General features: G+C 48.1%; 1 protein-coding gene and 1 long non-coding RNA gene across 3 annotated transcripts; both read right to left on the reverse strand.

Annotated features, from left to right (window-relative positions):
- Positions 1-53,549: 53,549 nt before the first annotated feature.
- LOC144099564 (uncharacterized) lies at positions 53,550-109,630 on the reverse strand. Of its 2 annotated transcripts, XM_077632978.1 has the most exons (6): positions 108,911-109,603; positions 99,546-99,807; positions 97,881-98,062; positions 90,682-90,936; positions 56,143-56,294; positions 53,550-53,921 (listed from the first exon to the last, which is right to left on the reverse strand). In XM_077632978.1, the coding sequence occupies exons 1-6, from the start codon at positions 108,988-108,990 to the stop codon at positions 53,701-53,703; spliced, it is 1,152 nt and encodes a 383-aa protein (XP_077489104.1). In that variant the 5' UTR covers positions 108,991-109,603; the 3' UTR covers positions 53,550-53,700. The 2 variants fall into 2 exon arrangements, with proteins under 2 accessions (XP_077489104.1, XP_077489105.1); XM_077632979.1 differs by lacking the exons at positions 53,550-53,921; positions 56,143-56,294 and adding an exon at positions 78,003-78,276 and having other exon boundaries at positions 108,911-109,630.
- LOC144097448 (uncharacterized) lies at positions 86,493-89,365 on the reverse strand. The gene is made up of 3 exons (XR_013307024.1): positions 89,271-89,365; positions 88,343-88,426; positions 86,493-87,176 (listed from the first exon to the last, which is right to left on the reverse strand). It is a non-coding gene; the product is annotated as an uncharacterized LOC144097448 (long non-coding RNA).
- Positions 109,631-135,161: the final 25,531 nt, after the last annotated feature.

Genomic DNA, 135,161 nt, shown 5'->3' on the forward strand with positions numbered 1-135,161 from the left:
TGAGCTTCCCACACGTCTCTCGTTGTCGGAGAAACCATATGGCCAAATTTTGTGGGCCGTGGCCCTGCACCTGCCTCACGGGCATGGGGGCCTTGCTGTTTGCTCGTCTGAAGCTGTTGGGCATGCAGGACGAAACCAAGTTTCTTTTCCTTCTCTTGGTCTTTCGGCCCTTTTATTTTCAATTGGTTTTGCCTGCAATATAACCTCTGGTTTGGTGCGAGCTTCCTATGAAATTTCTTTTTTGTTTTGTTTTAATGCCAACGCATTTCTAGGCTATGTCGGCGAAAAGGTGTCCACAAAATGTAGAAGCAAAATGTACAAGCTGTCGAGACCTGACAGCTGCTGCGCCCCTTCTTTTCGTCAAAAACGTTTACGTCTCCATACCTCGAAACACATTCACCCGCCGCGGTGGCTCAGTGGTTAGGGCGCTTGGCTACTGATCCGGAGTACGGTTGCGAACCCGACCGCGGCGGCCGCGTTTCGATGGAGGCGAAACGCATAGGCGCCCGTGTACTGTGCGATGTCAGTACACTTTAAAAGATTCCCATGTGGTCGAAATTATTCCGGAGCCCTCCACTACGACACCTCTCTCTTCCTTTCTTCCTTCACTCCCTCCTTTATCCCTTCCCTTACGGCGCGGTTCAGGTGTCCAACGATATATGAGACAGATACTGCGCCATTTCCTTTGTCCAAAAACCTATCATTATCATTATTATTAAGTGTTTAGAGGTTGTAGCGGCGGTTTAAGCTCTCAGTCCGGAACCCCATTGGTGTAGGCTGCTGTCCGGGCACTTTCGATGAGATCTTTTTGACTCCTTTTGTCCGAGATGGTCAGAGCTGCCTCCCACCCCTCCTGCGTTGGCTGGTTATTAGCAGTGACGGCCTTATTTCGTTGGAAGGCCCATACCATATTGTAAAGGTCCGCCTTCTCCCTGCAGAATTTGCATTGGTAGTCAAATTACTACGGGTCTATTGCGTGTAGTCTTCGTGGGTTGTTCTAAGTGTTTGTCAGTAGCGTTCGGTGGTGTAGTTCCTCCCCTTTGTCTAGTGTCTTAGCCGGTGTTGAAGTATGTCGGTGTAAGTTAGTAGTGGGGTTGGAGGGTCCACGCCATCCGTACTGGGCGCCCGGGGGTGAAATGCTCGGGCTGAGGCATATGCACTCTCGTTCCCTGGGATGCCCTGGTGACCTGGTACCCATATTAAGTGTTTGTGTGTGGGTTGGTAGCCACGCATGTAGCTATCTTGCAGGATTTTAGCTGCTAGCTGTGCGATCCTGACCCTGAGGTAACTGCAGTACGCTGTCTGTGAATCGGTAAGACTGTATTCCAAGGTAGCGTGGGTTGCATCTAAAGCAATCGCCACTTCTTCCGCAGCCAATGTGTCCTGGCTAGGCAGTACTAGTCCGTCCATTGTTTTATTTTGGTGGACTACCGCGACGGCCGTCATTCCCTGCTCGGGACCCGCAGCATCGACATGCAAGTAGAACACGCCCTCGCGCCAGCTGTAGTGCCTTTTCATAGCTTCTGCTCGTGCTTGTCGTCTTGACTGGTGAAAATGGGGATGCATATTCCTGGGTAGTGGAGCTGCCTTGAATTGTCCTCTTCATGAGGCTGGGATGTTGTTTTTGGTGTCTAGCTGTCGGGGGCAATTGATGTTTATATCACTGAATACTTTTCAGCCAGTCCGAGTAGTGGAGAGCCGTACCACCTGCGCCGTGAGGTGTGCCTCTATCAGCTCGCCTATCGTGTTGTGGACGCCCAGTCCTAACAGCCGGTTCGTCGATGCCGCAAGGGGGAGGCCCAGGGCTTTCTTGTAGGCTGCTGTGATTATGACGTCGAGATTATTGATGTCACTCTTCTTGAGGCGGAGGTAGGGTGCTGCGTAGACGACGGGGCTTATGACGAAAGCCTGCACCAGTTGCAGAGTATCTACTCGCGTCCCTGGTTTCCGCATCGTTATCCTGGCGATCATCCTGGCGACTTGCTCGCTCACGAGACGGAGTTTCTGGAGGGTGAGGCAGCTTTTGTCGTAGTTATTTATGTACAGACCCAGTATATTGAGGGTCTGAACTTCCTTGATGGGTGAGTTAACGCGGATGTCGTTGGTGTCCTGATTCTTGGGTTGACGGAAGACTAGGAGTTCAGATTTTTCGAGAGAGCACGTTAGTCTACACGCCCGCGCATAATTCTGAACTGTTGCTGCCGCTGTTTGTAGTTCTTCAGTCATTCCCACAATTGCCGTGGTTGCCCAGATGATTATATCATCAGCGTACTGGGCGTGGCGAATGCCCTGTATCTGATTGAGAAGGAGCCGGTGGGAGATTTAGGAGCGCAATCTTGAAGAGAAGTGGACATAGTACTGCCCCTTGCGGAGTGCCTCTCGTGCCCATCTTCACTTGCGTTGTTAGTTTTGTGCCGGTGCTGATGTTGACGGTTCATTCTGTACAAAAATCGCAGATGTACGAGTATACTCGCTGACCACAGTTCATGCTGTGGAGGTTGTTGAGGATCGTTGAATGTCTAACGTTATCAAACGGTCCCTTGAGGTCGAAGGTTAGAAGCGCTCGGTTACTGCTTGTGCGTGCAGGATTAATGACTTGGCGTTTGAGTTGCAGAAGCACATCATGGGTGGACAAGTGTGCCCTGAATATAAACATCATGCGTGGCAGTAGCTCGTTGTCCTGAAGATAGTTGGAGAGACGTGCGTGGACTGCCTTTTCCATGACTTTGCCTGCGCACGACGTGAGGGATATGGGGCACAAGTTTTCGGTAGTGATTTTCTTGCCGGGTTATAGGATAAAGTGTACATTGGATGTTTTCCATGCTTGTGGAATGTGCCGGTGCGCCAGCATTCGTTTATGCAATCCGTGAGTTGCTGGAGCGCCTCTGTGCCGAGGTTGGCCAGAAGTCGGACCGTATTTCTGTCTTGTCCCGGGGCTCTGCCTCGGCGAATATCTGCTAGTGCTGCTATGATTTCTTTTGAAGTGAAGTCTCTATCTAGGTCTTCGTTCGGTTCCCCCGGTACTCCTTATTGCAGGGTTGTGGGTCTCTCGCGGTGCAGATATAACGACCCGTGAGTTCATCCACGAGTTCGTGATCCGTGCCTTCAAAGCCGTGAGGGCTCGATGCAAATTTTTGTGTTGTTCACGCTTCGCTTTCGGAGGGCCAATTAAGCATCGGCGAAGGTTCCACGTAGCCTTGGTGCCTAGGAGGGCTTTGAGGGATTCGCACTTTGGTAGCCAATTGCTGCGAGCGAGGTCCCACGCGTATTGGTGCGCTTGAATAGTAAACTTGGCTATTCGAAATCTGAGTTTCCGATTGTGTCTGTTTCTTTTTTCACCGTTTTATAAGACCGCGCCTGGCTTCCTAAAGGTGTAGAAGGTGATTGTCAACAGCTTGGTGGTCATCCGTGGTAGCGAGGGTTTCTGTGAGCTTTTCTATAATGTCGAGAATTGAGGCCGCCCAATCTTCGTAACTGATTATTTGTTACGATGTAGCTAGTTTGGTGTCGTTCCTGAATGTCTCCCAGTTTGTAATTCTGCCTTGCCCTCATGGTTTTCTGTGCTTGTTGCTTTCGAAGATTGTCTGCAGCACGCAGCCTAGAGACTCCCCCTATTGAGCCACTCATAGTTGAGAGCATTGCGGACGAGCATGGAGTCGGGGGAAGTATCCCGCGTTTTGTTGGTGCCGACTCGCGTCGGGTGCTGCGGGTCCGTGAGTAGGATCAGGGCCATGTCAGCGATGGCGAATGCTAGTTTCCTGCCACTCGAGTCTTCCCTCGGGTATCCCCATAAGGAGCTAGAAGCATTAAACTCACCAACTACAGCTAGGGGAGCTTTTTGGGCTTCTCTTATTCGCGATTTAAGAAAGATCGCGTCGAAGGCTACGCGGTACTATTTGGGGCGACTATATATGTTGAGTATATCGGTGACCTTGCTGTTTCCGTGCTGTGGTAGTAGCTTTATGAAGGCATATTAAATGTCGATGTCTAGATTAAAGCCTACAGTGGTTGCCGTGCATGATTTGTGGACCAAGATGCATGTCGAGGGATTTGTTTGATGTACGCGTTCACTATCCTCTGATGTTAGCCTCCATAGTCCCTTCTTGCAGGGCTATTATTTGCGGCGTATGGGCATGAGAGTTTACGTATTGTTGTAATGTTTCCTTCTTCCATTTTAGTCCCCTGCAGTTCCATTGCAGGATGGTGAGTTTAGGTCTGGGTTATGGAGCCATGTTGAGGATTAGAAACGTGGGTCTGACCCTGTGGTGCGCCTTATGATTCTTGATCTAGCTGAGTACTGAGTAGGCGAAGAGTTCCCATTCTACCATGTAGCTTTCTGCCCTTGTTGTGAGAAACATCTGATAATTCCAGAAGTTTGCGGTCAATTCTAATCTCCTGCGCTTGCACCGTGATTAGAACTGGTTCGAGGTTTTCTATCATGGGTTTAATCACTGATTCGAACATGCTTTTGAATGTCGCCTCAATCATAATTTGTAATTTATTCTCAATGAGGTCTTGAATTGTGTTTTCCAAGCGGAAGATGCGTTCCTGGGACAGAGAATGCTCTGTATATTGCGACTTTGGTGCCTGCGGAGTTGATGTCTGGTGTGGTGTATGTGGTGGATTTCGTTGCTTCTCGGGGGTGCTAGTGTCGAACTGCTCTGGGAACGGAGGGGGTAGCTCTGCCTTATCTTCCTCCATCGGACATGCCTGTTGCGTCGATGGAGGCAATGTATCGTTTGGATTGGCTGCGATGACTAATTCTTGTTTTAATGTGCTACTTTCTGAGTTTAGTTGTTCAATCTCACCTTTAAGTTGTTTGCAAGCCAACGCTCCGGGGGAGGAGGCAGCTATATCTGCCCAGCTCGCCTTGCTGCCGTTGTGCTGCTCGTTGTAATGGGGTCCTGTTTTCTTCCCGGGTGGATGGCTGCCGGTGTGGTGCCACACCTTATCAGTAGTCCCAGGTCCTTTGCTTGAAGAGCGTGAGCCGGCTAGTGCTGAGTGGCTGCTGAAAGACTGGGCTTGGTGGGTCAGTCGGTCCCCGCTGCTCGATGGGCCTCTGCTGCTGGACCGGTTGCGAAGCCTGGCCATGGACTGCTGGTCGACTTCTAATGCCTTGTCCTGTCTTGGACTTGCTTGGTTGTGATGTTTGGCACTTGTACTTGCATTGATTCAACCACATAAGATGTGGACCTTAGAAGACCATGCACTTGGATTGTGTCAGGATATTGGGGGCGGATTGATGGTTGGTTGGCGCCGCAGTTATAATTAATCGGGCCAACCTGACCGCCACTGCACTCTCCGTAACTTTGGAGGGGGAGGAGCGACAAACTGCTCCACCCTGCGTGCGAAACATGAGATTCGGCTGCTGACCGGCGATAGGGGCCATGCCTGATTAGCCATTGACCGGAGACATGACGCTTACAGCAGTTCCGTAACAAACCCTTTACTTGGGCAATAGACTACAACAAAGGTTACAGAAATAGGCCCAACAAAGAAGCGCCGTACACTCACGCGACGCAAATAACAAGCACAGAATGAAGACGCGAACACAACAGTTATCACAAGGAAGGAAACAACAGGGCGATTACTATACAACAATGCTACGAGAAGGAAATACGATACAAAAGAGTAGGACGAGAAACAGCAAGCAACAAGGAAAAGAGAAAAGAGTTCAACTGAGTGGGGAGAAACGGCGGCTTAGCTGCGGAGTGGCAAGGTCCGGCCGCCGCAGGGAGCGTCGAGCTGCGGCTGCTCGTAGCGGGGCTGATGGGGGTTGCGGATACGGGCGAACTTGGGCCTCGCGTCTTCGGGGCCACCGTCGCCGCACTTTACGCGTCTGTCACGGATCGCCGGAGAACACTCGGGCCGATATAATGGACTAGGTGACAGGTGCACCTACACAGACGCATATTTAATGCACCCTACGTGACACAAGCACTAGCACACAAGATTAACAAAACTAACACAGAACACAAATACTACTACTTAGTGTTCGGCGTTCGGGCTCACGGATCGATGCTGACGAAGCGTTGCATGGTTCAATTCAGTGGCATCCAGGTAGCCGGCGTCGAGGTCGAGCTCGAAGTGCTCAGGCTGGCGTCGTTGGCGGCGTCGTCGGCGGCGTCGTACGAGCTCGCGGTCCAAGTGCCCGTGGAGACGATTCTGGTGATGTTGGCGTTGTGTTGTAGGCACCACCCGGATGGGTTGCAACAGCGCCGGAGGCAGTCCTGGACGTAGCAGGTGGTTGCGTCAGCCTTTGACTCCCCGGAACTGGCTCAGGAACGGCAGGAAGTCCACGGTGCGACGCTGTAGAACTCGAGATCACCGGAGCAGTAGCCGGCGTTGCTCTCTTCCATCCGAGGTGTTCCTGACCTGCCGGAGCCTCCGCTTCTCTGTTCCTCCCGCCCGTGCCACGCTATTCGTCGCGCTTTTATAACCTTCGCGTTGGTACACGTCATCCTTGTCGTCGTCGTCTTCGTCTTGTTTTCTCTTCTCCACCATTCATTTATTCCCACCGCACCGAATACTTGTTCATCTTCTTTATTCTTGGGTTAATACACGTTATGCTTATCCTCCTCCTCGCCGTTTTCTCCAAACTTCTTTAGTTCATGTTTCTATTTCGAACTTGTTATCACATGTGACAGCGTCAGACCATTGCCTAGGCTCGCTTGCTGACCACTTCCCCTGCTGACCTCAATCACGACCGCACGCACTGAAATCTCCAGTCCAACTGCCCAGCTCGCAGTTTTCCCGCCGCCACGTTCTCGTGAGAAACTAAATGCACAAAAAAGCTTCTTGAGCCGCGTATAGACGAGACACGGATTTTGTAAGGAGAAAAACGCGAAGAAATGGTGAAAGAACACAGCAGAAAGCCCCGATCTTAACGAGGGGTACCTGCGAAGGTCCCGAAGGGTGCCGGGCATTCAAACCGCATCTCCCTGCTCCCATCACGTACAAGCACTTGCTACCCGGTGACAATACTAGGCGAGGGCGGAATGACCTTGACTGTCCTTCCAGCGTCGCGAGGGGTCAAACGTTGGGGGGGGGGGCGCAAAGTCGTCGACGCCGCGCCGCAACGTGTTTCTGAATAACAGAGGCGCCTTTGCTGCCTCTGCCGCAAAAGCAAAAATACAGACCGAGCAAGCACGAACTTTGTGACAGGTTGGTAGTCGTGCGATTCTGGAATATCTTGCTGACAGCAGTGAGGACATCTTGACTTCGCCGGGCAAGGGCAAACATTCGCCTGGTGTCCAAGTTTCCCGCACAGTGCGCAGGCTGCCGTTGTTTTCTTGTATAGTCGTACGGGAACCACTTCCCCGTAGTAGTAGACGTTACACGGGACCTTTCTTCCTTCGAACGTGATGGCCGCCACGTTGGAGGGATCTAGTTTCCTTACGCTCACCACTGGTGCGTCCGGGGAGCGAAGCGGTTTCGTGATGTCTTCGTTAGAAACCCTAGGGTCCACTTGTATTACTTTTTTACACGTGTCTTCGGATGGACTGAAGTGGGAGTACACTGCGTGCGCCTTGTCTCCTTGTTGAAGCGCTTGAATTGCCAGGATCTTTCCGATTATTTGGGCGTCTCGCACTCCGACGACGAGGCTCTGTTGCCATATGGGCCGAACGCTGAGCTCGGCTGGGCCGTTGTCCACTCCTGCATGCTTCCATGTGCAAGGCGTTTCCGTTTGCGTTGCTTTCCGCGAATTTGCTGAGATGCAGCGTTCCTTTATGCTTGATTATGATGACTGCGTCTTGCTTGCCCAGACGCGGCTGCGGAGGAGGCTTCCAACGCTTGAGTGGCGTGCGGAGCGTCTGCTGCAGCGGCGTATCAACTGCCGCGGTGACGTGGCCATCTGGCGTTTGACCTTTCTGCCGTGCCGAGTGGTTGTCACGGACTGATGCACGTTCCCACTCTTGTGTCTTGCGTTGGATAATCGCTTCCGTAACGTTGTCCGAAACTGGCGCTTTCGCCTGTGGCATGGTGACGATCTGCATCCCCTCCGGTGCGTATCCCGTCAGAGTCGTCATGGTTTGTGGCAGAGTTTGCCCGCTGAGCCGCGGCGGGTAGCGAAGTCTAAGCCTAAATGTTAGGCTTAGCTACTCCCGCGATCCGCTTATACTTCAAATTCTCGTATAATTTCAGAAAATCGTACCACCTTAACAAGAGGGGGTGGTCTCCTCGTTGTTCTGGAAGTGTAGGAAGAGGGTGTTGTAGCACTTAGGCAAATGCTTCGGGAAAAGAACATAAATACGGAGGAGCCGACGTGAGACACGTCCGCTCTTCCCGACTGCTGAGGAGCGTCTCCCTTGGGATATAGGAGCTCTCACCGATGTGGCGACGGCTCCTTGTCGCCGGAGTAGTGTAGCTAAACCGTCATCGTCGCTTCAGATGAAACGGTTATTGCGACGCGCGTCCTTTCCTTCAATCTTTCCTCTCGCATTTCTTTTAAATCTCCTACTGTCTGCATGTGGCAGCGATTGTGGCTCAGCTTGAGCCAGTGGGCAGTCCCTTGCACTTTCTTTTTCATTCTTCCTTCAATCGCAACAACCTTTCATTGCCCGACCGCCCGCTTCTGCTCGTCCGCAGTGCGCGGGAGATCGTAACGAGTGCGCTGCACTTTCGTATTAGTAGGTCCACTAAAAAAATACCTTTAGTGAAATTTCCTCTGCATCCCACTTGATGCGGCATTAGAGGCGAGGAAAAAGAGCCGAAAGCGCGTCTGAGGGAGAAAGGAAATTTTATTACAATGATTTTTCTCCATTGAGATAAGGCCTGTTTATTCAAAAGCTCAGCGCTGGCTGCGTGCTCCCACGCACGGCGGGTCAGCAAAAGCTGATAGCCAGTCGGCCAAGAGCAGGGACAGCCAGTGGTCCTACGAGGCTCTTGTGGGCTGGCGAGTGGGCGGGTGCAGAATACTCGTTAATTGAAAAACAAAAACGAAATAAAAATTGGTTATGTGAGGAAATTAAAAAGACATAGAAGAGCCGAGGGCCCCTGGCCTAGACATGCATAAGTCAGGAAAAGGAATACAGTGGCTCCACAGGACAAAGAAAGCAGCAGCAACTACGTTGCACTTGATGAAGGGCATCTCATCAAGAGGTGAAGGGTCCAGGATCGAGATGGCCGGTCATCTTGTAAGGTCAGAACTACAACTCTGGGTGCTATACTAGACTCGGTTACATCATTGGACAAAACGGCTATGGGCAGCGCTAGAAATAATAAACAGGAACTCAGTGCGCACCAACACGGCCTTGCCAAAACTCACTCCCATCCAGACTCTCCATGCATATGTACAGTTGAGCAAAATTACTGAACTTATTGAGCAGGCAAGAAGCAACTCGACATCGCAAGTAAAAGTATTTTACGCTCGTTGCAGCTGCATACAATGAGGTGAATGTACAGCCATCGAAAATGACAGGTCCCCGCCCATGAACATACGCTACAATAATTAAAAACACGACTAAGCTCCACCCTAAAGCAAAGCCGACAACTCGAACAGTGGTTGATATAGATCTAGGTGCGACGACCCCAGAGGGTCGAAACGCGGAGAGAGAGAGGAAAGGTGAAAAAATTAACAATAGCGGTTTATTTGCTGCTCTTCGAAAGGAGGCGGAGGGGAGTGAGGCTACTGGCTCACATCGGACGTTCTCCTTATTTTCCTGCAGGGGCGGCTGCACACCTGGCGTGTCGCTTTCCCGTGCCCTTGACAAGGCTGACTCATCAAGGGGGTGGCTGCTGTTTGTTTCGTCGGTAGTGGCCCCACTTGGCACCCCGCTTCCTTCTATCAGTAACCGGAGGCTTTTCGCGGGCGGCGGAGAGTGTGTCGTCCGCGGGGCCAACGTTTATAGATATTGTGAGCACTTTTCGTGAACTTCATCCACATCTGTGATTACCCTTCATCACCCTTCGTTTCTCGTGAAGTTCATCCTCATTTGTGAACGATCATCATCAACCCTCCTTCGTGGGTTCGATCTTCGACGCCATTTTTGGTAGTGCCAATGAAGCTCGGTCGCCCAGCTTACAAGTGGTGGAGCGTGCTGTAGGTCCCTGTCCCGCTCAATCGAAACCCTGCAGCTACGCTCTGGTCGAATCCTGGTCGGCCAGTCTGCCAGGATGGAACGTATATCGATCAACATCTCTCTGTTCCGGCTGCCATCCCTGCTTTCTCTCCAACTGGTGCACTTCCTCTCGGTCCCGAGGCTTATACCGGCCCTGCCCACACAAACGCGTCGATTGGTACGCCGTCAGGTCAGCCTACGTGGATTATTACCACCCCGAAGCGCAATCATCGCGTTTTTGCTGGCCTCCCCGGCTACGATGTGCAGAACTGGCTGGAGCAGTATGAAGATGCTAGCGACTACTGCCGTCGTATTCTTCTTGAGCCAAGACCTGTTTCGTGAACGATCGTGCCGCCATTATTGACTGGCCTCAGTTTACCACTCAGCTTCATCAGATCTTTGGAACGGGGACCACCGGCCCCGCTGCTTACCACAAGAAATCGGACATCCGTGTGGTGCTTCCCGAGGAGAGTGACACGTCGTGCATTGAGGACGTCATTTCCATTTGCCGGCATGTCAACGCTGTCATGCCTGAAGCCGACCGGGTCCACCATGTTCTCAAATGAATAGGCGCTTACGCCTGTAGCGCTCTCGCCTCTCAACAGCCCTCATCTGTTGCGGACATTCGTACCACCTGTCAGCGCTTAGATGGCCTCCAGTCACGCCGCCTTCCGGACACCTGGGACCATCGTCTTCCCACAGACGCTGATCTCCGCGCGCTGATTAGATCGATAATGCGCGAAGAACTGCATAGCTCTTACTCAGGAACTGTTCCCTCTGCTTCCCATCCTGCCACTTTTTTCTAATTTGCGCGCCGTGATCAAGGAGGAGCTCGCTTCTGTGGCGCGTCCTTACTATCAAGAGCAGCCAAGCAACCGTTACATACATACGTATGCTGAGGTTGCTGCGACTCCCCCTCCTCCGCAGCGTAACACAGCCGCCGTCTCGCATCACCCACCCGCTCCTTTCTCCGGTCCGCCTCCTTTTACTCCTTGGCGTTCCCGTTCACCCAGGCCGGTCTGCTTCTGCTTACTACGGCATTCGCGGCCACGTCGCTCGAGTCTGTCGCCGGCGCATGTGGGAAGAGCGACATCGCTACAGCGACATTCCAAGGGAGGCCACGTATGCTCAGTCTTCGTACCGTCAGACGTACGCTTTTATAGGCCGTCATCGCCCACCTTGCCCGCCACCGCCTTCTGAGAGGGCGTCCACCGGCCGGTCCTCACGGCGCCGTTCACCATCTCCTTACCGTCGCTCGCCGTCACCCCTTCGACCAGCATCGTATGTCTCTGATCACCGTCCGGAAAACTGACCTGTGCAGTTTCCAGAGGTGAAGCTGCACCGACCACTCATCATACAGTTCCTCCCACACCCCTGTCTGACTTGCTCTCAGTTGAAGTTGAAGAGATATTCGTCGAGGCTTTAAAGAAACATGCCCGCTCATTCGACACTCACTCCCCTGTTCTGGGTAGCACATGTGCCGCCACACATTGCATTACGCCTGACTGTTCTACCACAGTTCGCCGCCTGGCCTGCCGAGTGTCTTCTTCAGAAAGATAATATAGGATAACGTCGTGGATATGCTGAATCGCAACATCATTCGCCCTTCTAGTCCCCGGCCATCGCCTGTCGTGCTAGTGAAGAAAAAGGCGGCTCTGTTTGATTTTGCGTTGATTAGCGTGCTCTGGATAAGATAAATCGAAAGGATGCATATCCCTTGCAACGCATTAACGACGCCTTGACTGTCTTCAAGGTGCCGAATTTTTCTCAAGTTTAGACCTCCGCTCCGGTTATTGGCAAATACCCATGCATGAGGAAGACAAAGAAAAGACGGCTTTCGCCACTCCCAAAGGGCTATACGAGTTCTATGTGATGTCCTTCAGCCTTTGCAACACTCCCGCAACATTCGAGCTTATGATCGACATCGTTCTGCGAGGCCTCAAATGGAAAACTTGCCTATGCTACCTCGACGACACAGTAATATTTATCCTAACGTTTACAGCGTCTCGAAGAAGTTTGAAATGTGATCTCCAGCGCCGGCCTCCAGCTCAGTCCGAGCAAATGTCGGTTTGCCTCAGTATCCATCAAAGTCCTTAGGCATATCGTCATGCAAAGATGGCATTAGGCCTGGTCCCGACAAAACTGCTGCTGTTGTGTGTTTCCCCGGCCATCCTGCCTCAAGGATCGGCGTGGTTCCCTCAGACTATCGTCTTATTTTCGCCTGTTCATCCGTAATTTCGCTTCTATTGCATCCCCTCTACATCGGCTGCTTTCCACCGGCGTCCCTTTCGACTGGACTCCCGGTTGCGAGACTGCCTTTATGAAGCTGACGTGAATTCTGACACCAGATCCAGTTCTGTGCCACGTTGATCAGTCTTTGCTCTCAGTTGAAGTTGAAGAGATATCGGCGTGGTTTCCTCGGACTAGCGTCTTATTTTCGCCTGTTCATCTGTAATTTCGCTTCTATTGCATCCCCTCTACATCGGCTGCTTTCCACCGGCGTCCCTTTCGACTGGACTCCCGGCTGCGAGACTGCCTTTATGAAGCTGAAGTGAATTCTTACACCAGGTCCAGTTCTGTGCCACGTTGATCAGTCTTTGCGAACTATTTTGCACACTAATGCTAGTGGCCGCGGCATTTTTGCCGTTCTTCACAACAACAAGATTGAACCAGCGAAAGGGTTTTCGCTTATGCCAGCCGCTCGCTGAATCCGGCCGAGCAGAACTACGCTATCCAAAAATAAGAGTGTCTTGCAGTTGTTTGGGCTGCTCAAAAATTTCGCCCTTACCTTTACGGCCGGCATTTTGTGGTAGTCACTGATCACCACGCTTTGTCCTAGCTCTCATCCCTGAAAAATTTAACTAGCCGGCTCGGGCGATGGATTCTCCGACTTCAAGAATCTCAGTTCACAGTAACTTACAAATCGGGTAAGACGCACCTCGAAGCTGATGCCCTTTCTCGTTGCCCCCTTGTCACACCGTCACCTAGTAATTCGTTGAGTAGTTACTTGCCCGCACGTGCAAATGATTTGCCCATCCATGGATGTGAATACCCCTTCGATTGCTGCCTTTTCCGACAGTCAGCAAGATCTGGCTTCTGCCCAGCAATCGGACTCCTACTGCCACACGCTGATAGATCGACTCGGTGGTACTTAACTACCCAGAATTCTCGATTGCGACGTCTACTTACTAAAATTTAAAATGCAATGTGGACTGCTTCATTGGCATAGCCACTACCCTTTCGGCGAACTGTGGGTGCCAGTTGTTCCCCGTTCTCTTCGCCGCCAGATCTTGCATGCTGGTCACATTGGCTACCATAAGACTTACGACAGAATCAAGAGCCGCTTTTTCTGGCCCGGTCTCTCCACGAGTGCTGCCAAGTGCTTTGCTTCTTGTGTGCCATGCCAACGCCGGAAACGGTCCACGCCACCTGCAGGGGGCCTACTTAAACCTCTTCCCTGCCCACAAGGCAACCTCCGCCTACCACGCTCAAACGCATGGTCTCACCGAACGCTTTCATCGAACCCTGTCGGATATGCTATCCGTATACATGAACCCTCATCAAAGTAACTGGTATTCCTTGCCTTCTTATTGTCACCTTCGCATATAACACTGCAGTTCGATGCACGAACCGCTACTCTCCGTTTTTTCCATGGTCTATGGTCGGTCTCCTACATTCATCCTAGAAGCACCATTCTTCTCTGACCTGTTCTCTCTGACCCACCCTCTTATGAACTTCATGTATTGCCCACTGTCGCGAACTTGCCAGGCTCAACACAAAGGCCGCCCAGACTGCGCGGGAAAGCAGCTTCGACTCCTCTGACCGTGAGGTGTCATTCAATCGCGGTGACGAAGTCTTGCTCCGGACACCTACCCGCACGCCAGGCTTGTCTGACAAACTTCTCAGTCGCTTCATCTGTCCACACACGGTGCTGGAACAAACTTCACTAGTGAACTATCGCGTAGCCCCAGCGTCCTGTGAATGACCGTCGCTGTCGTGGAACTGAGATTGTGCCCGTGTCTTGGCTCAAGCCCTTCACTCGCCGTCCTTCTTCCCTTTAATTCCTGCGACCAGGATGGCCGCTTACGTCGGGGAGGTGGGGGGGGGGGGGGGAGTGTGAGCATTTTTCCTGAACTTCATCCACATCTGTGATTATCCATCATCACCCTTCGTTTGACGTGAACTTCATCCTTATTTGTGAATGATCATCATCAACTGTAGTTCGTGGGTTCGATCTTCGGCGCCATTATTGGCAGTGCCAATAAAACTCGTCGCCCAGCTTGCAATATATTTATAGATATATCTCTAAACGTTGCGCGTGACGGCCTGGTCGCCGCTGGAAACCGACGGCGGCCGAGGCTGCAACGAGCCATATGATCCACGGGCCGTTGAACTAGGGCGCTGAACAGGAGATCGAAGGTCGATGCCAAATAAGACAGGAAGGTGGCCACAAAGACAGGCGCGCAGCCCGTCTGCAATAAATAACAATAGCCCTGTTTTCATGAATCCGATAGCGTCGGGTCGAGTCAGCGGGTCGGGCTGAGCAAGGTCACCCCAACTGGAGGACTTAGCAAATTTAAAATGCAGGGTGGACTGCTTTATTGTCATAACAACATCCCTTTCTGCGAACCCGGCTCAGCTACACTAAGCGTCGAGCAGCGCAATGCGAGCGAGCAGTGGCAGCCTCCACGATCGCGGCGTGACAGCGCGAGCGAAGAACAGCTTCGCATTTGTCCTCTCCCCTAGCACTAACCAGACTCGAGAGCGTCTACAACGCCGGCAGTATCGAGATGACTCAAATACCCCCTGCAGCGTTGACTGGACCCGGCCCCTCGACTCCCGACCCGGCTCGGCGCGCATTTGCATAAACCCAGTTACCGGTTTTCGACCTGATAACTCGACTCAACCCAACGTATAGACAGGCGTCATGTTTGTAAACAAAGGGGGCGCTGCGGTCAGCAGCGACGCAGGTTGTGGGCAAAACGCAGCACGCCTACGCTGCACCAAGCGACGCTGCCTTCGAAACCAACTGGTGTATGCGAATGTTTCAAAGCGTTCGCGTCGCTTGTGGTTAGACACATTTTTATTGATGCTCGGAGAGTAGTTCTCCACATTTTCAGCCTGTTGGCCAGACGGAATTAGTAGGCGGAGCGCTGCGTCGGGTGCTTCTCCGCTCCTAGTTGGCGACAAGTAACAGCACAGCGCTACGGCGCGTGAAAGCGAGAGGTGTGGGTAGGAACTAATTGTCCACAGTTCTCAACTTATGGGCCGATAAAGCATATCCGATTGCTAGTGCAAGATAGGATGACGTAATGCACGATGCGAATCAGCTTTCTCACACGACAAACTTTTTAATGTGCTTCCTATTTTCACTGAGCCGCTTCACTCTGGAGACCTTGAAAATTAACACTATAGCTCTTTTGAATAAGGCAAATGCGATTCGAGAGCTCCACGAGCGCATCCATAGACGTTTTCCTCGAGCTCCAAAAGAAATTTACGCTCACTCCACTAAGCTATAAAAATTTGCTTCTTATTTTAGAATTTATTCATGTGTGCACATTCTGCTTGAGCGGAGTGGATTTTGGCGTGGAATTTGCTATATTCGCTGCAGGTTCTGACCGACCTAGTGTGCGAAAATTCAAATAATTTGGGAAATCACACTGCGCAACTTTGTCGATATCCTAGCGTCGTTGGACCGGTGCTGAAACGACACGCTTGTTGAAATTCGCGAAAATGAAAACAGAAAAAAAACCGTCGCGCGTTTTACTACCCGAGTTCGGTGCTTCTTCAAGCTCGGCACGGTGTGAACGCTGAAGGCGACTGGCGGCAGCGCTTTTTTTTTGCGTGAAGTAATGCTCGGGACGTTGTCCGGTTGATAAGCATCTCAAAAGTCACAGACACGAACCAACTTATCAGATTTGAATGCAGAAACGGAATGTAATAACCAAAGGGTTGAAACGAGCTCGGCGTAATAACCCATGAGCTCGGCGGTAATAATACTCGCGAAGCCGATTCGTCGCAGAGCTTGTCTTGCTCCTCGGCCCCTGCCCGTCGCTTTCGCGCCTATCTGACTGCATTAAACAGGTGGAAACTTATGCCGCTTCCTTTCTTCTGCATTGCGGCTTAACCAATCGCACCACAATTCGTTGGCAAGCCGTGAATTGGGCCCAAAAACACGCAAGCGTGGCGCACCTCATGCGGAAGGTCCCGCTTTTTGCATACACAACGAAAGTCGCTGCTGACGCCAGGACCGCCGCATCTATTTGACATCACGGCCTGACGCTTGTCTATACGGATGCATTGGTCATAGAAAATGGCGAAGAACGGTGACTACAAGTCATGCACATTCCAATGTAATCACACATCGGGAATACGTCTCGGACCATCCGGACGCGCTTATGACGGATCTGTACACTATCCGTTAAGCCATAGGGTGTATAACATAGCATCTATAAGAGAAGCCCATGTCTACGCGGACTACTTAGCGGCTATTAAACAACTCAAAACAGTGACGAATGCACTAAGCATCAATCCGGAATCACCACCACCACCACCATCAACATCATCATCAGCCTGACTACACCCACTGCAGCGCAATATCCTCTCCCATGTCTCTGCAATTAACCCTGTCCTTTGCCAGCTGCATCCACCCTTTGCCTGCAAACATCTTAATCTCATCCGCCCACCTAACCTTCTGCCGCCCCCTGCTACGCTTACTTTCTCTTGGAATCCACTCCGTTACCCTTAAGGACCAGCGGTTATCTTGCCTTCGCAGTACATGCCCTAACCAAGCCCATTTCTTCCTCTTGATTTCGACTAGGATGTCAATAACACACGTTTGTTCCCTCACCCACTCTGCCCGCTTCCGGTCTCTTAACGTTACACCACCTTTCCATGGCTCGCTGTGTTGTCCTTAACTTAAGCTGAACCCTTTTCGTTAGCCTCCACGTTTCTGCACCGTAGGTGAGTGCCGGTAAGATACAGCTGTTATGCACTTTTCTCTTCAGGGATATTGGTAACCTGCTATTCAAGATCTGAGAGAACCTGCCATAAGCGCTCTACCCCATTCTTATCCTCCTAGTTATTTCCCTCTCATGATGCGGATCAGCTGTCACTACCTACCCTGAATAGACGTATTCCTTCACCACTTTCAGCACCTCATTGCCAATTGTGAACTGTTGTTCCCTTGCTAGGCTGTTGAACATTACCTTGGTTTTCTGCATGTTAATTTTTAGACCCACCGTACTGCTCTGCCTGTCTAACTCATTGATCATGATTTGCAGTTCATCTCCTGCGTGATTCAGCAAAGCAATGTCATCAGCGAATCGCAGGTTATTTGGGGTATTCTCCATTAAGTCTTATCCCCAACTGTCCCCAATCCAGGCCTCGGAATACCTCCTGTACACAGGCGGTGAATAGCATTGGCGAGATCATGTTTCCTTGCCTGACGCTAAAGGGCACGATATTCTTCACCAATGGCTGCCAGGACACAGAGGCATCGCAGGCAACCACCGCGCGGACGATGCCGCGTGAACTGCTCATCACAAGGGCGATTGCGTGTCCATCCCCATCTCGAGAGCCGACGCAGCGGGTAAGCTTAGACAACTGTCCCGGGACATCAAGCTTGCCGCGTGGTGTTAGTTTTTCAATGACGCACGGGAGAACAATATTTTTAAAAACAACGAACGAGGATTTATTTGCAACTACATAAAGAGAGACGAAACACTGGCCGGAGAGCGTCGAAACGAGAGCCTCGCTTCTCCGGGGTCGCTGAGTGTCTGGCTTTGCTGACCTTAGCAAAGCAGTCGTCCCTTCCGCGCAACGGGCCCTCACACATCCACATCGCGCTCTCTCGGAGGCACTAATGGGCGCTTCCCAAATATTCTTGGAAGCGGCCGAGGCGTCCTTCCCTCAGACACAGTTGGCGGCTCGCAATGTTGTGCCGTGAAGACATCTTGGGGGGGGGGGGGGGGGGGGCGTCACTGTCTCAAATATTTAACACGTGGAATTCAGGCCAATTCTCGCATTCGCGTTTAAAAACTGGGGACCCAGATCTGAAGCTTCTGCTCCTCTCTGCCGTCTCTCTGCCGGCAGTTTCTCTGCCGTGCACTGAAGCATCTCGACCTGCGCCCACCGACGGAAACGAAGATTCTCGGCCACTGGCCATGGCGGTGAAGGCCTGCAAGGCACTGCTCCGCTTTTTGAAGACTTCTGGCCTGCACTATAAGCTGAGACCTTACTTAACGCTGTGACTTTGCGTAGTGCCTTCAATTTCCTGCAACTCTCTTTTCTCCTTCATCTTTTTCTCCCCTCACCCCTTTCCCCTCTTGCAGGGGTATAGCAAATCGGTTATTCTTCTGGCTAACCTCCCTGCCTTTCCTTCTCCTCCTCCTCCTTCTCCTTGACTGACGCCTCTTCCTTATTGGAATTTTATTGCGCACTTTATGGAGGACTACGGTAGCTGTACAGTTCCTATGTATATTCCAGTATTTTGACGTAAGGCACATCTACCACCCGATTCCGCAATGCCTGTATGACTGCTGAGGTTTCCGCTGAGTCAAATGCTTTTTCATAATCAATGAAGGCTATATATGAAGGTTGGTTATATTCTGCGCATTTCTCTATCACCTTTTTGATAGTGTGAATATGATCTATTGTGGAATATCCTTTACGAAAGCCGGCCTGATCATTTGGTTGATTAAAGTCTAAGGTTGCCCTGCGATTACCTTAGTAAATACCATGTAGGCAACGGACAGTAAGCTGATCGGTCTAATGTTGCAAGTTCCTGGCGTCTCGTTTCTTATTAACTTTTTTTTAAGCGATGTTAATTGCCTCAGGGCATAAAAACTATGACGTGAAAGATGAGTAAGATGCTTAAATAAATGAAAAAAGTTGTGTTGATCTGGTGAAATCAAGAATTGAACGATGATATGGACCCTGTGTCCATGCAATATACGAATCCGGATTGTCCGGTGAGAGTCCTACTGACGCCAGGTGCCGAATTCTCGTCGGCTTCAGCGACGGGCAGTCCCACAACAGGTGGTGGATATCCGCCTCACAGTCTCTGTTCTTGCAGACTGGATACCCGGGGCAGGGATATAAATCTTTGAAATGCGGCCACTTGCGTGTCACAGCTGGAGCTAGGGCAACCCCGACCTGTATCCTCCGAAGCGCAACCTCCTCTGCACGGGTAAGACCACGGAGGAGGGTTACCGCACACGGAGGGATTAGAGCACGTGTGCGGCACCGGACGTGTTCCTTTCTTGTTAAAAGGTGGGTGGTGTCATCCAGAGTGAGGAATCGAGGCAAAGACGAGGTTGGGGTCGAAAGGCGGGTCGCAGAATCTGCGCGGCTTTGTGCGTTCAGGAGGTCACGCGGGACCCACTCAATACGGATTTGTTGCGGGATGCGTGCCGCTAGACGATGGATGTCTTGGCAGATTTCTGGGGTGCGACTGACTCGTCCTAGTAGGCGTGTGATGTGAAGGGCATCAGTGCGAATGACAATGCGGGCCGTGGGTAGCATGGGAACGGCGGCCACAGAGCAAAGTGTCTCTTAAACCGCAAGCATCTCCGCACAGAAGGAGGAAGGAGGTTCTGATTGGCGAAACCTGGACGTTTTGTTCAGAGCAGGCTTGCATGGACAGTAAACTGCTGTTGTTATTTCGCAGGCCTGAATGCTTGCGTCAACGTACATAACGATGGAGCCATGCGGCAGATTGGTGTCTTGCTCTATAATTCGGTCGCGAAACGACGATGCCGCGCGGGTAGATGATGGCCGACGTATATCAGTTGGCTTGTTGCCGCTTAGCTGCAGAAAACGCCAGGGAGGAAGAACTGGCGGGGGTGGATGTAGAATGGAGTGCGATGGAGCATATGCCTTGAGTGCACACGTGGTGTGTGTACGGCTTGACTTTAAGCGGCGAGCATCGCGTCGTTGCTGCACCAGCACATCGAGTGTATTCAGCTGCGCATGTTCTTGGAGCGTCACGATCTGGGTAATGCGGGGAAGGCAAGTGGTGACCCTCATTGCCTCTCGATTAACAGCTTCTAGACGATCCCATTGAGCCCTCGTCAAATGCTGGAATTGGGCTTGGTAAACGAGGCGCGTTGCACAACCGCCCGCACCAACTGTCGTGCAACGTGAGAGCGGGCTCCGCCTTTTTTAGGAGCACTGCGTCTAATCAGACCCAACGCCTGAATTGATTGCCAAGCAGTACTTGTTCCTGACTCGTGTATTGTCAAGCTCAATATTTTTACGGTCGAACTTTCTTGAAGTGGAGTTCCGGATAGATGGAGACGAATTGGTGTTGTAGCCAGTATACGGCGCCCCCAGCAGTTGGCGACTGATACGAATGTGGTTTTGTTCACTGAAAGCTGCGAACCAATTGAAGACGCAAAAGTCGAAGTAATATCTATGGCTGATTGTAGGCCTGCTGCTTGAGTCATCAGGTCGTTGTGAGTGCTCCACACCGTTATGTCATCAGCATACAATAAGAACTTAATCTCGGAGACATCATGCAAGCGCCAAGCAAGGGGGAAAAAGCAATATTAAATAATGTTGGCGATAACACCGATCCCTGAGGAACGCCGCGAAGAGGCACAAATGATCCGATGGCCTCACCACTGAGGCGTATGGCAAAGTGTCGGCCTTCAAGGAAAGGTTTAACAAAATTGCGCACTCTAACGGGGAAATGCAGCATGTCAAGCGATTCCAGGATGGCAGCATGACTGATATTATCGTAAGCCTTTTCAATGTCCATGGCCAGTACAGTACGTACATTGTGGCTGTGAGATGAGGCCAGAACTGCTGACGCCTGGACAGCCAGTCCATCTTCTGTACCTATAGACGTACGAAAACTAATTTGGGCGGGATGGTAGAAATCATGGTGCTCAAGCCATCACGACAGTCATGTGGCAAGCATTTTTTCGGTAATCTTGCATAATGTTGGCGTAAGCGATATAGGCCAGAAATTTCCGAGGTCTGTCGGCGGCTTCCCCGGCTTATCAATTAAGATTATATTTGCGTTCTTCCAAGATTCTGGTACGGTCGAGGTCATAAGGCATTGCGTATACAAGGTGGCTAGTTCTTCTAGCAGAATATCCCCTCCGTCTTTCAACAGATCTGCTGTTACCTGATCCTCACCAGCTGTTTTTCCCCTTTGCATAGCTCCTAAGGCTTTCTTTACTTCCTCTTTCGTTACTGGCGGGATGACGCATTGCTGTGCGTTACTGTCTCTATCATTAACGTTCTGATTACATTGGCACTGTATAGGTTATTGTAGAACTCTTCAACTACTTTAACTATCTTATCCATATTGCTCTCTTTGTCTCTTAGCGCATACACCTGGTTTTCACCAATGCCTAGTTTCCTCTTCACCGCTTTTAGGCTACCTCCGTTCTTTAGAGCATACTCAATTCTCTCCGTATTAAACTTCCTTTTGTCGGCTACCTTGCGCTTATTGATTAACCTCGATAGATCTGCTAGTTCTATTCTGTCTGTAGGGCTAGGCGCCCTCATGTTTTGACGTTTCTTAATCAGATCTTTCGCCTCCTGAGATAGCGTGCCGATATCCTGTCGAACCTTCCAACCGCTTGATTCTACTGCGCACTCCGTAATGATAGCTCTCAGATTATCGTTCATTGTATCAACATTAAGATCGTCTTCCTCAGTTCAAGCTGCATATCTCTTCTGCAGCGATATCCTTAATTCCTCTATTTCCTCTCCTACCGCTAGCTCGTTAGCGGACTTCCTCTTCACTAGCCTCTTCCTTTCCCTCTTCAAGCCTAAGCTAATCTATGGTCGCTACAACGCACCTTACCGATGACCTCCACATCCTGCACGATACCAGGGTGAGCGCATAGTATGAAGTCAATTTCATTTATGATCTCGCTATTAGGGCTCTTCCAGGTCCACTTCCTGTTCTCTCGTTTGTGGAAGAGGGTATTCATGATCCGTAATTAATTTCCATCTTCGAACTCTACCAATACCCGTCCCCTGCTATTCATAGAGCCTATCCCATGGTCGCCTACCGCCTTGTCGCCAGCCTGCTTCTCGCCCACTTTCAAATTGAAGTCGGCCATCAGTACAGTGTACTGTGTTTTTAATTTGTTCATTGCCGATTCCACGTCTTCATAGAAGATTCCAACAGTCATGTCATCATGACGAGATGTAGGCGGTTAGGCCTGCACCATCTTTAGCTTGTACCTTTTATGTAGCCTAATTACGATTGCTGCCGCCCTTTAGTTAATACTATAGAGCTTCTCTACGTTGCCAGTTGAATGCTGATTAATGAGGAATCCCACACCTAGTCCTCGTCTATCCGCCAATCCGCGATAACACAGTATGCGCCCGAACTTTAGTACTGTAACGTCTCACCTGTCCTCCTAACTTCACTAAGCCCTATGACATCCCATTTAATGCCCGCTAGTTCCTCTAACAGCACTGCAAGACTAGCCTCACTAGATAAGATACCAGGTTTACATTCCAATGGCGGCCTGTCCGGAGCCAGAGATTCTTAGCACGCTCCGCTGCGTCACAGGTCTGACCACCACCTTGGCCAGTTGCTCCGCAGCCGCTGGGGACTGAGGGTTGAGGGGTAATTGGTTTGATCATAGTAGGTTGTGGCCAAGTACTACAGACACCAGGGTGGCCAAATCCTGCTCTGGTGAGGGAATGCGTTGTCGGTTCTGGTCACCGAGATCAGGCCGGGGGGGCGCTGCGAGCGCGAGCGACAACGGACGAACTCCACGTGAGCTCCGCTTATTTCGTGTTTTTACCCTAGACAGTGAGACCCTACAATACTTCCGTTGATATCACCGGTTTCCTGAAGACGAGCGGAATCCAGGGACACCAACCAGAAGTACGTACAACAAGTTTTGACCATTTTAGGTCAACTTTTCCCCGTGACCAAGCCAGATGCCTCGCTAGGCCTACTGCGCCGCGCCGAAGAATACGGAGCTCTGCGTCGCAGTGGCGTTCGCTACCTGCGTCGCAGCAGCGTTCGACAGCTGGGCTGCGCCGTGGACCGTGCCCGCGCGCCGTAGTTCGCCATGAGGGTCACCGTGGAAGGCATTCCAATTTCTCGAGAAGAATTAGCAGCCAGTGATTGGTTGACTAAAGTTAACAAGCTCCGGGAAGCGCGAACAACATCAGGGCCTGCCGTGCCAGATTTCCCTGGAGACAAAGCGGGACCGAACCAAGCGTCCCAAATCGACAATGGGCTACGTGCGAAGACGGAAGCTGAACTCACGCCTCGGCAACGAGGACGCTTACTAGCCAAAAAATCTGTAGCATCGAACCAGCCTCGCTTACCCAGCAACGCTCTCAAGCTAATTGTGCGCCCACGGGGCGGACTGCTACTCTCCAAGATTACAACCTACCAACTGCTGGAAGCAATTTGCACTGCTGCTCGCTTCACCAGGGACGCTGTTCGTCACGAAGACCTAATACAAGCTAACCTGATCCAGAATACTTTCGCGTACTGCACCCCAGTCGTCGAAAGAGCTGAACGGATGATGCAACTCAAAGAGATCACCGTTGACAACAAGGCGTATGAGATATCCGTCTACTGCGCTCCAGATGATAGCTCGAGCCGTGGTGTGATTCGCGGCGTCGACCTCCGACTGGATCGCAATACAATCCAAGCAGAGTTACAAGACAACCGTAACCCACCCATTCTGGACTTTCGGCGGCTCGGGAACACCACCGCAGTACTCATCACATTCGCTCAGCGCCAAGTGCCTACCTGGGTCTACTTTTGCAATAGTCGCCACAGATGCAACTTATTCAAGAAGAAGTACGAGGTGTGCTATCGCTGTGGCGAGCTCGGTCATCGAGCCGATGTTTGTGCAAGCACAACTACTAAGTGTAGAGGTTGCGGACTATCCAATCCTACCACCGACCACACGTGCAAACCAATCTGCCGCCTGTGCGGCAAAGAACATTTCACGGGCGATAGTCGCTGCAGGGAAATCTTCAGGATTCCTTACGAAGTCAAGCGCAGGAAGTGGGAGAAAATTCGAAATGCTGAGGCAGAGAAACTCAAGACCCAAGAGACCGCCAAGCGGATCACACTCCAGCGCACCAGCCGATGGGACCGGCAACGCTCCGATAGCCAGCAGCGGCAGCTCCGAGACCGCTCGAGCTCTTTTCCACCGCTCAAGTCTCCCGCTCCTCGGATGGGTTCTCAGGGGACCTCCCGGACCAATCCCGGGCCACCTGCAGTCGTCCAGCAGACAGGGGACTCTCCTCATCCTTTGCAGCAGCCACCTGGGCCACTACCATCTCTACCCGATCTACGAGAACGTCAAGGACCGGTGAGTACGCAGGAAGGGACTCCCACTACTCTAGACACACACAAAGCGATTATGGAACTGACAGCAGTCATCCAACAACTTATACTCAGAGTAGAGGCTCTCGAAAAGCCAATGGCCACACTCCCTTCGTCTCCCCCGCATCCGCAGGGATCATATGAATCAGTACCTATGGATATCGCTCCTCCCAACCGATCCGCACAAAAACGCAAAGCAACGTCCGACACCGACTCACCCGCGGAGGGTTGGCAGGCGCGTTTTGCCAAAGTTGAGGAAAGCTGCAATCTCAGTCAAACTCGCATCAAAGCTTTAGAAACACACATCGAACGCTCACTCCACACAATCGGCTCACAAGTCACGCAACAATTTGACATGCTGAACAAAGCTATAGAAGCACAGGGCAAACTCCTCGCTGCCGTGGTACCCGCGGCCCCTGCGCCGACACCCGTTCAAACCCCACAACTATCCCCGCCTAATCATGGCGAGCAGCTCGGGTAACACCACCATCTGGCAGTGGAACTGTCGTGGGTTCGCGCGTAAGCGTCCGGTCCTCCAGCAGTTCCTCGCCGCGAGTGATCGCCCCGAACTAATAGCTCTCCAGGAATGCGACAAGAACACGAAACTTGCCGGTTACAGTACATACCTATCGGAACGAGTAAAACCTCGAATAGCTACTCTCGTCAAACGTAACCTCACTGTCCTCCAACACAATTTAGATCCAACTTTCCCCGAATACGTTTTCTTAGAAATATTACCCCGACCCTCGCGTAAACGTTGCACTAGTCTGTTTATAATTAATGTCTACAGCCCTCCCCGAGCTCATAAGGATATTTTCGGGCCGCTTTTCCTCAAAGCCCAGCAGCTGGTGCAGGGGCAACGCCTCCTCATTCTCGGTGACTTCAATGCGCATCACCGCACTTGGGGCTACCACTATGACTCCGCTAAAGGTCGACGCCTTTGGAATGACTGGCATATGAACCAGCTGACTCTTATCACGGACGTGTCCTACCCCACTAGACACGGTACGGGCCTACATCGTGATACAACGCCGGATCTGGCCTTTACGACCTCCGGAGTTAAAGCGACTTGGTGTCACACTCACGAAAACTTTGGGAGTGATCACTTCGTACTCGAAATCGTAATACACGAGCCCACCAGGCAATGTACGCGGCCAGCTCAGGTGATTGACTGGGACTCCTTCCAGAAGCACAGGAAACAGCAGGACAAACCTCCCGCTATAACTGATATCAAGGCGTGGACAACCGAAATTGTCAAACAAGTGGCCGACGCCACTCAAACCGTCGAGTTAGAGGACAGTATCCCACACTGCGACCGCTACTACGCCCATCTGTGGGAGCGCAAGAAGTCGCTCGAAGCTCTACTTGCCACTCGGAAATGGGACCGCAATATCCGACGTAGACTGGCGCGCGCACATACGAATATCGAGAAATATGCAATAGAACTCACTCGACAGAGCTGGCACAACATATGTGACCAGATGAACAACACTCCAAACGCTCGTAAGACGTGGAACCTCCTTCGACATTTACTCGACCCAGAAGGAGGCAAGCTCCAAACACGCCAACAGCTCGAGCGAATCTTCCACCAGTATCCTGGCACGTCTGACGAGCTTAAACAAGAGCTTATAAATACTTACATCCACCCTGAACCAACAACCAACCTCCCTTTCTATCAGGGCGCGGAAAACCTCTGTCTAGACGCTCCGATCACTTTAGCGGAGGTCCGAGCAGAACTCAATAGCCTCAAGACGACTTCGGCGGCCGGTCCTGACCGCATTTCAAATAAAATGCTTAGGAATATAGACGACGCATCCGTTCATGCTCTTACCGACTATTTTCAAGAATGTTGGGCCAGCGGTACCATCCCTCAAGAGTGGAAATGCGCCAATCTAGTCCTCATCCCCAAGCCAGGCAAACCACCAACCTTGGCCAACCTCTGTCCCATCTCTCTCACGTCCTGCGTTGGGAAGCTGATGGAACACGTTATCCAGACCAGACTCTCACGATACCTTGAAGACAACCATCTTCTACCAGACACTATGTTCGGCTTCCGCCCTCATTTAGCAGCCCTGGACATTATGCTTCTTCTCCATCATCAGGTAGTCATGAGACGTACACTAGACACGAAAGTCATCGTCGGCCTCGATGTTGCCAAGGCATTCGACAACGTCCTCCATGAAGCGATTCTTCAACAACTTCAAGCTCTCGTTGTCGGACATCGCATGTATGCGTACATCCGAAACTTTCTCACCGACCGCACAGTGCAACTTAAAGCCGGCACGGGAGATCCTTCCATCATCTCTCCGGGAAACCGTGGCACGCCGCAAGGCGCCGTACTTTCGCCGATGATTTTAACGTCGCACTGATAGGCCTGCCGAAGCTACTGGCCGACATCCCCCACCTGCATCACAGCATTTATGCTGACGACCTCACACTTTGGATCACGCGCGGCAGTGACGGCCAGATTGAAGAGACTTTACAGACCGCGATCGAACGGATCGGAGATTATCTAAGTACAGTTGGCCTCACGTGCTCGGCGACAAAGTCCGAGTATATCATCATTCCTTCCCCGGGACGACGCCCTTCAAAGATACTTCCGGACATCAACCTCCAGGTGCAAGGAAACCCGATTCCTCGAACAGACAACATCAGGATCCTGGGCTTGCATCTACAGGCCAACGGCAGCAACAACATCACGATCCAACGCATCGACCAGTCGGTTGTGCAGATCGGACGCCTCCTTAAGCGAATCTCCAACAAGCATCATGGCATGCGAGAGTCCAACCTCCTGCGCCTCGTTCAAGCTTTCGTCTGCTCCCGCATCACCTACTCTGGACCCTACTTACGTCTCACTCGTGCCGAAAGCGAACGGCTAGACGCGTCACTTCGAAAAGCATACAAGACGGCCCTAGGTCTTCCCATGTCCACAGCTACCCATAAGCTCATGGCTCTCGGAATCTCCAATACCGTGAGCGAACTGATCGAAGCAACCCTCACCGCCCAGTATGAGCGGCTCTCACTCACACACACTGGCCGAGCGGTACTGCAGCAAGTTGGGATCTCCCCGCCGAGATCGGCCCCAAGTTACGCTGAACTTACATCGGAATATCGCCTAAATCTCCGCATTCCTCCCATTCCCAAACGGATGCACCCGGAACACCACGCCGGGAGACGGGCCGACCGGGCTCGTCAGTTCGAGAAACGCTTCAGCGGACGTCCGGACGTCACGTATACGGACGCCTCTTACCATCCATCGAGGCCAGCGATGGTGGCGGTAGCTCTCGCCCCTCACCGCAGCTGGTACACAGCCTGCAGCATTCGCAATGCAGAAACAGTCACCGCAGCTGAGGAGGTTGCCATTGCGCTCGCGCTAGCCGACCCTAATACCAAAGTCGTCATCAGTGACTCTCAACAGGCTATTCGCAATTACGATGCTGGCCGTATCTCTTGCCAGGCGTTACACATTCTACGTTCTACAGCACCCTCTTCCACATCTCGCTTACTTCTTTGGGCTCCAGCCCACGAGTCGCTCAGCGGAAACGCCCAGGCACACACTCTCGCTCGAGATCTCAGCTGCCGAGCCGAGAGTATGATCAGCCACCCTGCTTCCGCTGACACTAATATCCCACGCGCTTCTCTACTCACCACTTACACGGACATACTCCAGCACTACCGACTCCAAAGGTGCACATATCCTCCCGCACACCGCGATCTAACAAGACGCGAGGCCGTCCAATGGCGCAAACTACAAACTGGCAGCTTCCCACACCCCCTCTTATACAGCAGGATCTTTCCGGAACAGATAGCTCCCATGTGTAAACACTGCTCAACTCCGGCCACACTCATACACATGGTGTGGACTTGTACACATTACAACACAGACAACGCAAACACCCCAGAGACGTGGGAGTCTCTCCTGTGTACTTCCAAGCCAGCAGACCAACGCTGGCTTATCCAGCGCGCGGTGGAGGCCGCGGCATCCCAAAGGATCCCCGCCGACCTCCTCTAAGTCAGCGCAACCGGTCCTTTGACTGGTCCCCTGTTTTTGGGCGCAATAAAAGAGTTTACCTACCTACCGAGATCAGGCCGCACCCCAGGCCTGCTTATGCAATTCAGTCGACACGCGGAGTTTTTTTTTTCAAACCCGGTGGAGAACTGCTCGGCACCGGGATTCGAGCTCCGGTCCTCTTGCACGCGAGGCAGGCGCTGTACCTCTACGCCATCGCTGTCACAGATACATGCTTTCAATATGAAACTATTGAAACGCATCCAGATTCATTGGACGCAAGAAAATACTCAGAATGTTGATCAGAGGAAAGCAAGCGCCCTTACACACCAAGCCTCAAATACGAACCACGCCTCCCCGACCCTTTTGATCTCCGCTCCGCTCTTCCCATCTTGTCGTGCACTTATCCGCTCCCTCATAACTCGACGAGTTTGGAGGAGGAATTCCTTAGAAGGATAAGGGTCCTTACCCTGTCGGTGATGTGCCCATGGGTCGCTCGGGAAGATGCAGTGCCCTGCACATGTCCCAAATGCTCCACGACGGCCGCTGAGGTGAATCTTCGCTACCGACGTTAGAAGTCCGTTAGAAGTCTTGAGAAATTGCCCTCTTTACGTCCTCACTTAAGCATCTGAAGGACTGCGGGAAAATGCACCTGGAAGAAATTTCGACCAGCTCTAGACTGATCTGGGGCGGATTTATGAATAGGGTTTGGGGGGGGGGGGGGGGGTCACTTCACCCAAGCGAGAAATTTCACAGGGGAAAACTAGTCTGACACCGGCCCGCCCCCTCATGTTTTCAGCGAAAAGTGTGCAACGCATGCATGGTTTCAGTGGGCCACCCCACAGCGGCCATTTCCAATATTGACCAATACATCCACCCCTCAAATATCCTAGCTTCTCCTAATGTTCGAAGATGTCTGCAGAACGCTTTGCGTTCGGTGCGGATGTTCCTTTTTTGTTCTTCACGAGCTTCTGGCAATACTGAAAAACACGTGACCCTCGCCACGTGGATAAAGTGGGGCCACTTGCTAAATACAAATATATCGCTGTGAAGCATTGTACTTTTGTCTGTTCATGCTGAAAGCCGCCGGAACGCGACTCGAGATACGATTAGTTTTTTTTTTGGAATTATCGCAGCCACGTGCAACTGTCGTAGCTGCTTTCAGCGCTTTATCTCCTAAGTTTTAGGCCAGCTTTAACATTACAGCGGCGATGATTCTGTTCCTCGACGACCGCCGTGCGCGTTTGTTGCTATCACAGCCGCTAAGCTGTTCAGTTCTTTTCGCGCAGGTCAGCACAATAAGGAGTTTTTTTCGGAAGCATTTCCCTGCTTTCCTAACTGCTTGACTACCGTTCCCACTGCGTGACATCTGGGGGAGGTGTCGAATATCAACCCGCCATGCCTGCGAAGATGACGTATGCCTCTCAATCCTCGTCGCTCGTCTTCGAAGAGTCCCGGGAGACGCGAACTTTCCACGGCCTCATGGAGACGTTGAACAATGGTTGGATTAGTTTAATCTGGTTGTGATTACATTCAGCAGAGCATCAGACCAAACTGCACATTTTCTTTTCTCCGGATGCCGCAGCGCGAACGTAGTTTGAGAATAACGAGAATTATCTGCCAACGTGTGGAGAATTTGAAAAAGAACTACTGAAGACATTTGTTGACATCCCCCTCAAGGAAAGAGCCGAACTGATGCTCCATGTGCGCATCCAGAACTCAAATGAAAGTGTTCCCGCATACGCCGAGGAGATGAAACCCCTTTTGCGGCACGCCAACCCTGACGTGACTGCAGAAACGGTCAACCTTCTGATGCACTGCGTAAAGGTTCGGGGGCAGTTGTGCCGGGTGGCATCATTTTCACATCAGCCAGAGATAACGACCCTCAAGCACGTCGTCCGCGATGAAGGCGCAACTTACACTTGGCTAACTGTCATCGGCGACTCCAACGAATGGTGAAGCCATAAGCTACACCACCGCACTGCTCAGTCCTACGCTTCGATGAGACCCTAAAGTCCTCTTCGACGAGAACCCGCTCTCCTAGAACGACGCTCCCTTGCTCCCACCCACCCAACTTACGAGCGACGCGCCAGCTCTAGGAAGTGCGACGGGTAAAGGACTTCGAACTACCGCCCACTGTTCTTTCATTGTAGTTATGCCGGCCTCATACTTCGCCATTACTTGTACAGACACATATCAGTCTGCGCGTTTTCGCTACCGCCGACCCACGACTACGTCGCGAGCAGAGATCACAGCAAATCGACGACAACCTGTGTCGTCAATCCGTCTGTCTCGCTCCTTATCCACGTCCACTACAAGCTTTGCATCGTCATGACGCAGCTACGCAGTGCCTGTGCGATCACGGCCTCTTAGCCCCCGTATGGGAAACTAAAGTTAGCATCCTGTGGAGGTGAGGTTGCTCACCGGCGAAGAGACAAAGGTCTCGCCACCGACCACGCCGCATGAAGACGCATCAACCATTACGCTGACGCTGCATTCAAAATTGCCGGTGGTTTGGCTCCGGTTAAACATAGTATGTACGCGATAGTGACCCACGGTTTAAAAGGGTTCACTTTAGTTTGGGCCACCCATCGTTTCAAAAGAGCCACCATCCTTGCTTCTTGGGCTCGCTGCTGACCCGCCTTGTACCATGCTACAACGTCGGGATCCGTAGACGTGGCTTCGCGTAGCCTCTACTGCTGTCGTACTGAGTGCGTGCGCTGACATTCCGCCCCTTCATTTATCGCGCATCTCATTTTATATGCAGCCGAGCAACGGCGCGCTCTACTGCGCATGCGCGGCTGTGACGTCACGCACGGCGGAGGAGCCGGCGGAAGTTGCAGTAGCGCTAGCCTGTAGAGGAGCTTGCGCAAGAGAGATAATCAGCAAAAGCAAAACAGTACTACGCAAGTACAGCAAAGGCCGCATCTCTAAGGAGGCATCCTGAGAAGTCTGAACAGGGAAAGCTCATTAATATGGGCCCATCAAAACGTCAGAGAGAACGAGTCAGCGCACATCCTTTCCCGAGCAACTTACCTCCGGGCAGCGATGGAGCAACCAGCATGCAAAAACGTAAGAGAAGCACCGGTCACATACCAAGGTAGAGGACAGGGTATGTAAATACTGCGGAGTTAAAGGTACTTTGGCACACATAACTATGGAATGTGGCAGCTCCCAAGGGGCTGCGGAATTCAATCACGAAACAGCCTGGGACTTTTTTCTTCGAAGCGAGGATCCCGCTACGCAGAAAAAACTCATCAGCCTGGCGGCCCAGGCTGTGACCAACCAACGAACGGCACCGTCCCCGGCCCGGTAGCCCAGCCCCCGGGCCCTCGGCCTAGGCTGAGACCCACGGGGAGGAAGCTACCACCCTTTTGATAAAGTTCATTGACTGACTGACTGACTGACTGACTGACTGACTGACTGACTGACTGACTGACTGACTGACTGACTGACTGACTGACTGACTGACTGACTGACTGACTGACTGACTGACTGACTGAGCTGGCGGCGGCTCCGGCGCAGCGGAAAAGCCTGAAGCGGCGGCGGCGGCTGATGGATGGACGGATGAATGAATGAATGAATGAATGAATGAATGAAAGGATGGATGGATGGATGGACGGACGGGCGGATGGATGGATGGATGGATGGATGGATGGATGGATGGATGGAAGCTAGGAGCCATAACCCTTTGCCATCACCCTTTGAAACTGCCATCACCCTAACAAACGGGGTGATGGCAGTTGCCACTATGCTCAGCTTTTTTCTTTTATTTTTGTTTAACTCTGTTGTAAGTTATTGAAATTCGCAATTTTCTTTAAATACATCTTCCTACACTTTTAACGTTATGTCGCCTCTCTGCTTTTGAGCCACCAGTTTTTAATCGCTTTTTTTAATTTCCACCGCAGATTTATTTGCATGTCCATTGTTATCTCCAAACCCTAGGGCCTCTGGAAGAGCGACTGTGCCTGCATCGACATCGGGATGGATACCATCACATTTTATATGCGCACCTGTTTTGCGGCGCCTCCCTGGCGGTAGACTCCAGCTTTGCGAAAGAGTCTTCTCACTACTAGAAGCCTCCTTTTCCTTCTTGCTTAATCTGCTGCATCACTTTTCGCTCCAGGTGTTTATTTTTTACTTCGTAGGGGGTCCAGTATAATTCCCTACATTTTCGGCCGCCCAGCGGGTGTCCCTTGCCGCATAGTTCGCATTTCGCCACGCACTGGTAACCTTGCGGTGGTCTCTTCATTCCGCAGCTCCTGAACTTGATGTTGCACGGGTCCGGGCAGACATCCTCCCTGTGACCGATTCTCCCGCCGCAGGCGTTGCAAACTTCATATTTTTTTCGGTCACTCTAAGAAAAAAAAGGTAGTAAAAAGGTAGTAACGGCTGCTGTTACTGCCTTTCTTTAACAGTGACTACCTTTGTACTACCTTCTTACGACCTTGTTACTACCTCCATGAAAAAGGAGGGAGTAAAAATGTAGTAATTACGGCTGTTACTACCTGTTTTGACTGTTACTACCTTTGTACTACCTCATTACCACCTCACCGAAAGCGGGAGTAGAAATGCGGCTGCTACTCGCATGATACCACCCGGAACGAAAGTCGTTAAAAATGCGTACAATAGGAGGTATTTATGTCGACGGTTCGAATCCCTGTCGAGAGTTAGCCTACAACCTACGAGACGTATGCTATATACAGAAGTTGGGGCTAAAGAAAAAACAATTTCCCTGCGCGCACCGTCTTGCGACACTACGACCTAAAAGAATAATAAAATAAGGAAGAATGAATAAATAAAAATAAAAGAAAAGAAATTACAATAAAAAAATAAAAATAAAGGAATGAAAATAAAATAATAAATAAAAATAATCAATGAAATAAAACAAGAAATGAATAGGTCAGAAATCGTATGACAGCACCCGCAGCAATGTACAACGAACGGTTGCGTGAAAATTTTGATACGAAAGTCGGGAAAAACTGCCGCCACCTGCACGTCCGCCAGTGGTGAGCTCCCACTCCTCGCGCTCCTGCTCACACGTGGGGCGCCCGCCTACGCGTTAGTAACGGGTAGTAAGGCTCTCCCTTCGAGTAACATTTTTTGCGTCGGTTTGCACGCCCTTGCTCCAGTCCTCCGGCGTCGCAACGTAGACAGTCAGTTCAATCTTCTCTCCCTCGAACACAAGGTGGAAGAGCGAGAGCGCTCGCGTTCCCGCACCAGGGGATGCTCTAGGTCACAGTCCAGGGGGCGCTCGAGTTCGAGGAACCCAGCCAACCCGTGGGGCAAGCCGAAAACCAGCGGGAACTGGCAGAACGTAAGCTTTGATAGCGAGGTCTCCCATGGTAAAACTTAGAAAGATAACAAGAAAGATAAGAAGTCGCAAGATTGAACACGAAATCAGGCCCGGGCCCTGATGGCATCACAAATAAAATACTAAGGAATCTGGACGATGAATTCATTAGTGTCCTGACGGAATTCATTGGAAAAATTTGGGAAACGGGCCAGTTACCAGATAAATGGAAAATGGCAAACATTATACTAATACCCAAGCCGGGCAAACCCCCGCAATTTGAAAACTTGAGGCCAATTTCCCTAACGTCATGCGTAGGAAAGCAGATGGAGCACGTAATTCAGACGAGATTAACGGCTCCATGGAGCTTGTCACCGCACGAGATGGTCAGTTTCCGACCACACTTGTGCACACAGGACATCATGCTCCGACTAAAACATATCATAGGTCCGCGATCGAAAGACTCCAAGGTGGTCCTGGGCCTAGACCTCACCAAGGCCTTCGACAATGTCAGACACGGCTCTAACCTCGAAGTGCTCGCAGGATTCGGAGTGGGGGAGCGAACGTACAGCTATATCAAAGACTTCTAATCGGGCAGAAAAGCCTGCATGAGATCTCAAACTTTAGTTTCCCACGATAGAGTTAGGAAGCAAAGGCACACCGCAGGACTCAGTGCTCTCGCCTTTCCTATTCAACGTGGTGATGAGAGGCCTCCCGGGGAAACTCAGCCAAATCGAGGGGATACATTTTAGTATGTATGCGGACTACATCAACCTTTGGGGTAACCAGGGGAGCGATGCGAGTACAGAGGAACGCATGCAGGCAGCGACCGACATCATTGTCGAATACGCGGCCGAAAGAGGACTTTCGTGCTCACCGCAAAAATCGGAGTTGTTCGTACAGAACCCAAAATACCTGCGGTGGAAAAGCAGCGAGAAATTTCATATTCAGTTATGGGGCCAAAAGTGAAACAGATCAGGATCCTGGGGATGGTCATCCAATCTCACTCGCATAACGGAGAAGTCGTGAGGAAATCAGAAACCTACGCGATGCAAACCCTCGGGCTCTTGAGGATGATCGCAACTGAAGGAAGAGGTCTCAAGGAGAGAAACTTGTTAAAACTTATCCAGCCATACGTAATAAATAGAATCAGTTAGGCGACACCCTACCTCGACATCAAGGCCGGAGAGAAAGACACACTAGACTCCTTAATCCTGGAGGTGCGTTAAGAAGGCGCTAGGACCGCCCATGGGCACCTCGACCGAGCGACTTCTCGAACTTGGGGTGCCCAACACGTAGCCAGAATTGGTGGAGACAGTGAGAGTCTCCCTGTTAGAGAGACTAAGTACGGCTGAGACAGGCAGGGGAACCGTTGCAAAAGTGGGACTCAAGCCAGACAGAGGGATCCAAACCAAAGTCGAAATTAGTAGGGATAGCAGGAACGCCTTGGCAGTCTCCCTTCCCTAGAAACATGCACCCAGAATTTAATGTAGAAAGAAGGGCCAAATGAGCCAAAATGCTACAGCGAAGGTTCGCAATTATGGAAGCGAAGGAAGTCGCCTATGATGATGAGGCGAGTGGCAGAACGGGTGCGGCGGTAGCCTTGGTAGTCGATGGCCGAGGGGCGCCAGTATCCGCGGCAGCCTTCCGAGGCCGCAACATAGAGAATGCGGAGGAAGTTGTGATCGCGCTCGCTTGCGTAGGAACGGAAGCCAAGTTCATAATTAGCGACAGCAAAACTGCCATCCAAAGTTTTTGAAAGCAAAGGATATCGCATGAAGCGGCCAAAATCCTCACTTAAACAAAGCTGAATAGGAAACTTCTGTTAATTTGGACACCCGCGCACGCTGCCGTATCATTATAAATTGGGACGTAGACTGGTACCCCCGCCAAATGTTGGCCTAAAGAATAGTGTCACGAAGTGGTGACCTCGACCATGACGCGAACCGCATTCAAAACGACGCCGCTACCAAGAAAAGCTTCGACGACACGTTCAAAACACGACTCCAATAACCAACAAAGCCGTGACCCAACGCCCAGGACGACGTGCAAGGCAAGAACCAGGACGTCCGACTTAGAAGTAGTTATCGACGGCCGGAAAGTTACCGCTCTAGTCGACACAGGAGCCGATTACTCGGTGATGAATGGAACATTCGCTGCGCAGCTGGGAAAAGTCACAACGGCTTGGGACGGCCCACAAATTCGCACCGCAGGGGGCCCCCTCATTACGCCATCAGGACGATGCACAGCGCGAGTGACTGTCAAAAGACATACCTATCCTTCTACCTTTGTTGTGCTACCGCAATGCTCCCGCGAAGTGATCTTGGGTATAGATTTCCTTAATGAGCATCAGGCGATCATCGACCTGCGATCCAATCTGATCACGCTTTCGACGGACGAAGCCATCGCTTCGATGAAAACTCGGGAAAATCATGTTGCCCTGAGTGTCCTGGAGGAAGAAGTGAGCGTCCCACCCCGATCAAGCGTTATCCTGACCGTAGGCGTCACCAAAGCTATTAACACTGAAGCCATCATCGAGGGGAACATGCAGTTACTTACAGGAGAGCAAGCTGCCGGGCTAGTTGGTGATGCATGTTGTACACTATAGGAAGCGCAAAATACCGGACGACGGACAGAGTAAGGGACACAGAAAACAGGTTCACGAGCGCTACTACCAACTGTTTATTCATGCTGTGGTACAGGGGTTATATAGGAACAGAATGTTGAGCATGCGCGCGGAAAAGTCACAGAAACCGCACATCAGACATGCGCACAAGTTAATCAAAAAATAATCTAAAAAGGCACATTCCGATGAATAAACGTGTACAGACGGTTGTGCCGGCAGGGGCTGCAACAAAAAACATGGGATCGCCTATACCAAATGTGCAATAGGAGTGGTGTACTGCATTCCCCTCTCATGTGGGGCTTCATACGTTGGCCAAACTGGCCGCTGTATTAATTACCGGCTACCGGAGCATGCCAAAAACATAGAAAACAAAGACACTAGTGCTAATATCGTGCGTCACATTGCTTCGTGCACCTGTAGGGCAAGGTTGGAGAAAACCACGGTTCTAGGCAAGAGCGGCAATGATAAGGCTAGGCACGTTCTAGAGGCTTATTATATCCTAAAGCTGTCCGATCGTTGTGTCAGTGACACGTCTGTACACGTTTATTCATCGGAATGTGCCTTTTTAGATTATTTTTTTATTAACTTGTGCGCATGTCTGATGTGCGGTTTCTGTGCCTTTTCCGCGCGCATGCTCAACATTCTGTTCCTATATAACCCCTGTACCACAGCATGAATAAACAGTTGGTAGTAGCGCTCGTGAACCTGTTTTTTGTGTCCCTTACTCTGTCCGTCGTCCGGTATTTTGCGCTTCCTATAGTTTACAACATGCAGTTACTTCTAGACCGAGGAATCAGCATCGCAAGAGGCATCGCACATTTCCGCAATGGCCAGGCCGAGGTACTGCTGACTAACTTTAGCGAAGAATACCGGCACATTAACAAAGGAACGACGATTGCTTTCTTAGACGAAATATCCGACTTATGCGAGACTCCTTAGCCCTTTCCGGCCCATCCTCTGAAGATTCGCCTGTCCAAGAGAACTCGCCCACTTTCGACATCTACCCAGCCCTGCCACGGAACAGACAAGACCAGTTCCGCAATCTCCTTCGAAGCTACGGCGAGTGTTTTTCGTCATCGCCGAAAGACCGACAAACGCCAATTGCCAAGCATCGCATTATAACTGACCAGCACGCCCGACCTCTTCGTCAAAGCCCCTACCGTGTGTCGCCGCGAGAACGACAAGCCATCGAGCCTTCAAACAGCCCATGGACGGCACCGGTTGTTCTAGTGAGAAAGAAAGACGGCGCACTTCGATTCTGCGTGAATTACCACCGCTTGAACAACATAAAAAAAGACGTCTACACCCTCCCCCGTATCAACGACACACTGGACGGTCTCTGCAACGCCAAGTATTTCTCATCGATGGATTTCAAGAGCGGCTAGTGGCAAATTGAGGTCGATGAAAGAGATCGTGAGAAGACCGCATTCATCACTCCAGATGGCCTCTTCGAGTTCAAGGGGATGCCATTTGGTCTGTGTTCCGCACCAGCGACATTTCAGCGAGCAATGGATATAGTGCTGGCAGGCCTGAAGTGGCAAATTTGTCTGGTATATTTAGATGACGTCGTTGTCTTCGCCTCGAGCTTTGAAGAGCAGCTCGAAAGACTTCGAACAGTACTAGACGCCATCAAGTCGCCTGGCCTAACCTTGAAAGCAGAAAAGTGCACTTTGCATATGAGGAGCTGCTGTTTCTAGGTCATATCGTTAGGAAGGAGGGAGTGCGCCCAGACCAGCAGAAAACATCTGCTATTGAACAGTTTCCACCGCCGGCCGATAAGAAAGCAGTGCACAGATTCATCGGACTGTGCGCATATTACCGAAGATTTGTGAAAAACTTTTCGCGCATCGCCGAGCTTCTGACCCAACTGACGAAGGCAGACGTGTCATTTGAATGGGCAGCGCCGCATGCAGAAGCCTTCAAGGAACATCAACGTCGTTTACAGTCCCCACCGATCCTCGTGCACTTTGATGAAAACGCCGAGACTGAAGTTCATACCGACGCAAGCAGCTGTGGTCCTAGGCGCCGCCCTCGTTGAAAAAAGCGACGAGCTGGAGAAAGTCATCGCGTACGCTAGCCGTTCCCTTTCCAAGCCCGAGGCTAACTATTCGACTACTCAGAAGGAGTGCCTTGCCATCATCTGGGCTACGTCGGAATTCCGCCCCTACCTGTACGGACGACCGTTCAAGGTGGTCAGCGATCACCACGCGCTGTGCTGGCTTGCGAATTTGAAGGACCCCTCTGGCCGCCTCGCTCGTTGGAGACTGCGCCTCCAGAAGTTTGACGTCACCGTCGTTTACAAGTCCGGACGCAAGCACTTTGACGACGATTGTCTGTCACGATCCCCTGTAGATGCACCGCCGCCGGACGACGATGAGGACGCCTTCTTGGGAATCTTCTGTCCCAGGTCTTTTACACAGCAGCAACGCTCGGACCCCGACCTAAAACGCCTCATCCAGTACTTGGAAGGCAAGGTTTCTTCAGCCCTCGCCTCATTCAAGCGAGGAATGTATATATTCTCTGTACAGAATGATGTCCTCGTGAAGAACTTCGCAGCGAACAAAACGGCCTACCTCCTTGTTGTACCTGCTTGTCTCCGCGAAGAAGTTCTACAGGCATCAAACGACGAGCCGACACCTGGATATCTCGAGTTTTCTCGCACCTTCCGCCGCATTCAAGACAAGTATTATTGGCCCCGACTGTCTGCAGGTGTCGCACATTGTGTGAAAACCTGCCGAGATTGTCAGCGACGAAAGAACCATCCCACACGACCAGCGGGATTTCTGAACCCCATTGAACCCCCCTCAAAGCCCTTTCAGCAGATCGGCATGGACTTGCTTAGACCTTTCCCAAAGTCAACGTCTGGAAATAAGTGAATCATCATAGCGACCGACTACCTGACCCGCTACGCCAAGGCAAAAGCCCTACCGAACGGAACAGCAGCAGAAGTCACCAAATTTTTCGTGAAGTGCATTCTTCTGCGACACGGCGCCCCTGATGTGCTCATCACGGACAGCGGAACAGCATTCACGGCGGAACTAACGCAAGCCATCCTACGTTACAGCCAAACCAGCCACCGGAGGACAACTGCGTACCATCCGCAGACCAACGACTGACCGAGCGCCTGAACAAATTAAACCATCGCCGAAATACTTGCCATGATAGTCGATGCCGAACACAAGACCTGAGACGTCATCTTGCCTTACGTCGTCTTCGCCTACAACACCGCAATGCAGGAAACCACCCCGATGACGCCTTTAACCCCGTCCATGGCAGGGAGGCTACGACCACGCTAGACGCCATGCTGCCCAACGTTGTTGTTGTTGTTGTTGACCTCACATAATGGCACATACCCACAAGGGGGATTGGCCATAACCAGGCGGTGACAATTTAAATGACCAGTTGCATGTGGCAAGCATGGGATGACCTACCAAAATTTGGATCGCACAGTTTCCGTAGCCGAGGTGGTTGCAGGAGGTTAGGGGGGTCATACAAACTAAAATTTAGTCAAAGAAGGGGTAGGGATTACTATAAGTAGTTGTAAAAACCGAAATACAGAAGCTGATAATGGGATGGGCAGGACGAAAGTTCATGATGGTAGACGTTTTGATTCTAAGAGATAATTTTGAACTGCAGAGCAAACATTCCCATTGGTATGGCCAAGTATAGAAGCGCCAAGAGACAGAACAACCGCAGAAGACAGGCGCAAACTGAGATTCTGTATTGGAACTTCTAATAGTCGCCTCCTAATCGATGAGTAGCGACGGCAAAAAAGAAGAAAGTGCTCTATTGTTTCCGGCTCCGCACAATACGGACACAATGGGGAGATCGCCAGACCAGGCCTGTATAGGTAAAAATTTAGTTGCGGCTCCCGGCAACGAAGCCTCGTGAAGGAAACTTCAAGATTGCGCGATCGCCAGACTGAGCTTCTCCATGGGAACAGTAGGTGCTGGAAGTCGTCCAAGGAAGTAAGCGCTGATGCGCCCAATTTGTTCATTACAGTGTACCGTCAAAAGCGTGCCGCCGTTATGTAAGCAGTTGTTGGAAGCGGGTTAACAATCGGTCCACTCAGGGCTGCCTTCGCTAAAGCATCAGTTGATTCATTTAATAGAAGACCCCTGTGCCCAGGAACCCAAAGAAGTCGAATTGATGTGATGTGTGGAGGGATCAGGAATTTTAGTATCCGAAAGAGCTGCGATTCAGTGGACGCCGAGAGGGAAGTGCATAAAGATAACGAGTCCGTAATTATTATTACTGCTGATAAAGAAATTGGTACCTTGCGCAGAGCGAGAACCACTGCTAGAAACTCAGCCAGATAGATAGGAGTGAAATCTTGGAGACGGAGAGAAAAAGACCAGTCAAGGGACTGGGAGTAAATACCTACACCTGCCTTTTCTGCACACACCGAGCCATCAGTCGCAATTGCAACATGTGAGCTGAAGGTCGACAAATATTCCTGCAACATACCATTTAACCATGAGAAAGGCAGTAATTTTGCATTACGTGGATAAATGTCATCGTAGATGATAGACACATTTGCAGGGATGGACCGCACCGGAACAATTTCAGGTATCCGCACGTTGAGTGGGCCCAGCAAAGATTCAACGAAACAGATTTGGGGAGTTTGAAAGCGAGACCATCCGACACCCAAGAACTCCGCTCGCTGCCCTAGGAAGATCAACTCGGATGCATGCTGCTCCGAGTCGCAAAACTTTAAAAACGTTTGTACTGTCAAAAGGCGAAACCTTGCAGTAAGAGACGGCACCCGCGCTACCAGATACAAAACATTGCTTGCCACGTATTTAGGGAGACCCAAACACAGGCGTAGAGCTTCTCGCTCTAAGAGCAGAAGTGGGTGCAGTTTGTATGCAGCTGCTCCAGAAAACAAAACGCAACCGAATTCTAAGATTGGCCGGATATACATTTTATAAATCAGCAGCAGAGCATGTCTGCGCATACCGCAGCGAGGGCTACTCATCCTTCGCAGAAGGCCTACCGCCCGAATGCCTTTCGCAGCAACCTGATCTATATGTGACCGCCAAGAGAGAGAGGAGTCATAAGTTACCCCGAGATACTTTAGAGAACATACCTGAGGAATGACATGATGACGATAAGACAATGAAATGTGTACCTGTTGAGTAACCGGAAAAGGTAACAAAGCGCACTTGTTTACATTAAGACTTAAGTGTAATTCAGATAACCATCGGTCAAGGGAATTTAAATATGACTGTAAAACCATATACACAGAATGTAAATCACTCGCAGCAGCAAAGAAAGCTATATCGTCTGCATACACGTACGTAGTCACGTCAGGGGAAGTCGGAATCGAGGAAATTGGCTAAGTAATGGGCTGCTGGTCTGTCTGTCTGTCTGTCTGTCTGTCTGTCTGTCTGTCTGTCTGTCTGTCTGTCTGTCTGTCTGTCTGTCTGTCTGTCTGTCTGTCTGTCTGTCTGTCTGTCTGTCTGTCTGTCTGTCTGTCTGTCTGTCTGTCTGTCTGTCTGTCTGTCTGTCTGTCTGTCTGTCTGTTGGCGTGTTTGTGTTGAATCGTCCGATTCGCGGGAGGAATTACGTAGCGTATACGACGTAAACACTGGTAGAGATTCCGGTGTCTAATCTCTCTGTCTAACATAGCCTCTTGTTTGCATGGACCTTCCCTTTAGTGTATTTTGAAGAGGGCGCCACCAAAACCCCTTTCACAGAAGGTTCTGGAAACAGTATCTCTGTTCACCTAACCACGCTATCTGACATTTGGCTGGCGTCCACGTTGTCGCCTTGTCATTTCCATGGTAACTCGGGGTTCCGGCTACGATGAGTTTTGTGGCGGTCGACTTTACACATTCCTTGAGCATTGCTCGGAGTGGGCTGGACGGAGTGGGTGCTCTTCGACGCAACTGCAGCATGAAACAACCCAACATGCATGCCTTCGTGCTCAGAGTAAGCGGCAGGCAAGGGTAACAAAGCCCGACTATAAAGTGCATTTGCATTGCAAATGCATGTTTCTTGAATTTACCATCAGCGCCTGTGCGCTGTATCTACTGTTAAGCATCGAAATGTTTACCAAGAGAATGTCGAAGGTTCATGCCCATTTGTCGTGTAGCCCGAAAGCAATCACTTTCTTAGATCTACGCAAAGCTTTTTATTCGGTTAGGCATAACATATTACTTAAAAAGCTGGAATTCTATGAGGTACGGGGAATAGCCTTGAAACTGATAGAAGATTAACACTTCACCATAGAGTAAATGGCTTTGTCTTTGTAATGGATTCATAACGCAGGTGGGCCGCAGTGCTTTATTTTAGGCGAAATTCTGTTCCTCATATAAATTAATATCATAGTCGATATTCTTCATACACCTGGCGCAAAAAAAAAAAAGGTGTCATCTGCGCAGATAACTGCGCAGATGAAATCATTTTTTTTACGGGACCGGACCCTCTAGTTCTTAAGCATGCCGCATACTCTTGGTTAAAAGAGCTTTTCGATGGTTGAAATCAAATAAGCGTGTTTTAAACGTGAAAAAAAAACTATATACGCCATACTCAGAGCCAAAATAAAAATGTTGACAAAAATTCTGCCTGATTTTCTAAAATACGTGTCTGAACCAGGGAAGTTCTATGAAATTTCTAGGGATGATTTTCGAAGAACATCTTCTCTGGACACAACATATAGGCTATGTTTGCACACAGGTTTCCCGTTCAGTAGGAGTCATTAATAGACTGCGAACCGCTCTACTAGTTGCAGTTAAAAAAACAGCTGTACTTCTGTCTAGTGCACTCACATCTGCATTAACTGCCTGTTGGCGTGGGGCTCTACCACAGTTACGAATTATGACAAACTTTACACTATTCAGAAAAGAGCCGTTCGAGCACTGGGAAGCATAGTAGGGCATACTGCATATAGCATGACAATTCTTTATCAAGCAGAATCTATTTAGATTGAACAAATATAACTATAATTGAACTGAGCAGCGTACATATATAATCTATATTATATTAACAAACAAGACTTTGAGAACAATTACGTAATAGCTGTTGTAGTTTACAACTTACGCCACCATAATTATGAAGTTTGCCGACCTCATACGAACTACGGTTTCCAGAAAATGGCCTACCAAATACCGCAAAGATTAAATACTTCTCCTGAGATACTTACGCTAATACAGACAATTACTATTACGAAATCGTTCAAAACGTTCACAGTGGCTTAACTTGGCTAACCCTTGAATTCAGCGAAAAGCACGCACGCTTGAGAAGTGTCTGAGGCTCGTCCACGGCAGCAACGTTGCACGCTCGCGACCGCCGTTCTACAGCTGCATTCGATTCAGCGCTGGTTCACGGCACCAATTTTAAAAATGTGCCGCTGGTGCCAGTGCGGTGCAGAACCAGTTCCGTGGTGCAGGTGCAGCGCGTCAGCAGCGCCACACCTCATAGGCGTGACAATTTTCATTAGAGCGCATGCAGGCAGGTTTTGTCGTTTGCTCGCCGTGGAGGTGTTGAGTTCTCACGTGAATTTTTTGTGCACGGTCGCTTCCGTGCCTAACGACACTTGAGTCGGCCATGGTCGACGACGACGACATCGCATTGTCATTGTAATTGAGTAGTTCTACTAAGCTTTCCATAGTGAATTACGAGGAAACCGACTCCGTGCTGTCTTCTGCCGCAACTCACTTGCCTGGACCGACGGCAGTCGAATCCCGAAGTGCTGTAAAAGCTTGGGCGCAAGCTATTTCAATTACAAATTCGCAAGGCTTTTCAGACACTCAGAGAGAATTTCGAAGAACTTTTGGCACGCTTGAATTCAAGGCCCCTGCATATTTTCTGACGCCTATAGGAGGGCTCCAAGAAATCACCGCTGAGAACCCGCCTCGATAATTTAGCTCTTTATAAGCAATGATAAAAAACAGTCCTTCGGCAGCACCAGAGGGCTTCACCGCTGCTTAGCGCTAGCCCCGGGGTCCCCTTAGCCTCCGCAGAATGGCCAGGCAGCGGCGAATAAGCATGCAGCATCTGCCTGCATGCATAGCGCAGCAGGACAGGTACTGGCACCGCTTCTAGCAAAACACGCTAGGATTCGTCCTGCCCGCAGTTTGCCAACAGCCCACACACCGTCGTTACGCCGCAAGTTTCGTGTGAACTCGTATGCACGACGTCCTGTCACAATTAACATGGCAGCTAGGGCTCACAACACAGACAGTTGCCTGCTGTCGCGCAGAACGACATCGAATCCGTCGACAACAGCGAAAACGTCCCTCAATTCACGTTCAGTATTTACGAGATAACATGCGTCGTCTGCGCGTCGTCTGCGCGTCGTCTGCTGAAAGCCGTCTGCACGTGCTCTTCTCTTTAGCACCTCCTTGGCGGCTGGTGCCGGGGTTCCTTGCACCAAAGCGGCACCTAAGGCTGCACCCAAATCAATTGCGGATGGCGGTGCAGCGGGCGCTGTCAATCGAGGGCTTTCGTTCAGTGCACCATGAACTGGTGCAGGCGGTGCAGAGAACCACAGCTGAATCAAATGCAGCTTATATATACCCACACGACCACGTGGCTATGACGTGTATCACATGGTCTTTGACACCCCCATGGGATGTAATCACGTGGATTCGCATCACCCCATCAGATGTTCTTAAGGTCAAAAGGTCAACCGAAAGGTCGCCCAATATCAAAGGTCAACTAAAGGTCCTGGGTCAAGGGTTCGACACCATAACTGTGCTACATATGGTCGTACATGGCTATCCTTGGTTGGGCTGAAGGCTGTTCAGAAACGTTGTGCTGCCTACCCGAAGACTGCTTTACCTGGCGAAGTGAAGCTTTTCGCTACAAAAATGACTCATGCCTTGCTGGTTCTTATCTAAAGTTCTTGCTCATTCGTTAACTATTTATTACATTTTTTTAACTTCTCGTGGAATTCTCGCTTGTTGCTATTTAACTGCCGTTGTGAGTATTACCCGTAATTCATGGGCAGTCTCTTTTCAGTTATCCCTCGATTCTTGTGTTGTATGAGCAGATATATTGTATTTTTACTGCATGCACTTGTCAGTTGTCTTCTGTGCGAAGTCAGGATTTTCCTGGATCTTGTCTGGGAAAATGCAAATATTGACGTCTCTCATGTTGTGCACATAACTTTGTCATGTCACGGTTGTCTTATGTTATTGTTTTGGGGGGACATGCCTCTGTCAGGTGTGTATGACACCTATTACGTTGTATAGCTTACCTTGGTTTGTTTACGCAGTTGTAAAGAAACTGAAAAAAAACTTTATTAACTATTAGCCTCTGATGATTCAAACGATGAAGAAGGTTGCTCATATTGAAGTACAAATAGACTATATGAAGTGAAGCAAGATAATCGATGGTCCTTAAGGCAAACAGACTGGATTACACGGGAAGGAAACCGTAGAGGGGGGCGGCAGGAAGTTATGTGGGCGGATGAGGTTGTAGAAGTTTGCTGGCATAGCGTTGCCGCAGCTGGCACAAGACAGGGTTAATTGGAGAGACATGGGAGCGGCATTTGCCCTGCAGTGGGCCCAGTTAGGCTGATGATGATGAGTGAAGCGTGTGAATGCGCATGTCTTCAGTGCGCGCTGCATAAATCGTCATAACATAGCTCCTGTTCGCGTGCGGCTACGTTTACTCGAGGTGGCAAAGGTTAGGTCCTAAGCACGTTTTTCACTTTTTTTACATTTTTACATTGTTTGAGTTGAACCTAAAATAGGTAGTCCGTCCCATTATTGCAGGAGTCCGTTGGACCTTGCAGCCGCTCTGGCCTTTTCAATCAGCTGCTGGTACCTGTCTTCTCATCTTCGCTTTCCTTTATTTCAAGTGGCCAGGATAATATTCTATTCTGGCCCATGAACCCCCCCCCCCCTCCCCTGGTTGGACGTTCAAAAATGTTCTAATACGGAGGAGTTCAAACGTAGGAGTTGAATGCGATGCATTACAAAATGTCGGGGTTGTTCGGGGAGGGGAGGTACCGTTCCGGTGTATTGCCATTCTAGGAGAGCACGAAATATGCCTCGTTTTTTTTACGGCTTTGTAAGTGGCTTCGGAAACGTGCTAATGACATGGCCTGAATGTATCGCGGTCGTCTTCTATGTGAAAAGGCCCCCCTGGCACACAATGGAGAGATCGGAAGAGAAAGAGGCGTTGAGCTGGCAGCGCGTGACTATTGGCCGCGGCCTTGACAGAAATGGTCGTGGCGGAACAGACCTGGCAAAGCAAGAAATACGGCGGGAACACGATACGAGAGGCTCAGCAGAGAAGCGCTGGAAGACCGCTGTATCTTTTTAGGCTAGAACGAATTTTCTCTAACCAGGAAGGTTTCAGGCGGTTGTGCACGTTCCCTTTGTTGCTGATTGGCTGCGCTCAGGTGAACGTCAAACTGTTAGCAATCGTTCTTCTCGGTTGAAACCTAAAGCACTTTAGGAGTTCCGCCTAAACCAACTCGATTTAAGTCCCAGTTTGAGTTTATTTCCCGCAAGAGCAGCTGTTGCACAAAATGTGGTGAGGAAGACGGCATGAAACCTGCATCAAAGCACATTTACTAACCCAGTCTACCACACAGTGCGGCAGCATATGATGACAGTCAGGAAGCATGGTACGCACATTACAGAATATATAAGTATTGACGGTCGGTTTGATGGTTTTACAGCATTTGACGCCCCAAACCAACTCAGGCTATGAGGGACGCCTAGTGAAGTGCTCCGGAAATTTCGGCCACCTGGGGTTCTTTAACATGCACTGGCAATGCGCAGTACACGAGCCTCATGCATTTCGCCCCCATCGAAATGCGACTGCTACGGCCGGGATCGAACCCGCGTCTTTCGAGTCAGCAGCCGAGCCCCATAACCACTGAGCCATCGCGGCGACCATATTGAAGAGATGAATGGCAAGGAAATAACTTATGTACACTTAAAATCATACTGTAGAGCGTGTCTTAATTGATGGTGTTACATAATCTATTCTTTAGAAGAAAGCACAGCTGTTTCTCGGTTTGTATATAGTTGTTGAGGGTACTTGGCAGGCTGAACCTCAACATCTGAAAAGCGTATAGGTTCCGCATGATCGAAATGTCACTGTTCATAATGGTGGGTGGAACGAACCGACGTGTTATATCTTTAAGTTGACGGCGACATGTAGTATTCTTCTACTTCTATTTAGGGCATGTAGTGACCGCGGATGAATGAAATAACTAGAATAATATGAATGGGTTGGAGCGCATTTGGCAGGTTCTCTCAGATCGTGAATAGCTGATTACCAATAACCCCCTAGAGAAAAGTATACAACAGCTGTATCTTACCGGTACTCACCGATGGGACAGAAACGTAGACGATAACGAAAAGGGCTTAAAGGGAAACTGAAATGGTTTTCTGAGAATCTAAGGTTGTTCAAGAATTCGAACCTACGAAGCTTCTAGAGAAAGCATGCAGTATAGTTTTACACTAGCATTTAAAATAGTGACATAATCATCAATTGAAACCGCGGCGATGTTCAGGCTTCCCCCACTGCGTCGGGGAAGTGCGAGGAAATTCGTAATGACGTCATTATCGCCGCAACTTCAGACGTCCGCTGCCTTCACCTCCGCGCTGCTGTGCGTCGTCCGATACCGCCAAACAATGCTTCGTGAGCTTTACCTTCGATGGCGTTCGCTTTCTTTCATGAAACAACTATTTCTTCGCTGGAAACGTAGCGTGCGCGACGTCATTATCGGGGTCTCTGCCCATCGCTACAGCGCACTGCAGAGAAGCTTGAACGCCGACGCCTCTTAATTCGGCGATTACGCCCTTTCAATTAGGACAAAACAATTTTGCAGGCTTTAACTGCATGTTTGACACATTCGGCCGTATTAAACTCATCGAATTCTGAAACCTCTTCAGTTGCCGTTTAAGTACAGCGCAACGAGCTACAAAAGAAATGATAGGTGTAACGTTAAGAGACGGGCAGAGGGGGTGAGCGAACAAACGCGGGTTAATGACATCCTAGTCGAAATACAAGAGGAAGGAATGGGCTTGGGCAGGGCATACGTAATGCGTAGGCACGATAACCGCTGGTCCCTAAGGGCAACGGAGTGGATTCTGAGAGAAGGCAATCGTAGCAGAAGGCGGCAGAAGGTTAGGTGGGCGGATGAGATTGTAAGAGTTTGCGGGGATGGGGTGGACGCAGCTGGCACAGGGCAGGGTTAACTGGAGAGACACGGGAGAGGCCTTTGCCCTACAGTGGGCGTAGTCAGGCTTATGATGATGATGATCAAGGACACTAAAAGCGAACACTCATAACGAGAAGAAAATTTTCCAGTGTCGAACTTGCGAAACAGATCGGAAGTGTGAACATTGTGCAGCGGATTTAAGAGCGCTTATTGCATTTCCTTGCAATTTTACTAACTCATTAATCGAAGTTTTGGTGCAATTACCTCAAACCAATGACAATGATGCTGATGAGGTGCGAAAAGCGTGTTGTAGAGCGTGAGCTTTTTACGATACGGAAATGTTGAACTTTAATAAACACATCTATTTCTATGCGGAGTTTAGGCTGCAGGTCACCCGTGTGAAAATCCCTAGCTTACTTTCATAGAAAACAACACCTCGTGTATTAGCTGGGAAGAAATTTCTATGTCGCTGTTACTGAAAGAAATTCACTATTGATTTGAAACAATTTACCATTTGCAAACTCCGTTGCAAAATATGTTGGCGGCTTCCACTACGCTGTGTTGCAGTAGAGTCATGGATGATTTTGTGACTCTCGTTTGCAGTGCTTCCTGTAACGAATGCAGCAGTGATGTTGTCGGCTCAAATTACGTGAGCTACGGACACATGTAGGGTTATGAAGTCAATAATGTAAACATTAAAAAACTGTGAGCCCTGAATACTCGGTCTCTTGGGGTACGCCGTGCGTAATATTTTCACTATATATAGCGAAGATGTTTTACTTTCAATACAGGTTATATGCTGCCGGTTTGTCAAATAGCTCTTAACGAGGGTTAATTCAACACGGCAAGCATCGTAACAAGGTCATTACTCCATTAAGATGTCAGGATTAATTCTGTCGAAAGCTTTGAAGAAATTAAGAAAGGCAATTAGTGATAGTTAATATTTTTCAATATTATCTTAAATAAGCTTTTTGGTGAAGCAGAGATATCTTAGTTGGCCAGCCTGTTCGAAATACGTTTTGCGGAGTGGCATAGCAGAATTAACGTCAGAAAAAAATAAGCATTTCGATTCTTTGAAAAGGGGTAGGCGGTAAAACCTTCATTACAAAACTACAGTGTCGTCTTGAGTGGAGCCCTCAGCCCAAGGCTCCATGTGGCGCCACAATCCTGCAGTCCCGACAGAGCAGCTGTCGCTGGTCTTACGGGTTTGTGCCGATCAGAGCGATCTCAAGAAGGCCTCTCAGTCCATGACCCCGCTTGCCCTCGCTACCTTCTCGGCACGCTCGATGAGCCGGCGCTGGTCGGTCGGCTCCCGACAGGAAGGAGTGCGGAGGGTTCTGGTTGGGGCGCCGCCGTGTGATGCTGCGCAGGCCCAAACGGAATGATACAGTGTAAGTCGGTGTTCTCGCCAGCTAAGCATTTGGTCGGCTACAGTGTGGGGAAGAACAAGTGTTTGTGTTACAGGTTACGATATGTGTTAGCCTGAAGTTGACGCCATGCCGCAGCGTCGGCCTTGGTCAGTGTTGGGCGCGGTGGTGGCATTGTTCTTTGTTTACTGTAGTATTCTGTATGTACACAGCCGTGAAGGCGCCCTCTGTGTCTGCTTGCTTTCTCCTCCGCTTCGCTCATCAGCGCCCGGAAGGTTGCTGGCTGGGCGATAGCGTGCGTGTTCTCGTTGTCTGGAAGGGAGGCGTGATCAGGTGTCGAAACGATGCGAACGGTGTGAAATATATAGTGATTCATTGGTGAGAGCTTGCGCGACCTGCAAAGATAAAGTACTCTTCGTGAAGGCGCGGCACGGATCCTGTACACCTGTAATTGTGCATGTCGGAGTGGCGTGGTGTTTGTCACGTGTGGTCATGTGGAAAGCGAGTGCTACCGCTATAGCGGTCTCCTCGGCCGGCGTGCCCGAGCTCATGCCTCCAACGGAGCCCAAAACCTTAAGTGAGCCCGTGACATCTGTAACCGCTAGTCACATAGCGTCTGTACCAGACGAATATTTTGCCGCATCGACATATAAGACGTTTTTGTGAGAGCCGCATTGCCGCATGAGTACCTTGAGTGTGGCTGTCCTACGGCCGGTATGGAGCACGGGGTGCATGTTCTTCGGGACTGGCGCTACTCTGATCTTAGCTGAAAGTGTGTGCGGGATGGCGTGGTCCTCTGCTGCAACGCAGTGGTCGGGTCCGCGTAGCCTGGTCGGCCCAGAACAGTTCGGCCTATTCAGTCCACGAGCTATCTTGACCGCCAATCGCGAGAGGTAATTTAGCCGATTCATCTCGCTTCGACGGAATCTTTAATAAGGGACGTGGAACGTAACACGGCTGAGTAGCAACGTCTGCACAATTCGCATGGTGTCACTTTCCTTGAGCCCTCCGCGTCTGTTGGAGATGCGGAGGATCAAGTGTGCCACCTGCGCAAACTGCTTCTGGCGCAGCTGTACATTGTAGGTCGTTCGGCCGTTAGATTGTAGGTACAAGCCCAGCACCCGCAGTCTGTCTTCGCTAGGGGTGGGAGTGCCTTCGAGGTGGAGGTCGATATCGAGGTCGACTGCTGGAGTCCTCGAGTGTGCGCGGATGGCGAGCAGTTCCGACTTCTCAGGTGAGCACGCAACGTAAGCCTGCTCTCAGTTGCGTAGTTTCTTCACCTGTATGGCTTCGTGAAGGCCATCTTTGGTATGGCCGTCCGGGTCGGTCGTCATTCATATCGTGATGTCGTCGGCGTATAGGGCATGGTGCACATCGGGAATTCTAGAGAGCAGCGGGGGAAGGCCAGCCAAAGCAGCGTTGAACAACGTGGACGACAGCGCCGAGCCCTGTGGGGTGTCCCGATCTGTGAGGCGGATTGGTTGGGAGCGCAGGTCTGCTATGCCCAGGGTAGCGGTTCGATCCGAGAGGAAGGCCCTCACGTAGTCGTTAGTGCGCTGGCCACAGTGTGACGTCGCTAGGACCGCCAAAATGGCATCATGTAACACGTTGTCGAAGGCCCCCTTAAGCTCTAAGGCCAGCACAGCGCAGGCCTGGGTCCTAGCAGGATGGTCTATCACTTCCTCTTCCAGCTGAAGGGGTACGTCTTGGATCGAGAGATGCGGCCGAACATTGCGTTAGGGAAGTAGATGTTAGTTTCTAAGTGTGGGTGGTTGAGCACGATGTGTTCCATCAATTTTCCAACGCACGACGTCAGGGATACGGGACGAAGGTTCTGGAGGGCCACCGGCTTTCCTGGTTTAGGAATTAGGTGGACGTCACCGTGGAGCCACTCTCGCATGAGTGTGGCGGTCCTCCACGCTTCATTATAATAATCTGCCAGGGCGGTTATTGAGCCATCGTCAAGGTTCTGGAGCGTCTTGTATGTTACACCGTCCGCCTCAGGAGCTGTGCTCCTTGTCAGATTCACGAGCACTGCTCGGACTTCAGACTTACTGATCTCGTCCAAGGGAGTGGGTTCGCTGCTATAGGGACAGTCTGGATACTGCGGTCAGGGATCTGTCAGTATGTAGCGAGCCTGCAGGGCATGCAGCAGTGCGGTGGTGTCCTTTGCTTCCTTATATGTAGGAGCTTGGCGACTGCTTTAGCGGTTTCCTGTGTGGTATTGGACGGGTCGAGGAGGTCGCTGAGGAGCTACCACGTTTGGGTCATACTGAGTGTTCCCTGTAGCCTGGCGCACAGGCTGTGCCAGTTGCAGCTCCTCCGCGTATTGGTCTGCCGCTATAGTGACTTTAGCTATGCGTTGGCGTAGCTCTCGATTCTATAGGTAGCTTGGATAATTTTCATTTTATAGTGGCGAGCATTCTTTCTGTACGCGTAATAGACCGGAGAAATCGTGGCGCGAGATAAAAAATACATACTTGCCATTCCTCGCCGCTGCCACAAGTCATACCCGTGTCTAACGTCACATGTAAGAATGAATGGGTCTAAACACGCTGCACATGACAGCGAATTTACATACCCCACTTTCGTTTGTTTTCAGTGGCCCCGGCTACGTCCTCAGTCGCAGGACTCCTACCAAACATGTCACAACTCTATATCCCAGTAGTGCATGAACATGCAGCGCCTAGTTTTTGTCACGGGGCGGGGGAGGTATTTTTGATTGCATCGGACAACGTTCATAACATTACTGGCTCCGTGATCGTCGTACGTGTGCAAAGGACTCCAGAGAGCAATATGGCGATGCCCTGAGGGCACCTCTTGCGAGGTACCCTAGTGGACTTGGCTGTTCGCTGCCATTTAGGTACGGCAATCAAACTGCGAGGTGAGTTGCGTGGGGGTAAAACGGGCTGCGCTGACAACTTGCAACACGAGGTGAAAGAGAAGACTCTACTGAAGGTCAAATTGAGGCCTAAGAGGAGGGTTCCAAGCGCACGAATGATGTGGGGCCAGAAGACAGCGAAATCTATTAGGACCAATTGAGAGGTCACGAGGACGTCTGCAGCGAACTCTGTTAAAACTCACGTGCTTCCCAGAATTCCGGACGGTGCCTTCCTATGTCGCCATGTTCTCTGACACAGTGACATCTGTAGATATAGCGCGCAGGCTACACCGTGCAACATGAGCCAAGCATTAAAAAAAATTGTAGAGCACTGCAGTCTGCTGCATTGGATAAATGCGAAAGAATTTGCGTCCGAACGTCAGAAACTTCTTGTTTTGCAAGTCATCGTTCTCACGTGACACTTATCACGTGGCCCTTGGATGACGTCAGGGATTCACGCGGATTGTGGTTACTGTCGAAAGAGGAGAAAAAGATGGAGGGTGTGGGGAAAGCGGAGTGGTGCGCAACCGTAGAATGCTCGCCACGGGAACCACCCCCGTCCCCGGGGATAGTTACTGGGAAAGGGAAGGATATGACGTTGCAGAGGAATGTGCAGCCGGAGGATGGTTACCGTGGAAGAAGGAGAGAGAGTATGACAGGAACAAAGAAGTGTAAGAGTGATCTATAACTATGGACATATGATAGGTGCTCTCCCGAAATACCTCGACAGCTGTCGATGCATCTCACGTTACACAGTGTTAACCGTACGTACGTTTTTTTAGCTTGGTTTCATGTAGAGCTTTGGTACGCGCCTTCGGCTTTTCTAGTACGACTCAGCCTTTCAGGGTTGAAATAAATATTGTTATTCCTTGCGAGGTGTTTCGCTGCTGGCTTGATCAAGGATTTCTTGCTCGCTGCATGTCCCGCTCGTTTGGCGGAACGGGGAGAGACAACCCCATTATGGGGTGGCTCGAAGGGGCCCTGTACTGCACGGGCGTTCACAAGAAGGGGCTCAGCTCGTTGCCACATCCCTGGCCGCAGGCGAGCGCGTCGCAGTCCACGCGCGCCAGGTGGCGTCCCGCGAGCGCAGGGGGTGCGTTGCAGCGCCCGTCCAGCTGCCGGTAGTCGGCGGGCGAACGCTGGCAGTCCAGGCTGAGGCACTCGCGGGGCACCAGGCGCGCCAGCCAGCACAGCCGCGAGTCGCACACCACAGGATTGCCTGCGCGACGCACACAAACCAAATATAAACTGTCTGCGTGGAATCGCGCTCACCGCGTTCTTGTCCACAGGTCTTCAACAGGAAATTTCTAAACAGTGTCAGTGGTTTGAACCATCATGAAAAATGAAAAGAATGCACTCAAGAAAATGTAACCGTATCTCTGAGAGTTCAATATTATGACTAATAATGTTCTAACTAGTAAGTCCCTAATCATTGTTCGATTGCTCTGACCGGGTAATTAAAACGTGCTTGTAATAGCAAAATGATACAGCGAACTTACTTACGCACCTCTCCTGTCCTGCTGCTGCTATCCTTCTCTCCGTCTCTCATGGATAGCTACTACTAGAGGAGGAGGGGAACGTTAAATTTAGCAGACAGATTTAGCGCGCGTGAAGGTCATTGAACTTTTTTCCCCCTCGAGCGCCTTTAGGTGAGCGTGCATCCTGCAGGACAGAGCTGTTTGGTTTTTTGACTTCGTTGGTCGTGCCCCCTTATGACCGCCTTTTTCTCATAATGATAATAATGGGTGATGAGGAGAGGAAAAGCGCACTAACTTTCACACTCTCTGTGGGTGCTTTAATCTCGCCGCGAGGGCAGGGATCAATGATGGAGCAAAAAAGGAATAGGCACCGTATAATGCAGGGCTCCGGATTAAGCTCTCATAAATGCGAAGGCATTGCATGGGCACACTTCCATGCGGTTCGCCGTTTGCGTGCCGCAATGAGTGCGTGACAGTTCCAAATTATTGGTTTGTTCGGCTGGTCGTTTCAGAGCGCTCTCGGTGGCAGGCGGTGAAGCCAGCGAAGCGACTGCGTTTTAATGTTCTTGCGCTCGAGTTGTGCATAAGCTCCAAGCCAACGAAGATTTACAGTATGTGCCGCATGTCTCGGGACGTTTCTTCGCTGTGTTTAACCGCAGTAGTGATCACCGTAGATCGCGAGAAAACGACGAGTAACCCCTCTAAGCCACTCCAACGCAACAGCACGTTTCGCAGCGAAGCTCACGACGGGTAATGAGATAAGTGCATCAGCGGTGAGCGCAGCGCGCTTCCCTCGCAATGATTAGATGTGGATCCGTTACAAGCTCTGCGTCCATGTCTGCAGCAGCAGCGTTTGCATGCATAAGGAAAAGCTTAGCACCATGGCCGCTTCCTGCGGTGTCGTTGAGCCCGAATGTTTTACACGTCTTCAGTTGCAGTGTTCGTAAGTGCGTACTGCGAAAAAAATCTGTGGGTGTGTGGCGAGAGTTGTGTTTTTATGGGTCGCAGTGGCAGCTGGCGAATTTATCAAGTGATGAAGCCAAGCTAAAGATACGGTGTGGTGCCGATCGAATAGTTCGTTATCAGCGAGTTCTCTGAGGATGGAATATGGATGTGCTTCACAGGAAAGGCATGAATAAATTAAATGCGCCGAACGCTGCTACCAGTCGGCAAAGCCGAAAGGCTTCGAGCTTTTGTCTGCGTCACACTTCAGCACCTCGCATATTTAGCTTGACGGATCCTCCTACTCGTATTCAGAGCTCGCCTCGGTCTGCGCGCTCTTGGCGAGGGGATCGAAGAGAACAGTCGAAGATGCCATAAGTCATTAGCGGCGTCGGCAAAAGATTGGAGGCGACACTTAAGACCCGCCGTAAGGGTATGGCGCGATAGCGTTAATGGGTTAATGGTGCTATATGCGTAATTGGTTATTCTGACTTTACATAGATAGATTCCTGGGAGTCCTCATACCACTCTTGGCGCAATGGTGCAGCGGTTAAGCGATGCGCCACTGCCCTGCGATGTCAGGTGCTGCCACCGATCGGTCTTGTGAGACCCAGGAATGTTCTTCCCGAGCAACATCTCGCGACCAGTCATTAATTTAACTCTCACCTGCCACGGCGGCCAGTTTTCTCACAGTCCGGTGGGCAGGCTGTGATACCACCTCAAGGTCATATGACCTAAGTGGGCCACATAGGCTGCTTCTGCGAGGATTTTGCGCTCACAACTCCGACGACCACGCCGGATTTTCTGCAGAATGGGAACCTTAACGTTGTCGCGTTATTAGGCTTACCTGGGTGGATCTAACTTCATATCGCAAGCTTATATTTGGCCATAAGGCATACGCGTAGCTTCTTTCTAGCAAGAGACTGCAGCACTTGTGCAATCAACACCTGGCACCCCACACGGGCGACTTGCAAGCCTTTCAGTGGCGGCGTAGGTGATTCGCGAGCACAGTTCCCTCACCGTGCAGCTCGACGCCTAGCCTGGGGTTGCTCCAGACGGCCGACCAGGCGCCCCTGTCCAGAGTGGTGAGCCGGTTGCCGTTCAGGTACACCCGGCGCAGGCTCACCATCTTGTCGAACAGCGACGGCGGCAGCGTGCTCAGCCGGTTGTCGCTGCACAAGGGTGAGGAAGACGCGCGTGAGTAGTGAAACCTTCCTAACGGCACGCTGAGGTATATGTCGCATGAGGCCAAGAGCAAATGGAATTCTCCACCGCCGAAATGATGCAGCGATCACGATTCGCCGGCGCGACTTGCCGGTTGTATGCCAATAATAATAATTGGTTTTGGGGGAAAGCAAATGGAGCAGTATCTGTCTCATGTATCGTTGGACACCTGAAGCGCGCCGTAAGGGAAGGGATAAAGGAGGGAGTGAAAGAAGAAAGGAAGAAAGAGGTGCCGTAGTGGAGGGCTCCGGGATAATTTCGACCACCCGGGAATGCCAGCGGGCAAGGGACGAGCGCAACCTCCTCCTAGCATTCCTCTCGGCCAGCGACAAGCGACAGGTTTTTCTGTGGACAAAAATCGGTTCCTTCCCGATCGCGTTCACCACTGGGCTTTCGGTCGGAAAACGAGCCGCGGCAGCGGGTTTTGCTTGCTCTTGGCTTGACCGTACTACCATCTGATTTCATGCATCGGCTGGGAGGGATGTGCGCAGCGAACTTATTTTTAAAGCTTGGTTTCGGCTTGGAACTAACGACTTTTCTTTCTTTCATCCCTAAAAATGCTTTTTCATCATCGTCATCATGATATCTGCTACTTTCGAACCTCTGCATCACACTGTTCACCAATTTTCATTCTGCAGTTCTTTTAAGCAGCGCCCCAGGTTATAGAACTATAGAAAAAAGCCACATATCGTTTGAAGCACCTGAAAGAGACAGCAATGGTCTCTGACACAAGGGGTTTTCTGTTCAATTAAGTTCGGCCCTTCTGTTAGATTAATGTACTCTGTGCTCACTTCACGACTTCCGGATCTCGATTAGCAAGCTTCATTACGCATTTTAAGACCAATCTGGTACCGCTACATCACGCCGCAACAAAGGCAGCTTTGCCGAAAATAATGCTTGCTGTTTTATTTTTTGTCTGAGGATCATTTCACACTTGGGAACTTGTTTTCATGCGCCGATGCGCGTCTTTCTTGTTATAATTGGTAGCCTACAACTCCACAACGCACAAAAATAATTCATGGCATGATTTTTATGAACGCAATTCTGGTGCATACCAGTAGCGAAATCATAGCGGCTTGAGGTCACAAGGTGGCCGAAGGCACTATATGAGGCCGCAAGCTTTGCGACAATGACAAGAAAGGTACATGAAAGCGCGCGCACCGTTGTTCATTAAGCATGTGCCAAATGTACATTCGTATAACTACGTTCACATGGCGGAATCATCACCGCCATTATAATCATCATCAGCAGCAGCGGCATAACTGTGGCCAGTTCAGGACGAAGAATTCTCCCATACTTGCCCTGTGCCACCTGTGTGCCATTTTGTCCCCGCAAACTTCTTAATCGCATTTACATACCTGACTTTAGCAGCCCCTGCTATGCGTGCCTTCTCTAGGAATTCAGTCCGTTATCCTTAAGGACAATCGGTTACCTTGCCTTCGCATCACATGCCCTGGCCAAGCTCACTTCTGCCCATGCCCTGCATCACATGCTGTGACATTCCGTGTGTGCTACGAGGATCCACGATCGACGGCGCGTGATGCAAGTGACAGCGGCATCATCAATTACTCAGCCATGCTCTTTGAGTGACGACCAGAACAACCGGACCCTCCGCCGCCCCGGGGAAACAGGCTTTATCCTCCCCTATTTCCGGGCACATTCCAGGACAAGGGAGCTGTCAGCGGGCCAGAGCGCGCCGTACCACAGCCGACGCTATGCGCTACCGCGAAGACAACATTCTTTCCCTCCCCCCCCCCCTTTGTCGTGGGCTATCGCCGGGAAGGCACCCACAGCTTCCCAGAAGGGCCGTGACGGACACCTGTCATGGCGGACAGGCAGTACTCGCCAAGAATGTGGAAAGACAGGCGCTAGTGAATTAGCTCCGAAGAGAGAGCCTGTGTATACTCTCACTTGAGAGAGAGTGGTGGCGTTTTTGTTGTTTATTTAGTTTGTATTGTTAACAGACTCTGGGTTCGAGGCTAAGCCCAACCCAAGGGGTGGTCCCCATCTCGCATGTTATTTTGGATTGGAGAATTGATGCTTTGGGCGGGCCACTGGAAATGACCGCCCTTAGTCCTTTGTTAATCAAGTGCTTAAAAGCACATGTAAACGGATGCAGTCCAGTCTGAGCTGGGGCTCCATGCTGAGCATGTAATGTGATGCTACTTAGGCACTAACCTGCCCGGTCGATGAGTAAAGTAGTGCAAAGTTTGTTCTTCTGTAAATTCAGTTCTGCTTTTCCAGTTTAACTCTCTGTATATGTATGTTGTAAAATTATGCTCTGCTGTCATCATCTACAAGCTCGCCTCCTGTTCATCTTCCAAGCCGAACGACACTAGAGGAAGGGTTTGTGAACCATCCTCGAAGAAACGGACGACTATTGAAATTCTACTGCATACACGCTCAGGACGACATCGTTCGCCAAGAGGGCCTTCAGCGCCGAAGCCCGTCGGCGTGCAGCTTCTGCCAGCAACCGCTCGAGCCCAACTCCGGAGCCACTCCATCGCCCCCATGAAGTCGTCGGCACGTAAGCTCGGACGCCCCAGCCTCTGATGTATAATCTTAATCATGTGTAATTATTGAATATATCTGTTTGTTTAAACTGAGCCATACGGTGTCTCTTTGCCTCTCCGTCCCGTGTGGACCTGCGCATTATGGGGGTCATCACACTGGTGTCAGAAGTGGGGTCTCAAAAGCAAATGTCCTCTGAATGCTGTGACATTCATGACTTCAAAATTGTAATCAAAAGGGAATCACGGGACTGATTGTGGGACTTTTACCCCCATTTGAGAGGCTTGAGGCACTGGAGGGCTTGAAAAAAAAAAATGACTGTATCTGAGGGAGCTCCCACTCCACAGCCGTCGCTCGGAGCAAGCATGCTGGCATTAGGAAGCGTCATTCCGACGTTTACGGGAGATAAGACAGGGGTTCCAATCTGCGATTTCTTTTCCATGCTAGAAGAGATTGGGAAAATGGGGGGATGGTCCGATGCTCAAATGCTGGGAATGGCGAGGTGTAAGATGGCAGGAGCTGCTCATGATTTTGCATGGCGAGACGAAAAAGTAAAATCCACAAAATCATTTGCGGAATTTAAGAAGCTCGCGTTTGAGCATTTCGACACTGAACCACGTCACGTGCGGGTACAGAGGTTCCGTGACGCCGGACAGATGGTAGGGGAGGACGTGCGAACATTTGCGTCGCGGCTTCAGCGCCTAGCACGCGATACGTTAAGCAGGGAGGAGGAAGGAGACCAGCTAAGGAAGAAATACGCGGAGGATCTACTTAAAGAGGAAATGACCGCTTTGTTCGTGGCTGGTCTACAAGACCCCGTGCGCCGGTTCGTGCTCTCGCGCAAGCCGAGCAATTTCGACCAAGCCGTGGAGGCCGCATTGGATGAGGAACAAAATGAGGCGTTAACGACAGCCGCAGCGAGAGTACGCGTCATAGAGAGAGCGGTGCTCAACCCTGAGGTTGCTCTCTTGACAGAGCGGTTAGATCGCTTAGAACAGCTGCTATCTCAGCAGGTAGAATGCCAGGTTGAAGCGCGCGCTCAACAGCGCCCATTCGCTGGAAACCGGAGACCGCCACAAAGCTACAGGCGCGGTATGCGAGATTTTGAAGAAATCGTATGCTTCGCTTGCCAGGGTCGCGGACACATCGCCAGGTTCTGCCAAAACGTGCGCCGTGGGGAGCCACAAAGAGAAGCAGGCGAGACACGCCCTAAGCAAGCCGACAGCGGGGCTCCAGATACCGAGAAAAAAAACTAGTTAGTCCTCCCCAGCCTGAGGAGCGTGGGGAGGGAGCAGTAGATGATGAGGTGGTGGTAGTTTGTGTGGCCGACGAGGCATGCCCTGTTGTGCGTTGCAAGTTAAATGGTTGTTGCATGGAATTGTTGATAGATACGGGGTCAAAGGTGACATTGCTTAAGGAGAGCAGTTTTAACACGCTTCGAAGGAAGGGGGACCGCGAGGTGTTGGAAGCGTCTGGTGGTATGGCAACCAAATTTGTAGGCATAACGGGGGATCCTCTTGGCATAAGTGGACTCTACCGGTTACACTTCTCCCTCGGCGGAATTGCATTGGAGCACCCCTGCTACGTATGCCCGGACACGGTGTCTCTGCCAAACGGAGTGTCAGGTATATTAGGGCAGGATTTTTTGAGAAAAGGGAAGGTAGTAGTCTCATTCTCTGAGGAAGAGGTTAATGCGGGCGGCTCAAAAGTTCCGTTTTTGAACAGGAGAGGGGCTGAGATTCGCATTACCGATATTGACACCCGTCAAACAGTGGGATCATTGGAGAAGGTATATTCGCGGATTGCCGTCCGGCTGGTCGAGGAGGCGGTCGTCCTTCCTTGGTCGGAGCACATTTTGTAAGCGTTTGTGCCTTCAGATGTAGAGAGCGGCGCCGTGGGAGTGCTTGAGCCGGTCGACTCTCTCAGCAATGGCCTGAAGGCAGCCGCGTGCCTCGTGACAGTTAATGACGCCCACAGAGTGCCCCTACGGGTGGTTAACTGTAGCCAGCAGCCACTGAGCCTTCCCAAGAACAAAACATTGGCTTTCTTCACCTCTGCGATAGAGCAACGTGAGCCCACCGATACGGTACTCGCAACTGTAGAGCATGCTAGTCCTTCGGCTGCTCCAAAGGTGTCGTTCGATCTTTCTCACGTAAAATCCAGGGAGAGGGAGGCTCTGGCTGGTTTGCTGAACGACTACTCGGAGGTATTCGCCGCGTCCAACCTGGATTTGGGCTGCTGTGGCGTTATAAAGCACAGGATAGAAACCGGCACTTCATCGCCCGTTTACCAGCGTGCGTACAGGATTCCTTACTCCCAACGTGAGGAGATGGAGCGGCAGGTGCAGGACCTGATTGATCGCGGCATTGTCGAACACTCAAAGTCACCCTGGGGAGCACCAGCACTATTGGTGGAAAAGCCAGATGGCTCGTATCGATTGGTAGTGGACTACCGCAAACTAAATGCCGTAACTCGCATCGATCCATACCCCATCCCCAATATACAGGAGACGCTTTCTCAGCTGGGCTCTGCCAGGTACTTCACGGTAGTGGACATGGCGGCGGGATTCTGGCAGATAGCAATGTATTCGGCAGATGCCGAGAAAACGGCATTCAACACGCCCTCAGGGCACTATGAATGGAAAAGAATGCCGATGGGTCTGGCCAACAGCCCTGCTGTCTGGCAGAGAACCGCTGATGTTATCCTGGCAGGTCTTCTGGGAAGGCTGTGCTTCGTGTATATGGACGACATTATCATATACAGTGACAGTTTTGATAACCATTTGCGCGATATTGAGCAGGTTTTGGTGCGACTAAGAGCAGCGGGTCTCAAGCTGAAGCCCTCTAAGTGCCAATTCCTCAAAAACGAGGTGAAATACCTCGGGCACGTTGTTTCAGCTGACGGCGTGCGACCGGACCCTGAGAAACTAAGGTGTGTCTCGGATTTTCCATCCCCGACTAGCGTCCGCCAGGTCCGGCAGTTTCTCGGCCTGATCGGTTACTACCGAAGGCACATAGAGGAGTTCGCCAAGCTCGCTAAGCCGCTCACCGCATTAACAGCCAAAAATGTCGCCTTTCGCTGGGACTAAAACGCGGAGAATGCTTTTGGGGCCCTGAAAAGGAAGCTAATGAGTGCACCGCTGTTGCGCCACCCGGATTTTAGTTTGCCCTTCGTTATGGCCACAGATGCGTCAAAGTTCGCAGTTGGTGCCGTGCTATCTCAGGTTATCGAGGGCAAAGAACATCCCGTTGCTTTTGCTAGCCGACAGCTGAGCCCCACAGAGCAAAAGTACGGAGCTACGGAAAGGGAGTGCCTCGCCGTTGTCTGGGCAGTAAAGCACTTCAGATGCTACCTTTACGGCCGCAAATTCAAGCTAGTCACAGACTGCCATCCTCTGAAATGGGTGATGAGTGTCAGGGACCCTAGCTCGCGACTCGCTAGATGGAATCTACACCTGCAGGAATACTGCTTTGAAGTTGAGCACAAGTCAGGAAAGACACATCTGAATGCTGATGCACTCAGCCGCACAGCTGCCGTGGCAGCTATAGATGAGTTTGTCCCCGTAGTCGACCCCGCCGAATTACGCACAGAGCAGTGCAAAGATCCTGACCTGAAGCGAATAATCGAAAGCTTAGAGGGCGCACCGTCTCACCCCGAACAGCTAGGTTATTTCATTGACAAAGACGGCACCCTGTGTCGGCGCACGAGGCCAACCAGGAAAGGGAGATTAGAGAAAACCGCTTGGGAGAGAGTCGTCATACCTCGGTCGTGGACAGAAAGGGTTCTTCGCGCGTTTCACGATGCGCCATGCGCCGGTCATTTTGGCGTAGCGAAGACACGCAGGCGTGTGGAGCGTTTGTACTTTTGGAGTGGCATGCGACAGGATGTTAGAGACTACTGTGCGAAGTGTCATTCCTGTCTCGAAAGAAAAACACCCAAGGGACGAAGACCAGCTCCAATTCAGCCGTTCCCTGAGGTTTCGGCTCCCTTCGAGCGGACAGGTATGGACATAATGGGCCCATTGCCCACGACCACTTCCGGAAACAAGTACATTTTAGTATTTGTCGATCACCTTTCAAAATACGCGGAAGCGGTAGCACTCCCAGATCAGAAGGCAGACACGGTTGCAAGAGCATTTGTCGAACAGATCGTGCTCCGACATGGACCCCCGAGGCAACTCTTGACAGATCGGGGAACGAACTTCGTGTCGCAGCTAATGAGGAGAGTTTGCGAGCTGCTTAAGATCGCTAAGAAGCAGACAACACCGTACCATCCGGCTTGCAACGGCGCGGTGGAGCGACTGAACCAAACCGTGGCCGGGTTCCTGTCGCATTTTGTTTCGCGCGACCAGCGGGACTGGGACTTGTGGCTCCCGTATGCAATGTTTGCCTATACAATTCCGCAGCACACGAGAGCACGGGCGAATCGCCATTCTTTCTTCTCTACGGCCGAGACCCGGACCAGCCTAGTGAAGTGCCAGAGGGCCCCCGTCGTGTCCCATACGCTTCACTGGACGACTATAAGGTTGAGCTAGAATCGCGCTTGCAAGTGGCGAGGGACATCGCAAAGCAGTCTTTAAAGAAAGCGGCGAAGCGCAGGAAGGAGGTGCACGATCGCAGTGCTAGAGACGCGCCGTTTAATGTGGGGGACAGCGTGTACATTGAAAACTGCCAAAGGCAGATTGGGCTAGCTCGTAAGTTCCAGACGAAGTGGAGAGGACCGTGCGAGGTTGTTGAGAATCTTTCTCCGGTAAACTTCAGAGTCCGAGACGTGAACCGGCGCTTGATAAGGATACACGCAAATCGCCTCAAGTCGGCACCGGTTCAGTATTCACGAAATGAGGAAAGGGAAAGCGCGGATTTTGATGGGGACAGAAGTGAAGCGGAGCGCGCAGATAGTTCGCAAGAAACGCCCTCTCCTGCATCTGTTCGGCAGGCGCCAGAGGTGACGGCCAGAATGCCACCGGATTTACTTCATGCATTGCTAGAAGAAGAAGCGCGCGAGGTTGCCGCGCAGATAACGCCAGGAGAGGCTCCTGCCACGAGCCCTCGCGAGTCCCAAAGCAGACAAAGGGGCACAGACTTACTTAGCATGACTCATGAAGGCCGATATCCGCTGCGAAATCGGAAAGCTAAGTCGGACTAATGGCGTAAACAGAGCGGAGTTTTGAACTGGTTAGAATTGTGTAATGCCACAGCTCATAACATTGCTATGTGCTTATGTGTTAAGTTATCGGAGTTGGTAGTTAAACCTTTCTGTCATTAAGTAACACCTTCACAGGAGAGCATGCGGAGCGCATGCAGAACCTGCCCTACTTCCTTTCGTTATCTATATTTTTGTCTGTGCCGTGATCGTGCTAGAAGTGGGAGCTCCTTTGTAACTGTGGTAAATTTATTTCGTCCAGTTTGGACTAGAAAGGAGAGGCTTGGGTGCTGAGTTTCATGTTTATCTGTAAAAGAAGATCAGTGCTGCCCCTGGAGACGCCAGTATTGACAGCGGAGGCATATGGTGTTGTGCAGTGGTGTTGAGTGCAGCGAAAAGTGTTTTGTCGGACGCACTGTGCGAGGCGATTCAGAAAGACAAGGGGAGCTGCGTGGACTCAAATGTTCGGAGAACATTCTTCTGGAGGGTGAGCGAGTGTGACATTCCGTGTGTGCTACGAGGATCCACGTTCGACGGCGCGGCGTAGACGGAGACCCGTGACAGCGGCATCATCAATTACCCAGCCATGCTCTTTGAGTGACGACCAGAACAACCGGACCCGCCGCCACCCCGGGGAAACAGGCTTTATCCTCCCCAATTTCCGGGCACATTCCAGGACAAGGGAGCTGTCAGCGGGCCAGAGCGCGCCGTACCACAGCCGACGCTATGCGCTACCGCGAAGACAACATTCTTTCCCTCCCCCCCCCTTTGTCGTGGGCTATCGCCGGGAAGGCACCCACAGCTTCCCAGAAGGGCCGTGACGGACACCTGTCATGGCGGACAGGCAGTACTCGCCAAGAATGTGGAAAGACAGGCGCTAGTGAATTAGCTCCGAAGAGAGAGCCTGTGTATACTCTCACTTGAGAGAGAGTGGTGACGTTTTTGTTGTTTATTTAGTTTGTATTGTTAACAGACTCTGGGTTCGAGGCTAAGCCCAACCCAAGGGGTGGTCCCCATCTCGCATGTTATTTTGGATTGGAGAATTGATGCTTTGGGCGGGCCACTGGAAATGACCGCCCTTAGTCCTTTGTTAATCAAGTGCTTAAAAGCACATGTAAACGGATGCAGTCCAGTCTGAGCTGGGGCTCCATGCTGAGCATGTAATGTAATGCTACTTAGGCACTAACCTGCCCGGTCGATGAGTAAAGTAGTGCAAAGTTTGTTCTTCTGTAAATTCAGTTCTGCTTTTCCAGTTTAACTCTCTGTATATGTATGTTGTAGAATTATGCTCTGCTGTCATCATCTACAAGCTCGCCTCCTGTTCATCTTCCAAGCCGAACGACACTAGAGGAAGGGTTTGTGAACCATCCTCGAAGAAACGGACGACTATTGAAATTCTACTGCATACACGCTCAGGACGACATCGTTCGCCAAGAGGGCCTTCAGCGCCGAAGCCCGTCGGCGTGCAGCTTCTGCCAGCAACCGCTCGAGCCCAACTCCGGAGCCACTCCATCGCCCCCATGAAGTCGTCGGCACGTAAGCTCGGACGCCCCAGCCTCTGATGTATAATCTTAATCATGTGTAATTATTGAATATATCTGTTTGTTTAAACTGAGCCATACGGTGTCTCTTTGCCTCTCCGTCCCGTGTGGACCTGCGCATTATGGGGGTCATCACAATGCCATGGCCAAGCTTTCTGTCTGTGTCTTCCTGTGTTTGTCTCTTTGCGCCATTCAACTTATTTATTTATGTATTGCACCCTCAGGGTCAAAGGCATTAAAGAGGGGAGTAGGTTAATTAGGATAAACAACAATGAAATAGAATACAGTGAAAATAGATATTACAAAATAAATTTCCTCCCGAATAAAACAAATAACATCCATAAAACGTAAATAGTATAGAAACAATGTATACAATACAGTGGAAGCAGATATAACACACAATCAACTTTCTTCAGAATAAACAATATTAGCTACAGCGTCATGAAATATTTTATTATCAGCAATGGCTGCAATATCGCGGGGAAGGCGGTTCCATTCCACAGATGTGCGGGGAAGATATGACTGAAAAGAAGATTTGGTGTGGCATGTTGGGATGCCAACCTTGTGGCGGGGATCGATGTGACGTTAAATGTATTCGGGGGGTGACATGAAATAGTTGTGAAGCGCAACGTGATTATATAGCTTGTGAAATAGTGTTAGGCGACCAATTTTGCGGCGAGATTTTAACGGTGGGAGTGAGACGTTAGATTTTATGGCTGTGATGCTTGTCGTACGGTTGTAATTTGAAAGACTGAAGCGAACGGAATTATTTTGGACTAGTTCCAAGGAATATGTGAGTTTTTCATGCGTAGGGTCCCATATTGATGCGGCGTATTCTAGTTTAGGACGTATGAGTGTTTTATAGAGTAGAAGTTTAAGGGATGAGGGAGCGGCAGAGAAATTGCGACGTAAGTATCCTAACATGCGGTTAGCGTTATTAATCACGTAGTCAATATGAATAGACCATGTTAAGTTTTGAGTGATATGAATTCCTAAGTACTTATATATTTTTACCCTATCAAGAGGAGTGCCATCAAGATAATATAAAGGAAGAGCGCTAGATGTCCGGGAAACACGCAAAGCTTTACATTTATTAGTGTTTAATTTCATATTCCATTGACATGAATCATTTGTTTCATTTCTTTTTCTTGATTTCGACTAGGATTCCATTAACTTAAGTTTGTTCCCTGACCCATCCTGATTTCTTTCTTTCTGTTAGCATTGCACCTATAATTTTCTTTCCATAGCTGGCTGCGTTGTCCTTTACTTAAGCTGAACCCTTTTCGTTAGCCTCCACGTTTCTGCCCCATAGGTGAGCACCGGTAAGATACAGCGATGTACCATGACGAAAAGTAGCGCTCGGTGAGACAGGACAGAACGAAGAGGACACCGCATGCACTTCGTTCTTCCTGTCTGATCGAGCTACTTCTCGTGATGATACACCAACCCGCCCAAACAGCTGCCCTTATCAAATTGTTTTATGCGTTTCTCTTGACGGTTACTTTGTGGGGACTCGCCCCGGCGCGTCTTGTTGGGGCTTCGTTTCCCCGCGGTGTCCTCCTTTCTAGTTTGCCTTAGCTGACAAGGTGAGCGGCTGCGTCGCAAGGGCACTAACAGACGGCGTGTTTGTGTGGGAGCGGGGATAAAGCTCTCCCGTCTCTTCGGCCTCGGGAACTCGTCACGTGCAGACGTTTCGGCGAGGCGCTCCGCTCTGCGCCGCTGGGCGACACCTTTTATCCGCAATTGTAATCAAGTTCTCTGAATAACTCCTGTAAACGTGCCGTGAATAGGGCAAAACAGATCTGTCTCCTTGCCTAACATCCTTAATACTGCAATATGTTCGTGTCAATGGAAGTGGGTCATTCGGCAGATAATTAAGGCCCGCCACAATGTCTTGGGAGCCATGCCGTTCCGTCGCAAAAAAAAAAAAAAACACCTTTTCGAGGCGTCGACCTCTGGTCGTACTTGGAACAATGAGACAGGCAAAACCGTGCTTGCACGGAGATTTTCGTGCTCGTTTAAACGTCAAGGTATCGATATTACTTCAGAGCCTTTCCTTACGGGTGAATGTGAAGCGCTGGTTTGTAGTTGTGGTTGTTGCAGACGTCCTCGTGAGCCTAGGAAGTAGGAAAAAACAAAGAGCGGCTCTTGCATGCTGCACTGCAGCCAGGCGTTAGGAGTAGGAAGGAGGTGTTGGCTGTGCCGCGTTCGAGGCTCTGAAAACAACCACGCCCTCAGCGCTGTTTCACAGTTTGTTGCCGCTCAAGCCGGAAATGCACCCTGTGGCAGATTGTCACCCTCGAGTTTATTTACAACAAACGCAGCATCAGCGCACCGTTTGTTTTTGCGTCATCTCTCTAATATGCAGTGCTCTTCGTGCCTATCAGGATGTAACTCGCCCGCGCTTCACTCTTGGCACATTCCGCAACTGTCATATAATGGCCATTCCCTTCCATGATCACATCATCCTTTCCCGCTAGGTGACTCCTCTGTCGAAAAGCTGAAGCGACAGCCGTTCGCCTTAATTCCCTGCCCGTTCAGCGCGCTCTGCTTGGGGCCTATTCCCCGTGAACATGCACGCTGAGGGCCTGTTCGGCGCTTGCACCGCTCGCCTTCAGTGAGGCCTTGTCATCGGTGCTTTGCATTTCCCAGTCAGGCGTGGACAGCGGATCAGTCACTCATTCAGCCAGTCGCGCCAAATTCCGAACAATGCTCTCAAGTTATGACTTCGCTGGAGGGGGAGAAAAATTATTTTATTTGGACAAACTATGGTTCCGTTTCCGCCGCTGTTTTACTAGAACATCACTGAGCTATACGTTCATTACACGGCGTATAGACAACACACTATATTGTACAGTCTAGATGTATTATTTTATTATTTTCAGGCTTCAGGTTTCACCTACGTTTTTACAGGCTACTCCCATTACTGCTCTACTGTCACGTTAGTACAGTAAAATTACGCAGAACGGCTGCTCTTATCATATAGCAGAAAGCATGGTCGTTTATCAATTTTTCATTAATATATCACGATCAACACCTGCGAGACGGCTCCTCTCTGTAACCCTGACTATATGTTCACCATTCGACGTGCACGCGACACAGTAAAACAGGAAAAGCTGGGCCCCAACTGGCGCGGTCGCGCGCGGCCGCAGCCATCACCTGACTCCCGCTCCTCCCGCTAGGGGCGCTGCGCTATGATTGACGTCACGGCATATGTATAAAAGAGCTGCGCTCCTTCGCCGGGGCAGTCTTATACCCCTGTCACACGGGCATTTCGAGGGCCCTCGAACCGATAGTCTATCGACTCAAAGGCGATCGAGCGCTGCTGCTACACGGGCAGTTTCAATGGCGATCGAGTCAACGGAGCAGCACGGAACTCCATCGAGATATGCAACGCATTCTTGGCTTAACCAAGCTAAGCCTGGCCATTTTTTTCTTAATATCTCTTCACTTTACGCTGCATATTGCAATCACAGTACTGAAGACTGTAAAGATTCAAAGCTAGAACTAGAACGTGCCTCCAAGTTCAATGCTAATGACGAAAAAAGCTAATGACGAGTCAGTGGATAGATGCGCTCTTCTCGAGCGCCTGCCTGCCGCAGTCGCAGCTACAGCCTTGGTGCCGTCGGTTGTCGTCATCATTTCGTCATTGTCTTACGTAGTATCGTGGGCTGTATTTCCAGCGCACTCTGAGCGTTCAGTTCCCGAATCGGATCTAAAAAGGCTGAAAATTCAATCGTGAATATCTCAGTACCTGCTGCACTTAGCAAGATGCTGCAAATTGTATTTGCTTTGAATCATTACAGTCTCCAAAACTGCGAATGCAAAATGCAGCGTAAAGTGAGGAGTTGAAAAAATAACGAAGTTTGGCTAATTATTTCATTAACTTTAACCGCTATTTCCTTATCTAGTGTCCGGCGAGCCGAATATACATTCCGTGAAGGCGGAATTCACGATGCTTTCAGCGCCTTGCTTTTAAAAATCTAAAAAAACACCCTGTAATAACAATAATTGGTTTTTGGGGAAAGGAAATGGCGCAGTATCTGTATCATATATCGTTGGACACCTGAACCGCGCCGTAGGGGAAGGGATAAGGGAGGGAGTGAAAGAAGAAAGGAAGAATGAGGTGCCGTAGTGGAGGGCTCCGGAATAATTTCGACCACCTGGGGACCTTTAACGTGCAATGATACAGCACAGCACACGGGCGCCTTAGCGTTTTTCCTCCATAAAAACGCAGCCGCCGGGGTCGGGTTCGAACCCGGGAGCTCCGGATCAGTAGTCGAGCGCCCTAACCACTGAGCCACCGCGACGGGGCACCCTGTATGCGCCGAATGTCATTCTCTACTTTATATTCATAGATCGCTGGGAGTCCTCATACCCCTCCTCACACAGTGGTGCAGCGGTTAAGCGATGCGAAACTGCCCTGCGATGGCAGGTGCTCCCAGCGATATGGGCCGTGTGCGACCCAGGTTGCTCTTGTCGAGCAACCAATCATTAACTTAACTGCCACCTGCCACGGTGGGCAGTTTGCTCACTATCCATCCGGTGGGCAGGTTGTGATGACGTCGCAGGGTCACGTGACCCAGGGCCCACCTGCTTCCTAGGCAGCTCTCTGGGGACCACCTGCAGAGTCATGCTCGTCATTTTTCCCTCGCTACGCCAACACCGGATTTTCTGGGTAAAGGAGCCTTTGATGCTATCGCGTTAATGTGTTATAGAATATGTTACTATTCAGCTTCAAACAACCGATCTTCAAAAATTTTTGCCACAGAACGAATATATTTAATATTTGTCTGCACTAGAGTCCTACTCATGCCACTTAATAACGCTTAATTGTTTGTTATTCCTAGTGTATAACAGAAGTGCATGTCAGCCGGTTTTTATTTTTAGGTTTTATTCAACTGGATGTGTTTTCAGTCACGTCCGGCTCATTCGTGCGTAGCTTGCGTGATTGCTCGAACCTTACAAAAATTTCTTTAGACAGTGTATGGACCGTCCATAGACTTCTGTCTATAAAGTCTATGAGTTCTCCATAGACATCCCTAGAGAACAGTTTAAAAGGCAAGACAAATCCTATAGACAGCCTATAGACAATCTATAGATTTATGGCCATACACTTTTTGTATAGACAGTCTATATACAATGAATAGACAAAAAGAAATATCTATAGGTAGGCAATAGCGTATATAAGAATTATACAGACTCTCTATAGACCATTTTCATAAGAGGAGACCGCTTCCTTCGTGTAACACTGTGCCACGGCATCGTCCGTCGCAGCAGGATCTTTCACTCGGTGTCGTTGGGATCGTTTTCAGGGCGGTTTTCGAGCGCGCATAATCACTGGGCGCCGCACCAGCAGCAGCAACGTAAACGCTTCAGCGGCTGCGATTGACAGCTCATAAGCCAACCCGTCGGAGATAGGCGTCGGAGGGAGGCGACACTGCTTCCCAAAATGCGCCTTAATGGCGGAGGTTCTCCCAGGCTGAGATGTGAGCGGCCCTTAAATAGCAGCGTAATTAGCGTTCGACTTGACTCTCACGTGCATCTAGGCGCCCCGCCGCCCTGCGTTCATTGCGTGTGAATAGCAGCACGGGCCAGTGACGGGGAACCTTCGACGTGTGCCGAGGTTTCGCTGCAGAGCTATCAGGATCAGATGCCCTGAACGTTCTGTATTGATAGCGTTGGGGCAGCTGAGAGAGCAAGGCTTCGAGAGATGCCTGCTACTGATTAGCTTCGCGCGGCTTCAAATAGAGCTATGACCGGTTAAGGGCGGATTGCAACGGTGTGCACTAAAATCAAGGAGTCGCTCAATTAATACTCGGGATTGAAGCAGAGATGTTCAAGGACTGCCAACTGACCACAGTGTCCCGGTGAGCCCAGACCGCAGGTCTGTTTCAATAATGTTGTAAATTTCATCCGCCCCTCCTTCCCGCAGCCTTCCTCCCTCCAAACATCACTTGCCTACTAGAGTGGCTGAAAATGTTTCTAGGCCTAGGCACTCCATTACGTTCAGGCATGCAGCGCCCTCTGTACTCCATATCAGTAGTTCGATCCTTGCAGGACTAACAAAGTTTGGACGAGTGCAGAGGCTACGTTGTGAAGATGCAGAAAGTAGCGCCACTATAAATTGGGCATATACGCTAAAAAAAAATAGTGTGCTCCGTAGTGTTAAATGCTATTTCAAATCGAGCCCTACTTACTGTACGCTCGCGATACGTACGCTGTTTCCCGAGTTCAGCGTGCGTGGCTTTTGCGTACGCTAGAATATCGTTTTCATAATAACGGCGCCCTTAGAAGCAGGACCCCTCGCCTAATTCGTACTGTTTTTGCGGTTGTTACTGTCATTGTCTATACGTTCACCGGCCATAAATGCGGCCCCGAGCTTTCACGATAAATTTGCATTATATTTTTTTTATTTAGAGTGCCAATTGTGCTCCTTCAAGACCTAAAGAGTGTATGACTTGTTGACAAAAATGTTTGCCGTTCTAACAACCAGAAGGTAAGGACTGGATTAATGAAATGGAAAAGAACAAGAGTGCAGAACTATATCGAAATTTTAAAAGCAGCTCGTTGTACGGTAACTCAGGAGGTAGTGTCCTACTCTTTGAAGCTAGTTGAGGGTGTCTTAGAACGCGTAGCTACAAAAATAAATATAACCAAGAAGGGGACACATGTGCAGTCTGAGATAAATCTGTAGAAACAATTGAACACCTCATACTCCAATGTGGCGGTATCCATCCCGATGTCGATGCAGGCACGGTCACTCTCCATAAGCCCTTGGGTTTAGGTATAACAATTGACATGTGCTCGCTCTCGTGCATTACAGGCGCGGATGGAACTCACTGCTGTGAAGGGCATCACGATTTGTTTCAGTGCGGTAAGATTTATGCCCCAGGAAACGACGGAGGAAGCACTCGAACGCCCAAGAGTTCAGACGCACTTGGATTTGCGGCAATGTATCAACCGCATAAATCTGGCCGGGTATGAAGTCCTTTAAGACGACCTGGCTGCCGCGGATGATGATGTCGACGTCGCAGAGCCATACACATATGAAACTACAGTACGCGATGTATACGCACTCCCCAACTGCCAGGATGAAGATGCTGCCGAGGAGGCCGATGTAGCACCAGCTGCCGTGGACGCTTCAACCACGATTAGTTGTATTACATCCCTAAAGCAGTTTGTTAGCCGCAAGTGCCTCAGCGAGGAGCTAACGACCTCGCTGGCGGGCTTCGAAAGCGCCGTGATAGGGTCTATTTCGAAGAGGCAGATGCGTATAAAGAATATCTTCAAGAAATAAACGCTACTTGTGCCTGGCTCTGTATTTTTGGTTGTAGCACGGGAAATCCACCTACTACGAACCTCGGATACAACGAACACAATCTGCGTGACCGTCAGGTTCGTCATAAGCGGGCTCGACTGTACGTGAAAACCGAGACTCCGTGCTTCGCTTACTGTGAGAGACTCGGCACAAGCGCCTGTCATTTTGTACTCGACGACAAGAAGCCGTGATGCAGCACTTCCTCCCGCCGTTCACCGCTTGTGCGACCCGGGAAGCGATGACCGTGCGGATGCACACGCGGCACAAACATATATACACGGCCGACCCATTCCGCTGGGGTTCGGAGCACCTTTTTGCGGTACCTTCCATTGATCGGCAGCCAGGCAGGTATAGACTTCCTTTTCTTGAAGCACGACCGCAGCACCTGTCTTTTTTTTTAATGCGACATATGCATTACAGGACTTGCGTGTCGGATCTGTCGCTGGCCCGATTTTACGTTCGCACCGCACATCGCACCAAACAGTAAAGAACAAAGAAGAGCACAAAGACCACGAACAAGTCGCCGCAAAGGCTCAGTGGTTATGGCACTCGGCTGCTGGCCCGAAAGACGCGGGTTCGATCCCGGCCGCGGCGTTCGAATTTCGATGGGAGCGAAATTCTAGAGGCCCGTGTGCTGTGCGATGTCAGTGCACGTTAAAGAACCCCAGGTGGGCGAAATTTCCGGTTCCCTTCACTACGGCGCCCCTCATAGCATAAGTTGCTTTGGCAAGTTAAAATCCCCATAAACCGTAAAGAACAAAGAACAGCAGTGTAATGAAATGAAAGAATGCTCATGGCTCAAAATGCACTTTTCTGCAACTTCAGTATTTTTGTTTACTTCGACGTATTCAGTTTCATCAGCTGTAACTTTTTTATACGTAATAAACAGCCAGCCAAGCGAAACAGCTATTTTCTAATTCCCAACGGCAAGTATATATTTTTAAAAATGATAAAATGGTATAATTTTTACATTTTAAAAGATTTATCAGTTAAATATATGTGGTCCTAATCACATAGAAAGCCAGAATCCGTAAAAATGTGAAATAAGCATTTTGAAGTGTTTCCTAAAAATTTGGATTTTTTATCAATTATTGAGCGGCGTCTTGTTTCACCTTAAACTGCGCTCACCTAACGAACAGTTTTTTATCGACAAAATACTTTAGGCTTATATTAAGAACGCTGTGGTAAGTCTCTACGAATTCTTTTTAACAAATCGGAGAAGGTCGGGCGAATCGCCTGGGTCGCTTGGCGTGGAATGACCCCCATACAATTATAAGCCTACAGAATAACTCCGGGTACACCGCACACACGGCCTTATATGTAGGAGACGTTGTCCTTGCCGTTAGTGTGACGTTGGAAGAAGAAGAAGATGGAGTAATAGATAGGAGTACTGATGTCAGTACTCCTATTTTTGTGTTTCAGCCGGCCTTATTCTTTTCGCATCATTGGGCATGGTATCAAATGCCACAAATTATGTTAACGCAGAACCTTTTAACACCGATTGGGGTTGATCTCAGTTCTTTGCAGTGGGTTGATGACACGCCGGCAGCAGTGGAATTTCATTTTGACCACATCTTCCCATCTCATGCGAAACACATGCCAGCAAACATTTTAAACGGTATTCTCTCGGATCACATAGAGAAATACCCCCATCATACGGTGCTTTCTACCGATGCCTCCGTCAACTGCCAAAAGCTGCAGTTGGCATATTTTCGCAGGATTTGGCATGGAGCTATTCTGCCCGCATCCAAGATTATATTCCTACATTCTTTGCGGAATTTTTGCCTCTTGGAATGGCCCTGCAAAAAATTCTATGCCATGTGCCTCAAGTTATTATCCTCGCTGATTGTTTGTCAGTTTTAGTCTCCCTTGAAACTTCATAAAAAGATTTTTTTTAGCCGTTTCCTGCGATTTTTTGTCCCATGCACTTTGAAGGAAGTCCGTTTTGTCTGGGTTCTTGGCCATGCAGGTATTCATTCAAATGAGGTGGCTGATTGCTTAGCAAAGTCGGCTCTTGACGGGTCAGTGACACATCCCGTCCCGAATTTCAGCCTCCTGGCAATTGCCAGGTTTCAGCAGTTCCAACACATAACAGCCAGGTTACGTGATCCCTTACTAAATACCACTGATTATCAGCACTTAGCATGTAATTAGAACGTCCGTACGTGTAAAACCAGGCTGTGTAAGGTATCAATGACGCGGTTGCGGTGCAAGATTCCCAGTTTGAATTTGTATCTATGCAAATGCGGGTGGGCACCGACAAACCTATGTGACGCATGCAGGGAAGTTGAATCTGTAGACCATTTTCTCCTCTACTGTCCAATGTTTGCACTTCAGGAAAATATTTACCTGGAGGTCCCTCTCTCCAGGTTAGGGCTCCCGTTATCTCTGCCAGTGTTATTATCGTTCGGAGCGAGCGCCAAAGGATTTGCATTGGGTTCATATCGTGGGATTCTCCATGATTACATAATTGCAACCCGTAGGTTAATTTGCTGATTCTTTCAAAATTCTTCGAGCTCTTCTTTTTTCACCAAACTGCTGTCTGTTATTTCAGCTTAAATATTGTTCTGTCATTTTTTTCTTGTTACATTTTTCAAAATTCACGCTTGATGCTAAAATTTTGTCGTAATCTCCTGTGTAAATTTCCTTGTTTATGCCACTACAGCTTGGCCAATCCCCCCATGTGGGTATGTGCCATGTTTTAAAAGGAAGAAGGAGAAGAAGATGCAAGACTCGATTTGTATAACCATCCCTGTGTATGTGCTATGTCACGAAGACAACAACAACAACAATAACCATCGATAGACTGTGATCATCTCTGGGAGCTCGCGCAAGATCAGAACAAAGGCGCTAAAATTTGTCTTCAATTGCATGTGCAATCGGTCGGAATGTACTTCTGCAGCAGTTGCTGCAGCGTTTGCCGAATCTATCGGTCAGATTCTTTTTTTAGATAGCTAGCTGCTGGCGGGACTTTGGACCGGTCCACGTAGTATGGTACTTTTTAACATCAGCAACACGTGGCTTGTGTCATGTGGCTCATGAGAGCGTCGTAACTCATGGGGTTTAATGTCTCTAAGAGGCTCAGGCTGCGAGGGAGGCCGTAATGGAGAACTCCGGGTAATTAAAGCCACCTGGGGTTCTTTAACGTGTACTGACATCGCACAGTACACGGGCATCTGCAATTTCGCCTCCGTCGAAATTCTACCCGCGTCTTTCGGGCCCGCAGCCGAGCACCATAACCACTGAGCCACCGCGGCGGCTAAACGCAGACCTTCGCTCAGAGTACAGAGCCGGTGTTGGGGCACTTATTCGATCCGCTGGCCGCTTGTACTGTCAGCACCAGTTCGAACGATTCTATAAAAATCATGCAAAGATGTGATCGCAAATAAACCATCTGAGTTGAAAAGATGGGAAAGCGTCGAGTTCTGACGTTTTAGTGGATGAACCCGTTACAAAGGCGATGATTGCAATAAAAATTTCACGCTTGCGACAGAAATGGCAGCAGCTTGAAGGGGCGTTAAGTGCACACTAAAAGAAGCATATCTTCCAAGGCTACCTAAGAAAGATCTTTCCAGGCTAGTATTTAGCTTCAGACATAATAAGCTCGCCGGAATAGATGGCATGTCGACTTCAATGACACAACTGAACTTTCACGTTGTTTCGGACATTCTGTTTTTGATTGAAGTGTTTTTACAAAACTTTGTAATTTCAGAAAATTTGAACTACTATCCAAAGGTCACTCTTCAAGGGAGGACAGAAAAATGCTATTGAGAACTGCCAACCAATTTCTATTCTACTGATTTTATCCCAATTACTGGAGAAATTTCAATTAGGATGCAAGACGTCCTTCTACAACAATATCGTTGCCCTTTCGAACCGTCAATATGGGTTTATTACAAAAAGAGGCACTACATTACTCCTTGAGAAATTTTCAGATGAGTTAGGCTGCTCTCAAGAAAAACTCGTTTAACAGCGCTGTCTTTCTCGATGTTAAGAAAGCCTTTGATACGGTTAATCGTAGAATTTTATTACAAAAATTGGGCTTTCCGAGTACTTTTATGCAATTATCAAGAATTTATCAAAAAATAGCTGGAAGCTGCCTGAGAAGGCTAGTGTACCGTAGGGATCCGTTTGGCCTTAATTACCCTTTAATATATTTACAAATGACGAGCTCAATTCTCTTCTAGTGTTAATTTTTTCACTACGCGGACGACACAGTTTTGCTTACAAGGCACATAAACTACGAGACGGCAGTAAATATTTGGCAGGAAAACAGATATTATGCAGCAAAATGGTATTGCCGCGAATATTTGCATTGTTTGTTCACTCTTCAAATCTGCCGCCACATCGCTTTGTTTGCGACGCAAGACACGACTAGATTTATCTCGATTGATCGCAGCCAGGCAGAGCTGATTCTACGTTGTTCCGGAATGTTCTAGTAACTTTGCACGCTTTATCTCGAAAGTTCGCTATCAGCTTTACATTGAGCACGGCCGACAGCGGCGGGCATTCTGTTCGACAACCGCCGAGCACGCTTGTCGCTTCACCGCCGCTGAGTGATTCTGTCCATTGTGGGCGCAAGTCAGTCCAATAAACAGTTTTCTTTTAGAAGACCTTTTGTCCGTCTTCATTGCTGCTTCGACTGCCGTCACCACTACGTGACAGTATTCACAAACTCAAAGAGATATTTCTCAGAAATAATTTAAAGAGTCTTGCTGTAAACCAGTAGAGCATGTAAACTCGATCGAATATCTTGCTGTGGTTTGTGATAGCAATTTATCATAGCATGACGCTTATCATGTTTCAGCCGGCCTGTGGAATTACGTGGTTTCACTTTAGTGTGAAGTCTCTGGCTCCTATGTCCGTGAAAACAAAAATTGCACACTCGTGTCTCATGTTCTTAGATATAGCATCTATACTTGCGTCATGTCCTTGCTTTTAGCCTTGCCGTATTGTGAACATCTTTGAATATCACGTTAATGTGCGTTGCTTATAGTAATCATACGCAACCTACCTGGTACGGATGTTTTCCTGTTTCTGGGCCTTCCGTCATTCCATTCCCTCTTTGTACAAAGAGTTGTTGGTCACCATTTTTGAAATTCATAATTTTTAATGAAATGCACTGCTAATCGAAAGTTGCGGAACACCTTGCGTTATCATGTACCACGGATTTTAAATAGGTATGCGAAAGCAAGACGCTGTGGTTGTGTACCCGGCATCTTCACTGGGTTGCCAGATGAACTTTTTGCTGTGGCCTTCATGCGTAACCTAAAGCTAAAAAAAAAGAAATTTAACCAAGCAGGTGACACATGCGCAGTCTGAGATAAATCTGTTGAAACAACTGAACACCACGTACTCGAATGTGGCATTATCCATTCAGATGTCGATGCAGGCAGCGTCGTTCTCTCTGAAGCCCTAGGGTTTAGAAATAACAATAGTCATGTGAATGAATCTGTAGTAGAAGTTAGGAAGAAGCGATTGGAAAATTGCAGAATTGGAAGAATGCAGCGATGGCGTAGAGGTAGAACATCCGCCTCGCGTGCAAGAGGACCGGGGTTCAAATCCTGGTGCCGCGCAATTCTCCACCGGGTTTAAAAAAAAAAAATCCGCGTGTCGATGGAATTGCATAACCAGGCCTGGAGTGCGGCCTTATCTCGGTGACCAGAACCGACAACGCACTCTCTCACCAGTGCAGGATTTGGCCACCCTGGTGTAGTACTTGGCCACAACCTTCTATGATCAAACCAATTAACCCTCGGCCCTCAGTCCCCAGCGGCTGCAGAGCAACTGACCACGGCGGCGGTCAGACCTGTGACGTAGCGGAGGGTGCTAAGAATCTCTGGCTCCGGACAGGCCGCCATTGGAATCTGAACCTGGCAACCTTTAACGCTAGAACTTTAGCTAGTGAGGCTAGCCTAGCAGTGCTGTTCGAGGAACTAGCGGGAATTAAATGGGATGTGATAGGGCTTAGCGAAGTTAGGAGGACAGGTGAGGCGTATACAGTACTAAAGGACGGACACATACTGTGCTATCGCGGGTTAGAGGGTAGACGAGAACTAGGTGTGGGTTTCCTCATTAATAAGGGTATAGCTGGCAACGTAGAGGAGTTCTACAGTATTAACGAGAGGGTAGCAGCTATAGTAATTAGGCTGAATAGGAGGTACAAGCTGAAAGTGGTGCAGGCCTACGCACCCACATCCAGCCATGATGACCAGACCGTTGAAAGCTTCTATGAGGACGTAGAATCAGCAATGAATAGAGTAAAATCGCAGTACACTGTACTGATGGGCGACTTCAATGCGAAGGTGGGCAAGAAGCAGGCTGACGACCACGCGGTAGGTGACTATGGGATAGGCTCTAGAAATAGCAGGGGAGAGTTATTAGTCGAATTCGCGGATAGAAATAATTTACGGATCATGAATACCTTCTTCCGCAAACGAGAAAACAGGAAGTGGACCTGGAAGAGCCCCAATGGTGAGATTAAAAATGAAATAGACTTCATACTATGCGCTAAACCTGGCATCATTCAGGATGTGGCCGTCCTCGGAAGGGTGCGTTGCAGCGACCATAGAATGGTAAGGTCTAGAATTAGCCTAGACTTGAAGAGGGAACGGAAGAAGCTAGCGAAGAAGAAGACCATTAACGAGTTAGCCGTAAGAGGGAAAGCACAGGAGTTTAGGATAGCGCTGCAAAACAGATACTCGGCTTTAACTGAGGAAGATGATCTTGATGTTCATTCAATGCACGATAACCTGACATCAATAATTACGGAGTGCGCAGTAGAAGTAGGCGGTAGGACATTTCGAAAAGATACCGGGAAGCTATCTCAGGTGACGAAAGATCTGATTAAGAAGCGCCAAAACATGAAGGCATCTAACACTACCGATAGAATAGAACTAACGGAGCTATCAAAGTTAATAAATAAGCGCAAGGTAGCCGACATAAGGAAGTTTAATAGGGAGAGAATCGAGCATGCTATAAAGAACGGAGGTAGCCTAAAAACAGTGAAGAGGAAACTAGGCATAAATAAAAACCAGATGTATGCATTAAGAGACAAGCAGGGCAATGTCATTAGCAATATGGATAAGATAGTTAACGTAGCCGAAGAGTTCTACACAGACCTGTACAGTAGCCAATGTAATCAGAACGCTAATGAGAAAGCCAGCAGTGCACAGCAATGCGTCATCCCGCCAGTAACGAAAGATGAAGTAAAGAAAGCCTTAGAAGCAATGAAAAGGGGAAAAGCAGCTGGGGAGGATCAGGTAACAGCAGATCTGTTGAAGGATGGAGGGGACATCGTGCTAGAAAAACTAGCCACCCTGTATACGCAATGCCTTATGACCTCGACTGTACCAGAAGCTTGGAAGAATGCAAATATTATCTTAATTCATAAGAAGGGAGACGCCCAGGACTTGAAAAATTACAGGCCGATCAGCTTACTATCCGTTGCCTACAAAGTATTTACTAAGGTAATCGCTAATAGAGTCAGGGCAACGTTAGACTTTAATCAACCAAATGATCAGGCAGGCTTTCGTAAAGGATATTCTACAATAGATCATATTCACACCATCAATCAGGTGATAGAGAAATGCGCAGAATATAACCAACCTCTATATATAGCTTTCATTGATTACGAGAAAGCATTCGACTCAGTGGAAACCTCAGCAGTCATACAGGCATTGCGTAATCAGGGGGTAGAAGAGCCTTATGTCAAAATACTGGAAGATATATATAGCAACTGCACAGCTACTATAGTCCTCCATAAAGTCAGCAATAAAATTCCAATAAGGAAGGGCGTCAGGCAAGGAGACACGATCTCGCCAATGCTGTTCACCGCATGTTTGCAGGAGGTATTTCGAGGCCTGAATTGGGAACAGTTGGGAATAAGAATAAATGGAGAATACCTAAATAATCTGAGATTTGCTGATGACATTGCCTTGCTGAGTCACTCAGGAGGTGAACTGCAAATCATGATCAACGACTTAGACAGGCAGAGCAGATCGATGGGTCTAAAAATTAACATGCAGAAAACCAAAGTAATGTTCAACAGCCTAGGAAGGGAACAACAGTTCACAATTGGCAGCGAGAGCCTAGAAATTGTGCCGGAATACGTCTACTTAGGGCAGGTAGTGACAGCTGATCCGGATCATGAGAGGGAGATAACTAGAAGGATAAGAATGGGGTGGAGCGCATATGGCCAATTCTCGCAGATCATGAGTGGCAGTTTACCAATTTCCCTCAAGAGGAAAGTGTACAACAGCATAATCTTACCGGTACTCACCTACGGGGCAGAAACGTGGAGGCTAACGAAAAGAGTTCAGCTTAAGTTAAGGACAACGCAGCGAGCCATGGAAAGAAAAATGATAGGTGTAACGTTAGGAGATCGGAAGCGGGCAGAGTGGGTGAGGGAACAAACACGGGTTAATGACATCCTAGTTGAAATCAAGAGAAAGAAATGGGCTTGGGCAGGGCATGTAATGCGAAGGCAAGATAACCGCTGGTTTTAAGGGTAACGGAGTGGGTTCCAAGAGAAAGTAAGCGTAGCAGGGGGCGGCAGAAGGTTAGATGGGCGGATGAGATTAAGAAGTTTGCAGGCAAAGGGTGGATGCAGCTGGCAAAGGACAGGGTTAATTGGAGAGACATGGGAGAGGCCTTTGCCCTGCAGTGGGTGTAGTAGGGCTGATTATGATGATGATGATTGGAAAATTGGTGGCTCAAAAGCACGGAGATGAAGTAAGGCTACAAGAGCAGGATTGAAAATGGCATTTAAATAAAGTGGCGAACAAATAGACCGATAACACCGTTAAACAAATGTGAGTCCAGCACTGTGGCAACTACCACTATGCAGTTTCAAAGGGGACGCTCCTATCTTCCATCCATCCATCGCCCATTCTCGGCGAGGGCAACGGCCGCTCCCGATACCGCCGAAGTCGCGCCCTTGCCTCATCCGGTAAGTCGGAAGCTTCGTAGCTTCTGATATGATTACCTGTTTTCTGGCTAGCTTGTGCACTACGTGCATTATTTGCAAGAGCAATGTATAACATTTGAGTGCACACGTGTTGTCGTTCCTTTTATGTTCCCTCGGGCCCCTCCGCCGAAGACGCTGCATCAGCGGAGTTTGAGCAGGGTGGAAGGCCTCCGCGATATCCGCTTAATCGCGACGATGGGTTGTGGTGCTGCGTCTGCAGATGCGTGGTCTCGTTAACGTCTTCTTAGAACCCCCCTCTTTCAATCTCGAAACTGAGAAGGTTCTCTCTGCTACCAACAATGCGTTCTGCATCATGGAGTTATCAGTTTCTATCCACCTTTCCACGTTCGGAACATGGGTGGTTACTGTGCATACAAATCAGGTGTACAAATTCGCAAATTATCCTTCCTACTCATTCTTGAAAGCCGGGCTCAGGGAATATTAGAACATTTTGGTTTCTATGTAATGTTATCTAGCCTTGCTGTTGCTTTCGTCTGGATTTGTAGAAGTGAGTTCCGCTGTTGTTTTCTGTTGTTTTCGTTTACGAGTACTAAGTCTGTATCATATTAAATATGTATGTATATGTTTGCATATCAAGAATATGTTACGTGTTGCCGCCACTCTGCCAAAATAAGGGATTGTGGACCCGTCAAGCTGTCCAAGGACAGCTTTTTTTCTACAATCCCCCCATCTGTATTTGATAGCAAATAAAGATTTCATTTCATTTCATTTGTAATATCGAAAAGGGAGTGTGCTGCATGCGATTTTCGTGTTCGAACCAACTACGGTCGTTTCTCCAAGTATCCCATAGTGTGCGATCACTGAAAATAACCACTACTCATTAAAAACACCCAGGCTGAAGAGATGACACGGCTTCAAAGCGCACATGCGCTTTCGCTGTTTTTCCGCGCCCGTGAGGCGACCCAGATGCGCTTGCCTTTTTCGGTTGCAGGCCCGTGTATGTGCACTCTATAGGAGCGGGTCGAGTCAGGTGTCGTAGGAACCGACGTGAGAGTGTTCTCCTCCTGACCAACCAAAGCTCGACACAAATCTGTCGAGTTCATGTCAACGCAGCGCAGTCGCCGAGGCACCTTTGCTCGTACACGAATAAAAACAGCATGCTGACACTGATGTCGGCAGCGACGTACTTTAGCCGCTTCTCGTAGAAGAAAAATTCCAAAGTGCGCAATGTTTAGCGCGCACTCGGTCGCTGCCGTAAAAATCAAAGAAAGCAGGACCGGCACTGTGCTGGTTTTCACATTCGAATCTAACGAATATCCAAGGTGAAATCGGCAAAGTCTCGACACACTCCTCCTTACTTCTAAGCTTTATAAAGCGGGCGGAGTAGAGAGGAGCTCATTGCTCCTCCTTCATATCGACGAACACACAACTTTTACGACGAATATATCAGGGCTACTATAAAAATCATTAGCTGTAAGGGTAAAAGACAGCTTTCTTCCTTTTGCGCGGAGGTGCCTTTCAGAGAAGAGAATGGACTTTACACAGCGGAGGAAGGTTCGCTGTACTGCGCAGTGTCAGTGAACAAGAAGAATTTTGCTCTTGCGCGCTCGTGGTTCGGCATCGGTACAAGAAAAACCACCACTTTAAGCTATCTGCCCTATGTTTAACTCTTCATTGAAAGTTATTTGATATTCCCTGCAAAACGGAGTTCATATTTTCCCTTGGTCCAACCAGCCGACATCTCTAATGGTGTCTTCGGCTGGTCGTTTTTGAGCGCTCTAGAGCGCTACGAAACGGGTGGTTGTATTCGGCTGGTCGAAAAAGAGCAATTGGCATGTATTCGGCTGGTTCTTTTCGAGCGCCTCTGACTTGGAGCGCTCTGTGCCAGAGGGCTCCGAGTTGCTCTCACTTTCCCGACGGAGCAACGAAAGCTCGGCTGGAGATCGCATCACGTGATAGCCACGTTTTCCGGTGTTGGGATCCGCGCCAAGCCAGGCCAAGCCAGTTCCGTAACCTGCTGAAAAATTTGGCGCCAACGCACGAACAGATCGAGTTGCCTCTGCACCGAAGTTGTATACCGGGTACCGCTGTGCTAAACTTTTTGGTTGTTTTAGCTCTGCTGAGTGCACGCAGTTTCGCAGCATCATGTCGAAGCGGAAGCGCCTAGTGGCGTTAGCGAAGCCATCAGTTCTTTTGTTAGCTGCAAATGACAGCACCGACAGCAGTTCCGACGAAGATGACACTCAGGTGTATACAGCGATGTTCACAGAGTTGTTCACTGTGCCGGCTAAAATACCCAAAGTGACAAGTTACGTGGACACGACGGTGCGACAATATTCTGAATCAGAGGTAAGCGCCAAGGTGCGGTCAATATTGCTAGCTCTAATTTACATGTTCAACAGTTCCGCAGGAATTTTCGCCTTCCGCGCAAGGCTTGCTACGAGCTTGTCTCCAAGTTCGAGGGCTCCAATTTTCATCCTTCAAGCAGAAATCACGGTGGCTCACCCGCCAAGACGGCAGAGGAGCATCTTCTTTCGTTTCTTTGGTAAGTTTTCTGAAATTTCCCCAGCATGATAAGTAGTGAAACAGTGTTCTTGCTCCACGCGATTTGAATTTACAACTAGGCATTCTTGCAGGGTTCGAGCTGAATTGCCGCCTGAAAACATCTTTAAAGCATTCTTTGTCTGTAGCTAATTTCTTGGACTGTGTCATTTGCTCGGTTGGCTATGTTTAAAAGTGGTCAATCTACAGCTGACTAGTTGGTACTGCAGTGTTTAGAATTTTTCGTCGCTAGCGCACTGCTTTCCTGAATCCAACCCAGTTAAATAGCCCACACATCGACCTAAAGGGGTTACTTTTACATTGACAATTCATAAAACGTGCAACATGCATGAGTAACATTGCTTTATAATTGTAATCGCATCAAAGCAATCTTAATTCTATGTAGCACTTGCAATGCATCAACATACTCAAGAATGCGGTATAATAATGGCTTTACTCTTGTTTTTCAGGTATACAAGTAACAAAGCATCCATGCGAGAGGTTGCAGTACTCTTTAACATGGCAGAATCAACACAGATGGCAGTGATAGACAGAGTTCTTCAGTTTCTCTGTCATATAGCACCAGAAGTCATCAACTTCGGAACCGACAAGGATGCCATCGCTAAGGATTTTGAAGAAGTATGTACACTTACTGTTCTATTGAGTAGCACTATGCAAGCGCAGGCAGTAGACGACAGCCTGGTGAAGGTTGAGGTAGCTCAAAGTATCTAGTGTAGTCAACGACCTATCTTGCGCAAAAATCACTTTCTAGAGCAGCACTGATATGCAAACGCCTTCAACGCTTCATTTGAAGGTACCGCAATTACATTATGGATGAAAAATATTTGCATGCGTAATAGCACAAGGTATCGTTTTTATCTTCTTGATTTTCTCACCTTTTCCAGGTTGCTGGCTTCCCCAATGTGATAGGATGTGTAGACGGCACCTACATACCCATGCGCTGCCCAAAGAACAAAGTGCGGTCCACATATGGAAACCGGCACGACCAGGTGTCTCTCACTATGCAAGGCATATGTGATGCAAATGCAAGATTTGAAGATGTGTTTACTGGCACGTCTGGAAAAATTCACGATGCTAGAGTGCTAAGGCTATCCTCTATCAGTAGTGATCTTCCAAAAATTTGTGAAGTAAACAAATATCATCTGCTCGGTGATGCGGCTTACCCTGTCAGGGAGCATTTGCTCACCCCATATAGAGACTATGGCAACCTTACTGCAGCAAAAATTGCTTACAATAACCGCCACACAGCCACGAGAGTGAAAATAGAAAATGCGTTTGGGCTGCTAAAACAGAGGTTTCGGCAACTCAGATACATTGAGCTAACCACGATTGACAAGATAACACAGCTTATAATAGCATGCTGTGTCCTTCACAATGTTTGCATTGATGCTGGAGACTCTACAGATGATCTGTTACCAGAGGAGGAGGTGGTAGAAAGAGCACTACACTTTGCCCAGCACTCATGGCAAAATGAAGTGGACCCTGAGCAATGTAGAGCGGGTCAGACGACACGTGAAAGTGTGCTACGTCATCTGGGGGAGCTGAAACGAGAGAAGCTAGCCGACCTCTTCCTAAGACGTGCTAGAATGAGGGTGCAGCATGATGCAAACTAGGCAATGCTCCCCTTGTTTGCAACCGTGTACAGAGCTGTGGCTTTCTCTTTACATTCATTAAGGCATTACTTTATCACTTTTATTTTTGAGTTAAATGTTATCTTATTTTGTGCAAGCTGTTATATTCTGCTCCTTACATTTGACTTCACACTGTGAGCTTAGAAATTGCAGTCAATAAAATTGCACCTGGCTGTTTCATTCTTAGCAATGCAGTTGCAGTGTATTATTCAACTCACTTTCTGCTTCACAGTACTTTATTGCAAAGAGGTGAAATGACAATATTCCATTGTGCTCCAAACACAAACAAAACAAGCTGTAAAAAATAAAGTAGGAATCCGTAACATATGGTTGTGGATGGAAAAGTTAAAAACAGCTGTGAACTGCTCCACAACTCTGTGTAAACAAGAAAATGATAAAGTAACACAGCTGCAGCTTAACAGCAATAAATAAAATATTGATAAATATGCTGACTATTGTAATAGTAGACTAGTAGTGTAAACATTGCCAAGATGTGACGATATCTTCTCAGTCTTCGTGATGCAAAATTTTCTTCAGCGTTTCCATGTGCTCTGCATGTGCCCTAAGCAATTCCTTATGACGTTCTTCTCTCTTCTTCTCTCTTTCTTCTTTTTTGGCTTCATTTTCTTGGACAATTTCTCTCATTTTCTCAAAAAATAAGTCCATGTGCTTTGCTCGTGAAGTACTTGGCCGCATGCTTCTATCTGCTTTGCGCTTTTTGCACGGCCTGACTGTATCTGGTTCCTCCAGATTACTTTGACACAGATCCTCGGCTAACAAACCCTCAGATGCAGTATCAAGCTCTGCAGAGCCCTGACTACTATGGGATGAACTTCGCACATGTGTTGCTGTGTTTTTGTAATGGACATTTCCAATGCCTCGTAGCACCTCGGGCTCCAAGCTATCATCAATGGCCCTTATAGCGGAAAATTCCTCTTCAAAAGTTGGCCGACAGGGAGCTTGTCCCGACGTTTTGTTGACCTTCTCTTCGCTCTTCTTTCTTTTAGCTACGGTTTTAAATCGAGTTTCACACTGTATTGCAGTGCGCTTGGTTCCAAGGACCTCCTCTATCTCACGAGCAATCTGCTCGTACATGGCGCGCTTTGTCCGGAACCTCATCAGTGGACCCACTTTCGGCGTATACAGCGCATATTTGTCAAGGAGGTACTTCGTTTCCCCAGAGGTCCAGGGCGCTGTGTGGAAAACAAAGAGAATACTAATACATTTGGGTGTACTTGCGGGCCTCGGCAAAACAGTGACGCAGAAATTGAACAGCTACTTAATGCCAGCTACTGCAGTACATGCTTAATGCTACTGCAGTACAATAAAATCGATTTTATGCACAGCAGCTTCACATTACTCCCTGCAATGCACAACTTTTTAAGCGCACAATGCCCAACTGCTATAAAATGGCCATGGAAAATATTAAATAGATAGTAGTAGTAGTATTTTTATTTGGCCATATAATACAATATGCCCTCGAGGTAAGGCAAAAGGAGGAAGACGAGGAAAACCTCCTGACGAGGCCTACACCCCGAATAATGCATCGAACAGTGGCCGCATGAAAAAAAAAACACTTTCAAAACAAGCAACAAAAGTTATACGATAGAAATAGCAAACACTAAAAAAAAACGATGCAAAGATAATAAACAGCAATTGGCAGAAAACATGATACGCACACTCGGCAGTAAAGGAAGTAATGCAAAAGACAAAATATACAAAGTTAGCTGAATTTATAGAGGAAAAAGAATCTTCAGTTTTTTCTTAAAACCAGATACACTATGACTTTCTACGGCGATTTTTATTAGAGACTGATAAGCATTACACAATGTTACAAGGTTATCTATAGTTTGTTTTCCATAGTTTGTTCTAGGTCTTTCAGTGGATAAGGCGACCGCACGTAAACCATACGTAACATTTCTTGAATTATAAGCATTTTGGAAAGACCTGAAATTATGCTTTACTTTATAAAAAATGTGAACAGCCAAACTCAAATTGTAGGAATGAAAGAAAGTGCGAACATGAAATGTTTCGAAAAGTATATTTTCGACAACTGGGCTTGAACATAATGAGCATAGAGCTCTTTTCTGAAGAGAAAGAAATTTATACGAATCAGTCTTGTTGCAAGTTCCCCACACCAGGTTGCAGTATACAAGATGGGAATGAACAAGGGCAAAGTATAATATTCTTCTAACCTGTAGTGGAAGTAGATGCCTAATACGATAGATAACACAAATAGACGAAGAAGTAAACGTGGGGAAGGGCGCACTAGTGCTTGCATTTGAAATATTCCACAATCTCCATATTAGCAAATGAAGTCCGTGGAAACAGGCTAGACCATGCAGACGCTTCAGCATACCATTTGGTGGAGCATCCATGCTACTTGGCTGTCCATGCTCTGGGCTTGAGTACTGAGGCTCATCAGATGTGCTTGGCTGGCTACCTGAGAGAACATAAAGAAGGCAGGAGAGTCATCATATGATCGCTCAATGCGACGACCCTCACCCACACCGTGTTCTATGTTTACCAACATCAGTGTGTGAGGAAGAGCAGCATTATTTGGTCCCGACCTATAAATATGCCTATAAGTTGATATCAATACAGCTGAAGAAAACAAATCTGATACATTTTTTTAGCGATGTGAACGACACAAAGTGGCCACTTTTTAAGGCAATAGCACGATTTTTTTTTATTTCCAAATATATTTTCATGCGCGTAAAGAAACTGGGTGAGCAGTTAAGAAAAATAAAGCGAAAACAAACGAAAATTAGATGCTGGCGAGGAAATACAAGCGGGGTCATTAGCTTTCCCACGCAGCGCTCTTGTCACTGTAACCGCTAGATAAGTATTATTTCGTAATTTATGTTTAACGCTGACAACTGTATCTATCATCGACCAGTTCGTTGTGGAGGCCCTAATATGCCACGTCATTGAGGAGTGTCAACAAAAACTGAAAAGCAGAGAGCTTGACGAAATGCGCCTGCATATAACGTGCTACGGAGCACGCAAGTGGAAGCGCAGGCGAACAGCGGCAAAGTAGGAAGAGAGCGAAAATGATTCATCCAAACGCAAACATATGCGACTGGGGTTTAGATGCAAATTAACCTTCCGTATGTCGCTTGCGCAGAACATCTTTCTTGAAAATAGCCCACCATTTAGGCGCCAACACCACAGCGAGTTGTTGCTACACGTAAGAAATTTGGTGCCAGCACTCGTGTTTGCACGTTTACATCAAAGCAACTGGTGCTGAGTTTAAAATGAATGCATTGCAGTCGCTGTAAACTTACCGTCCAGCATTGCGTACAGTAGCTGTTCTGCCGTAGACGGACTCGAATCCCCGCCGCCGTAAACGGACGCCATGTTGTTTGTTGCTGAGCGGCGAAACCGCGAAATGTTGGCGCTGCTGTAGAGCGCTTCCGGCCGCTCCGAAATGCACCCTTGTGTTCGGCTGGGGCACCGTACCTCCGGCTCGGATCACGACCCGCCCGCAGATTGGTTTGCTCCTGGGTTGCTCTGATTTGGAGCCTCAAAGCGACCAGCCGAAGACGCCATAACAGAGTTCAGTATTGCTAATCGTATTTCTCATCATCATCATCATCATCATCATCAACCTTACTACACCCACTGCAGGGCAAAGGCCTCTCCCATGCCTCTCCAATTAACCCTATCCTTTGCCAGCTGCATCCACCCTTTGCCTGCAAACTTCTTAATCGTATTTCTACATTGCAAAAATTGGCAGAGACTCTTGCGGCAGCTCTGCTACACGCTCTCGACCGCCGTTCTATATATACCGACATGACCACGTGACTACGACGTGGTATCACATGGTCTTACGACACCGCCATCGGATGTCATCACGTGACTCCACATCAGCCCGTCGGATGTCCTTAAAGGGACACTGAGGAGAAATTGAAGTTGGCTTGTATCGATAGAATAGCAGCTCCTGATCACAAAAACGCCACTCTTACTGAAAACAAAGCTCTTGTAATGTATAAAATAGCAAGAACCAAAATACAGGTGTCGCCGCCACAGGCCAATCTCGCAAGTACAAGCGTGATGACTTCCTAGGACAAGAGGCGCCACCTTGGAGGAATTTTCCTTACTTCATGGAAGCCACGAATCTCTGAGGCTGGCAAATGAAGGTTGCGCACCGCACCGCTAGCCGTCAGAAATCACGGAGTCTGCGTTTACGTCACGTATCACGTCACTCCGTTCTGTGACGTCATAAGAGTTCTCCGTGTAGTCATAAGAGTTCTCGAGTTTGAATCAGAGCGGCGGGAAAAACTTTCTCAAATTCGAATCCAAATTTCTTTGAAATAAATGCATCTTTCGCGCCCGGACAAGCGGCAACAAAGCCATGAAAGGCCGAAGTATCAGATTTTGCTAACAAAAAAATGATAGAGTTCTCCTCAGTGTCCCTTTAAGGTCAAAAATCAACTAAAAGGTCACCCAATGCAAAAGGTCAAAGGCCATGGATCAATGTCAGCGATCAAGGGTTAGACGCTATAACCGTACCACGTATGATCATACACGGCTAACGTGGTTGGGCTGAAGGTCATTCTCCGGCCTACGCGACGACTGATTTACTTAGAGTAGTGAAGCCTTTCGCTTCAAAATGGGCAGAGACGCTTGGTGAGCCCTGGTAGCACCCAAAGGGCGGAGAAGGCACCCGGCGTACATGGTGAGAAGCCCCCCCACCTGAGGTCTAGGAAGAACAGCGAGCCGGGCAGCATGGATCGCTCGAGATGGGCGATGGCGTTCTGGGACAAGTCCAGCTGGAAGAGGCGGTAGAGCCGGGCGAAGGCCCCGTCCTCGATGCTCGCTATGCGGTTTCCGCGCAGCAGCAGGGCGCGCAGGCTGCCGCTCAGTCTCGCCCCGAACCACGAGGCGCGCACCACGTGCAGCCGGTTGAAGGACAGGTCGAGGCTCTCCAGGGCGCTCAGGTTGCCCATCCTGCGAACACAACGGAGCCGCTGCAGTATACGCCGCGGGCGATTGGCTGCCTGCCCTTATAAAAATGGTCTATAGGCAGTCTATAGACTTCGGATTGACTCTAGTGCCTTCCTACAGATATATCTTTTTGTCTTTTCATACTCTATAGACTGTCTATAGACAAATGTCTACTAAATGTGTATGGCCATAAATCTATACATTGTCTATAGACTGTCTATAGGATTTGCATTGCCTATAGAATATTCTTTAGGGTTTGTCTATAGAGAGTCTATAGACTTTATAGACAGAAGTCTATGGACAGTCTACAGACTGTCTAAATAAATTTTTGTAAGGGTGGATGCCAGCGCCGGAGTGGGAGCCCCAGCTGCGCTGAGAGGGGAAATGTCATTACGCTCGGTTCTGTGGTGCAACAAATACTCGCCATTCTGGCGCGTCAAACCGGAACCCCCCACGACCGGAGTCGCGTACAACACCACACCCGCGGGTACACGTCACTCGGCTCCACACGGGTCACGTGGTCTCCTATGTCCCATATTGTAGGAGCTCGTGCACTCCAGCCGGGGTGTGATGGAGAAAGCAGCGCAACGTGTACGCCGCAGCGACGTATGCTCGTGGGTGTGACTTTGTACGCTCCACGGCCACGAGGTTTGATGTACCGGAAGGGCCAAGCTTAGCGTCAAAATGCCGAGCAGAAATGCGTTAGTGAAATTCTAGGTAAATATAAAATTATTGCTGGCGCGAAGCCACAAACAAGCCTGTCATTACAACCAGGAGCCTAACCAGGAAAAGTTAACTTTGGTAATGGGGTTGACCACCTTACTAATTAACACGACTGGCACGTTTTATGACGTCCGTCACCACTGGTACTGCTATGCCATAGAAACGTTCCCACCCAAGAAATGTTATTTTCGTTCAGATTACTGAAAGTATATTCGCTGGTACACTGGTGTAAGTAAACTTTGACTGTAAAATATATTGCCTCCTTTAGTTCCGTAATTTAACGCTAACAAAGAGATGTTGCTTTAAAACTCTACCAAATAGCAATTGTGGTTCCTCATTTCGGCAGCCATGTAGCTTGACAGAGTAATGAACAACTCTCCGCACATCCCTTATAAACGTGCCGTCAGCTTTCAGTGAACACAGGGCACACAATTTTTCTGAAATCAGCTGCATTTACTAGTGCTACGAAGTTATGAAGTGGTTTCTTTTTTTTTCGAACATTAGAGCGCACACTTTTTTCCGTTCAACACCAAGAATTGGGTTTTAAATGGCTATTTCTGGCGTTTTAAATACACCTTAGGCCCCAAAGATCCCATCTGTTATGGCCTGAGTGGCTTCTGGACGACAGAATTTAACTCATTTAGTCATTCAACAAGCCAGTCACCAAGTAACTTGCGACTTTCGTACACGCCAGCAGATGAGTTATGGCCGCCTAGTCGGTTCTTTACATGTAAAGTCATTTCCTAGCTTCTTGTCTGCTGCTTGTGTCGCAATGCTTTGGGTGCGACGTGACGTACTATGAGGGCTCGCGCCAAACTTGGATTACTCGCAGCGGTGACATTTTGTCTCCAGATTTGGCCTGCAAAATTCGTAGCAGACCCTTTTCTTGCACGGACGAAACACGGCTTTTAACATGTGGGACAAACCCTGGAACTTCGCCACGGCCGAACAGCGAGTGCTGGTGCCATCTCCTGTGCTTTTTTATCAGCGATAGGTGATTGGCGTCTTAAGCACACAGTGTATTTTTATGATGATTTGCTTTCCACCTCATGATTTGCTGCGCACGAACTTGCAGCCAGTTTTTAACAACGATGCTGCTGTCGTTGACACACTTATTGCAAGCTCACTAGTACATGAGTAATAGCCATGTCAAGCGCGCAAAATAAAGTGCACTTACGAAGAGTGTCACTTGCTAAAAGTGCACTTTTACATAGCTAAACGGCTTAACATAAGCGCACTCGAAGTGCACACTCAGGTCGGAGTGCATTCACAGAACATAATTTGAAGGCTGAGTACACAGCCTGGACGGCAGAATTTTTGAGGGGCATATGATGTTCGTTATACCAGAATTCGCATACAAGTTGATTTTACCTGTTGCATATCTTTTTTTTATTTGTGCAACTATTTTACGACAGCGACCAGGAAAACAACACATCACAAAACGAGCTGTAGTCCCCCATGTTGTTTGTATTCCGGATTCTGCATGCGGTAAGAACTTCACTTGCTACACTGTTCCCATAACACAAATTTAATGTGGCCGTTGCCGAAAATCAAGTTAGGTTCGCTTTTATGGGCTCTACTGCTCTAAGCAAGCATAACTGTGAAGAAAATGCGCTTACAAATCACTATTTCGAAAAACTTTGTTTTCAGCCAGCCGCCATTTTGGTACCCATACAATCGCACTCGGCTTTCCTGTCTAGCATCGCGTAGTGTAAAGAGCACTCGCGGGGCTCAAGCGCGCTCCCCGTAAGTCCACTTTATTTTGCGCGCTTGACAAGGGTATTAGTTCTAATTTGCGTTAGCTTGTTGGTGATGTATTTGATGTTTATTTCTGCCACTTTTTTTTCACGCTGTGATTGCTCAGTCGTGTGCCTGCGATTATCATTGTCCGTGTGAATCCTGCGGACCACCGGCCGACCAGTATAGTTATGCTGGGCTGCCGGAGATACCGAGGGACGCTGTGGTGTGCGCACTAGCACGACCTTCGTAAGGCGCATGGCCTTCGGAGTTTTTATGTTTAAGAAGTACTTTGATTTGGGCTAGTTGGTTCATATCTTGAAAGAAGTTAGGACGGCGCTAAAACGACAAAGACAAAGAGGCACGAACACAACAGGACGGGCGCCAACTTGCAACTGAAGTTTATTGCACCAAACCCCTACATTTTATGCATCAACTGAGCCGTATCACAACAAGCTTATCACACAACAAAACGCAATTTCTTCAATAGTCAGAACATCGGAAGTAGGCGCTACTTTTACAGACCAGAGACGCCTTCTGCACTATCCACTTGATAACAGCATTATTCTTACTTTATAAGTCCCCAGATTAAATGATTGCGCAACCCACATGAAAGCAATTGATCATCCAAATGATACACACACTCTTGGGCAAGGCAACCAGCGCGCAAACTCAACAATCGTGATTTAACACAAAGAGAAAATGAAAGAATGACCAACAACAAACGCGGAAAATTTGGTGGACATGAAAACTTAAACCTTCGGGGGAACCTCCCAGCGTCAATGTACTATAATTATCGTCAAAAATTAAAAACCTTTGAGAAAACCTCCCAGCGTCAAAGTGCTACAATATTGGTTTCTACACAAACGTCTTTTCGGTCGATAAAACACATCGATGAAAAACAATGTATGCAGAAAACTTGCAAACGTTGAAACCTAAAGACAGCCTTCGAGAAACGCCACCTCAGCGTCACTAATTGAAATGGACGGCCTACTAACGCATGCGCTTCCCGCTTTCTTAATAAAAAATGCCTCCACAACTTCTCGCTCAAATCTGTCTTTACCGCTCTTCAAAAAAGTTGTTTTGCTCAGATCCGGACTACACCCCTTGCACGTCTTGCAGTGATCTGCAAGGAAACTTCCATGATGTTGGCGCACATTCCGCAAGTGTTCACTGGCACGTTCATTAAAACAGCGACCGGTTTGCCCTATGTAAACTAAACCGCAGCTTAGAGGAATCTGATATACAACTTGTGATCTGCATTTCGTGAACAGTTTTTGATGTTTAATAGGGCAACCCGGTCGTTTCTTATCCGGTTTTGACATTGTGCAAATCTTTGACAACTTTGATGGGGCCGAGAACACAACCTGCACCTGATGTTTGCTTGCGACTTTTTTTATACCATGGGACACCTTATGCATGTACGGAATCACAGGGACCAATTTTTTTGCTTCCGGAAGTTTCTCATCACAAGGCCGCTTGAATTTCTGGATTAACATTTCAGAAACAGCCAAAATCAAATGGGGCGGGTAACCCGCTTCGTGCAACCTCTGAATTTGGGCGCGAAAGCTCATAGACATCGTGTGATGGCACGACTTTCTTAAGGCATTCTGAAGGGAATTAGCGATTATTGCTCTTTTTACAAGTTTAGAATGAGCACTATCAAACGGTAACAGCCCTTTCTTAGATCTGGGATTGTACGCCCAGCATAGGTGATCCTCCATAAAAACCAATCTAACGTCTAAAAACTGCAGCTCGCGATTCACTGGTAACTCCCACGTGAACTTGAGGCCCTGGCTGTTACTGGTGAAGTCTTCACCAGTAACAGCCAGGGCCTCAAGTTCACGTGGGAGTTACCAGTGAATCGCGAGCTGCAGTTTTTAGACGTTACATTGGTTTTTATGGAGGATCACCTATGCTGGGCGTACAATCCCAGATCTAAGAAAGGGCTGTTACCGTTTGATAGTGCTCATTCTAAACTTGTAAAAAGAGCAATAATCGCTAATTCCCTTCAGAATGCCTTAAGAAAGCCGTGCCATCACACGATGTCTATGAGCTTTCGCGCCCAAATTCAGAGGTTGCACGAAGCGGGTTACCCGCCCCATTTGATTTTGGCTGTTTCTGAAATGTTAATCCAGAAATTCAAGCGGCCTTGTGATGAGAAACTTCCGGAAGCAAAAAAATTGGTCCCTGTGATTCCGTACATGCATAAGGTGTCCCATGGTATAAAAAAAGTCGCAAGCAAACATCAGGTGCAGGTTGTGTTCTCGGCCCCATCAAAGTTGTCAAAGATTTGCACAATGTCAAAACCGGATAAGAAACGACCGGGTTGCCCTATTAAACCTCAAAAACTGTTCACGAAATGCAGATCACAAGTTGTATATCAGATTCCTCTAAGCTGCGGTTTAGTTTACATAGGGCAAACCGGTCGCTGTTTTAATGAACGTGCCAGTGAACACTTGCGGAATGTGCGCCAACATCATGGAAGTTTCCTTGCAGATCACTGCAAGACGTGCAAGGGGTGTAGTCCGGATCTGAGCAAAACAACTTTTTTGAAGAGCGGTAAAGACAGATTTGAGCGAGAAGTTGTGGAGGCATTTTTTATTAAGAAAGCGGGAAGCGCATGCGTTAGTAGGCCGTCCATTTCAATTAGTGACGCTGAGGTGGCGTTTCTCGAAGGCTGTCTTTAGGTTTCAACGTTTGCAAGTTTTCTGCATACATTGTTTTTCATCGATGTGTTTTATCGACCGAAAAGACGTTTGTGTAGAAACCAATATTGTAGCACTTTGACGCTGGGAGGTTTTCTCAAAGGTTTTTAATTTTTGACGATAATTATAGTACATTGACGCTGGGAGGTTCCCCCGAAGGTTTAAGTTTTCATGTCCACCAAATTTTCCGCGTTTGTTGTTGGTCATTCTTTCATTTTCACTCTTTGTTTTAAATCACGATTGTTGAGTTTGCGCGCTGGTTGCCTTGCCCAAGCGTGTGTGTATCATTTGGATGATCAATTGCTTTCATGTGGGTTGCGCAATCATTTAATCTGGGGACTTATAAAGTAAGAATAATGCTGTTATCAAGTGGATAGTGCAGAAGGCGTCTCTGGTCTGTAAAAGTAGCGCCTACTTCCGATGTTCTGACTATTGAAGAAATTGCGTTTTGTTGTGTGATAAGCTTGTTGTGATACGGCTCAGTTGATGCATAAAATGTAGGGGTTTGGTGCAATAAACTTCAGTTGCAAGTTGGCGCCCGTCCTGTTGTGTTCGTGCCTCTTTGTCTTTGTCGTTTTAGCGCCGTCCTAACTTCTTTCAAGTTTTTATGTTTCTTTCTCGCTGCTGCCAAGTTCTTCGTTCGTTGCATAGTAGTTCCGGACGTAATAGTAACCAGTGTAATGGTGTTCTGAACAGTGCCCTTCTGCAAATATAAAATGCCGTTGTTGCAATGCGTAGCTGACGTCGCATGACCACATCGCTTTCCTAGCACTGCCTAGTTTCTTGTAACCGTTGTTTCATGTTTTTTTTGTTCTTGACAGATTTTCGTCAAAATTTATTGGGCCTTACATGGTTGTTGCGGCGAGCTGCGCGGCCCGCGCATGCGCAGTAATCTGCCTAGCTTATTTTAGAAGCGCTGTTGTTGACGCATGCGCTGCTCTTCCGGCAGCGCAGCACCAGGGGATGACGTGAATGTTTCGCCAAAGTTCGTTTACGTTTGCCTCCGTGTTCCCCCTCGGGGCCTAAAGCTACAACGGCTAAGCTCGCGAAAAGCTGTCCTGCGGCGGCATTCCCTTTGCTGGTCGACTTTGTAGGCATGCTGTTCACACGTTAGCACACGTTTAGCAGGCGGCAGTATCCGTCGACGGTCCGGGTACGGCGAAGGGGGCAGCTAATCCGGATGCTTCCCTCTTAGGCTTGCGATACTCCCCAACATGTGCTGCGTTCTTCTGGCAGCAATTTTCGGATTCACCGCCTCACATACAGCTGGATTTTGCCGTTGCCCATGCTTCTTCTCACGAGCATGGCGAATCTCTGTTACTGATCAGCTGCGGCTGATCCGATGGTCCCTCTCCTGCCATGGCGAACGAGCCACATGCTGCTGTTGCGCTCGGTAATATGTTCCTTCGCTGAGAATTCTGAGTGCCCCGCTCTGAGCCGAGCGAAGACGAAGCGGCCGCGACCGCGTGCAAAGCACTCGGGCGGCGTTGTGGCTATGATTGATGTCTGCTGGAGGCCATCGCGGATGAGGCCCCAATAACAGCTTTTCGGTGTAAACGGCTCTTCATTATTATGTAGATAAAAAATATAACTCAAGTGTTGTATTGGGTCAAACTGTCAACAATAAGCACACCATACTGAATTCAGACCCTAGTCGGCAGTTTGCGCACAGACAAAAAGTGGATCTCGTTTCATGCAAACACAGTTGAGAAAGGCAGTTTCATCCGCAGTGCAGGACTGGACTTTTACGCTGGAGGCAGAGAGGAGAGTGGTGCGTGCCTGTGGAAGGGCTGCGAGCTGTCGAGGCTGCATCGGCGCAGGGCCAGCGAGCGCAGAGTCCTCTGCAGGCCGAGGAGCGCGTCGTCGCTCTCTCCCTGCACGAAGCTGGCCAGCGCCGTGTCCCACAGGTGCACCTCGCTCACGGGTGTGTCCAGGAACAGGTTGCTCGGCAGGTGGCCCAGCTGCGCACACGAATTTGGGCCGCCGCTGTACAGCACGAGAGGCTGGCGACCTCCCAGTGAGGACCCAGTCTCTGGCGCCGCTAACCCTTGTTTGAGTCGCTCGGTACGAAGATGGCGTGTGTGCACCAGCGACGTCTGCACGGAGCAACTTTCGACTACGCGAGGCAATTCACAAGCCTCAAGAACCCACATTAGAGCGAAACGCCTTGAAAAGTAAGGAACCGTCATCTTCTCTAGCCGTGTGCGCTTGCCCGACTCCGGGCGCCGGCTCTCTCGGAACTCTTCGAGGTTCGCATGATCGCAGATTGTCAGCCTGTGGTGGGGCTGTCTTGATGTTGGGGTTGCATGCTCAAGTACAGCGTCGTGCTTGACAGCAAACGTGACGTCATGACTTAAATCAACCGTGGGAGATGTACACGATCGTCCGCTTTTAGGGCGCGCACGCAAACGCGTGGCTGCGCTCTTCGGAGCGACACTGCGTCCAGCGCGGCCGCGCATCGAAGCGAACTGGCAGACTACGCAAAGCAATACCTCCAGGGCTTTCTGCGCCTGCGCCATTCTGCTTCGATGCGCAGTCGTATCGGGCGCACAGGCGCTCTACGAAACTGAGCCACACGTTTTCCTGGGCCCCCCTGAGAGTTAACGATCCAGCGCAACCATTGCCAAAAATGTGCAGTCTATAGGCTTTGCTTCTAAGCCGTGTAGTGGCGCTGTTGTAGCCCTCCTAGAAGTCCTCAACTTCGGAGGAGTGAGAGCAAGAGCCAATCTCACACTCAGTCTAGACTCTGAACGGTGGAGATGCAAAACGTGCCAACACTAGTTCGTCATATTGTAAAACCGCGGTGACCTTATATTTTCGACATTGGCTGTACTTGGTTAGGGCACATTATGGGCAGAGAAGACAAGTCGTGGCCCCTTCGAGTGGATTTCAGGTAAAGGCATAAGCAGCGGAGTGCCAGGCGTGAGATGAGATAACAAATTCGCTAGGCTAGTGCAGACGCGGTCCGCGAAGGAGACGTCTACAGTCGAATGCAACTCAAGATTGCAGCTGCGAATGCCCCTTCCCACAAAGGAGATTCTCTATCGAATGGGGTCGACCGGTTGTCGAGACGTTGAGGTTGAGCGCATAGCGTGAATTGAGGAGACTGGTACGTGCCTCCGTGAAATGGGATTAACCGCAACGTCACGACAACCGGTCGACGCTGTTGATTGGAGGGCCTGTTTTGAGAGGTATTCGCCGCTATCTCCCTTAGTTTTATGTTATTTTAGTTGAATTATATATGGGAGAAGTTTTTGTCCTTCAGAGCACGAAACTTAGCTGAAGATAAGGACGATAGTGGCGGCGACCTAGCGGTGTCTCAGGGGACAGTCCTCCTCAGCACAAAGGATACCCCAGTACAGAGTTCAAGAACAAATGACGTGGCGCGCTTGCAGCAAATACAACGTGGCGCGGAATGCAGCGGACACTGCAAAGCGCGCGTACCGTGGAGACGCCGAGCTGGAACTTGTCGAAGCGGTGGCGGCGGGCCGGAGCCAGAATGCGGTTCAGTTCCTCGAGGCTGGACACATTGGAGCAGGTGATCCATACCTGGTTCCGCGACTGGTTGGTAGGAGTGCGGTCGTGCACAGTGCAGTTGCACGCGCTGGAGCCCAGCTCGCCGAACTGGCCGCAGTCCAGGGTCGGCCACTCGGCCGACGCAGCCAGCGCCAGCAGGAATACAGCAGCTGCTGCCGCGCGGCCGCTTCTGGAAAAGACCCCGGTGCTGATCAGAGCATCCCACCGCCTGCGCGATGAACCTACATCAACCTCTTTCGCGCAGGGAGTGAACTTAAATTCCGCCTGCTTTTCTATCATCTGCAGGGTTCAGGGTTTATGAGGGACGCCGTAGTGAATGGCTCTGGAAATTTCGACCACCTGGGGTTCTTTTAACGTGCACTGACATAGCACAGTACACGGGCCTCTAGAATTTAGCCTCCATCGAAATGCGACCGCCACGGCCGGGATCGAACCCCCTTTTTTATTCTCTTTCTTTCCTTTATTTGTTTCTCAGAACAAGACGGGGGGGGGGGGGGGTGGAGCTAAAGGCGTAACAACACCTGACAGGGCCTCGGGTCAGTAGCCGAGCAGAATAAACACTGAGCTACCGCAGCGGCTTGCATCATTTAGAGGCTTCAGATAGTGCGCTAGTGTGACAGCACACAGCGCATGACGACACATAGCACAGCACATAGCAGAACAAGCAAAAGGGTTTTCAGGACTAAAATCTGCTCTAGACAACTTGACGTGTGCTTTCAAACCCTCAGTTTGCAGTACAAAAGTGGCAGAGAAGTGCGAACGCTCTTGAAAACGCGTAGAAACTGCGACAAAAGCGGAATACATCATAGCGGTATATTAAGTGATTATTCAGCTTATCAACGCCGCTCCGAAGTTTACGATAAACAGACAAGCGAACGTGGTACTGAGGACGTGGTACGTGGTAAAACAGAGGGAAGAAAAAGAAGCTGGAAGCACAATTCAAAGGCCCACCAAAAATATCCACAGGGGACCTATACGATTTGATGCGACGAATCTGGATTGACACTATTGGTTGTGCTGTCGGGTGGAAAAGGGGGTTTTAACATTCGCGATTGCATGGCTCCCTCCTCTTGCCTTTCGGCGTTTGCGGCAAGCTGGAGAGCCACGCATCTAAATGAAAGCGCGGTGACCTCCTCGTCTATCTGGAGCGCTTCTGGAAAGTCGAGCGGTGATAAAGCATAACCGAATGTTTTTCTTCCGACACTGCATTTCATATTTGCACTGAACGCGTTCCAAATTCGCGGTTGAATTTGATTTCGCTGTCGCCTTTTTGACCCGCGGCTGCGTGGGTTTCTGCCGGGTGGAGCTGCTCGTTTGGTGGATGCGTGTGGAGACCTTACGGAGAACAGCAAGCACGGGAGAGGTCTCCCGAGGCGGTACCTTCAGGGGCTGGTGGGTGCCGCGATCCTCACTGATCGGCTGGAGGCTCTATGCAGATGCGCAGACCACGGTTTTTTCGCCGAAAAGAGACTATACTGCTAAAGCAGCAAAATTAATAAACAAAAACACATAACTAGAACAGACAATAAAAGAAAACTGTATGAAATATTTAAACTTAGATAGCGTTAAGCGACAATAAGTTTTTTTTTTTAATTCTGCTGTTTAACGTCCCGACGCGACGCGTGGGCTATGAGGGACTCCGTAGTCGGGGACTTCGGATTAATCGAGAACACATGGGGTTCGATAACATCGCGCAGCGCATTGGCGTTTTTGCATTTCGCCTCCATCGAAATGCGGAATGGAACACGCGACCTTGTGATCAGGTGCCGAACGCAAACTCTGCTGTGCCACCGTGGCGGATCAACAATTAGATTTAATTACCGGGTTGGAGTTTTCAGTGTAAACTTAAAAGAAAAAGTTTAAACGCACGCAGAATACATTTTTTTTTCATAATGTTTTAACCGAAAAGGTCAGTATTCTCGAGATTTACGGAGCAGCTTGCTCGGTATTGAGCACAGGTTACAATCGCTCACAAGAAAGAACTGGCTAAGTGCAAAAGTCAAGACCACGCAGAGACAACGGGATCGTTGGATGAAGCGCCGCAGCTGAGGCAAGGCTCCACTACGTTAGATGCACGGCGGGTTCAGACCGAGAGGGCTCACCGTCTCGTCCACTAAAGAAGCGCCTTCTGCTTCGAGGCTGTCATTACCTTGTCGGAGCCGTTACTTGGTTACCTTGTTGCAATCATTACTTGTCGTAGCGGCTACTTGAGAATTCAACGATACTAAACTATTTAAATCTAATAGGTTGTAAATAAATCATGCCAGTTTTTTGTTTTATTTTGCGCTAGCATTCAAAATAATGAAGTAATCGGCGGTTAACTTTGAGTCTTCTCCCCAAAGCGTCAGAGGAGTGCGGAGAACTTCGGTGTGACGTCACGGACGGTAAGATTTCAAATTTCCACTGCCGTCAACCATACCCCGCGTGCATCGTGGGATGCTGCCAAACAGAGCTCGGCGGGCATTGCATTCGGTAGCGTTGGTGCTCTGCCTTCAAAGCGAGAGTCTATGCGTTGGCAGTGTACTGGTAACGTGGCTGAAGTCATCATGAGCGCCCCCCCCCCCCCCCCCCCCACTCCAACTTGGCGCTGTGCGCTGTGGAGAAGCTTGAAGGGCGTCGCGATTTCAGTCGGTGATTACGTCTCCATTTCAAATGTTAGCACAAAAGGGCTTCCCATGCTATGCCGGCAAGCTTAACACTTTCGACCCCTTTAAGTTCGTCGAATTAGATCTAGGACCTCTGCAGTTTCCCTTTAATGAGTTTGAAACGTTTGTAACCATAACAAGCCACCGTCAACTCAAAGCCATTCACAAACGACTCTAAAAGGTTTCTTGTTCTGGCTTCCGCGACGGTTCAACGCTTCCTCCATCGCTGCCGTTATCACGCGGATACGTCATCGGACGCTGGCTCGCTCCTTCTCGATTTCTACAGCCCTCCTCCTTTCGGGCTCATCTATATTCTGTCATCATCATCATTATCATATCATAAGCCTGACTACACCCACTGCAGGACAAAGGCCTCTCCCATGTCTCTCCAATTAAGCCTTTCTTTTCCCAGCTGCGTCCACCGTATGCCCGCAGACTTCTTAATCTCATCCGTCCACCTAACTTTCCGCGGCTCCCTGCTACGCTTGCCTTCTCTTGGGATCCATTCCGTTACCCTTAAGGACCAGCGGTTATCTTGCCTGCCCAACCTTCTGTTTGTGGAGAGTTTGCTCATTACACAGAGACGAATTGAGCAGTGTGTGGCAAGCAACGAATTCACTTGAATAGGTCACAAGCAGATTAGTTATTCAAACATGACAGTGACTAGACAAAAAAGCCCAGTTTCACTTGCATACGTCAGGAAGCTGCATATGCGCGCTGCGCGCCTTTGCCCTGCTTTCACTTGTTTCTTGTTTAGTATTATATTAGTTTCTGCTCAACACAGTTTCAGAATTATATTTGTATTTACGCTTTCTTCTTATGGCCCAATCACTTCCACGCTATCGCTTTTTGTTACGGTGATAATATTTCATATTAGAACTACAGCTCTAAACATGCCGATCTGTGCGTTAATTACTGGTGGATAAACTACTCTTGCTAACAAACAAGTCATGGTAAATTGTACGCGAGTTTTTAGCGCGCAGCGGTGCCACATTTACTACAGAAAAAAAATGGGAACTCTTCAATGGGAAATATTATTCGCAGGAGAAAAAACGAAAATTTGTTCGTCGTCATCACGAATATTTTGCTTCATCAACCCTTCCGGCCCTGGAGGAATCCTTGGACGCCAAAACAGAAAACCAGCGTTGGAGCCACGAAAATGAAACAAAAACTGCTTCCGTCTTTGTGAATGTTTCTGCTGACATCCTTACTATCATCGAGATGAACAATCTCGAGTTATCCCGAGGCTCGACGCCACAAAGACGAAGAGTGAGGCGCACCGTGAGGATGCGCTTTTGGCGACTACATTTGCTCAGACACTGGTTTATACACGCTTTAATTTTTATATGTTGTAGGGCATAAAACTTAGAGCTGAGCAATGCGAAAGAGAGAGAAAGAATGATGAACGGAAAGACAGGGAGGTGAACTAGGCTACACCCACTATGCTACCCTACACGGCGGAAGGGGGCTGGAGGCAGAGATCACTTCTTCACGTGTCCGTGGTCCGTAACTAACATGCTACACAGGGCAGACTTTGAAAGTTTACAACTCAATCCTGAGTTAAGAATTTCAAAAGCGCCTTCACAGCTGTCATCTGCGATGAAGGTTTAGTCCAAAGACCCAGAATCTTGACTTCCTGGAGCAAAGGCTGTCTGTAATAGAATGTTTTCGGCATGTCCATTATTTACCTGATGCGTTCTTATTGGAGGTTGTGGCCAAGCACTACACCAGGGCGGCCAAATCCGGTTGTGTTGAGGGTGTGCGGTTTCGGTTCTACTCACCGAGATCATACGGTGCCCGACCCTGGTTATGCAATTCCATGCGCACCGTTAACTCTACTCGCATTTCGAGCCTCCGAGTTGTTTTTTTTTTAATTAGACAAGTGTGCCACCAGGCATAAGTTGAGAAAGGGGGAATGGAAAGCAGGAGATAGAAAGAAGAAGGAGTAAAGACCAGTTTCTCTGAGCTAGTCGCAGAGGTTGCCGTTGAAGTGATTGTTCATAGTCCATCTCACATAGTCACATATCCTGACTCCACGGATAGAATCCAAGATGGCGGCCCCCATAGCAACGACATTGTACAAGAGCGTTAAGCTCTACTTCTCGCGTTTCGGATCTTAGCGTTATGCGTTAGAATGCAAATCATAACCCAGTGGTTGCCGTGGTAACCTAGGGGGTTGCATAATGGAATAAAATAATAACAGGCGGCATCGTGATGCCTAGGCACCACAGCTCGTAACTAAAGCGTGTAGATCCGGTATATACAGGTATATCCCTCGGGCAGGCGTCAAAATCGGGCCACTTAGCCGATATTTGTGCAAAAGTTGTGGGCCAACCGATTGCCGCAGAATGTTCTGAATGGTGTCATACAATTCAGCGTTTCGTGCAGCATAAACTTACTGGTTACGTTAGAGCCTAGCTCGCGCGAGAGATTCGAACCGGCGGCCTATGTACCCCCAATTCTACGTCTTTACGAATGTCGCGGAGAGATCGAGGTGGTGGTATACGATTTCGCGTTTCGTGCGGTTAAACTTACTAAGTTAGAGTTATAGCTCGCGATAGGTTTTCGAACCGGCAACCTACGTTAGGTGTCTTAACGCTCGATAATCGATCGCTGCCTCTGCGTTGGCTCATTTTTTTTTTTCAACCGGTGGACAATTGTGCGGCGCCGGGACTCAAGCCCCGGTCCTCCTGCACGCGATGCGGATGCTCTGCGCCATCGCCTAGTAGTTGCGCACCAGGGCTCAGTGGTTGCTCATGTCAGGAGAAAATGGCCGTGGCAGCCTTTTGGCCGCTGTGAACGCAATGGCTGGAGAACAAACGCGATGCGGAAGCAAGTTGCTCGACCTTCTTGACTTGACGCTAAACGTAAATGAGGCGCTTTCAGAACCTCACAGCAAATCTCTGGCACCAAATCGCGACAGGCCTTCTTCGTCTCCACTGCAGCCTCAGAAGCGCAGCAGAACAAAAAACAGACACCTATTATTTACGCAAGATTCGACAGGCTGAGAGAGTCGCCTGCCCATGATGACGACAGAGAGAAGCGGTGCGAGCTTGATCAGTGCACTCCAAGAAGTCCCATTATTTGCGACAGATTTCACGTGCATCTGTATCGAACGAAATCCAGAAATTGTTCAAGATCTCCACACTCTTCATTGGCACTTATTTTCAGTTTCTTTGCCTTCCTAAGGCCTCGGAGAATTAAGAGATCAACTACCGTATCCTACCACCATTGAACCCTAGAGTATACGCATTTGATTCCTCGAGCTAAATCAATAAATACTTGCGCTACAGGCTCCAAACTACATTATCACTTTGTTTGGGCCACCGAAGTATAGAAAACACTGCAAAAATAAACCTTTCCCAAACAAAACACCCAACGCCGCAAGGTTAAGGGAACACCTGAAGTACGAAGAAAATGTGGCCGGTTAAGCTCGGTTAACTCGGGCAATCCAGCGAGAAACTGTCGAAGGGGTGTAAGCTGTGCATACGTTTTAGCTTTTGTAGAGTTTTCTTGTTAGACGAGCAATGTGCACACTGATGGGAAATGAATGCAAGTGGCTTCCCGTCTCCCTCTCACATCGGCAACTTGTGGCTCCATCTCTGGGAAGAAAAGAGCAGCGCCAGCGTCCAGCTGCTGCGCGCAGGAGACTCAGGCGACTCGGCGGACGCCATGTTTGCGAATGGCAGCGCACCAATTCGCAGCCGGCCTCCGCAATGCTGTGTTCGTGCAGACTTTCTCAGCTAATTCGACCAGCGAACGAAACGCTCTCTGTATTATCAAGACACCTTCTTGAACTACATTTTCAGTTACTGCAATAATTGTTTTAAATATAGTCACAACACTGCTCAAATATTTGACGGACTCTTTTTGTCTTTCTTGGCCCTGATTGGACGAGAGAGCTCTATCTTCCACAGTGCTGCAAACAACTTGTGAGGTAAAGAATAGACACGGATGAAGGAAAACTCGGGAAAGGACCTCGCTATCCGAGCTGCACGCCAAAAAGTGTGCCGGAAGTCACGCACTTTCGCAAGGACTACTGGGAGTCTTTGGCCGACAGCGCAGCCAATAGTAGCGCTGGGCGCAGCAGCGTCGTCTGCTGCAATGCTTGCTTCGCATGCGCCAGCGGGCTATGGCGGCGGCCGCAGAGGAGGAGCAGTGGGGAGCCGGCTTCAAAAAAAAAAAATCTGGGAGCACTCTACCACTCTAAAGTGCGGCAAGGCCTTTGGCCATCGCCGACTGCGATTCTAGCTTCGCAGGTTCCCATACCAGTGGCACCCCTTGCCACACTTTCGATCTAGACGGCGTTGTTGGCGGCTGCGGTCTGCTTCTCTGGCCTTCTGCTTCTTCCCTTCTTCACTGGCTTCTGGCCTCTTTGGTGGGGGCGCGCAGGTGGCGCCACCAACGCGCGCGCCGCTACCATCACGACCTCGGGTGTGACGTCGCCCTCTCCCGTCGCTATATCGACGTCCGCGCTAAATGGACGCATTTGGTTGTTTTCTTTTTATTCGCTATAATTGGATATAATTAATTAGCTAATCACTATACAGTCATCAAACTTAGCGCGAGGGTTACAATTTTGTCCCCTCTATCTCATGCTACCATTCGTTTTCTCCTATAGTGATTAGTTGCCGCGTTATTCGTGGAAGACAGCGTTACAACGGACGTGCGAGAATGAGCCATTAAAGGATTTCGCCTTGAAATGTGACGTAACCACCTCTCCTGAGTTCTTCCCGGGCCCAGAGATCCGCGTATTTTCTTTGCCGTCATATTAGTTATACTGCGAAACTGGGCTTTGTTGGCGATACCTGCACTTCTGTTCTTTGCTATGTCGTAGTGCATGAAGACTTCGTTTTCTGAGGCCTCTGTCATTCATACCGAGAAATTGTGGACCAGCACATTTTTCAACCGAAAATTTTCCTTGAATTCAATTTTTCGCATATCGTTATACTTGGTGATCCCCCTCGGGATTCTCGTAGTTTTCTCCTATTTGCTGTCAAAAACGGACACTTCTACGGCAGTCTAAACTACTCGGCGCGAGCGCGGCACAAACTAAAAAATCAAGAATTCGCTACGCATCGGGAGATTAGACGATTCCCATCAATATGTTTATAACTGCATATTGAATTTTTACAGTTGCCTCACAATTAAAAGATGTCCAATAAAGCTCGACACGACAACGCGGTTATCTACCGATAGAGGCCAACTTCTTATTGTCCTCATTGTTCCTTTAAACCTCTTTTTCAATGTAACCGTAGTAACGATACATCTAAAATACAATGAAAACATTCCTTCACTTCATTCACTTTCTTCATTTTGCGTTGCAACGGAAGGTGGAATGAGAATGAAATTAATAATTTCTTAGAGGAACACAAAAAAGAACGGTCAATTTTAATACTTAAACATAGAATGCGTACCGCACTAGCCTTGCTTGTTTTAAAAAGATAATTATTTCGCCCTCAACAGTAGCCAACAAAAAGCAAGTGAGGGATCGTGTTTTGTTTTCTTTTTTAAGAAAAAGAATATTGTATGAATGAAACACTGTTCGCGGTTCTGTTTTCTTCCAATACTGGGTTTCGGGAGAGACATTCCTGTCGCACCAGTCGGCACTTTTACTTTACTTCGGCTGCGTTGCAAAAGAGGTATTCCAACGCACGTTCGTCAAACAAAAGACTTTGACGAGCGTAACATCTGAACGATTCAACCTCCCATGAATGTGTCAATGCAGGGGCACTAAAGTGAACATCTGTTTTAGATGTGGGTAGCACAATAAACTATGCAAGTCACCATTAGTCGCTCAGCCGTGCTTCAGTGGGGCCTCTGGTGACTCCATCGCCTTTCGCGTGATCTACCCGCGTGACGTCTCAACAGACAGTCGTCGTGTTAGATTGACTATGCTGGCTTAACCAGGGGCCAGTGTCAACTAAGCCAGCATAACAATTTCGAGCCTTATATAAAGCAATAAAGCACAAAAATTATAACCAGCATTCCCGGGGTCTCCCCTCGTCTCGTTACGATATAGCAGTGGCCAGCGTATCGTCTCTTTATTTTAATTGCTGGGGCAGTGAATAGAAATGCTGGAAACTCCCGACTGAAGTCAGGCATTTTACTTCTAGTTGGCTTACTTCATATATGGGGTAGTCCCCGCTTCTTTCTTTCTCGCACTTTAGCAGTGGAACGGTCAATCCGTAATGATTTTTTGCATACCCAGGTACACTGGCGTACACAGTGCATTTGTTTAGAGAGAGAGGGAAGGTAGGAAGAAAAGTCGGTGTAGAGGAAAAGAAGAGAACGTGTTATCCGAAGCAGGATCGAAACTATCATGCGCTGAGCACAGGTCAAACGCCACTCCCAATGGTCTCCGTCTGCCCCCTGCTTGCGCCTGCGCTATCCGGGCAAGCTTCCTCGGCTGGTCATTTCATATGACTCTTCGCCGTCTTTGACTACATTTAGTTCCCCTAAAATTATAGCCCGGAATAAATGCTGACTGACGTCTGATAAACTTTCCACGTTTCCGACAAGAACAAGCACCTCATGCGCGGCCCGCCTCAGTGGGACAGTCCGCGCCTTACGTCGGAGACACACCCCAAATAATTTGGCGCGGAATATGAATAAAAGACTGCTCACCGCTTCTGCCAACTGGCCAGCACTGTTAGAATGATTCGCGGTGGCGTCGGGAATCCGTTACTTCTTTGCCCTTGGACCATTTTGCCAGTCCACTGTGTTCCCGGGGAAGCTGTCGACACGGAAACAGCGATAAGGCGTCCGCCTCCGCGTTATCGCTCTTGGCAACCTTATCTTCCCTCCAACGGTCGTGCAGACCTCTCTCAGTGCTTCGCTTGCTCTCCTGCGCCTGCCATGCAGGGCCGCGTTTTTTCTCCTTGTCCGCTCAGCCCGCAGACGCGTATGCTTCACCCATCGGTCACTGTCGAACGAGTCACCCAGCCACTGTGGCGTACCCCCGACGCTTCGTCGAGTCCCGCGCGTGGTTCATCCTCTGCTCACGGACTTCGCACAGCGTTGCGGCAGTCGGCGCCGACTCGTCAAAGTCGACCCTCTGCGGGCGGTGTATTATGATCACGGCAAGTTGTCTTCCGGCCACGCCGACCCGCTGTTTAGAGCCCACGGGGACTCATTCCGCCTCGGTCTCGGATGCGCGGCGGTCAGGTGCGTGCGTCCTCAGCTTCCCGCCGTCGTCGCCGTCTCCCCCGTGCGCGGTAAACAGGCCGCGGTCGCGTTACACTCGTCCGGGCGTCGGGAAAGTGAGAAAACCGTCGGCACATTTAGGGCCCGGATGCGGCGGCCCGAGCTCGGCGCAGACGGCTGCAAGGACGAGCAGGCGACAGCGCATTCCAGAAAAGAAACGGGGCCGCCATTGTTCGCTCGTCAAGTGACGTAGCTTCCTGCCGTCTTGCGCCCTGCATGCATACGCGACTACTGCACGGCGAGCCACAGTCCCCTCGATCGGATGGGAGCGGCCGCTCATCTTTGGCCGGCCTTGATCGGCACCTGTGTGGGGCGGGAAGCAACCGCCGCGCTCCTCTATGCTAAACGGCTTGATCGCATTTCGCCGTCACGTTTTGCCCACCGAAGCGTCTCCCTCGGCCACCCCGCCGCTGTTGCTGCACGCAGTGTACTGCACCGCCCAAGTTCTGGGCTTGCGTTCGCTGCCGCTGCTGCTAGCTTGAGCGCGGCGCCGTCTCCACCGCCGCGCAGCAACAGTGTACCCATTCCTCATTCAATTGCTGGAACGACTTTGAGATGAGTACTCAAAATGAGCACGATTATGCACCAAGAAATACGAACAGCAGCCACTGAGGTATACTGAAGAAGTGCACATTGGGCGACTTGGCCCTCATCTCTTTCATTTCATTTCTCCATTCTGCCTGCTATCCTTTATTTCCGCTGCTCCAGCTCAGGTGCTTCAGTATCGATGACAGATGCCGGGGCTAGCAAAAATCTTTTCCTTCCTTTTTACTATTATTTTTAATAAAACCACTACCACCACCACCACTTGGTAACAATTCATCCACTGGTAACCATCATGCACTGATATATACCAGATGTCCCAGCTAAAAGTAAACAAGTTTTTAAAAAGTCTAAGTGGCCTTGTTCAACAATACCAACTGAGGGTTGTTAAGAGCTGCGCGGCCTGGCGTGGTATCTTTTTTGTTATCTTAAATTAAATAATCAGTAAAGGCAAACCGCTTACATTTTAACCCTTGGCTTCAGGAATAAAGTATCAACTATGAAGTTGTCGATTGATTTAAAACAGCTGGCTGAGATGTTTGTAAAAAGGTGCCATTACGCAAAATAGGTACTTTTTTATCATCTTTTTAACTATTACGATACAAAAACTTTCACGTGACATACGGTCCTGCTTCAACGCCCCAAGACGCATCTCCAAGAACAAAATCAGCTTTTCCCTACAGCGCAGTCTCCAACGGGTGTGCACTGCGTGAGATATATGCACGAGCAACTGTCACGCGCCAACTTTCTTTTCGGGCCCATAACGAAAGCTAAGCTACCTAAATAATATCTTGGTGCGAACACATTAGCTACCTATATTTCAAGATGGCCTACAACTTCTCAACTGTAACTTTAATCCTGCAGCCAGTCTTTAAATAGTTGACTAATCAATATTTACAAAATAAAAAATACGGGAGACTATGCCACGCGACCCTCAACAGCCCTCAGTTTTATTTCGCAGAGCCAGGACACTCCGTCCTTTTTGAAAGCTCGGTTACCATTAACTTCGACACTGGTGTGAGTGAGTGCGTGTGGGTGATGATGCGCAGGTCGGGGGTCCGGATCGCGTCCGCCGCATGTGATCTTCTATTTTCTTTTATGTTCCCTACCTAGTGAAAAATGATTACGTTAATAATTTGTTCCTTCCTTTTGTTTACTCCGTCATTTAAAAAGAATATTCCTCTATGTTGTTACTACCTTAAATGAGTGTCAGCTTCTTCCTCATGTATATTCCAATATGCCCTCACTTCCACGCCCACGTGTCCTCCATAATGGCCACTGAGAGAGGAATTTCGGAAATAATTTAAAACGTTCATCAGCATTCACATTTTCCACTATATTTGCCGCTGGCATCATAATTATTTCGGCTACTGTATAAATCTGCATACAATTCCTGTGCTACATTAGGTACGTTATCCAAATTGCGAATTATATGTTTTTCTGTCCTTGTGTCTTATTGTGTACAACTTCGTTTAGGCCTAGTTTTTTCTCTGCTTTTGGGGTTCCTGCGTGCTACGAGATTTTTCAGTCCTCTCAATATCATGCTACTTCTACTCTATGTTTTCTTTTGATGGCATCGTTTCTTTGCTGCTAGTCACGGCATGTTTAGAGGGGGCATTCCGAGGACTGGACCGGGAAGGGTGCAGGATAAAACCTAACGAAAAATGACGTCGAATGACCTCTGCTGCTGATACCCTGCTAAGTTGCTCGTAAGAGAGGATGCATGGGAGAGGGACTTCAGCGCACGCATGACCGCGTGGCCACACAAAGCACGACGGTAAGGCTCAGAATTAATACGGATAACACTAAATATGAACAAAATTACTGGAAAAAATGAAGAACATGGAAATATGAAGGAAGCTGAAGTTTTCTTCAAATAGTAAAATCTCCGAAAGTAAACCGCCCTTCCTTGTTACTTGTTCATAAAGTGTCTTTATGGCGCAAGTACTTACTTTCAACACTATCCACGCATTAATGTATACGCTAATGCTTACTTGCCGATAACGACAGCAGAATGGAATGATTTACCAGCCACCCTCTCACACTCCAGTACATTAACAACGTCTGAAAAAGCTATCCCCACTTCGCACTAATACGTTTAATCAGTGCCATACGCCTCACCGCTTGGTGATTGCATCTCGCCTAAGGTGAGTGCCGGAAATGTAGAAATGTCTTTCCTTTTTTCTTTTTGGTGTGAAATAAATTATTTCGAAGTGGATATATATTAGCACTGCTTCTGTGAAATAAAATCATTACGCTGCAAAAAATGTGATTGCATTCATGAATTTAGTGTTTTCAAGGGAACATGTTACTCCTCAAGTGTCACGCCCCACCACTGTTGGGTCTCACTCACGGCCAACAGTATTTGCAAACAATAAAAAAAACAACGCTTTACAATATTTCGTCAGGAGTTTGAAACATTTCATTTTTCATTCATTTCGGACAACATTACTTTGTGTCTACGAGGAAAGCCTAAACCAGACTTACATTTCTCCTGACGAAGCCCACACTTTGCTTTGTGCGTCACATCTGAAGGCAGGAAACAGCATATCAATAAAAATAGCGGTACAGCCAATAGTGAGAGTAGAAGCTCAGAAACAGTGAGCGAAATTGTAAGCAAGGCCTAACCACCGGCCAGGCGGCAAAATGCCGGGAAAGACATAAGATAGGCAAGTTAGCCTACCTACGCTTTGATCTATACCTAACGAGACGGCTTTAAACTTGTGAAATATAAATGATTATCTGACTTCTCGGTCGTAGTGTGGCAGAAACCCAGGTTACAAGATGGTGGCTTTTCATTTATCAAATGAGTGACCCGAAACATTTGTGATTGAACAGCGCAGAACACCGGGACAAAAGACAACCGCTGACTAACAGCTCATTTTTATTTCCAAGAAACACGGCTTCTGTTGCTGTCTGATGGCTGCCTGTTGCATTAACAAAGAAAGAATGGGACATGTTAAAAGAGTGATTACCAATCTCTGGTTTAAAATGTTAAGTTGTAATCCTAGAACGCATGAACGATATGGTTGTAACGAATTTTTTTCGAGGGTATGAAGAAGTTATAAGAAGCCTTGTTTCTTAGAAATAAAAAATGAGTTGTAAGCAAGCGCCTGTCTCTTATCCCGGTGTTCTGCGCTGTTCCATCACAAATGAGTAACCAACATGCCCAAGCTGCTGTCCTGGCCGAAACACTTGCGTGCTTAGATAAGGGTGGCTTGGGTAAACTCGCACTGTAAGGCTTATGGTTGTTAAAGCTCAATCTGAAAGACGTCGAAATTTGACTCATATATTGCCGCTTGCAGACCGGACATTCTAGGAAATAAATTACGTTTTCACTACCGCAGGTGAGGTTACCTCTAATTATTACATTTTAGCTGGAAGCAGAACTAACAGCTACCTGTGACGTCGTCATCTGTAGACAAGTTTTTTGCGAGATTTGTTGCATGGTGCAAAGCCGAAAAACACTGGGCGGCTGAATTTGGAAGAAATTAAAAGATCTCGCAAGCTTTCAGCCCGTTGGAATACAGCTCGCGGTGGTTTCTTAATGATGTCCTTTAGTCGGTCACTTTCCATCATGATATTATGATGTCTTCTTAGAATGCCTGTTATGTTGGGGGCAGAGGCAGTGTAGGTTAAGACTAAGTTAACGTGATTTTTCGCGATAGGTTCTTTTGTTTCGCACAGTAATGACTCGCGGTCAGATGTGTCAGCGCGTTTCACGGAATCGACAGTTAGCTTTGGTGGATACTTCTGTTTTGCAATAACACTGCAAGGTTATTGTTTTTTGAGGAAAGGAAATGGCGCATTATCTGTCTCACATATCGGCGGACACCTGAGCCGCGCCGTAAGGGAAGGGATAAATGAGGCAGTGAAAGAAGAAAGAGGGGTCGTAGTGGAGGGCTCCGGAATAATTTCGATCGCCTGGGGATCTTTAACGCGCACTGACGAATGAGGCGTCCGCATATCCACGACGTGCACGAATGAGGCGTCCGCATATCCATGGAGCCAGTTAGGCGCCCTTCCTTTCCTTTCTTTCTTTCTTTCTTTCTTTATTTTTTTTTTCTTAGACATTTGCCTAAGAGAGGGCTGAGACTAAAGGCTTGGTATCGCCTGACGAGGCCTCAGCCCCCTGGGCATGACAAAGAAGCAATATATATATATATATATATATATATATATATATATATATATATATATATATATATATAACAGTGCGGCTAGGCGGCACACAAACAATATCATTGGTCAAAACACAAACGCATACAGTGCATACAAGAAACACATACATCTGTAAAAGGAAAGGGCACTCAACGAGAAAATTACACTATAAATGTAGAATTGGTACAACATAAAAATGATAAGAGTTATGATACATATGCAACATAATACACTAAATCAGAGATTTTTCCTCATTTTTTTCCTTTCCTCTTCCCCTTCAAGCACAGAAAGAAAACATGTCCAAGAACAAATATCCGCACATATACGAACAGTACAGGCATCGCAAGTAAGAAAATGGGAGATGGCAAAGGGAACATGATCAACTGCAAAAGAGACAAAACATCTATACACTACACTTCCACGGAAAAGATATTAGTGAGAAGAGTAGACAACATCACTGAACAAAAGAGCTCTCTTACAATCCTTTTTGAAGGCAGGGAACGGTTTATTGTAATTAACGGGAATGTCTCTTCTATTGAGCATTTTGGTAACCTGAAAGGGTAGTGTTTGTCGGCCATAGTTTGTTCTAACTATTGGCATTCTTATTTTCGGATCTCTGATGTCGTATGGGCTACACTCTCCGTAGGTACGTTATGCAGTCGGTTCTTATCTATCCATTGTAACAGCTTGAAGTAGTATACCTGGTCTGCCCTCAGAATATTGTACTTACAAAAAAAGTGGGCGAGTTCTTAGTTTCCGTTTATCCTCATAGTAAGTTTCGCATATGCGTAGCGCTTTCTTCTGCAAAATAATTAATTTGTTGTAATTTGAGTCAGTTGTGGTGCCCCAAACTAGTATACTTTTGCTTATTCTAGAGTAGAAGAGAGAATAATATAATGTCAGCTTCCACCAAGATGGAATTAAGTGTTGAATTCGGTAGAGTAAACCGTGATAGTTCGGACTTAAGGCTATCTACGCGGGTGTTCCATGAGAGACCACCACTGAACCATACCCCCAAGAACTTTTGCTCGGTGACCCGCCAGCGGGTTGCCGTCGTACCTGATGTTGATGGGACAGTCATCTCGCTTGCTTGTGGGTTTGAAAATTACGTATTTAGATTTTGCTATATTTAGGCTTATACGATTGGCTTGCAGCCACGTAGATAGTTTTAGTAAGTATTCATTTACAGATTTTTCTAAGCATGCTTTTGTTGCTCCCGTGAATAATATATTAGTGTCATCTGCGTACATGATTAATTGAGGAGATCCTGGTATCATAGTTATATCGTTCACGTATATAAGATATAGTAAAGGCCCCAGAATGGATCCTTGAGGGACGCCGTACTGTAACTCTATTTTACTAGACATACAGTTGTTTATAATTACATACTGGGACCTACCCTTCAGATATGTATCAAGTAGTCTGAGCGCTACACCCCTAATCACACAGATCTCTACCTTCGTTAATAATATATCGTGTTGTACAGTATCAAACGCTTTCCTAAGATCTATAAATAGACTCAGTGTTAGGAGCTTTTTTCTATGTTTTCAATAATTTTATCTTTTATATGCAGAAGAGCCTGTTCTGTAGATTTTTTTGCTTGAAAGCCATACTGGGCGTCAGCTATTATTCCATGTTTCTGAAAAAAACTACTGAGTCTGTCATTGACAACGCGCTCAAATATTTTAGAGAAAATAGTCAAGACGGAAATTGGCGTATAGTTATTAATATTGGCTGCACCGCCGCCTTTATACACGGGAACTACTTTTGCTATCTTTAGATCTGCAGGAAAATCGCCAGGAAGAAGCACCTGATTAACTATATATGACAACACGTGACTTACGTGGCTTGCGATATGCTTAATTGGCAAAGCTTTTATCCCGTCATCTCCCGATGCTACATCGTTTTTCAAACTCTTGATTATTCTGTAAATTTCTGATGGACTGCTAGGAGAAAGCGAGATGGAGCCTATTGGACCATTGGTATGTGTCGGCTCGTACGTACTAGCAAGTGGACCAGTATGCTTTCCAAAGCTAATGAAACTAAGATTCATTTCTTCCGCAAGCTGCGCATCAGGGAGACGATCCCCATTCACAGTAATAGCTGTTACGCAGGGATTCGGTCGTTTTCTGTTCATTAAATTATTAACCATCTCCCATAGCATATTATTATCATTACGAACCCGAAGAATTTCAGCCTGAAAATACTCAATTTTTGCTTTCTTCAGGTCTGAGTTCAATTTGTTTCTGAAGGCTTTAAACTCAGTAAATAGATGCAGATCGCGAGATTTATGAAAAGCATGAAACTTCTTATTTTTTTTTTATGCGCTTGAATAACTCTACGGTCATCCAAGGTTTACGCATACCTTTTTTCTTTGCTTTATGCTCACAAAAAGGAAAAGCTGCATCATAGCACCGCAGAAGTCCTTTCAGAAATATTCTATATGCGGTTGTAGCATTCTGTTCCATGTAAACGTCATCCCAGCTTTCGTTCTCTATTAGGGTGCAAAAAAGCTTCAGAGTTTCATCATTTATTTAACGATGCCAGGTCTTTTCCTTATTATCTCTGTGTCTGCTGGAAACAGGGGGACCGAAACAGAACACGGGAAGGTGATCACTGAGGTCACATGTTATAACACCAGCGGCGATATCGTCACAATTCATATTTGTAACGCAGATGTCAAGACACGTTGCGGTATCAGTGGTCACCCTTCTTGGAACTGTCACAACCTTCGTACAAGCTTAGAGATGAATAAGGTCACGAAATTCATTTGCATTCGAGCTGTCCGATATTGTATCAATGTTGACATCTCCAAGAATTATAAAAGATTTTGTAACAGATCCTAGAAAACTCAGCGCATTTTCAAAGAAGTCGCTAAATTCAGAAACACATCCAGATGGCGGCCTGTATATTGCTCCAATCACAGTACCAGATAATTTGATAAACAAACTTTCGACGTTTTGGTCAATCCTCGTCAAATTATCTATAACTTCGTAACACATATTTTGCTCAAGATATACTGCGATTCCGCCTCCTTTTTTTGCTTCTCTGCATATGCTTTCGCACCTATAACCTGGCAATAGTGAGGCCTGTGTAAAAAAGCGGAAAGAAGAATGACTTCTCAAACTACAGACAGGTTTCTATTATAGCTGCTTTTGCGCATATTTTGGAAAACCGGTGGCATCCGTTATGCAGTCTTTTTGCGAGAAATATTCTTTAAACAACCCAGCACAATACGGCTTCACAAAGGACCGGAATGCAATTACGCTCTTAGAATTCTCGGATTACGATAACACCGCAATAGAAAACAATCACCTTACATTAGCACTATTTTTAGACCTATCAAAAGCCTTTCATACTATTTATCACGAATTAATGTTGCAAAAGTTGGAAAACATGGGTTTCAGGGGGCGATTTCATCCATTCTTTCAAGGATATTTCACAGACAGATCACAATGTGTTAGAATTGATGACAAATACAGTGAATTTCAGGCGATCAAATTTGGTGTTCCTCAAGGAAGTATACAGGGTCCATTACTATTCAATATGTACGTCTCTGAAGTCTGTTTTTTTTTTAAATTAACCTCAAGAATCTTTCAGTATGCAGATGACACATCACTAGCACTAGAATTCACTGATCTTCATTTTGGGAGCAATAAGTTTCAGCAGGATATGTGCAAGGTGATAGACTGGCTTGCCCAAAATTCAATATATTTAAATCGACAAAAACGAAGCTTTTCTGTTTTAGAAACCCGCACAAGCGAATGCCCCTAAATGAGCCACTTTTTTTACATGGCTCGCATTGTGATCCCTGCACATGTAATGCCTTACCGCTTGCGCCTTCAGTTAAATATCTTGGAATAATATTTGATGAGCACGTAACATGGAATAATCATGTGCAGTATATATGTAACAGGCTTAGAGCCGTGTCTGCGATGATGTACAACCTCAGAGGTAAGGCTTCGATGCACCTAAGGCGCATCATATTCAAGGCGCTGGCTGAATCCTTTATAACCTACGGCAAAACATTGCATGGAACTTGCTCTGATCACAAAATGGGAGCCATAAATCGCATAATTAAAATAATTGTAAACAGTATAACTTATGGTAATACAACAGACTAGGCGTATTAGAAATGGAGGAACTAATTTATTACACAGTGCTCACACGTCATTACTTTACGCATGCTTTCAAAATGCCCGTCAAGAAAAACGCCCCCTTAAGAAAGATAAACTTATATTAAGCCACGATGCTTTACACATTATGGGAAAAAGATAAAGAGATACTATGTGCCACAAATATTCAATGAACTTGGCGAGGAGTTTTTAATTTCAGAACTAAACGGAAAATGACTAAATCTATAATGAAATGGTGCTCATCCTTGCAGATAAATCACTGATGGCCTCTGGCATGCTGTATTCTACTTTCCCCGTTTTTCTTCACATTTTAGATTTGTTTAGATATGGCACATTTCAAGCTGTTATGGTGTCCTCTGTTAATTTTTGGCTTTCTTTTTTGAGTGGTATTCCTACTTGCTCAATATATATATATATATATATATATATATATATATATTGTAACGAAGACAGGACCGGCACAGATCACAGTCTCAGCGAAGTCCAGCGCACAGCAGGGAACTCGAACCACACACACACTTCGTCTTTTTCCACCTGCACACGCACACTTCGTCTTCATCGTCGGCGCGCTCCCATGAGCACGCGCCAATATATATATATATATATATATATATATATATATATATATATATATATATATATATATATATATATATATATATATATATATATATATATATATATATATATTCATTTTCTTTCTTGCATAATATGCATGTACTGGTGTGCCTAATGTCATTGCTTTGTGTGTAATTGTTTTGTACACATTCGGTTATTCACCGTACTGCCTGAACAACCAACAAGCACTCTGTGCTTAGGTTGAACTCATGTGCTAAAGAAAGATGAATAAACATTGATTTGATTTGAATGTGACCGCGCGCGGGTTGTTTCTCGCCCTCCAGGGTTGGTTCGCGCCAGATGTGCAGAGAGCGGTAAAAGCTGTTGCACTGGCGAACCCGCTGCACGCGCCGACAGTCCCCCTCGACTTGACGGTCACCAGATGCAACTCAACCTTGCGATGAACGTCTTGTTAGGGAGGTCGACTGTCGCGACGAGGAGGACAATAAACTAAAGTGACGAATAGTCTAAGACGGCACGGCTAGCCAATGTCCGAGAGCACTGAACTTCAACAGTTCTCGGGAAACAAGCTGGTATAGGGAGAAGAGCGTGTTGTCTGGAAAGTTGGCTTTGCATGATACAAAAGAAGTGGGCGCAAAACTTGGACACGGAACGAGAAGAAGGTCAGTAGTCGTTTGTGTTTCTTCTCGGTCCTTGTCCAAGTTTTGGGCCCACTTTTTGTATATCTGGCATACGGAAACCCCGCCAAACAGAACAAATTCGGCCACTCCTTCAAGGACAGCGAAGGCCTTATTGCAGTTACACCACTGACCGGATATCGGTGGGGCGCTAGCTAGCCAATAGTCCTGGGGAGGCTGAATCGCCTGGGAACGCGGGTCCGAACTTGCAGTTGGTCACATCGGTAAGGCCCCGTTTGAAGCCCGATAACAGCCCTAATTCCGGGAGGACGCCAAGGTCAAGGGTCCTCGCGGAGACCGATTGCACGTGCTGGTACGACTGTGTTTATATTTGTTTTTGCTTTTTATCTGCGGGGGAGAGAGTTTTTGGTAATACTTCCAAAGCTGTAGAGCGGGGCACGCAGCCCAGTTGACCAATGGTTTCGTGGCGCCTTCTGAGAATGTAGGGTTTTTGAAATGAATTTGGTGTTCATTTTTGCCTTGCGTACTTCAGGAAGAGGGTTATGAGCCTTACGGAAATTAATCAATCCTGTTAATAGTTTGACATGATTGGATGCTACCGAATGTGGGCCGGGCTTTGAGGTCTTTAAAATCGGGCCCCGGAGCTAGAAAAGGGGGTTCCGGGCGACGGTCAGATGTTATGCATCGTCGGCTATGCCGAGTAGGGTCTTCCCAGTTAGCCAGTTGCACCTTTTATTGTTTCATCTTTTTCTGCTTAAAATGTCTCTAGTGCCTAAACTTCTATGTAATGTAAGTTTCTGTATATAAAACTTCAAGTTGTACTCCCTTAATTAGTGCGTCTTAATTCGTCGGATGACCATCTCTGACGGAGCACCTCTGGTGCGAAGAAAACCTTCAATCTTCAAGTGAACAAACCCTTTCTGACTGTGCACCCCTGGTCCAAGGAAGATAAAGAACCAAGCGGGCAACAACTTCACTATCTAACCGCAGCGGTGGTCAAGTGGTTGAGCTTCCGCCTCGCATGCGGGAGGTGCGAAGTTCGATGTCCAGTGCCGCTGGGTACCCACCGGCGATACAATGGATACAAGCTTTCCCCTGCCTGGTGCTCGGCTTCTTTATGACGAAATGCTTGGGAAATGGGTCTTTGACCCCACCTAGAGCAGAAGAAACAACATTGTGCCATGACGCTCTTTGGTCATAGATGCCCTTGCGCCATAAAAATCCATCATCATCATTATCATTTTAGTATCTAGCTTAAGCTGATCTGATCTGTTCGCGCTGCAGATGGAAGTTGATGAAGACGACGATGTGCGATGCACAGCGCGACAGTATGTTGCAGTTTAACACGACGCATGATCGGCTTCACCGATAGCATAGTGATCTCGTGCAGTGGCCGACGAAGCTGAACTGTTGGCGCCTCTGCGGGTTTGAAACCCAGTCTCGGCAATATCTATTTCTGACGGCAGCGGCGGTGAGGACTGGACACAGCCCTAACTCTGTGAACGGATCTTTGCAGAGCTGCCGTCCTCGATTACCTGGAAGACTGCCTACGCTGAACGGGTCGGCTTCGACGGACCGCAGACATACCGCCGACCACTTCGATGGCTACTTGCGCACAGCATCGCTCAAGAAGTGGCCAGTGGTTGGCGTTTGAATTTCCTGCTGAACCGACTGGAGCGTCACCCGTCTGCAGTCTTGGATAACGAAAGCGCAGACTCGTCCACCTCGTCTGAGCAATTCTGGCGGCAGCGGTGGCGGGGACTGGACACAGGAATAACTTTGTCAACGCATCTTTGCAGGTTGGTGTTTTGCTGTTATTCGCCTTTGATCCATTTTCACCGCTGCTGTTGCCAGTTCTTGTGCATTGTGAAAGCTAAAATTGAGTGACCATGACGGGTGAAACGTGTATTGCTTGCAAGAAGGTGATACCGGATGAAGGTAGCAAAATGACGTGCTGTGAGTGTGACTACTCTTATCGTTTGGGAAAATGTTCTTCTATTTCTGATGCTGCTTTTAAAGGCAGAAGTGAAGGTGAAGTGGAAAAGTGGAAATGCTATACTATCTATTGGGCTAGCTTGAGGAGCGGTTCAAGTTGCACGCGCAAGGTGACAGAATAATTACCTGTGAAAGACGCTGCTGCAACAGAATCAGCCTCCGGCATTCAAAATCTACACAAATTAGAATCCAAGCTCAACCTCATTGCTCTTCATTTGCAGGCATTTGGGCAATTGCCTGCAAAGGTTGACGCTGTAGAAGAAAGCCCGAACTTCATGAATTCAAGGTTTGAATCCCTCCTTTATAAATGTGAACAGATAATTGACGAGAACACATCACTGAAAGCTACCAGTGAAAACAAAATCGGAATTAAACACACCACGTCAACTCACTCGAACAGTGTTCAAGGGCTAATAATGTTGAATTGAAAGGTATCCCAATAACTAAGAACGACAACTGTGAGTTGATTGTGCAAAAGCTCGCGAAAGAAATTGGGAGCACTTCCGGGGATATTGATGCCTGCCACGGAGGTTCCCTCAGACACCGCACAGATGAAAAGAACCTGACTGTACGTTTTCGTTTCACGGAAGCAGCGCAATGAGATTTATCAGAAAGGAAAGAAAGCGCGCCTATGTACTGATGACTTGGGCTTCTCAGGCGATCACAAACCGGTGTTCGTGAACGAGCACCTTACTCCGGAAAATAAAAGGCTCTTGGGCGAAGCGCTGAAAAGGAAAAAGGAAAGTGGCAGTTCGCACGGACTTATCAAGGCCAAATGAAGGCGAGAAAGATAACTGATAGCCCCATTGTGGGTGTGGTTTGCGACGATGATCTTGCTAGTATCAACTAGACAATCTCAATGAGCTTCCCAGTGACTTACCTGACGGTTGATGAGATCAATCGCAGTATATCATCGCAGATTGTACTGCTGGGTGCGTATTTCAATGCCAGAAACTTGAGAAAAAATGTGTATTTAATATGCAACTTCGGAAGCCTTTTCAGTTCTCATTTTTCTTTTCTAGGCGTATCTGAAGCGTGGTTAGGCCCTACCGAATGGCAGCTTTTGAATGAAACCGGATACTTTCTAGAAGCACAATGTCGTGGGAACCGTATTAATTAAATGTTCACCGTGGTGGTTTTGCTTTGTACATCAACGAAAATAGTCAGTACAAACGACTAAATAATGCAGACTTGCAACAGCGAACTGCGAAAGTGTTTGAATATGCATCGAAAAATCGCACTTAAAGGTCACCCAGAATCTTATTATTGGCGTGGTGTACCGTTCGCTGTCTTCATCATACCATGACTTTTGTTCTGATTTTGACCGCATGCTTTGTACTTTCTTAAATGGCAATGCTACTGTAACTATTATGGGGCGATTTTAATATTGATTTATCGAACCGTAATAGCCAATCTTGTTACAAATACGTTTCATGCTATACGAGCTATGACTATACGTGCCTTGTTGATTCACCTACCAGAATAACAGAGAACAGTACTACATAATTGACCATGTGTTAACAAATACCCCTCTTTGTAGTTCATTTGTTGTAGAAGTTGATATTACGAATTATTACGATGTGTTGTTCGCAATGGCCAACTATCTTAAATTTGCTAATAAGCAGTACACTCGAAGTTTTTTTAATCACACAAGATTTGTAAATAATGTGTCTTCTATTGACTGACCGTCTGCGCATTTATCTAGCCGCGCAAATGGTTGCTATAGACAATTCATAGAAATTTACGCAAAACCATTGACGTCCGCCACCACCTGCACCTCTGCTATTGCTAAGCACAAAACGCCTCGAAATCCTTGGGTGTGGAATTCCGTCTTGCGTTCCATAAAACAGAAATACAATATGCCTAAGGACAACCCTTTAATGCATCATTAAAGAAAAGGTATTCTGAGTACTCAAGAGTTTTAAACAATGTTCTGTTTGCATCAAAAAAGGCTTATTTCAGTAGGACTCGTGTTAATGGAAAGGACTCAAAAGGTAACTGTAAACTTGTGAATTAATACCCGGGTAAAGATAGAAAGCAACATTTACCGGACAAAGTAACATATAAACACACAACGTCTACATCGCGAGAGGATATCTGTAGCGCTTTTAGTGACTATTTCTGGTCGGTAGAAAGTTGCGATCCTACTGAAACTTACACTGCATGCTCTCTTCGTCCACATTCCTCATTTTATCTTTTTCCTACAGCTGGATAGTGACAAGGTAAAGCCAACAATACTTGGTATGCGTAATACTGCTTGTGGCATTGACAACATTTCAGTGTCAGACTAGTCGCAGAAATAATATCTCCAGTTCTAGCTCAAACTGTCAACTTCATTTTCTCTGACGGCGTTTTTCTAGAAAAAATGAAATTAAAAAAGTTCTTCCAGTATCTAAGTCGAAAAGATAGAGAAAATATTCAGAATTACAGGCCAATATCAATATTACCATTTTTCAGCAAGGCCACCGAATTATTGTTCGCAGCAAGACTTTACAGCTATTTAGATAAGCATGACATTCTATCTTCCTGCCAATTTGGATTCAGAAAAGGATATTCAACTACATCTGCCGTTTTGACATTTGTAGACATAGTTACAAAATATATGGACGCTGGCTCTCTGGCAGCGGGCGTTTTCTTTGACTTTGCTAAAGCGTTTGATTCTTTAAATCTCAGAATTCTCAAGAAAAATTAATTATGGAATCAATGGTACTCCACTAACACTCATAGAAAGTTATTTAAAAGAACCTCATTTAGTAGTCTTTTTTGGGAACTCACAGTCCAATGTCAAGGCAATTAATGTTGAGGTTCCCCAAGGCTCTATTTGGGACATTTGTTTTTCTTACTTTGCATCAATGATTTGCCATCAATATAGACTTATGCCCAAGCTGTAATTTACGCTGATGACACAACTTTAATGTTAGCAGATCGATATAAAAGTGCCTTAATTAGCAAAGTAAATAGAGAGTCAGAAAATATACATAAAAGGTGCATGGCGAATGCTATTAACCTTAACCCCGGTAAAACTGTTTTTATTTTGTTCCACTCCAAAAAAAAGAATTGTTTCCAATTTTGCGGATGTAATCTACGATAATGGGCCTATTGAGCACGCTACCAGCACAAAATTCTTGGGTAATATGATAGATAACCATCTGAAGTTTGATTTGCACGTCCGTTCTGTCATTAAAAAAGCTTCGTACGGCCTACATGTACTTTTAAAATGTCTAATTTTTTCCTCTGGATGTCCTTGTTAACTTTTATTGTGCGTTTACTCATTCTAATATTAATTACTGTATATCTGTTTGGGGAAACACGTATTCATCTCATCTGACTTCATTATATAGGTTTCAAAGAAGAGCTCTGCGAATTTTCGCTCATAATATGAAGTGTGAACATTCGTATGAATTATTTCCAATTTTAGGTATCCAAGTATCTACGACCAAATAACTTATAATACAGCTTCTTTAATTTATCAAAATATCAACAACAGATTGAACTTAACAACTGTATGTCTACGTCATTCATTACGCACTAACAGCTCCACTACACGACATCGGCTCCTGCTTCCTATATTACACTCTAATTATGGTCTACAAACACTACAATTCATGGGTACTCCCTTATAGAACAGCCTTAACCATAACCTTCAAATAGTACATACGCTTCACGCCTTTCAAAAAGCAATCGAAACACTTCCTACTTAAAACTCCATAGTCCATATTCGTTTTTTTTATTTATACTTATAGTTTATTTATATTTGTGTAATATGTGTTTACTTGATGCTATAACCAGTGCTCAGTGCCTATTGCTCCAATGTGTTTCCTTTTTCTTAAATAGTTAGGTCACATTTTGCTCGCGCCCACATAGAATGTGTAAGTTCATATTTGTTGCGACCCTTAAACTATTTATGCTGCGTGCCTGCCGTTCTATTTTTGTATTCTATTCTATGAATTCTGGGCAGTCCGCCGTCTTGCCGTCCCAGCTAGGCAGGAGTGGACGCAGCGCAAGCAGGCTCCAAGGAACTGACCGAGTGCCGCGTCGTTTCCGACCGTCCACCGTCAAGCGAACGTGGGGCTGCTCGCGCGCCGCCCCTTTGTGCGCGGAAGATGTGGGCAGCTAATCTCCTCAGGAACGCATTCGCCGACGCTGTTGACGGAAAGAACGCTATGAGGAAAAGGCAAAGCAGGGGGACCCCTTCACGATACGCACGGACGACTGCACCGTGGATGTGGAACTGCTTGGGGCCGGCCGTCGACGTCAGCGACATTAATGCGAGCTTCCTTGCCAGCGGAACTGAATGGGCGATGGTAACGCGACTGATTTGGGGATTTAAAGGCATAACCCAGACGCAGCGATGGGGCCCAGTAAGGATTGAAATCGTGAAATCTTTCGACGGCTGACCTGGATAATGTACTTTCGCAAGCAGGACTTGTCAGTGTCGGCAACAATTCCTAGCTTTCAAGTACACACGAGGTTCAAGTGAGACGCCTCGTCAGGTATACCTGCCTTGCCAACCATATAACGCAGGTGCTGCAGTAAATAAATCGACTATCAAACTCGCTTATGTCAATTTTACGAATCTGACAAGAAGTGACATGAACAGACATTTGTCACTTGATTGTATTGGCATCGTGCAGGCGTATCTTATGTATACTAAAGAACCTGCAGTCGGCGTGTCCTGTCTTTAGTTTCTGCGCTTTGCTTTCGGTTCGGCTGCAGCAGTCCACTATACAACAGCCCGAAAAGTTCTGGATTTATCTGAGCGAAAGAAAGAAACCTTGTATACCAAATTTGCAATGGCGGATCAATCATTATCGACCACCTGGATATTGCGAGTCATTTCAATGCATATTTCTATAGTGTATTTCTAAATCTGGCATTTATACATCCAAGGACAAAACGTTTCACCCATTTGTAGCGAATTTTATTTCGCACCCTGGAATAGTTTCGATGCTATTAAAGTTAAAATCTAGAACTTCATGAGGTCCTCACAACCTTGCAACATTTTTTTAAACGATATGCTGAATGTATTGCTAAGTTCTTTGTAATAATATTTCGTCCTTCACTACTTGCTGAAAAATTACCGGATGCCTGGAGGATAGCCAGAGTTGTGCCCGTGTTGAAGAAGGGCGACTGGTCATTGTTAGAAAATTACTGTCCAAAACCACTGACATCCTCGTGTTGTACAATAATTAACATATTGTTGCCAATCAGATTAACGCATTTCTGGACAAACACTCAATACTGTCTAATTTTCAACACGGATTTAGAAAAGGCTATTCAACAGTAAAACAACTAGTCACAGTAATATACTCAATCGCCTGATTTCCTGAGAAAAATGGTCAAATTGACGCGGTATTCCTAGATTTTAGCAAAGCTTTTGATACAGTTCCACATGACAGCTAATACTAAGACTTAGACTTCTTGAGCTTCCAGGAATTTTTATCGCATGAATAACGAACTATCTAACAAATCGCCGCCAGTTCGTAGCAATTAATCAGCAATCTGGCTACCTTCCGGCCACCTCAGGAGTCCCTCAAAGGAAATGTTTAGGATCGTTGCTTTTTTTTTTACTTTACATAAATGGTATTACGTACTACTGCAATTAATTCCACTGCACGAACAAGGTTGTTCGCGAACGATTGTGTGCTTTTTTCGAGAAATCACTTCAATAAATGATCAAAGCGATTTAAATGGTTCTCTTGCTGGCATTTTCTATTGGTGCAAAATCTAGGGAATGCGGCTTAACACTGAAAAGGCGGTCTTTCTGTCTTCGCTTCTCTCGCCAAAGAGCTCCACTATCCTTTACTTACACGTTTGGTTCGTCACGTTTGCAGGAAGAAACCAAATATAAGTATTTGGGTGTCACAACAGCTAATAATTTATCATGAAATTTACACATTGACAATGTTTGTTCTTCGGCGCTGCGTAAATTATATTTTTGCGTCAAAAATAAAAAACGCTCCACCTAACGCAAAATTGCTTCCTTATTATTCACTAATTAGACCTAAACACGAATATGCATCCGTATTTTGGGAGCCGTTTACTAAACGAAATATAAAATGTCTCGAAAGGGTACAGAGGAAAGCTGTGCGATTTGTCTATTAAAAATACTCTAGATGTGACTCTCCCTGGCAAATAATGAGTTGTGATGGCATTGAGCTTCTTGAGCAACGAATGAAAATCTACGATTCAGGTTCCTTTCCATGCTTTTTATTGGAGATTTAGCAATTGACCCTTCATCCTATCTCTCTCGTTCAACGTCCAGACTTACTCGGCACCATCATCCGCATTCACTAATTCCTTATTTCGTACGGACGGATTTATTCAAGTTATCATTTTTCCCCGAACTATAACACACTGGAATGACTCGTTGTTGCCTGTTTCCATTGATTTATGCATTGTTTATTTGTGTCATTGTTGTTTTTACCACCCTGCTTGGACCTGAACAAGGTCTGAAGTGTGGAATAAAAAATAAAATAATAACAATATATCAGCACGCAAGCACCGTTTGCTGCGTACACACTACGTGACCATGTTAACTTAGCTGCGTTGCAGATGCGGTGGCTGCGTCGACTCCTGCCTAGGACGGCAAGATGACTGACTACCCAGAATGCATAGCGTTGCCGGTGTTCGTTCAAGTTCCCTGTTACGTGCCAACCAATAAATCACAACTGAAACTTCCAGAAAAACAAATAGAACCAGTGCGAAACGAAATGAACAAAAGAGGTTTAATGACTCCCACTGCGCAGTTAAAGCTTTTACATCCCTGGCTGTTGGCGGATATGAAGGAAGACAAAAGCTACTGAAACCGAGGAGCACAAGGAAATAATAATAATTGGTTTTGGGGGAAAGGAAATGGCGCAGTATCTGTCTCATATATCGTTGGACAGCTGCACCGCGCCGTAAGGGAAGGGATAAAGGAGGGAGTTAAAGAAGAAAGGAAGAATGAGGTGCCGTAGTGGAGGGCTCCGGAATAATTTTGACCACCTGGGGATCTTTAACGTGCACTGACATCGCACAGCACACGGGCGCCTTAGCGTTTTTCCTCCATAAAAACGCAGCACAGGGGAATGTTTGTTTTTCCGCTACCGCGCCGGAACATCTGCCGCGTGGCCTTGAGCGAGTGTGCCACGTGCGTCAGCGAAGCGTGGCTCGTGAACGTGCCCTCATCTCTTGTTTGCACGGCACTGGAGATGGGCCGTGTTACCAGGAACAAGAGTCGCCGCAAACGCGAGCTCGAGAGATGCAAGAGCAACTTCTCCTTCCATAAGTTAAAAGAGCCCAATGCGGAACAGTGGGAGGGCCTGCTCACCAGCAGCGAGCTGTCGGTCCAAAGAGGACTAGTGCAGCACGAGGTGGCACGGCTCAGTGGGGCCCTGGAACAAGGGAACCAACCACCGGATCAACCGGGACTTCAGCCCAAGGGATGAAGACATCCGGAAGCCGCTAACACCTCTGCTTAACAGAGCAAAAGTTTTTTCCTCCTCCTCCTTAAGCGACCAGTACGTTAACAATTTGCAGCTGTGCGGCCGTGAAGCGGTGCGAAATCTCCGCCGGCTAACGTCCATGCTCGCGATGCCGGGAAGATAGGACAATTTACAGCGCCAACGTCGGGAAGTACCGCGAGTTACAGAGCGAATGACGGCACTGCCACTAGTATGGTACGTAACGCGTTACAAGAATAGAATACTTGTAATGAATTACATTTCTTCCAGTTTCGTAATGCGTGTATTACATTTTGTAAGATACTACGTTCTCGGCAATGGAATAATTTTTTCCAGTGATCTAGCTACTACAACAAATCTGCTACTTTTTTTTCCAAGAACAAGTTTGTAACCAGTGGTATAACTTCGAAAACCTAAACTGAGTGGCACACGCTAGTTTAGCGCGGAATTGCTTCGCCTTAGAGCGACAAATGTCCGCGCGCGCGAGAATGTCCGCACGGGCAAGTCCGAGTGGCCTGCGTGTGACCAGGCCGTATTCCACGCTTCGCATCTCACCACGACGGCAGAACGAAATGTCACGTTTAGTGAGCTTAGGATTTCTCCCCTCAGAGCGCGCGCACCAGCGAAGCGCGGCGTTTTGCCACACCTCGAGATGGACACACTTTCCTCCGTCGCGTACGTCGAGGTGCTATTCACAGTCGGTACTGATGTGTTCTCAAAGAAACGTGCAAAAAGTTCCGAACAGAACCTCGAAAAACAATTGCAGATAAAAATTGGCGAAGTACTTTCAGCAACAAATTATAGATCGAGAAAGCCGCACCAGCTCATTCCCGTCCATGTCAGTCAGTCAGTCAATCAACTTTATTTAGCCTAAGCCGAAGGCCCGGGGGTTGGGCTACCGGGCCGGGGACGGTGCCGTTGGTCGGTCACAGCCTGGGGCTCCAGGCTGGTGAGTTTCTTCTCCGTAGCGGGATCCTCGCTTCGCAGCAAATCGCCCCAGGCTGTTTCATAATTGAACTCCGCAGTCCCTGGGGAGCTGCCACATTCTATAGTTATGTGTGCCAAAGTACCTTTAGCTCTACAGCATTTACATACTATGTCCTCTACCTTGTGCTGATTTTACATACCTAAGATTTCTGGCGAAAAGTAGGCGATCGTTTGTATCTTCCTCCAGGCCATTGCTTCCTCTAGTGAGAGCGATTTGTCTGGGGATGGTAATTTGAGCCTTTCCGTGATTTCTCGGTATGTGACCGGTGCTTCTCTTTGGTTTTTGCATGCTGCTTGCTCCATCGCTACCCGGAGGTAAGTGACTCGGGAAAGGATGTGCGCTGTTTCGTTCTCTCTGACTTCTGATGAGAGATGCGGACTTTGCTGTAGCTCGTAGAACTGTTTTCCGGTCGCTGAGAATCTCTCTTGTGCGGGTTCCTCTACAGGCTGGCGCTACTGCAACTTCTGCGATTTCGATGTCTTGCGTGTTGACCGATGCGGTGATGACTGGATTGCCCTTCCCGTCTACAACCGCCGCTACGGCAGCTCCGTCCTTGCCTACTGTGGCATCCACGTAGGTGACGTCTTCTGCCGGCATTTGCTCTAATTTTTTTCCAGGTCTCTGGCCCTTTGATTTCGTCTTTCCTTATTAAATTCTGGGTGCATGCTTTTAGGCATTTGGGGGATCAAGAGTCCAGGTTGACTTTCTTTTTTTCACCGACCGGTGCTAGGCCTACCTTCCTTAGGATGGCCCTACCTGCTTTGGTGCCACTCAGCCTCTCCATCTGTGTTGTTCTTACTCCTTCTCTAACTTCTCTCCATCTATAATGGACTCCTAACTCCTCTAGTCTTTGAGTTGATGTTTGCACCGGGTGCTTGAGAGCCCTCTTGGTAAAGACTGATTATTACGTCTGTTTCTTAATTTCTACCTGCGTGAGTTCCATATATGGGGTGGCATAGCTAATGACCATTATGAATGCTTGCATGATCCGAAGAAGGTTCCTCTCCTTCATGCCATGCCTGCGACCCTCTTGACTCCCGCTTTTAGTTTCTTTAGGGTATTTGTGTTTTTTCCTCTTTCCTCGATGAAGAATCCTAGTATCCTGATTTCACTGACTTTCGGGACCTCCAGTCCACCCACTATTATGCTAATCCGCAGCCGCGGGGCACATCTCCCTTTGTCGTATATTAGGAGTTCTGACTTGAGTGGGGAGCACTGTAGTCCTCTTTTTTTGGCGTATTCGACAATTATGTCTGCCGCCTTTTGTAATTTTGACCTTGCCATGAAGGTGGCAAATTCACTAACCCATAAATTGATATCATCTGCATAGATGCTGTAGTTCAGGTTGTCTATTTCGTCTACGAATTTTGGGAGACCCCTCATTGCAATGCTAAACAAGACGAGGGACAGTACTGCCCCCCTTGCGGTGCCTGCTCCTCCTATCTTGATTGGTCCTGATCTGATGTCTTGTAATTTGAGGGTTACTTCCCTGTCCTCCAAGTTTTCGAGGTATCTGTAGGCATTCTTGCTCAGGCCTGCCTCCCGGATACCCTCCATAACGGCTTTATGTTTCACATTGTCGAAGGCCTTTTTTTAGGTCTAGTCCTAAAATGATCCTCGCGTTCCCTTTGTAACCTTTGATGATATCGTTTTGCAGACTTAGCGCGACATCCAGTGTACTGAGACCTGGACGAAAACCCACCATCCCGTCTGGCCATTTTCTTTGTTCTTCCATGTGTCTGGGAATCCCGTTGAGCACAACGTGCTCCATGGCCTTCCCGACACAGGACGTAAGTTATATTGTTCCCAAGTTGTCTATGCTCACGGGTTTACCTGGTTTCGGTATCAAGACAACCTCCGCCCATCTCCAGGATTTCGGAATTTTCCCGGTTTGCCATACTTCGTTGAAGTATTCCGTTAGGTGTCTGACCAAACTATCGTCTAAATTTCTAAGTGCTTTGTTATTGATTCGATCTGGTCCTGCCGCTGAGTTGGTTTTCATGTTGCTTAGGTCAGCCCTGACCTCAGCCTCTATGAAGGGCTCATCACGTTCTGTGTTTTCGCCTTTGTAGTTTTCTTCTACTTTTTCCTTTGAATGCTGACTGATGTATGTCTCTGCTAGCTTGTTGCACTGCTCTTCGTCTGTGCCTTTGGAAATATGCCTGGCTTTAGCTTGTCTAATGTTGGCTTCTCCTTTGGCTGACTCTGGGTCAAGCATGTGCCGCAGAATGTTCCACGTTTTTCAACTTAATTTCGTTGCATGCTGTTAACCAATTTTCTTTCTTTAAGTCCCTGGCGTATCTTTCGATCTTTATGCATAATTTTCTTAATCTGCCCGTTACCTAACTGTGTTTCTCCGCCGTTTTTCTCTTCTCCTCAAGCTTCTTCTTTTTTCTGAGGAGTGTGAGGAGGTGCTTTTTTTGTCCTGCACTTCCACTGTTGTGGGTTCTATGTGCTCCCTTAGCTTCTCCGTCCAGGTCTCAATACAGCTGATGCTTTCTGTGCATTCGGATTGCCTGAGTGTTCTGAATGGGTCCCATTCTGTTATTTCTGGGTTTTTTTCATCTTCTTTAGCCTTTAACCTCTACCCAGCGTTAAGCTGATTATGTGGTAGTCGCTTCCTAGGTTTTCCCGGGTGTTAGTCCACCTGGTTCTGCCTATGGTCATAGTGACTCCGGATTCAGGTCCAGAGCGGTGAAAAAGCTCCCTGAATGTCCGCCCCTGTTGAAGGAGTCCCGGTCGTTATGAAGGGTAAATCCTTGGTTTTGAATGGCGTTCCATAGCTTTTTTCCCTTTGGGTTTAGAGTCTGGACAGCCCCATTCCTCGTGTCTCGCGTTGAAGTCTCCCACTATTACTAATGGGGCCTTATCTGCGACTAGTTTTTTTGAAAAGGGGCCCAAAGACTCCATTGTCAGCAGACTGTATATGTTGAGTACGAAGAGGCCTTTTATGTCTCTTCTGCTTGTAATGACCTCCGTCAGGATGTAGTCATGTTTTTCGATCCCCGTCACCCGTACGACCGCAGCTATGTTCTTTTAATGAAGGTTACTACTCTGGATCTCTCCTCTCCGTTGTTGTAATTTTTGTACCTCTTGAGTTTGGCCTCAGTGGCCACTTCCTGCAGGGCTATTGCTATTGGTTCTGCGTCCTAAAATCTCATAAAGCGATGCAGTAGCACTCTTTTCCTGTTCAGGCTTCTGCAGTTCCAGTGCCACAGCATGTTGTTACGTGGTTTCTTTTCCGGATGGGGTTGCTTTTTTCCTGCCATGATTTTAACTCCTGTTTGTTTGCCTCTGGACTCGGGCCCCCCTGGTCACTAGGTTCTGCAGTGTTTCCATTTCGTTACTTAATGCCCACAGCCTGGTGCACACTACGTGCATTTGTACCCTTATATTTTTGACCACGTGTTCTATAACTGTTTCCGTGTTCTGAGGCTTTCCGTCAAGAGCGTTCACCTGAGTCATTACTGAATCCATGTCGCTGCCCTTTCTCTTTTGCGCGAGTGGTCTGGTTGGTCGCCTGTTAATTATTTTCTTCCTCTCTTGAACAGTCCTGTGTACGTACGCAACACTGAACGTTGTACGCAAAAACTACTTCTTTTAGCACGAAACGACGGCGCCATTTGGAAATACAGTGAAAGCCCGCACTGACAAACTCTTCACTTATCCTTGTATCGGTTACCTTCTGCTTACTAATTAATTATGACAGCTTTACTAGTTCTTTTCTGTCTGTAGGGTTAGAGATTTTCATGCTTAGGCATTTCTTAATCAGATCTTTCGTCTCCTGAGAAAAGCCTGCCCGTTTCTTTTATAGCCATCCGACATCTACAGCGCACTCCGTAACGATACCTGCGAAATTTCCACTAACTGATTAACAGGATACCGGCCAGCTACCTCAGGAGACGACAGGTCTGATTAAGGAACGCCAAAGCAAGAAAGCGTCTAACCCTACAGACAGAAAAGAACTGGCAGAGCTATCAACTTTGATAAATGAGCGCAAAGTAGCCGACATAAGTAAATTTAATATGGAGAAAATCGAGCGCACTCTAAAGAACGGAGGTAGCCTAAATGTAGTGAAGAGGAAACTAGGCATAGGTAAAAACCAGATGTATGCGTTAAGAGACAAGGAGGACAATGTCATTAGCAATATGGACAAGATAGATAAAGTAGTTGAGATAGTTCGACACAAATATGTACACTAGCCAATGTAGTCAGAACGATAATGAGTGAGGAAGTAGTGCACAGCAATGGGACATCCTGCCACTAACGAAAGATCAAATCAAATTAAATCTTTATTTCCGCATCGCAAAAATGCTGAGGACCGTGGACAAAAAGCCTCTGCATGGGCTTGACTAGGCCCACGGCCATTTCAATACATGGATGCATGACATACAGCAAGATTAAACAAACAATATTTTATTAGTTGCAGTAGAACGGTAAACTAAAAACATATAGACAAGTGAATGTTCACAGAATCAGTGGCAATACTTCTATATGCATGTGCAAAAGAACAAGTAAAGAAAGACAGGAGCAATGCAAAGGTGGAAAGCAGCTGGTCAGGATTAGGTAACAGCAGATCTCTTGAAGGAAGGAGTCGAGATTGTGCTAGAAAAACCGGGCACCCTGTGTACGCAATGCTTCGTGGCTTCAAGCGTACCAGAAACTTGGAAGAACGCTAACATCATCTTAATTCATAAGAAAGGAGACGTCAAGGGCTTGAAAATTTAAAGACCGATCAGCTTATTGTCCGTTGCCTACAAGGTATTTACTAAGGTAATCGCTAATAGAGACAGGGCAACGTTAGACTTTAATCAACCAAATGATCAGGCAGGCTTTCGTAAAGGATATTCCACAATAGATCATATTCACACTATCAATCAGGTGATAGAGAAACGCGCAGAATATAACCATTCTATAACTATAGCCTTCATTGATTACGAGAAAGCATTCGACTCAGTGGAATGTTTCTATTTATTTTTTATTTGTAGTGCCAATCCATAGGATAATTATACTTCGATTAACCTGTCGCTTGAAGAAAATTACTTATCAAGCAATATATATGTATTTTATGTATATATATATGTAGTTTTTGCCGCTCTATAGGCGGCTACAGCGAGTTCCAGCTGCTGAAAGATTTGGACAGTTTTGCCCGCAACCTGCGCCTTCGAGAATTTTTTTTTTATGATA

Source organism: Amblyomma americanum, chromosome 7 (assembly GCF_052857255.1).
Source record: "Amblyomma americanum isolate KBUSLIRL-KWMA chromosome 7, ASM5285725v1, whole genome shotgun sequence".
In the NCBI taxonomy this organism is placed as follows: domain Eukaryota; kingdom Metazoa; phylum Arthropoda; class Arachnida; order Ixodida; family Ixodidae; genus Amblyomma; species Amblyomma americanum.

Bases quoted from the DNA above. Each gene is read 5' to 3' on its own strand.
- LOC144099564 (XM_077632978.1), bottom strand. From the start codon at position 108,990: ATGGTCCAAGGGCAAAGAAGTAACGGATTCCCGACGCCACCGCGAATC. The intron at 56,295-90,681 runs GTGGGGGGGCTT...ACCCTTGTGCAG, and splicing joins CTGTTCTTCCTAGACCTCAG to CGACAACCGGCTGAGCACGC. The intron at 53,922-56,142 runs GTGAGGGAACTG...TGCGTCGCGCAG, and splicing joins GCTAGGCGTCGAGCTGCACG to GCAATCCTGTGGTGTGCGAC.